Here is a 136,968-nt window from a genome sequence, read left to right as displayed (position 1 = left end):
TGTATATATAACTGCATAGATCCTACACAGGTTACATCCTTCATCCTCAGTTAGAGACCATTTAGCCTGAAGCTGTTTTTCATAATCTCATGATAGCTGTTTGATCACTGGGTGAGAATAAATTAGGTTATAAGCTCAGCTACTGAATATTTAGTAGTGAACAATATTCTCACTCCAGATGTGCTGTGTTTTATCTGTAGTGAGGGCAGGCTATGAAAATAAGTGTCTCAGCAGGCTTGCACCTCAAGATAACTTGTTAATAGCCAGACCAGGGTTAGGTTTCAGACTCTAGTCCAAGCAAGTATACTAGATCTTTGCAGGACTAACTCTGGGAACTGAGCCACTGAGCTCTGAAATAATTCTGTAGTCAAGATATTGTTCGTAAAGCCATGAATCCTTGTTCACAAAGATGCTGAAACTGGCTGAAAAAATATTTACTTTGAAATTAAACTTGTTGGGTTTCTTCAATCTTCTGCACCTTGAAAATAGTTCCATTAAGTAAGCACAACACTTACATTCATGTACTGTAAATATTTAGGTAGGATTACTTATGCGAGTTCTTCACTGATTTACAAAGCAGAATAACACTGCCCACACTTTACAAAAGTAGAAATCGAGGTACAGAGGGGTTGAGTGATTTGGCCATTAATATATTGTGTAATCCTGGACTAAGCAGGAAACTAGGGCTAGTGTTCAGCCCTCGAAATATCAGTACAGAATGAAAATGATTACTGATTTGATTTGGCATTGCCATTCAAATAAGTTATATTTTATATGGAATATGTGCCGGATTAGGGACTTTTCTTGAGGATGTTGTACTGATTTAGACCTGCACAAAAAGACTCCATCACATTTCAAGGCTAATCAGAACCAAAATACTTCCTTAGGCTTATTTGTAAGGGCAAGCCAAGAACATTCGTGTGCACAGTAACATCACAGAGATATTATTAAAGATATCATAAATAAAGAAGGAAAGAAAATCAGTTTAGCTAAAATAATTTTTATGTGCTTTTTTTCAAAGGATAATAATTGCATAATACTGAGAAAGCTTCCTTACTGACATTACCATTGTTTCATCACTGTTATAATGTTTAAAATGAACGTAATGAATGAATGTTTAAGACAAACGTAAATTATAAACCTATTTTCCCCTTGACTCCTTTGATTCAACTAAGCAGGTATGCAAAACAAGATTGGGAAGTCAGTTAAAGACAGTCCTTAAGGTTTTTATGATATCTGGTGACAATGAATGATGCCTAAATTGCATTATCCTACTCTAAATTTGAGCTCTTGATGTTCGCCTTTGTGGTACTGGCTTTTTAAAAAGATGATCTAATGCCATGTTGGTGGGAAGTGGTCCTAGTGAAGTGATCCATGGTGGTTGGTGGAGATAAAGTTAACTAAGCTGCTCACTGTTGTTACAGATGGCACAAGTCGTCATCCTTTTGACAGACATAAACCTAATCAGCTTCACTAATGACAGATTTAAACTCCTATAACATATTGCCTTGTCCAGCTGGGTCTACACTATTTATATTCATGTTATCATTTTCCACTACTATAAACAATATCCAGTTTCAGAAGTTCACTCTTAATTTACAGGTGTATTTTTCCATTGGCATTTCTTCATCGTTAGTGAATACGTTCATTGCAGGCTTTACTGTATTTTAAGTCAATCTCAATTTTGATTTGGGACAGGTTCCCTGGAGACCAGACTCACAAAATAATTGTTGTTATACATAATTAGGCACTATATTGACGTTTTTAAGCAGGGATTATAATACTGAATTAAAATGTGGGAAGAAAATCTTCAGAAATTGTCTGCAAATGGCTGCAATACTTCCTGAATCTGAAAACATCCTGGTTCTTAAAGATGTGAATGTCCCCTTTCATCTCAGTACGATTTTAACATCAAAATCGAATTATGTTTTTAGAAGATCAGCTGTAGTTTTTTTGGTCATTACAATAGATGGAACTTGACAGATGAACAGATGAAATTTGATTCTGCAGTTGGTTTCTATTTATCTACTATTTATCTATCTGTCTACTGTCATTGAGCTGTTCTTTTCATTCCTAATAACAAAAAGTAATAAAGTAAATGTAAATAAATAACATTGCCCTAGTTCTTCTCCAGCTGCACCTATGTCTACAACCTTAGCACACAGTGCTATCACCGTAATCCAGTGATTGGATTAATATTTGAATGTGGACTCAAAAGTAAAAATGGTAATTTGTTGGGGTGCAAAATCCCAAGTGTCAGCACTGGTATCTTAAATGATGGCAGAAGACCAGTGCAATGTGAAAAGTAGCACTCAAGTTTTTTAGCTTGACAAATTTTTCTTGAGATTTTGTCTTTGAGATAGAAATATTACATGTTTATGCAAGCCTTATGGCTGTTTCTTTTGGATATTAAAGATCCAGCTGCCTTTTTGTACTGCATGTCCTTGACTTCCTGGCAAAAAAATGCCTTTTCTTGTTAGAGCAGGAGCTAATATTCAAAATAATCCCTAGGCTGATGCAAGTTCACAGATGGAACTTTCGTTTCCCACTTACATCAGTTGTTTTTAACTCATCACAAAGCACTTTGAGATATTAGTAAGTGAAAAAATAGAAAACTTCCACTCTTAACATGAAACCATGACAGAATGTAGGGAACTAAGTATCAGTCACTAGTACCCAAAAAGTGGATACTAACCATATTTCAAGTCAGTGGAATGAGCACAAAATAAGGCCTATGATTATTTGTCCAGTTTAAAGTTCATGTATGATTGGAGTATATACAGTACCAGCTTCTGTAATTAAAGGGCTAAAGTGAATCAGGATTGGTATCTTCTTGTATCCAGATGTGATTCTTTTCTTCTTGTATGAGCAAACTCTTAATGGTTACTTGGTGAAGTCCTGTACATCTAGAAAGGAGTAATATTCTTCTCTGAAAAGTGTGATAGCCTATAAATTGAATCAAACCTCTTTAAACTTCAGATGTAAGAACAGAACTTGCCATAGAAAGATATGATGAAACTGTAAGCTATGTTAATGCAAAAGGCTTAAGCACAATTTCCAAAACTCTCTTTACCAATAGAAATGGTTTAATAGTGCCACGGTTTGAATATTAATTTTTGGCTGGTAAGTCTTTGTGCAGGAACTAAACACTGCATGTATGACAATTAAGAAATGTTAAGGCTAGTTTATTGGAATGCAAGAATATCTCTATGCTCAATGCTTCTGACACACATCACCTTTTGCTGAGAACATTGCAATGATTTAAGAGTCCAATAGAGAAACTGAAAAAAACCCAAAATTTATGTAGACCATGAATTTGAACCTCCTGCTCCCTTGCATCATGCAGAGATTTTCATATGGGTTCAATAAAACCGCTCAATGCTCCAAATTTGTGGGTAAAATCAGCTCTTTCTCATGAAAAAAGTGGTTAAGTACAATTTTCAGTTTACAGTTGGAAGTGGTGTGGAAACTGTGAGTAATAGACAATGTAACAAGTAGGCATGCAACTTATTCCAACAGTTAATAATAATTACTGCAGTTTCAATTGTATCAATATGCTGTATATATAACACACAGACAGATACAGAAATATAAACCAAAATCTTTATAGTCTAATCAAAAGCTTTTTTGTGAGGAGGCAAAATAGGGCAACAGCTCACATTATACTCTAATATACAGCAACAAAAGTGAAAGACAGCTATGGGTAATACATCACACATATCCCCCTGAAGTGTTGGAGAACTCACAGCCTATACCATGCTAAAAACAAAATGGAGCACGTTGAAATCTACACATGTAAGGTACAAAACTGCAGATTTAGTAAGCTATGCTGTAAAAACTGGGATTTTGATACTCATTGATTTTTTGTACTTTTGTCCCCTTCCCTTACTGCAGCAATCTTTGTGCTTCTGGCTTCAACTAGAAGTCACTCACTATGTCAGAGTTTGTTAACATCAAAAATTGTTTGTGCTCCAGAAGATCTAGATACATCCTCTCTGCTTCTTTTGGAAGGTGAGTGAAAACCTGACATTGAACCTTAAGCAATAGAAATGGTGCTGTTTGGCTGACACTTCATAGAATCATAGAAAATAGGGCTGAGGGACATATCCCTCCTCAATTTTGGTGTGTATCATCTCCCTAAAATAGTTATATTTTTTACAGGTCTGCTGGAGGAGGCACATTTTGGGAATGGGAGAAGATGTTCTGAAATGATATTTCACAAAGAATTCCTTTGAAAATATATGACATCTTGTCTAATCTGATAAATTCCTCAGTCAGTTCTATTCTGCAGAAACAGCTACAATAAAGTTCCCAGTTTTCTTTCATTGTCTCTAGGGAGATTATCTCATGGTCCTGCTTTCTTACTCATAATTATACTGGTCCTGTTCCTTTCTAAAATATTTCTGGTGCAAATATGGCAACCATTCATACACCAAAAAAAATTAGCATGATATCTATCACATTATGTTTTCACAGCAAGAAAAAGTGTTTACACTGTTTATACCCAGCCAGGTTGCCATGAACCCGTGAATCTTTTCTGATTACTTATATTCAGAAAAGCAGATTTCATGTAGGTAACAAAATAAATCGCTCTTAACTTTTCTTTATGTACAGTCCTATTACAGTCCTATACAATTCCCCACAGCACACTACTGTTTATACATGAAGCAAACAAACATAACCTAATCCATTTGCAAGGACTCAGAGCTGGCTGATTCTTAGGTTTGACCAAGAACCAAGAGCGCTAGCTGGATCATATGCTTGCTGTGAAACCAGAGAAGTAAATGAGTCCGTCAAGTCCTAACTAGCATTTCATGACAAATAAAATTTGGCAAGAATATATAGTTTGGTATTTTGTCAAACTTGCTAAGGCTTGTATATTCTGTGTATGTATCTTGACCAACTGATATATATTCATAGTATCCTGTATTCAAGAGCTTCTAATGAAAACATACAGAAAATAAATCAAACTTTGTTTCATCATGCGATTTTTAGAAGTCAGTACTTAAAAAGGATTATGACAAGAAAAATAAAAACTATAATCTCTGATGGCTGTACTCTTATACTGGCTGTCAGCAGTGCAACTCTTCAAAACATTAATTTCTGCAACTGAATGTAGAGTCAGTTGACTGAATTTAAGCTACTCATTTAGCTTCAAGCCCAGATCATAGGTGTAGGGTAAAATTTTACTCTTTTCAGCCTTGTTATGGACTTATGAGGCTTCTACAAATGTTGTTCCACTGGCATCAGAAAACACAAAAGCTGATCTGAAAGTTTTCTGTAGCCTGAGTAGTGGCTCCCACCTCCCCCCGAATGAAGGCCCATCTTTCCAGAAAAAAGGTCAGTGGTCAACATAAAAGCTTGGTTTGACTTCCCTCACTGAAAGAAGCAGCACAGCACTGATTAAAACCTGCCCAGTGTTACAGGTCGATTATTCTCTAATACTGCCATAAAAATAATTCTCCAATAGTGCCATTCTCTAATACTGCCATAAAAGATGATAAGATAGAAGAAAATTTTAAAGAAAGCTTCAAGTGATAAGAAAGGAATATTCTCAATATTCTTAAAAAATACCTTCCTCACATCCAGCTGAATGGAAGTTGCCAAGGAAGGCAGGGACCATTATCACAGCCTGCAGGAGATTTCACAACCTGAACCTTCACAGAGACGTCTGCTTCATGGTCCCCCTCCGCTGCCTGCTCTGGAAGGTCTCCAAACTATTGCTTCTATTTCTATTTCTATCCTGCTTGGTTTGTACCAAGCCCCACAAAATAACTAGTCAGCAGTTTACAATGTAAATTATTTTTTTGTATAAGGGGGAAACAGTCTGCAGGCATACCTGTGAGTATGAAGTATAATGTTGGAATGGGGGGCATTTATTTTATTTCTTATCTGCAGTAGGCTGTTTGACTGGCTTTGAATAGGTTTCCTTTCTAATCAGCCCCACAAACCAGTGCCCATGTGACAATCCAAGCACATCCAGTCCTTGACAACTTGCTTTACTGATAAAATCACCAACCTATAATATAACTTAGATCAGCTTTTTCCTAGACTAGGTTGCTTTCCACAGCTTGCCCTGGGATTGTCAAAATGCCTGATGAAAAATACTAACCAGGTAACTCTGGAGCATGTGCAAAGTGATTACTGATCTCCTTAAGCCAGGGTATCCAAGCCTGTCATTGTCACATAATTGCTTTAAAGATGGAGAAATGCATGGATGTAGATTCCAATGCAGATGTAGATGCAGATGGCAGGTAACTGAAAATTAAGCCAATAAGGATTAGGCCTTCCATCCATAGGGCCATCTGACTTTTGTGGCCAACTACCAGCCCTTCTACCATTCTCCTTTCCAAATTCCTTTAAAATAAGATTTATGGATATATGTATTAACAGCTACTTAATTAATCTTTGAATCTATAATTTAAAAGTTTTGACATGAAGGGATGGAAACTTTTGTCTTAACTCATACATGTATAGCAGGTTTCTAATCCATCTCTTGGGCTGTGCAAAGGGAAAAAGGTCTGCTCCTAGGTAATTAGCAGCTATATCCTGAACAGCTCAGTCATGAGAAACAAATTCAAGCTATAAGCACTCTATTTTTTGTATAAGATCAGATTTTGTAGGAAATACCAACTTCATTATACAGATAGAAGTATGTCTGCCATTGTCATCCTGTGTCTGTCAATATGATTGTTAGTTTCTGCCTGAAGATAAGCCACAGATGTTCAGTGTTGTGCTTTACAGCCTGAAGCAAACTTTACTAGCATGAAAGGACATAGTATTGTAGTCAGTTCTCACTTAAGAATATCATCAAACATCTGCATAATCTTTCTAGTGACTAGCCTGCTAATTTTATCTCTGAAGTTCTGCATGAAAAATACACATTCTTGTCATTACATGGCAACTTAAAATCAACAATCCTTTCTGAAACAAATTCTTAGAACTATTTCTGAAAAAAGAACAAATGTGGAAGAGAGCCATATTTAAAAACTCCAGCATTTGCAAACAGCTATTACAGTCTGCAGTGTTGTAACATGTTTTTAAAACATGCTATTTTAGGACATGCACACTTAATAATCAGTCTCTTGGTCTTAGAAAGATACTGACTAAATAGACAGCATCCTGTAGACTACAGGTTATGTGGATAGTAAAACAAGTTATACAAGAGATCATGCAACTACAGAACCTCAAAGAAGCCACTGTTTGTTTTTTTCTGGTAAGGAGAAAAGTTTCTTTTACTTGTAAAACACTCCCTTTGCCTTTTTGTAATGTCTAAAACATAATTAGTAAACTGTTCTGAGTCCAGACATTTTTAAATTTAAAGAAAATTACTTACCCAATTTTCCTCTAGACTAAAAATGAAAATGTAACACTCTGTCCCTGATTTTTATAACCTTCTGCACTCCTTCACCTCTAGCTGGTGTATGGATCCCCTTTCTCCCTGGATCACATGAAAGTGTTCTATTAATGTGAATTGGCTTATGTTTGAGAACACTATGCTGGATAGCTATGAAGTGTAAGGAATCTGACCCAGGGAGCTGTAGAGCTATGACACATCAGTTCTTCACAGGAATTCTCAGTTGCTGGATGAGAATAACAGGAGATAGGTTCTGTACACTGGGTGCAGACTCCTGTCATTGTTGTTGTTAGTATACTGTTGGCTTAAGACAGTGAGACAAGTTCCAGGGTACATCAATGTAACTGGAGTTTTACCCTCCGGCTTTTCACTGCAGGACTATAACTACTAAGTATCAGATTGTCTGTCTCACCTGACTAACTTAGTAAGCTAAATTTGGGAAAATGAATCAGTTTAGCACACAAAAAACATGTATAACCACAGCATGGCTAAAAGTGATAGCTGCCTTAAGAAAACCAGTGCTAGTCAGCACTGCTCCACATATTTCATGAGAAATGCTTTGCTGGAGTTCAGAATAAACATTCAAAGTCTGAGAATGCTAGTAGATTACCTGGCAGGAGGGAGAGAAGGAAAAAGCAGAAGTCTCCTGCCTCCATTCCATTCTTCATCCCTTTGCCTGTGTTCAGTCTTCTCTTGCCCACACAGTCAGAAAAGAGGGAAAGCCGCTTGACTCTTCTCACGATGGATAAGACAGATCTTTCAGCCCACTTGTTTGAATGTAGTGGTTGAAGTTAGAGCATTACATCTGTGAGCCTTTCAGGAAAAAAACATGCCACTTCAGTACAGAGTTGTCTTAACTATAAACCACCAAAGCACGTGTCACTGGAATAGGAAACCCACACCAATCATAGAAATGACTTATAAGTTGAGCATGTTTTCAGTTACATGGTACTTTTGGAAAATCCTCCCTTGGAATACATTATATCAGAGACGAAAAAATTATTTCTTTCACAATAGGTTGTGAGTTACAGGCCTTTAAACACATGTAATAAAAACATATTCACATCAGCATAAGATATGAAGAAATGATTGCTGTGATAAGATTAAACCTATCACAAACGTGCTTCGGTTTAAGTCAATTGGTTGGTGCTGGCAATGTCTAATAGGCAGTAACTTCTAGAGATTGCTATGAAGAAAAGTGAATTCCTATGAATTTTCTGGGAATACAGAAGTTATTGGCATATTAAAATTTCAATGTCCAAAAAATTGCCATGCACTTATGCAAAATATGGGCACAACTCTACAAAGCACTAATTGGCTTTTTCTTTGGAAAAAAAATGACATTGTTCTGCATTTGCTTTTAATTCCTTTGTTCCTCCATTAGAAATGTACTGGATGGACCACCAAGGCAGCAGCTGTCTGGCTATTCTCTGCTCTGAGGCATCATTGATGTATGTATATATTTCTTGCCTCTTCTTGTGGAGATTTTTTTTTTATTTTCCTAAACTAAATTGCTGTTTGATTGTAGGGAAAAAGTGGAAGGTTTCGAGCATTTTAGTCTCCGCCAGCATGACTTCCACATGTTGTCTTAGGAACCTTGTGTCAATCTTTCACTTAAGGAAGCCTTCCAAGTCATTAAAGAGTTCCTGGTGCCAATGAGGGTTTGATCCGGTGGGTTTTTTTTCCCCTGACATCCCACCAGATTGGGCCCCAGCTTTTTTTTCAGAGTTCTATTAATAATTGTTCTTTCATATTCCGCTGAAAATACCTTCTTAGACTGGTACAATGTATACTGTGATTTGATGGGCTGTAACCTAATCCACTCTGCTGAAAGAATGTCTGGTGCCAGATTTATACCTCCCGCAGGATTATCTGTAAATATGTAAATAAAAGTTTCTGCAAGAACCAAGTATATTCTATATTGCTAAAACAATTTTTTTAAGTTAGTTGCACTCATTAAAAGAAATTCCCTGCATCTGTGTTTGCTTGCAGAGCTGGCAGCTGAATGGCAAGTATCTCAGACATTTTGTTTCTGATGTTTTCCATTAGTCTAGGCCCCATTTCAGATTACCAGGATTATCTTTATGTCAGGAACAGCCATCACTGGGTAACAGGTCCTGTGTTGCCCTGTTCTTAGGCAATTAATTTCTTGTTTTATCTTTTCATCCTGAATAGCAGCATTTATTTTTATGTATTCAAGGAGAATACAAGAAGTTTATGCCTTAAAATCATAAGCAACACTCCTGGGCAGTGATTAAAATGTCTTTTGCCGTTAATGCCTAGGAACATCTGCTAGCAGATCAGGGATCTTCACATCAGGAGACCAGTCTTCCAGAACTGGACAAATGATTAGATTTGATACTAAATCGAATAGTGGTAGATCCACAGTTTACAGGCTCTAGATAAGAGCATGCTGGGCAGCTCCTGAGCTGAGGTGCACAGTGAACACCACTGGTAGGTGACTTCTCAGCACCATAAAAAAACCCCCACATTATTGCTCTGTATTTGATGACAATGGAGACTGCCTATTGCTTGCTGAAATACAGTATCCATACAAGCTGCTTGTGCACCATGGCATATACAAAGTATGCAGTGTTAAGAATTAGAATTCACTTGGAGCTCCTCTCCAAATTCCAGAAGCTTCATGTGCATTTCTGTACTGTGAGAGGAGGCAAAAGAGGGAATGGTGAAATCTGCACACAGTGAATCTCTGCTAATAAATTTGAAATATTTATTCTAAGATTCCTGTATGTGAGTCTTCTCATTCCAATGAGAATAAGGTTTTGCATATATGCATGTATGAGAACCGAATGAACATCCGCTGAAACAACAGTCTTGGTGAATAAAAACAATTTGAAAACCTCACAATCAGCTGAACATAGACCATTTTCTTAAGTTACTGTTTTCCCCGTTGACGGTAACTGTTGGCATATATGCACAATAATAGTCAGGAAAGTAGAGATCTGATCATCTGGACAAGCAGAACTCAAAATAAAAATGCAGGGCAATGTCTGGCAATATTGCAAAATGTTTAGTTCATATTAAGCATAGTCAGACAATATTAAAAAATTGTAACTCACAGATACTCACATCTGTTAAGCCTGTATTTGCATTCTGACATCTGGACTCACTGGGAGGAGAAAGTCCACATATCCTAAGGGCATATATGGTAGTTTCTTAATAATATTTCCTATTATATTCCTAATATATCCCATATTTCCCCTTTTCCTGAAGCCATGTGTTGTGAGTCAGCTTACAGAAGGCAATAGCATTATTTTGGACGGTGAGGTCTGGGACATGAAAGGTGATATTGCATGTGTTGTAAATTAATTTTCAGATAAATAATGTAATTCTTAAGCAGTTAGTGGCATAGGAGGCAGAATCTGCTGGTTGCATGATGCCATTTCTGGCTTCCAGCTGTTAATCTGTTTGAAAATTGCTTACTGTACAGTCTGCTCATGTTTTCCTAAGAAAATAATTGTCAGTGGGATGTCATATCGCTGTGAACAGGAGGGGGACACTCATGTGAATTCTCTTGAATAATGCAAAATATGCCCTTGCTATAGCTGAGACTGGTAAGATCTCCTCACAACCCATCCTGTAGCTTGAAACACAGTTTTTAGCCCTCATTCTTCCACTCTTCTATGCCTTCCACTGTCTGTATCAGGAACCTGCTGCCCACAATACTGCTACAGCACAGGTCAAAAATCATTCACTTGGTAAGATAGTTCATGGACAACTGTTACAGCAAGAGCTGGAAATACAGGATCCAGTTACTGCACAATTTAGGCACTTCCCACTGAAATCAACAGGAGTCAAAGAACCTAGACACCTTTGTAGATGTAAGGCAGGCCTGCAGAACATATGTGCCTACCTACATGCAGGATAATCAGTGCTGGCACAACAGCTCTGTGTCACCCTCCAGTCATGAGACAGCACACTGAGGTTTGTGCTGGCCGACACTTCCCCCCCCTGAAATTCTGTCCTCCTGCAAGAAGGTTAAGCTATTATACTCTTACCCTCGGTGCTCCTGGATTCAGTTTCTCCAGATGACCCAAGATACTTGGTTATGCTGTCTGAAACTGCCGGTCTGTTCTCTGCAAAAAGAAGATGGAAAAGGACTTAGGAGTCCTGATAGCAGCCACCGTCTCACACATAACTCCATGGTGTGTGCTGTGACAGACCGGGCTGCACGACAAGCAGCAGTAGGCTTTTCCTCTCATTCCTACCATGTTTCTGTGACGAAAGTGAAAACTGAATTCAGATTAAATGCCATTAATCTATGTGGAGTGGTCTTATCTCACATATAAATACGAACCACTGTAGGAAAGAGACAGTAATTGCTGAAATCCTTTTATAGTGCACAATATGCTTCTTAAAAGTAAATTTATATGCTGCAAGGTATTTGTTGGACTATCGAGCTTCTTGGCGTTTAATTTTTAGTTAATTTGGGTTGCCTCTTTAAGAACACTTTTTGCTACTGTATTGTATATTTGGGACAAAGAGCGGTCTGTGGGATATTTTGCTCTTGTACCCAATGAATAAAAAGGCCCTGATTGTCTAAGCACCAAGAGAGGTCAAACACAGATTTCAAGAAAGCAAGCATCATCTTCAGAAACACAAGATTAGTCTTTGTATGAGACTGGATACAACAGGCTTTCCTCAGCAAGGTGTTGAACCTTTCACCTCATATTGAACTTCTTACTATTTTGCCTCCCACCCAGCGCGGCATTTTGCATTTTCTACTGTATTACAAAGTCTTTGGAATAGGGGGTTTTTCTTGCTATGTGTTTGTGTACTGCATTGTACAATGGGCCCCAGTCTTCTTTGGATCCTCTCTTGAGACTTTCTGTTTTAGGGTCCAAAAGCATATTACTCATAATGAATTTGCAATGCAAATCTGATGGCACTTCTACTAGTCACATGAAGAATAGAAAATTGTTCAAGAGTCCAAACTATAATTCAATAATTTTGTACTGAAAAATGAAATATTTTAAACGTATGTTTTGAAAGACAGTTTATGCATAGTTGCAGTCTGTAGTGGAGCAGAAGTACTGGTTTGGGGAAGACAAGGTAGATCCATGACTGTCTACTGAATCAGTCTGATCTATAAAGATGTTTTAGAATGCCTGCTAAAAATACTCTAATAATTAAATACCACAATAATTAGAGCAATGCAATAGTATTAATCACATAATGAAGTACTAAGTGTTACGTATTTATATTTTGCAGGATGAATTTGAACTTGAAAAATAAGCAGAGAAAGCTGCAAATCAAATCCTAGATTCTTTGCAATGAAAAGGTATGATTTCTAAAAAGTCATTATGAAAGTTCCTAGAAATCAACTTTTAATGTACTATATTGCTATTTTAATCATGTATTATAATAAAACCCTTATACTGATAATTTGGAATTATATTGTGGTATCTGTTGTCTTTGAAACAACGTATTTGGTTAAAATCATCATTTAGGATGGCTTTGTTGGAGTCAGTGGATTCACACAAGGAATTAATTGTGATGGGCAGTATCTCTACGTGGATCAGAGCTTTTGCAAACTTGTAAAAAGTTTCATATGAATTGTACTCACCTGCAGTAAATCGTGCATTTAGATTTTGCCTCAAGTTTCACAAGTATGTTAGGTTCTCAAGAGAACCCAACACGCCTCTGGATTAACGCTCAACTAAACTATGAATGTATAAGAATATCTGGAGTTGACTGACATCAGTATGAAGAAAAGAAGATTGTGTTCTGGGACTTCAGGGGGATGGAAAACCCTGCTATTGTATGTGTTCTTTTAAAAAATGTGGGATTCATCAATGTAAGTAACAATATGTTTTTGTTGTTAATGATCTGCCCTCTTAATAAAATGACATTTATTTTCTGTTAAAATTACACAATACTTCATCCCAATGCCTTTTCTGTAATACAAAGTATATTATTTCATCTTGTATCAATAACATGAAGGATTCGCAAATTTGAAAATCTCCTATAATGCTAGTGTTCGTTATACCTAGAATGCTTTCTTTTTCTAACTTGTTATATGAATATACAGTAACAGTGAAAGAAGAGACAGTTGGAAGATGTAGTCTTGCAACTGTGAATCCTGCATAAGGAACTTGCTTTAGAACCAATACAAAATTGGGATTAAATTATCCAAATGATGATGAAGCTACTTAGTTCTGTCTCTCCATCTGCTTTACCAGACAACTTCCAGCCTACTGAAGCCCTCAAGAAGTCACTGTGGAAGTGTGAAGGTTCTGAACTCTTGCCTCCTGTTTCACCATTTACTGAAATTGTAAAAACTTCTAGGCAATCCTGCCACTATGTTTGAACAGCACATAGTACACCGAAGCAGAGAGCGTATGCATTACTGTAACGTTATGAACTCCGTGATTCAGGGGAGTTACATGCTGTAACCAGGAAAGCAGGGATGAAATCTTTAGCATATATGGCTGTTTTGAATGTCTTACAGATTATAGCAACTTGATATTACTAGATATTCTTTTAATTCTCATCAGAATCTTGTGCAAACTCTATACTCACAACTGAAATAGATTGCTAACAATTGTTTTATCTCATTGGTGTGACAACAGAAAGCAAAAGTCTATTTCAAGGAGCTCTTAAAGTAGGATCAGCAGGATGTCAGAAATAATCATTCAGCACACTTCCTAAACTCCTATTTAAACAAGAGTTCTACTATTTATGATGAACCATGGGGGAAAAAAACGGGCAATGAGGGACATTACATGGCCCACTGCTCCAAATTAGGAGCCAGATCCACCATTACCCTGAACTCGACTCTAATGATACTGGCACTGGGAATGGAATAGAAAGAGAGGAGAAAATATATATTGAAGAATTTATTTTTTTTTTAGTCTATCATATAAAATGCTCATCATTAAATGACAATTTGAATATTGATGATTTTCCAGACTTGTAATGCTTGGTTGTGGGTAACTTAAAAATACTGAAGATATATTTCTTCCTGGTAAATTAATAATAAATAATTCTTACACTTAACTCTGCGTTAACTTTGTTGTCTCTTGTATAAACAACGCCAGCAGTCACGATTAACTAAGTTAGGAGTCGATTCCAATTCAAAGTATACATTCGTTACTTTATTTGCCAGAGCACAGATCCCTGCTTAGTGATTAACCTACACGTAGTACATGGAAATGCATGTATTCGAGATGCTCAGTCAGGCACATCATCCCTTTGTCCTCCATCTTCACCTCTTCTCCTCAGAGGTTAGAGAAGCTTAAAAGTAGCTGAAAGATTCGTTTACCGTCAGGTTCATCAGTACGTTTCCACTCCCTAACACAAGTGAAAGTTCCAGGACTTTTCTGCTCAGCTGTTTAAAAGCAGAAAACTTGCTTAATCCCAGAGGGAGAAAGCAGTCCCGCCTCGGTCTGCGGGCCGCGAGCGGTCCTTCCGGGGATTTATTCCAAACGACTTACTTCGGCGCGACTTATGTTGGAAGGAGCCACGGGCGACCACCTGCGAGGCCGGACACCGCCCGCGAGGCCGCGGGCGGGAGTCGGTGCGGGCGCTGCATTCCCGCCCTGCTACGAGGCCGCCGTTGCCTCAGGGCGCAGCTGCCACCTCCCTGGGCGGGGTGACGCGGCCGCGCGAGCCGGCTACCGCCGCGCCGCAGGCAGCCGCCAGCCTCCCCTCGCCTCCCACCCCAGCAGCGACCTCACGGGGCGGCAACGGGAGCAGCGCCCGCTCGCTCCAGAGAGGGCTGTGTGGCGAGCTTGGCCCCGCCCCTTCCCGCCGCGCCGCCCCGCCCCTCTCCTCCCCTCCCCCGTGAGTTTGGCCCTCTCGGGCCGCCGTCGCGACCGGTAGCGGTGGCTCCGCGGCCTTGGCGCCTTCCGCGGGGCCGGGCTGCCCGGGCGGCGGCGGCGGCCTCCCGCGCCTCTTCCGCGGCGGCCGGTGAGGGCCCGGGGCGCCGACCAGCGATGTCGGAGGCGAGTGGAAGCCGTGATTTCTCCTCCTCGGGGAGCTCGGGCGTGGAGTGCGGCCGCCCCTCACCGCCGTCCACCTCGCGCAACGGCGCCGTGCCCCAACACAGGCAGCGGCGGTTGTCGAGCCGCCCGCCGGCCTCCGGGGACGAGGGCGAGGAGCCGGAGGCGGAGGGCGAGAATCCCGGGCAGCCGGGGAGCGCCGAGGGCGCCGGCGATGAGCGCAGCAGGAGGGTGATCCGGAACCAGTACCGCGAGCTCATCTACAGCGTGCAGCGTAAGACCGGGGCGCGGCTCCCATCCGCAGCCGCCTCGCCCGCCGTGCGGGCCTCCGGCCTGTGCCCGGCCCCGGGGCGCGCGCCCCTTTCCCACAGTGGGACGGTGCCTCTTTGTGCCGGGGAAGTGGGGGCTCTGGGTGGGCGCCGGGGCAGTCGTTTGGGAGCCAGGCTGGTAGCCCGGCCCTGTTGTTTTGAGTGACTCATCAAGCGTTCGTGGGAGCTCCCCAGTTCCGTGGACTGCTAAAATTTTGGGCCTGTAGTTAGACCGGCATTTGCCTCCCAGGAAGCATTTGCACGCCCAGGGGTAGGGGGGTTATGAGAGATTTACCGGCACTTAACGTGTGTGACTGCATTGATGCAGAGGAACTATCAGCTGTGGTAGACTGAAAGCCTTTAATTTTGCACTCATGATGTTTGAGCTTTGATTTGAAACTGCAGGTGCCAGTATCTGCCTGGACCAAAAAGTTATTCTTAAGCTTTCCAGACAGTGCTAGCACCTCTCTAGATAGGTGTCTCAGTACCTCTCCCGTGCACGTTTGGAGTGTGCTGGTTTTTCTCATGAAAGCGTGACAGTGGTTGTTAGATTAAGCGCTGCCAAATTCAACAACGTGTGGTGTCGGTTGTTTTCTGCACCCTTGCTAAATTTGTAGGGTTGTTTTACAAGAGAATACAATGCAGTTTGTGGATGATCCGGTCTGTGTTTATGCAGAACAACAACAGTGGTATGTCAGTGCATTGAGTATGGTGTACGTCCCTAAAAGCAGTGCTGTGAGTAGCTGTTAAGAATTGAACATCTGAAAGCCTTCTTATGTATACCGTTACATCTAAGTAACTGTGTTTGACATGGTGGTCTTTGGAAATCGCCAAGCATGCAGTTTTGCGGGTTTGTTTGTTTCTTCATGAAAATCCTTAATAACTTACGGGTAGGATGAGTAACATACAGAAAACTATGGTATCCGGTAGCTGCTTTGACACGGATAGACATACTTTACTGGAACCAAGAGGAATCTGGCATCTGCTGATGTAAATTCAACTATGTCAATCTTACTCCCTTGAAGTAAATGCAAAATTACTACTTCAACCTGAGTTAATGCATAAGCATTAATAAAATTGGAGCTTACATAATCTGGCAATGAATGTACTATAGCTGTACTTGGTATTTTTGTGTGTATGATGGGCTACAAACCAGACAGTTGTGATTAAGGTGTAAGTATGTATTTCTTGACGCTTCTATATTTAAGTAATTTAGGATTTCATTTGTGTCCCTTCCTCCCAGAAAATCGTGAGGATATGCTGAGTTCAAAAAGCAACAGACTGACAGAAGCTTTGGAAGAAGCCAATAAACTGTTTAGTGGAGGTAAAACAAATTCTGTGGTCCTTATTAGAAGTGTTTGCTTGACAGCTGGCCAAGTGTGTGGCAATGATGCCGTGTAAACAAAAACGGGCAAAAGAACGAAGTTGAAGTCCAAGTATCTTGTCAGAATTATTACAGTATTACTTGAAATAGGTATGTTTAGTTGAAGAGGAATTGTTTGAATAAGTTGATATGAGAAAATAAAAATCATTACTTCAGTGTTTATTTTCGCTTAGAAATACTCTTTGCTTTATCTTGACTCTGACTACATACAATATATGTAAGTAGTACATATAAAAGATCATAGTGTAGAGGCGGTCGTCTCACTCGGAGGGATGGAAAACATGTCAATGAAAAATGTATTTTATTCTTTAAGATAATGTGTTATTTTTCCATGCTTGCCTTTGTCAATGTCATCCTCTCCTTTTCTATCTCTTTATTTCAATGCAGATGTTATTATAAGGATTATGTAAGTAATTGTGTTAGAGGTCATTGCAATAAAATGATTTACAAAGCTCTATACCTAGGGTAGTATATATGCTAAATTTTAGTAATATATTTTTGACAATTTCATGTTATTAACATAAAATCTTTTCTGCAACAGTTTCTTGTGCACGAGAGGCTGCGCTGGATGCCCAATTTCTTGTCTTAGCATCAAATCTAGGAAAGGAGAAGGCCAATGAGTTGCACTCTGAGATGACAGCATTTGATTCACTAGCATTTGCAGAAGACTTGGTAAGTTCTAGACTCTGAATTTGCCACCAGTTTTGCTAGAGGTTTGCCCTGTTTGTTACAGAATCGTAAAATAAAAGCCTCAGATTGTCAGGCAGTACATGACAGTTCTGATGGAATTTAACACTATTCTAATGAATTTCTATGATTAGCTTTCAGGTTAGTGTTGTTAATTGTTTTAAACTGTGTATTAAGCTTTTCCCATATGCATAGGGGAAAACCTAACCTAAAATGCAGACATACTCTCCTGCTTTGTTGCATTGCTGCTACTTTATCACAGTTCAGTCAGTTTGTGCTCTTAAGGTAGTCTTGTGCACTTTTTTTATACTCAACTGTTTTGTAGTTTCTTTATCCTGCTTTATATGGTTTTGGATGAAGTTCTCAAGGCCCTGTGTCACTGACATGAAATGGGATTTTGGATTGCTTGCATGCTTTTAGACTTGACATGTTTGCCTCTTCGTACTGCGACTGGGAAGAGTCAGTTCAGAATAGCTTTGAAGCAGGCTTTACCCCTGCCCTGAAAATTCTCTCTTATGTTACAGTAGATTAATAAGGATTCAGAGTCTTCGGTCAATATAAAAAACTATCAAGTTCAATTGTTTTATTGAAGTTTTCCTGGGGATGTCTGGATTGGTGGATGCATGGTTGGGCCAAATAAGTTGTTTTATGGTATTTGCAGAGCTAGGATTCCTGGAAGTATGTGGTATTCAGAAACGGTGAGATGTTTTAGCTTTATAGTGCAATTTAAGTAATGCTTTGCTACTTCACACATCACTGAATTTCTGTGGGAATATAGGCAGTTTTATTTACCTATAGATCTTTTTTTCATTGCTTGTTAATTCTTGCTGAACACAACAAGTCTGTATGTGAGTGTTTTTCTGTTTTGACAGCATATTCAGGAAAGTCAAGGTTCTTATGCAGTGATACTAAATACTAATTTAGCAGGACAGACACCATTATATGGTATTTCACCATTAATGTATCTACTGATCTTTCTCAAAGTGAATTTTCATTGCAGCTTTTTTCTTTTGTAGCTAACCTTCATGGGTATAAATCGCATAGAAGTAGAAGAAAATGATAGTGATTCTGAGAGCGTTTCAGGTGGCTATTTACCTAGTAATGCCTGGCATAAACTGGGAGAAGAAACAGAAAAGTACTTCAGAAGAGCACCTTCTTTTCACTATATGTAAGTTTATTTAAGGAAATCCTATATACTGCAGCACAAGCTAATGGCCTTAATTGATTCTTATCTTTTAATACCCTGGGCTTGACTGGAGTTTAATCTCAGGTCACAGAGTGTCAACAAGAACTTCTGCGTGGTCTCTGTTCTTATGGTACAGTGAACTCCTTGGCTCGAAAATATTTAATAATATTTCTCTCTTTGATTTTGATTTGGCTTGAATACAAAATAATAGCACTTGTAACTAGTAGAGATAGCAAGTTATTCTTGATTTACCTGTTCCAGACCAAAACCAGTAGAAATGACCCTCTTTCCTTTAAAAGCTGACTCTTCTCTCATCTTTCTGTCCCTGTACAAGCTGCAGCCAGAATCATGAATAGAGAAACCTTGTTGTTTGGGGTTGTTTTTTTTTTTTTCCCAGACAGTTATGGAAGGGTCAGTCCATCAGGGTCTCTATCTTTTACCTGATGATTGTATTATAATGAAGAGACCAACAGTTGTTCTTGTACATCTGTGTTAGTGGGTTGTCTTTTAGAGTCTTGATTTCTAGCTCTGCCTTCAGAAGAAATCGCCTGATTACTGGTCAGTGGCCTTATGCAGAATCAGTATCATCCTTCCTTATTGTGTAGGCAACCCATTTAGTAGGAGCTTTTTAGCTGCTGTCAAATGACCCTTAGTCACCTGGCTTACAGACAACAGTCCAATTTAAACATCTCAGTCTGTCTACAATAGCAGGATCTAGTTCAACTAAATTATCAACAGTAGAGCTGATAGAATAGTATTCAGTTGTCTATGCTTTTACACTTGTTCCACTGTAAGTATCACTGTAATTGTAAGAGTTGCTTATAACAACTTGATCATGCAGTATTTGATATTTAATGTTGGGTAGCTAGTTGAGATATTTCAAACTTAGGTTTGCACCTTCAAGCTGTAAGCTTTAAAGGAAAAGTGTATTTTCCAATCGTTTTTATGGTCTTAAAGACAAAACTGACTGCAAGAAAGACTTTTTTTTCTCACTAGTTGCATTTTGACTTCTTAAGTAATGATGGGCTGCTTTTGATGGAGGATGTGTGAATATTAGCAAGATGTTAATTTTAAATAATAAAGCATAGTCCTCAGTTTAGGAAAAGCACTACTTATTTCTGACTCCATCTATTCTTATCTGAAGCCCGAGTTGTTTTGTTTTTTTTCATGGTCAGTCCGTGAAATTGAGCAATTGCAACTCGCCCAAGATATGGAAAAATATGTGCTGCAGAATTTTTGGGTACTGCTGAACTAACTTGAATTGAGTCTCGATTCACACTCTCTCCTTTAGGCATTTAACTTGGAGATTCAAGGCAGCCAAAGTTAGGAGCCTAAGTTCCTTATATAGTCATTGGAGAGAGGTAAGCACTTCAAGAAAGTGCCTAAATCTAGCATGTATATTACACTCACATTGTTTAACAAGAAACTTTGGATTTCTTCTAGTGTACTGAATGTTCTATTGATTGACTATATTTTCTAAATTTGTGTTTGCCTTTTTTTTTTTAAAAGCTTACTGCAATCCTGAACTTACAGAAACTAAACAGTAGATAGATAATGTATGGAGAGAGTCTTCAGGCAGAAAAGTTTGTAATAAATTCAGAGAGAGGCATTAGAGGGTATGAACCACATACTCTGTTTCATTTCCTAAGTAGTTTTAAGAAAAGTAGATTTAAAGTTTTCAGTTAAAAAAAAAAAGTTAGAATAATGGCATCAAATTTTATAAATCCTGTTGAAAATTCTGGTATGAGGCTGCCAACATATATTGGGAGCAACTTTTGGGGATGGTTATTCACAGAAATCTCAAAATGTGATGAAGCTTTATTTTTAGATATCGGTCATTACTTTGCACTTCTATCAGGAGATGAACTGCTTAGTGTATAGATTTCTTAGCATACAATGTAAAACATATTTCCATATATATGTTCTTTTATTTTGGTTAGGTTGGGATCTTTCAAGTCTGATCCTCCTGTACCAAGACAACGGATTGAGAGGCAGAAAAAGGTTACAGGAGGAGAAGAAAAACGGGCAATGCCTGCTCAGGTTTGTGAAGTGTTATCTTTAGTAAAGATTTGTTATGGCATAGCTATTACAGGTGACTTGTAAACCTTTCTGTTAATGTTGTTTTGGGTTTTGTAGTTACGAACTGTGTAGTACAAAAAGATTCAGACTTAATTATTAGGCTTCTTGATTTGTTTTGTGTGGACTGCAGTATTTCATTGAGTGGAAGGAAATAGCATTTAGAGACTGATTTCAAATTCAGAAATAGGATTAACAGGCTGATTTTTTTTAAGTTCAGATTAGCTTATTTGCTCTGGTGCTCATTGCTTGGAAAGGAAACAAAAAAACTTCTTTACATTAGTGTGTTTTCAACTTTTCTTTTAAAAGTGTCTAACTGTGTGTGGCATTTGCACAGAAATGTGGTTAACAGCAGCAAACTAATTAGCTTACTTGTCCAGTATTTTCCCTGCTTTCTGTTTCCCTATTCTTTCTGTCTTACTCTGGCAGAAAGGTGAAAGTTTGAGAATACTTACGGAGAGGCTTGTATTTGAAACTTTGAAAAAAAAATAAACCATGTTGTTATGGGGAACCTCTGGCTGATAATGCCAGTACATAGAGGCAAAACATTGAGTATGTCTTTCAAAGACAGCCTACTTCGTAATAATCCAAATAGTGATAGAAATTATTCTGATACAGTTTGTGCTGAGAAGAAGAGGACCTGCAGTGTTTGAGAGAGTTGCTTCGATAAGCAAGTGACTGCTCTTTGTGGTTTGCTTAGGTAAACACTGAAGGTCAGCACACATGTTAATCTGTGTTAGATACGTGGTTATATGTGTGAAAGTTTGTGTAGCTTGCTTTATTGCAAGGTGGTCAAAGGGAAAGTGATGGTTAACAGGAATAGCAAACAGGTTACTGGAGACTGTACTTGAAAAGTGAATTTGGTACTCTGCTGATGACAGTACTTGAAGGATGATTTGGAATACCCTGGTTTACAGATAATGAACAAATCTGTAAAGTCACAATAATCGTGTCTTTTGACCATATCAGACTTCATGCCATGATCTTTCTTACACGTAAACTTGGGTGCCTTTTCCGAAAAGAATGTTGAAGATCAGTTCAGTTGCACTGCCCTTCTGTGCTTATAAATAAACTTCAGTAAACTTACAGTGTACCACTAGGGGTAACCCAAGGGCAGACCTGTAAATAGGCTCAAAACATACAAACTGTGACCTTTCCGTTTGATATTGTAAAATGGGAATTGGTTCCTAAAGCACTTTGTAAGTTGTCTCATGTTTGCCTAAGTGTGTCTGTAACTGTGCATGCGTGACATAGAGAGAAAACATCTTTTAAATTATATGTTCATAAAAGGCCCTTTTCATATTCTTGTCTTACAACAGTGGTTATTTGAGATAAAACTATGTTTCTTTTATCCAGTTAAAAAAAATGGAAGAGTCTCACCAGGAAGCTACAGAAAAAGAAGTAGAGAGGATTTTGGGATTATTGCAAACTCATTTTAAAAATGATCGTAAGTATGATTCAATTAAACTCTTAAAGCATTAATTTGAGAAAATGAATACTCTTCTACAGTTAAGAGACTGGTTAAACTATAGAAACAAAATTAGGTGGTGTTTGCCAGTAGAAGTCTTTATGTTGAAGGATATAAACTGTCTGTATTTTTTTTATGAACAATAATCAGTTGCTGTTTGATTGCAAAGTAAATTTAAATCCTGCCCTCTTCTTTTATTAGAGCATGCCATTTTTTAGAAGGCAATTAAATAGTCACTGCATATGTATATGTGTGTGGCAAAAGATGGAAGAAAAAAATATTCTCTAGCAACTTTGTTTCTTTCTGCAGGCAACTGGGAATTCAGCATTGTAACTAAATTGACATAAATGTTCAGTTACTCACTTTCTTAAGATCATGTTTACATATATTAGTGCTGTCTACACCACCTGTTTGGTTATTTTTAACAAACCCATTTTTGCATCTCTAGCTGATACACCTATTTCCTTCTTTGATCTTGTGATTGATCCAAACTCTTTTGCACGAACTGTGGAAAACATCTTTCATGTGTCCTTCATTATAAGGGTAAGGCATGACATGGTCTTGCAATCTTATTTTAGATATTAGAATTATCTAGAAATACTGATTCATTTTTATGGCTTCAATATTGACAGATTAGGACGTAAATACTAGGAATCCTGATTTGTTTTCTACAAACAGTCCATGATATTTTGGTCATTGAATGAAAAAGAAAACAGAGTTGACATGCTAATTTTTTTATTAGATTTTTCTACTACAGTCCATTTAACAACAAAACAATAGTGACATTTTTGCTGTCAATAAAGGGATTCTAGCTCACAGTATTTTAGATTATAGAGGAGTTATTGAGGTTATAGGAAAGTATGTCAGTGCAGTGTTTTATGTTCTTCTCGAATCTGTAGATTTGCACTTCCAACAGTACTTAATTTGTCTAATAAATAAAATTAATTTGGGAAAAGAGAAAAGCTTACAAATATATTTTGACTAAATTCAGGTTTGTAGTGAACAGTGATGTGCTTATGAAGGGTTAACTCAAGTATATTTAATGAATAATAATTTTTAATAAAATAAACTCTTTATAATCTAACAGTTATCAACTGTCCTATATCAGCTGCATTCTTTATTCATAAGTGCTATATTTAAATAATTTTTCTTATTTGCTATGTCAGTTAAGATTCTTTATCAATATATGTGCCTGTTTATGATTATGTAATATAATAATGAAAAATATGAAATCTCAGTGCATTATCCTAATTAGATGGCTCTAACTTCTGAAACTCTGAATCTACTATCTTTTAGGATGGTTTTGCAAGATTAAAGCTGGATGACGATAAACTGCCAATAATAGGTAAAATCTAACTTTAAAAGACTGTAATTGTAGCTACTTTTCAATGATGTAACAAAACCCATCTTGTGTGTTCGCAAAGTGTTAGGTATATTTTAGCTGTAAGAGTAGAGATTCGGAGATACTTGGTGAATGTGATTGAAGACATGAAGAAATTTATGAGAGGAACTGAAAGGATTGAGTCTCTTTAAATATAAAAATATGGAAAAAGGCCATTATGTTGATCTATACAAACTAATAAGAGAAATAAAAGGTTATTACTTTCCTTTTAAGTGATATTTTTGCTAATAAGTATATGAACATTGTTACACTTTTCTGAGAAAAGATATTTTTGTGTCTCCTTTGTCTGTCCGAGTTGGGAAGTGCTGCAACTTCAAAACAGTTGAAAAGGAAATGCCATCTTGCATACAAGGTCTTTTGGCTTTCATTTCCACAGGATATCAATGGGATTAAGACTTTGGTGGGGTTTCACAAAGGATTAAATACTTAAGCCCTTCTAGGGCTCTGAGAAATCACAGAATCATTAAGGTTGGAAAAGACCATCAAGTCTAACCATCAACCCAACACCACCATGCCCACTAAACCATATCCTGAAGTGCCACATCTACACATTTTTTGAACACTTCCAGTGATGGTGACTCCACCACCTCCCTGGGTAGCCTGTTCCAATGCTTGACCACAAGTTGGTTTCTAAATTATTACGAGGTATGACTAAAGAAATTTCTTAAGAAGTATGTGGTACAGGCTGTTGATAGAGACTAGCTTAGTGAAGCATGTACAATTGATTTGCTTTTTGTGAAGCTTTTGTGTTCCTGGAGGAAGCTGACTTTACAAGTGTAAAGACTATGAAAATACTGTATTTTGAACAGAGCCTTCAAAAGACAATGAGGGACGGAGAGATGACCATAGTGCTGGAGCACGGAACCAAGTCGTCATATCTCTGAACCATCAAGAATGGAAGGTACAGTAGATAGCACTTCCTACTTTTGATTAATTTTTTTTTTTAAAGTGTAAGAATGCATCCAAGAGCTGTGCTATTATGTACTCTGATGAGGATAGGTGTTCCTGTATATATTATCACTACATTTAATTTTATGGATTCTGGAACAGTGGTGGATCTAATGAATGCTTTTAACTGCAAGAAGACTGAGAATTGGGGTAGCAATTTCATTTTTGATCCTTGAAGCCTGGTCAGTTTAAGTGCTTTTAAGTTGAGCAGTGACTTGCCTTTACTGTTTTATATGAGGACTGCATAAATACGGAGTCTGTTTCTTCCCTTAAACATGATACTTGCTTCTAGAGGGGAAGTTCTCCATACGATTTCCTCACTGTTTGCTGTTTGTAATAAATCTTAGACAAAAAGTAGTTTTTGGCACATACAACTCTTCTTTTTTGTCCCTCACTCAGAATGTGCAGAAGTTGCTTACTAATTTGAAATAGTGCTTTAGTATGAGAAACTTTATTACTTACCTAGTGGTGATTGCAATTAAATTGAGATAGTTCAGCTCTTGTAACTTCAATACTCTTGTCATCTCAAACCAGGAGATCGTAGAAACATATGAAATAACAGAACCCATGATTAGCCCTCCTTATCATAGAAATGAAGATGAAATGGAGCTAGCTTAATTCTTCAAGTAAGTTCTTTTAATAAATCAAACTAAATAAGGATACAGTGCATGAGTTCCTTACGTATGTGGAAGAACTGCAGGGAAACTATCTGTGACTCATAAGTAGAAAAACTATAAGCAGGGTAGCTGTGTAATGTCTGGAACATTTCTATGTTCTTGATGTTTTCATGGAACAAAATGCAGGCTAGTCTTCTACGCAGTAGTTGACTGAAAAAAAACCCTTAACATTCAATGGTCAGTTAAGTGATATACGTGAGTTAATGTTTGGAACTTGTACTTGGAATGCAGTGCTGTGAAGAATCATACCTTAGGTTTTGTACTTTTTTTTTTTTTAACCCGCTGGCAGCTTGATGTTGTTAATAGCGTAGTCTGAAGAAGGACTTAGGGAAGCAGGGAGGGAAGACAGCCTGGTTCCCTCTGAAATCCTTTAAATGATTGAATTCTTTTATTGTCATGGTTGTTTGGTAAGTTCCAAATCTTAATGCATATTGTCTTACTGTCTTCTCTCTTGTTTTTGTTTTTGTTCCCCCTCCAGGTGCCTTAAAGAAAATATTTTAAAATGTTTCTTTCAGAAAATTTTTATATGTATATATTGTAAAATTAAATTTATTTTTATTGGAACATCTCGACAATTTATATAAGCGGTCCTGTTTATACCTGTCACAGGATTATTACTATATACTTTCTATTTATTATGGCTTTGTTTGCGACTTTATATAAAGTTTACTGACACTTACAAGCTTTCACAAAAAGGAAGTGCTATCCCCCTTCTTTCATCGCTTGTCACTCCCAAATAGCAGCCTGCAAGTGGAATTTACGTGGTTAACTGTCTCTGCTGTGATAACCTTGTTATCTAGATGATCTTGGGTGCTGCAGGAGAAATTGATACTGTCTTTCTGTTCTTACTCTTCTGGAAATCAAGGTTTGAGTTTGGAAATTTGGTCTCAATTACAGATAAAACTTCTTCCTTCTTTTTTCTTAAGTCCCTCATGTGTACTTGGTTTTGTAACTTAGGCAGGACAGCTATTTTAGGCCATGACATTATTTTCTTCAAAATAAATAAAGCCTAGCTCCATCTCCGGAAGGTGCTCTTTGGAGGACGTCCGTCTCTGGAGATTTTTAGGATTTCTTCCTTCCTTTTACCATGAGGCAGGGTTTCTGATCAGGCAGCGGAGGAAGGAGGTACTAAGGGGTCTGCTGTCCTGCTACTAGCTCTGCTGTTCGAGTGATAAAATAGGGTCAGGGTATGCGAAAACATAGTTTGATCATCTTTGGTCATCTACCGCAGAACCAGAGCTGCGCGCTCCTGCAGACCAAGGAGTCGGGGCCGCCGGCCGCGCCGCAGCCTGCGCCTCCGAAGGCGGCGATCCCCGCTGCGCCGTCCCGGCGGGGCCGCGGCCGGGCGGGGCGCTGGCGGGCAGGGCCGCTGCGGCGAGCGCGTCGCCGGGCGCCATGCCTGCCGCCGTGGTGGAGTACAAGGGCTGGAAGGAGGGCTACCGCTGTGGCTACTGCGCCTCGGAGCGGGGGAAGGTCTCCGCCGGTAAGCGGGAGGAGGTGGGACGGGACGGGACGGGACCGTCCGGGCTGCTGTGGCGGGAACCGCGCCTGGGGGCGGGGGAGCGCGGCCGCCCTCACTAAAGATGGGGGAGGTGCCGCAGCTGCCCACGGTAAACATGGCGGGGCCGCTCTTTCCTGTGGGCGCTGCCCGTGCCTTGCCCGTAGCAAAGATGGCGGCGGCTGTTTCCGGAGGTCTTGGGGTGCCGTCCTGAGCCGGGCGGCGGGGCGCGGCGAGTGGGTCACCGGGGTAGATGGCGGCGGCCGGCAGCTCTCCGAGCATCGTCGAGTACTTCGGCGGAGAGGATGGCTACCGCTGCGGCTACTGCAAGAACGAGACCGGCAACCTCTCCCATGGTGCGGCCCGGGAGCAGGGCGAGCTCTGAGGGCAGCCGTGAGCGGGCCGCGCCGGTGCCGCCGGGGAAGGGGGCGGCTGGGGGTTACGGGGCTGCGCCTAGCTGGTGCCAGCGGGGCTGAGGGGGGCCTGCGAGCGGCGGGTAACGGCGGCAGCCTCCGCTCGTCCCACGGCTGTCCTCCGGGAAGTGCCCGACAGCCCTTACCCAGGGCCGGCGGCGCGGCGGCAGTGCGGGCTCCCGGGGCAGCCTGCGAAGCGGGAGGAGGTCGGTGTGGGGCCGGGGGCTCACCGGGAAACCTCGCCTCACGGTCTGCTTTTACAGGAGTACTTCTCCAGTCTAAGGGCAAACGACCAAAGGTAACGGGAAAGCTTCGTCGAGAGTGAAGTGATTTAATTACTGTTGCCGTAATATGGGCACCCTACCTAGGGATGTGGTTAGGCTTGCGCCCGGAGCGTTCTCTCGGTACGGTTTTACTTCTCAGGTGCGACTGCCCCGCCTGAGCTGCCGCCAGTCGCAGCCCGGTGCCCCCGTAGGTAAGAGTGAGCCTGCCCGGCGAGGCGCAATGGCTCTCAAGCGGTGGCTCGTCCAGGTTGGCTTCGGCCAGCTCAGCGGGACGCGGACTCTGTTCTCTTGCCTGGTGAAGAGGTGGTGGTCCCCGAGCTCGGCCCAGCTCGGCGGCTGCCTGGGGAGTTGCTCTCTGGCGGGTCTCTGGGAATGGCCTGTGTCAGCTTCAGCACCTCTCGGAAGAGTTCTTCTGGCCCGACGTCTCTGACTGATTTTAAAAAAATTAATGAGCAGTATTATGTTATTTTGTTGGTCTATCTCTGGGAAAGGTAGCAGGTGGAGAGGTAAACTTTTAACTTGTGCAGTTAGAACAATATAATTGATTGCATCCTAGGTTTTATGTTGGTTTTATTTGGGGGTTTTTGTGGTTTTTTTTTACACTTAATGTGGGTGTTGAAATCAGTAATTTCTGAGGTTTATTAATGTGCCAAATCCTTGAAAGACATCTGTTCAAAAGTTGCCATTAGCTACTCGGATCTACAGTAATATTTCTGTAGAACTTCTTGTATTTGAAAGCATAACTATGGTTAGTCAAGTGTGTTACTGTATTATTTATTTCAGGTATGTGGGCACATTCAATGACAGCTCAAGATTACCAGGATCTCATAGACAGAGGATGGCGAAGGTAAATTTAAAAAGAAAATACAAAGCCGTGTTGTCACTTTAGATACAATTTAGAATCCAGATTAAAAATTTAAGTCTGTGAAAACAGTTAACTGGTTTCCATAAGTAATTAAAATAGAAGTATTTGTCCAGTACTCTCTGACCTTTTTGTAACATGACACTGTTGAAGAGGAAAATGTTTGGTTATTTTTGAAGGACAGTATTTTAGTATAGCAGCAAAAAGCTGAAGAACTTGCTTCTCAACTTTTGTTACTCTTCGTATAATATTGTGATATTATTTTAACAAAAAAGGTTGGCCTTTCATTTATTTTGCAGTATAAGCAACAAAAAATCAACACATATTTATTATTATTTTTAGAAGTGGAAAGTATGTCTACAAACCCATCATGAATCAAACGTGTTGTCCTCAATACACAATAAGGTAAGAAGCTTGAAATATGCTGCTGTAAATGATTTGACTGCTTCAGATATGTTCAGCCATTTGTGTTTACTGCTTTAAATACAGAATACTTGAAAGGTTTATGTACTTCTAATGATACTTTGAATGCTAAATATATGCTGTTGGGTTTGTGCATAGGCACATCAGCGGCGCCATGGTGTTTTCCTGTAAGCAATCTACTGATTGCATACCCTTCCCCTTGCTTCTGGGTTGCAGTCCAAGCAAGAGTCCTGTGATTGCTCCCTTGCTCACGGGTTGCTGGTGAGCCCGTGTGTCTATATCCCACAAACAGTGCTCTAGTAGCTCAAATAAGACAGGCCGTCAGTTGGATAGGTATGAATATTATAGATACACTTTTCTGGCATTAGTAGTTAGTATCGATGCTGTATCTATAAAACAGATAAGTGAAAAATTCTGGTGTGTTAGCCTCCTAGGAAAGCTTTTTTGAGGTCATCTTGGCATATTTTAGTGATTATAGTGATAGACACGCAGCACATGCCATAATAACGCAGTACGAGGCAACATAATTTTAATAACTCAAAAGTGTTGATAAAATATTTGACTGCTTAATATAGGGAAACTTAAGAAATAATTAAAAAAATACATATACAGTGTAATTTTTTAAAAGTGGTTCCTTAACATTTTTTTCTGCAATAATTTTTCACAAAAAAATTGTCTTTTTTCTTTTTAAGATGCCAGGCTTTGTGTTTTCAGACCTCCAAATCTCACAAGAAAGTTCTGAAGAAAATGTTGAAATTTATTTCCAAAGGAGATGTTTCAAAAGCAGTGAGTGAAGGTAAGAAATTCTTAGTGTTTGAAAACAAATACTGATGTTTGACAGGAGGATCAAGTACCTGCTTGAGTGATTGAATGGCTAATACACTTTGATTTTTGTATATAGACCCCTTCATAAAGGTTTGTGTAGGTAAATAAAGAGCACTATGTAGCCCAGAGACCAAATTGTGCATCCAACTTCGTCTATTGAAGAATACATTTCTTTACTTTTAGTATAGACCAACTTATTTTCTTTTTAATCTCTGGACACGGGCTTGCTTTCTAGCTGGGTGCTGTGGAGAATTAGACCCTGTTTTTACCTCTGTCATAAAGTGATAATCTGGAGAGGACTAAGCAGGACAGTGAGTGGCAGAAAGAAGGAGGAGCAAGCAGGGGAGAGGGTTTTTCTTCCAGCTGATTGAACAGTGACCTCCCATTTATCCAGCACCAAAACCAGCTATTCTCAGTTGTGGTGGACCTTGTTGTGTTGATTCTGAACCATTATAATTTGCCTTGTGTGTGGGTGTTAGGGGTTTTTTTTGTTTGTGTTTGGGTTTTTTTGGTCATGTTTTTTGTTTGAAGTTATGGCATGAGATCAGTTGACTACCCCAGTTCAGTGGAGAAAATAAAGCTGTTCTCATAAATGAGTTGGTGCTAGTAATTCAGGGTCATAAAGGAAGCTTTCTGTTTTCAGACTATTGCAAACAGTCACTTTTTCTGTTGGAAAACAGTTGTAAAATTGGAAATTAATTAATGTTAATTGTACAAAGTATGACCTGTGGTTATACAGAGTGAAATTCACTCATGCAGTTTTCGGTTATTTACAGAAGAGCCTATGGATTCCCATGTAGAGGATGCGGTTGCGTGTGACTTTGCATACAAAAGTGAATCTCATGTCAGTCAGTCGGAACTGACTCCCTTGAGTATGGATCACACTGAGAAGGTGGAGAATGAAGATAAGGACACAGGAAAAACAAAAGAAGAGGTGAATAAGCAGAAGGTGGAATCGGGTTCTCTTCTGCTCTGTGCAGAGAAAGACACGCCAGTCCCTGGAGAACCATCACGTTCGGCTAAAATTGTTCATGCACCGCCCAAGCCAGGTAGTAAAATTTCTGTTGGTAATTGGAATATACTGTCATGATTTCTCATGTTGCTGATGTCCTTCTTTTTAACTTGCCTAGGAAATCAATAACTCTTTTTATTCCCTATACTATTCCCAATTTATGGATTTATAGTGTATAAATTGAGAGGTGCTGCATGTTACTTGTTTTCTTGGGTTTTTTTCCTGAAAGTTGCATTGATTTTTCATTATATATTTTTGGGTTTATTTTTTTTTAGTTTACTTATTGAGAATACACATCTCCAGCTGACAGTTTCTGTAAGCTATTTAGACTGCAGTCAGATAGGTCAAGGTGATCGAATCTCATCAGACACTAGGACCGGTTTCCAGTTTGGGGTACTTCCGTGTGCAGAATAAGACGTACATCCAGCTTTCACTTTCTTCTGTGGGGTGTGGTGACTCGGGCTTTATGTGCCTTGAGATATGGTTGCGCAAGACTAAGCTGGATACAGCTCTGGCTGGTACTGCAGGAGTGCTAGTTACTGAGTTAGGCTAAGGCTTAACGTCTCTTGTGCAACAGTGGGAAACAAGTTTAAGACCCAACAAAAACACCTGAGGTGATGTTTTTACATGTCTTAATTTCTGCAAGTCATCTTGTTGTTACAGAAATTGTGTTGCTTACACCCTGTGAATACACCCCAGTAACTTGTTTAAGACTATTTTTTTAGACTTTCATAGACTATTTGCCACAGACCTAACTGGCGTTGGAAATATGTTCAGTATATAGTTGTGTTGTTGTTTTGTATGCTTAAAGAAAACTGTATCACTTTCTGCTAATATAAAAAAAAAGAAAAAAATCCAGATTCTTCTGGCCCTTTATAAAGAATAAAACTTTTTCATCAGTTTGGGAGCTGCCTTGTTTTACCCAAGTAACTTTAGATTACAAAAGCAGTGTCACTAGAGGATGTGAAATTAGGAAAAACTGTAGTAATTCTTCCTTTTTTTTTCCTGTCTGTGAACTTAATACTACATTTCTGTAAGGAAATACAGTAAATATGTACAAGAAGTAAGGCAATATCCTTTATTTTACTTTCTGATGCATTTATATAATGCTACAGCTCTCAGGTGCCAGGAACTGAAGGTAAATGCTTATTCATTTCTACAGTTTCGTGTGAAAGTACATGGAATATTGGTGGCATTTTTAATATAATAATATTAATAATTTTAGTATACTAATTTTAATAGTACGGTCACTTTTTTTAATATGGAAGTTATCCCTCTGTCAAGCTTTTGAATCGTAACTGTAAGGATTTCTGAAATGCTGCCTTTGGGCTGAATTCGAACATGAAATCTTCTCCCTAAAAAAGGATAATCTCATTGTCAGTCATCTGACTGTAATCTTTTTGTGTGATAGCTCTTATGGTACCCCTTGCTGTGGCATGGGAGCCTGGAATCTACATCTGCTTGCAGTGGTGGTATGCTTTTCACATAGCTTGTTGTAACAGGGAAGACCGTATGTGAGAGCTGGTGGGTGATCTCCTGCGTGATGTGATCATGCAGAGGAGTCCTGGGGGCTCCTCGAGGGAAACAGAAATGCTGGAAACTGCTGCTACCAGGATGTATCCAGAGTGCTGTGGGTTGCCTTTCCTATGGCTTCTCTTGAGTCCTGGCTGCGTTCTGGTGGGACATGGGCGATTTCTGGGAAGAAGATGATAAGGGGTGGATGAATTATTGCCGGAATAATTCATTTGACCAACAGCCTGCACTGGAAAAGAAGGTAGAATTGCTGACAGACTCTTCATGGCCCAGAGGCTGCAGATGAGGCAGGCTTGTCTTACAGATGATGTTTCCCGTTTTGCATAGCGTCTATAATGGCTTGTTCAGAAAAATAAAAGGTATTTCTGAATTGCAGTTAGCCAATACATGGCAAGTAATGTTAGTTAAAATCCTAGTGAAGACTGGGTATGTTAGAGTTTCTGCATGTGTTGGGACGTCATACTAATTCCTAATTTCACTCTCCTATTACATGCTGTGCCAGTATTTATAAGAACTTCAAAGTACTTTTTCCTTCATAAAGGTTTTTGTCTCTTTCTATAGGTTGGCTAATTTAAAGTAATGTTGTTTTGTCCTTATGGAAGGCTCGTGCAGATTAGTTCAGGTTTTCACTAGCTTAACAAGGAATTTTGCATCTAAACAAAAATGAAAGTTTTCAGAAATGCTTCATCAGAAAATCAGCAGTGGTGCATAGAAGCAGTACTGTTACACGTTCCTGGAAAACTTGTCCAGAATTTTTAAGGCTGTATTTTTGATTCTGTGAAATGCAGTCGGAACTTTTATAGCCCTCATATAGTTTATAGCTTATATAATTTGTATTTGTTGTATAGAACCCTCTTCGTTTTTAAATAATTAATGAAAAACTTTGGGTTATGTAAACTTCATTTTGGAAGCAAACTAAGTGGACCTTGACAGCAGATGGCAGTCTTGGGTAAAGATTATGGGTGTAAAGTTGCCATTGTTTTGAAAAACGTTGCGGTATGGTCTTCAGTTATGTTAAGAATAACATGGGTAAAACTTTAAGCACTGGAAATGCAGGTAAAGAAAGCTTGAACATTGTACTGTGTTTCAGAAAAAGAGTGTTTACTTCTAGAGAGGAGAAATATTCATTAGTGTGCCTCTTTCTGGAGATTTTAAATGAAATATGAAAGTGAATAATAAATGCATCAGAAAGTTTGTTTAATCTTTATTTTTTTCTTTTTAGAGTAGGTGGTGTCACAGGTCAAATTTAGTTTAAAATTTTCCAGATAGAAAGCAGTTTAGTTTTCATCTTGGAAAATGTAGAGTCATTCCAAAACAAGATTGTTTAATTGCGTTTTTGTTCCTTTATAAACAAAACAGGTCATTGTCTTATAGGAATAATGGGCTGTTTCTGCACAGTTTCAGCTAGAAGAGAAGGTTTGCTTATGTCTGTATGCACATTCATTGTTTTAAGAAGTTTTTCTTGCTAATTTACAGCTTGTAGAAGATATGAGACATGAAACAGATCCAGATGCAGATGAAATACTCATTCTTCAAATGTATCATGAGTATTTTAAATGAATAATTTTTCTGACTTGTTTGCCCATGGACAGGTCACATAGTATCTGTGATTTCCTCATAATATTGTCCTTTTCTGGTGAATAATTTTAGCTGTATGGATGAAACAAATACTCAGAAACCTTAGCTGAGAGGTAAGAACATTCATCATAAAATCTGCTAGTGTCATTGTAGGATGTCTGAAGAGCACCAAAGTGGCATTAGCTCCTTTTCTAAGCATCTTGAGATACAGAGCATCTCAGGATGCTCTCAACATTTCAGCTGTTGTGGAGTATGTGGAGAAACCAGACTGGATCTTTTCTGGGTGAGCCACAAAGAGCTCGCTGCTAACTTGCCCCAGGAATGCACTTATAAACTCTGTGAATTCTGTATGGTATGCACATTAAAAATAATAGTTTACAGCCTTACTGATACTTAAAAGTTTATCCTAATATAAAGTCGTTGGCCAATTTCTATGATATATCTATTGGTAAAGAAAGATGCAGGCTGTGACTCTGAGGGCTGCAATTCTTTGCAGGTGAAGTGACTCTAAACACATCAGTGAGCTCTTAAAATATCAGTGCTTTCACCATTTCCAGTTTGCAGAAGGATATCACTGTTCTCCTTGTCCATGGGGTGGTTTGAAGCAGGTAGAGAACAAGAAAGATGTCACTTTTGGCTAATAAGTTACTAGTAAGAAGAAAGAAGAGGAAAGAAAGCTCTAGTTACATTTGCATAGGAGTTCTGGAAAAAAGAACTTCCATGTAATTTCCAGGCCTCCAAGACAGTAAAGGGGGATAAACTGTAGTTAAGTCTGGGTTTGGATTCTTCTTTATTTTTTATAAACATTAACAGAGTTGGCAAGGTGTCATCTTCCTAATGCTTCGAATGAAAGCACCTAAAATGAAAGCACCTTCAAATGAAAGCTCATTCAGGGTACTTTCCCATTAGAAAAGGTAAGTCTTTCAAAAGTTGCCAGTGTGTTTTTTGCAAATACATGGATTTCAGGAGAAAGCTAATGGCATAGAAGACTTCTTCAGCAGTTTGTCATAATATTTGTTACAGGTTTTGTTCTGTGCAAGGTATATGAGTGTATTTCCCTATAGGGGAGTAGGTTTTTTCCACTCTTCCTCTCCTTTTGAATTTTTTTATTACAACTCTTTTGGCCTCCAACTCATCTACCACTGCCTTAAAAAAAAAAAAAAAAAGAGAGAGAGAGAGAAGTAGAGTTACTTTATATAACATTAGCTGGCTGCTGATGAAATTTTGAGTGCAACTTTCCTTTGCTATGGAACTTGGAACAGCAGCTGCCAGGCTGAGACAGGTATTCCTTGAAAACTGCTTATGCCTACCACCACTGCTTCCAGCACACAGCTCTTACACAGCTTCTAGGGTGAGGTATGGTCGTCAGTTACTTGTGTGCACTACATGGAATAGCCACCACCAAGGTACAACACTTAAGGAAAGACGAAAGGCAGCACTGAGAGTGTTAGGAAGATGTTTTTTGCTTTTTTTAAGTTTTACGAATTTGAATTTATGGATTTACAATCAGTATCGATGAAAATAATACTGTCTAGGAAAATTGCTACTTGTAAGTACAATATTTGTTTAGTAACCATCCTTTCAGTGCATTTGGTGGGTAGCATGGAGACCAGCCATTTTTTTTTTTTTTTCTTCTTCTTAATTGAAGAAAATTCTGTGTTAATTTTTCTAGTACTGGCATTCTTATATCTTGACTTTTTATCTTACATTATTGTCCTAACTATGAAATTAATCTGGTCCTTTCATCGAGGAATTTGGACCACTCTACTTTTTATTTGTGCATGTCTTTGGATTTATATTCCTTTAAAACTAAGTTCTTGTAGTACGAATTACTATTTTCCATGCTGATTTGTTTTCTAGGTTTGACTTCTCATTTTAAGTAAATAGCATTTCACAAATAGAACATTATAAACAGTTGACCAGGTAAATTGATAAAAGGAGGTAAATTGATAAAAGTGAATTGATTAATACAAACAGACAATCTGAATACAATTTTAAGCAAAGGTGTGAGCTTATGTAGTCTTTTACTCTTCTTTTGCGTGACAGCAAAATGTGACCAGCACTAATGGTGCTGGTGCTCGCAGCATTTCTATACACTCCATGAGGATTCCAGGTGACAAAAAATAAATGTTTTTTTTCTTTGTGTTTCTTCTACAGGAGTCTGTTGTGTAGCCACCTGGTTTTTAATGCAATAGCCAAATTCAGAGAATTGTTCTACGAGGTTTTGTGGTTGTGTTTTTTTCCTTTCAGTATTTTGAAGCTGATCCTGTAGCTGTTTGGATATAGTACACTATCATACCTTACATTAAACAGGAGCTTTTCTTTCTTTCTGAGAGGTGGATGTGACAAAATGATTTAAGGAAGTCTTTTAATTTAAAAAATAAAATGTAACTTTGGCTCTGGGATGGAAACATAGTCAGGGTGTTTCCATATTAAACTGCTGCATCAAACAGCTGTAGAGGAAAAATTATTGCAACTTAGCTTGGCATTAGATGTTGTTGGTAGTTGTATATGGGAAAGACATGTTATATTCAGACTATGGTCCACAGTTAATGGTGATTTTAACCATTTCTTTTCAGTGATCAGGTAGGAACTACTTGTTTGTTACAAAACGTGGTGTTTAATTCTTTGTGCCTTTGCAGGCAAAGGGGCTGACTTGAGCAAGCCACCGTGTCGAAAAGCAAAGGACATACGGAAAGAAAGAAAACTGCAGAAACTCCTTCAGAACCAGATGTGCACTTTTGAAGGCTCTCCGCTTCAAGCAGGAGATCAAGTTTTCCTCTTGCAAAACTCTAAATCTAAACCAAACCAACCTAAAACCATTGAAGACTTTGTTTTTGTCTCTTTACCTGATGATGCAGCACACAAATTAGAGGTAACATCTCGTTCACTGTTGTTGGAGGCAAATTAAAGAGAAGTCTAGTTAAGGAGTTTTTGAAATGCTTAGGTGTTCAGTGTCTGTGACTTCATGGAATGGTTATAATTTAAATCTTGGAATACATGTGGTACTGCATGATACATTTATGGTTCAGCTGAGCTGTATGTAACCGCAAGAGGGTACTCTTGCACTTGCAGTCAGTTGTAGCAGAGCCCAGTACAGTTACCAAAGTAACTTGTAAATTGATTTCATACAGTGTGACTTGAAAATGAAAGACTTTGAATTAACTCAGTGTTGAATGATGAGAGAGATTCAATATTTAGTTCTGCAGTATAGAAATACTTAAACTGTCTATGCTGGTGAATCGTGACAAGAAAGCAGTAACTTCATAAAATTAAACAGATAAGAAGATAGCTGCTCCTTATAAACATCATTCATACGTGTTGATGTCTTTGGAAGCTGTGAAAGTGATGGTAGAAAATTTTACTTGATATACTGGTTGTCATTAGACCTATTAGTAATATAGAGACAGTCATCTGGAAGGCTTTTGGACTTTCTAACATTTGTTAATCGTAAAACCTTCTTTTTCTTTTTCTTTTTCTTTTTCTTTTTTCTGGAAGCTGGAAAACTATCTGAATATAAGTATTTTCCTGTAGTTACTGATTATCAATGGATATTGATATTATTGGAAATTAAATTTTTAATATTCTTTTAGTAATTATTCAAAGAGGTAGTGATGATGATTTAAAAGATTCACTGAATAACTGACAGGAAGCCATGAAACTGATCCATCTCACGAACTCACCCAGATTTTCTTATGAGCTGTAGAACAGAAGTATGATGGCTGTGTCTGAACATCTTCATTTAGAAGATGCAGGAAGAATTAAAAGGAGGATGGTTCCAGCAGTGTTTTCCCAGACTGTATTTGCTCCTTACTATAGCTGTCGTGTGGGGTTTTTTTTGTTTTTGTTGGTTTTTAAATAGATCAGAACTACTTGTAAAAATAGAACCATACTGAAAATTATGTGTTTTTTTTGAAATGAACATGTCCTTAAATATGCTTGAAAAGAAATGCTGTGTTGCTCATGTGATAGCATTCTTTTCGGTAGGGAGCAATCATTTTTACGAACAACAATTTTAAATTTATAAATTAAAAAAAAACCCCTTTTTTTGTGGGGATTTTAAGAGTGATGGGGAATACAGGTAACTTCCTATTACAATTAACTCATAATTGAATATGGAAACATTGTTTTGTCTTCCTCTTTCAATCTGAAAAATACCAAGAAATCCCCCTGGGATTATTGCAATAAAAACAAGGTCTTTAGATAAAGCGCACAGATCTGAGTCTTCCAAATGCATGGGTCCTTCAAGTATTTTCTGTACAGTGTGAAACTACGAGAGAAGATTTTAAAAAGTACAGAAAAGCTCTTTAAAATGTTGGTTGGCATAACCATTTGTTGGTATTATTTCCTAAAAACTATTTATGTCGCTCTTCTGTAGGCATTTTAGTTATCCTAATTTGCAGTTTGAAAACCTTGTATGTTATTCAGTGTAAATATAAAAGCCTTCAATAGCCTAAATTGAACTGAAGAATTGGAAGGCTATTGGCTTATATTGATTAGACTGTTAGGGCCCTTATGCATGAATTCAAAATGTCGCTCTGTTGTGATGTTTGTATATCTATAAATATACAGTTATTGCATGTTAGTGTAATAATGAATGTGTTTAACTTCTTCTGAAGGTGAGGGTGGTGAGATCATCTCCACCAAGTTCACAGTTCAAAGCCACATTTCAGGAGTCTTACCAGGTCTATAAACGTTACCAGATGGTTATTCACAAGGACCCACCTGATAAACCAACTATAAATCAGGTCAGAAGGCCAAATTAATTTTATGCAATGCTCAGCTTCCCCTCCATTTCATGTGTCTTGTTTCTAGGAGAAACAAATGTGGATTTGATATCCATTGTATATTCAGGAGCATGTAAAATACCGGATCAAATAAAATCAACATCCTGGAAGTGCAAACTCTTTTGATATCTCTTTGTGAGTGCCACAAATATTTCGTCTTAGGTGCTGACAGAAAAGTTAAGGAAGTTACACGGGGATGCTATTGAGTAAGAGATGGAGAGAATGAGGGTTTTGGAGGTAGATGTAGGCCTTATAAATCCAAATCTCATAACTAAAACCAGTGGGACACTTAGCTTGATAACTAGTCTCATTGGCTTTGGTTTGAATGCTGCCATAAGGAGGAACAAGCATGATCAAGGCCAACATGCGAGTGAAGAATTTATCACACGTGCAAGTTGTCAGTTTAAAGTTCACTGAAGTTTTATAAACCTCTTCACTTTCAATTTAAGCCCTTCAAGAAGTAATCTGTGCACTCCATCTAAATTACACATCATTACTGCTTCTTGTAATGACCAGGCGGTGTGTAATATTTAACTGTCAGACATATTACCTCTCTAATACTAAAAAGAAAATAATTCAGGAATTTTGAGGAAAAGTATATGTAGCAAGAATATATAATTGCTAAACCAGGGCAGTGAGTGATGTACCATTAAGAACAATACATTTTAAAAGTTCTTGAGGCTGTACAATGAAGATAAAATATGTGGCTGATTTGATAGGTAATGTGGTCAAAAAATAGGTTTTTAGTTTTTATTCTTTAATGAAAGGATGAACAGTTAGTTTAAGCTTAGTGTTAGTTGTTAGACTTTCCCCTGCAGGAGGTTTTCTTGTTACTGTGTTTAAAGTAGAAAACTGGCTTCAGAGGCTTTGAAGTGGATAGGAGGAGATCTTTCACTAGCCTTACCTTCAGAAGCATATTATCTGATTATATGCACTCAAAATAGTCTGCTTGTATTTTCCTTGCTCTGAAGGTGAGGTTAGTACCTGTCTCCTTTGAGGACCCCCAGTTCAAATCATCCTTCAACCAGTCAGCCACTTTATTTGCCAAGTATCAGATGGCTATACACAAGGATACACCTTCTGACTGTGGAGAAAATGAGGTACAGTTCACTGCATGCACCTTTATGAAAACATTTTTTTAATGCACAGTTAAATGATGTGAAATGGTGTCTCTTAGAGGGATTCTAAATATTAAAATATTGGAGTCTCCGTTTTGGAGGGAAGGTAGTGTGGTTTTTAGCAAGCCTCTGTTGCAGGCTTCAGCCCAGGGGAAACTGAGCTGAGAGAGAGGGATTATGCACCATCGTAACTAAAAAACTAATGTTAGCAATGAGTTAAGGAGAGCTGCTGTTTGTACATGATTTGTAAAGAGCTCTGGGATTGACATTGCCACTGGAAATGGTGTAATGGTATGGAAGTGCTTTTTTGATGGCAAAAGCATCTTCCTCTTTAAAGTTGTTTGGTGCCTTTTTCCACATTTGTCCTTAATTTTTTGGTGGTCTTGCTTGATTTAACACGTGAAGGCTTTAAAAATCTGTTTTACTCACATGTCATCGCTAAGCGTACATTTCAACTAGAACTCGCCTTTGCAGCAGAAATAGGGCAGAAATATTCCCGCTAGCCGATTGTCTGAGATTCAGTGAGAGTACATTGCTTATGAATAACGCCTGCTTTTAAATTGGTGTTTACAGGATGCTAATCCTAATCTAATAAGAAAAAAAGAAAAAAAAAGAAGGTACTTGTGGGGTTCTAAACAAGCAGCAATTCTCCATTTCTCTGGCAGGTGGCACAACATTTTCATTAGCAGAACTAATAAAAGTGCTACCTCAGATCTATCATTTCTATTGACTACAAATGATTGACTTCAATATTGATCAACTATCTAGTCAGACTTTTCTGTTCTTGAGAGCAATACTTGAAGAAGTGATACCTAGCAAGCTGTGGCTGCTTTCCAGGTAGAATAATAAAACCACATAATCATTTCTGGCTTTAGTTCAAAAGAGTGTAAGGAGAGCTTTTTTGTGAGGTCTCTGTAATGCTACTGTGGAAGGCCATAAAATTTAATTCACTCTGTTTTGTAAAATAGTGGGACTCACAACAATAAGTAGTAGTCTCTGCCCTTTTTATAATTACTGACATAAATTGGGTTAATTATAATAATGTAAAAATTGGAAACATGTCAAGAAAGATTAAGCTATTTACTAGATTTGTACCAGGCATTACCTGGTCTGATTAGGGACTTGATTTGTCTGTTATAATGAATGTATTTCAGCCCTAGTGCTTAGATATAGCATATATGCCACCATGCTTTTGCTCTGAAAATCTTGTTGCTGCAGAGTAGGTGGCAAGAACTTCATATATTTACTTTTTCTTTGCTTAGAATTACAATTTTTTTTTTTTAATACGGTGATTACATCATGAAGAAATGAGGGCAAAATCGCGATGGCTGTTTGCAGTTCAGTTTTGAATAGCAGTTAGCTCTCAGTTCATCTAATCTCTGTTTGGGTCAGAGTTCGTGGTTTGGTGTAGACTTGAGTTTAATCACCCATGGAGCTTTTTCAGTCTGGGGGAGGAAAGCCTATAAAGAGATGTTAAGGACAGTTCAGGTTTCCACCACCTTGTGGTATAAGGTCTATCACTCCTGTTGAATAGGAAGGAGATGGACTTCTTTTTACTGCTAACAGTTTAATGGATTTTTATCTTTTTCCTTGTTACTTGCCAGAGTATTTCCCTACTCTGCCTTTATCTTCTCTCTCTGGTGTCATGTTTGTGCAGGCTTAGTATAATATTGCAGGGGAGACATAAGACCTTCTCTGAAGCATCTAGTAAATGTAAAAAGTCAGTCTGATGCTGATGGGTTTTAATTTAAGTCCTTCTTTAGCACTGATAAATGATGTTGTGTGTTCATGTGAGTATCTGGCTGAGAAGGTCTTTCTATTTACAGTTATCAGGCACTAAAGCTCTTTCACTTCAGTCAAAAACATTTTGTATTTCATCCCTGCAGGAAGTGAACTGAAGAATGCTTTACACAATATGTATTCTGCTATTGTTTAGAAGCTTTTTTTATATAGTTATTTTTTGTACTGAATCTTTGTGGGAGGAGAATTATCTGAGTCACTTTTAAGAACAGAAGATACTAAGTAGGGTAAAACTGATCCAAGTTACTGAGAGGAAGGGTGGAAAATGCTATTTGAAAGACCTCAAACTTTTTCTTCTTCTTCTTTTTCAGACTTTTTAATGTATCGTACAGACATTATGGAGCCAAGCAGTTTTTTATGTAAAGGTAGAATGAAATTCTGTCCTATACATAGGGCTTTTTATCAGGGTAGTAACAAGTCAGCTTTTGGCTTTAAACTGGTAAACATCCAAGAATTTTTTTTCATCTAAAAATTAAATTTCGCTTTTAATCTGTGCAAACTAATGTGTGTATGGTGGATGAACACCCTTTCCAGGGAGAGTCCTGCACACTTTTGTGTTTGGAAAGTTTCTAGATTAGGGAAAAGTATTTAATTTTATGTTTGGCTGAACATTTCATATTCAGAAACCTGCCTATATTTAAATTCAGAATCCAGCAAAAATTATGGGACATACTAACAACTGTTTGGAGTATATTCTTACATTGTTGACATTACAATATCCTGTCTGCCTGTATTAGCTGCTAGCCTAGTTTAATATTAACCTTATTACACTAAAAGGCAATTTTAGGAATAGATTTAGAAATTTGGTGATTATTTGAAAATAACACTAACGTGATAAAACAGTTCACAATGTTAACAAAAGATATGTGAACCCTGAAGCTGATTATTGCTCAATGAGTGTGAAAGAAGGCCTTCTTTTTGCACCTATGCAATGTCTGTACATCTTTTCATCAGGATTTTATGTGAGAAAGGGGAATAGATAATTTCTAGGACAGAAAATCCACTGAATACTTGACACCAAAGATTTCTTTGAACTTCTGGGCACGCTCTGGTTAGTACCACTTTGAGCCCAGTGATAACTGTTGTTTCAGAGCCCTTCAAGACGGTGGGCCTTTTTGAATTTTGCCTTTCTCTCCTTGCTTTCTCCTCTCCTTCCTCTGAATCTCTGGAGACTGCAGTTGCACTAATAACTGTGTGTTCATTAGAAAGAATCTAGTGTGAAGTTTTGCTGGGGAGAGTCTTGCCGTGCATTTTGGTGATGCAGTACTGATTCCTGATGGAGGCAGTGACTTTTGTTTGTTCTAGTAAAAAGCAAGGTAGAAATTTCATAGTGGAATAAACTTTTTCCAAGTCCCAGTGTTGGTGTTACCCCTGCGGTGATGAAACTTTCCTTTTCTATGGAAGCAATCATCACAATCTTCAGTGCCGCTTTCAGTGGCAAGTAGAGGATTTGGTAAGGTAGAAGTATATTTGCTATCTGCCAAATAAGTTAATATTCTAGGAACAGTTTTGAGTATCTCCTTGCTCCTGGAATTAAAACCAGGTTAGCTTGCAAGTGAGAATTTTTCAAATCTGTTTTTATCTTGACATAAAAGCCGCTTATTTTCTGCGTAGGCTTTTAAACTCTTGATTATCCCCTTTTCTCCTAGTTTGTCTGGTAGAAATGGAACCTCCCTTGGAAACCTTCTCAACCCTCTCAAAAACCTTTGGTCAGTTGCTACAGGATTTCAGCTTCAAAACTGACCTGGTTGTGTCTCTGCTTCGGCATGCTGTCAAGTACTGATGTTATGCAAAGTTGTTGGCACCTAACAATATTTATGTTGGCATGTTTTTATTGAATTGAATTGGTGTCCTGAGTCAAAACATAGCAAATGATTTTTCTAATTAAAGGTTGCTTCATAATACTTGCTCTTAAATAGTGCTGTGGAAGAATGGATTTTTCAGTTTTTCTCTGTGGGAACACAAAACCTTTATTAAGCTGCTATGTAAATGCATAATCATGCACTGTTCTAGTGATACATGTACTCTTATCTTAAAAAGAGTTGGAAAAAATCAGAAGAATTAGGGGGAACCTCAACAGATTATTAAGTGGTAAAGTATAAAGAGCTTCTAAATGAAGACAGACAGTCATGGAAAATAGGTGTCTCGCTGCCTGTTGGTGTAGTTTACCCAAGGCTACTCTTGCATTTGCCAAGTCCCTGAACTGCTCGTTTTTGGAAGCTGTGAAAATGTGCAGGGGGAGAATTTGGTTTAGTGTTTGTCACATTCTATGCATTTCTTCTGGCCTTTTATGGAAGTACTGTATATGGACCTTTGTCTTGGGTCCAAGACAGTAGTTGCCATGTACTGTTCCCAATATGATAGAGCTATTATTCCCTGGCTCTTTTTTTTCTTCTAAAATAGTGGAGGACTATAATCATGTTTAATATGAGGATCTGTGTCTATAACATACAAAAAGCCACTAATGTAATCAATTGCAAGGGTTTATTTAACATGTCTACAAGTTACTTGTTTGGGGCTTTTTTCTGCTTGGGTGGTGGCTATATTTATTTTGTGAAATGGGTCAAGCTATAGTGAAAAAAATTGAAATTGTGAAAGCTTAAAAAAACTGAAAAAGGGAGACCTTTATAATGAGCAGAGACGACATAGTAGGCTGAGCACCCTTTCATTGAACAGGGGTTGTTTCCCTGTATTATCAGTGAAGGATGAGTTGTGGAACACAAATTACAAAGCTGACCAGCGGATCCAGAGTACCAAATTGTACTCAAATTCATACAAATCGTATGAATGGAGGTTTGTCCACTTTTTTTTTCCTCATTTGTCATAAAAAAATATAATTAATTGTAATATAGCTTTGTCATAGTAATTCATGCACAGAAAAATTGATAAATATGGTTTTGAAACATGGGGTTTGTTTCTTGTTTTTTTGGTTTTTGGGGTTTTTTTTTTAATGGAGTAATTTTTAATAGCATTTGGTCATATTTCTGGGAGACGATGTGTAGATTAATGTATGGAAGGATAATCTGAGAATAAGACAGAAGGGTGAACTTTTCATGTGTTTTGTATAATCCCAGGAGGCAGAAATACTTTGATAATTGAACCAGGTGCTGGTGCTAGACAGTGCTAGTGGAGGTAGCTTTTGCTACAGAGGTACTGCCATCTCTTATTCTGGTTCTACCTCAGGAAACAGACAAGGCTGTGAGAGTGACCAGGTAGTATTTTATGCTTTAACTTTGTAGAATTACAGTCCAAACATCTGAAAACAAGGTAGAAACACAATAGAAAGAAACAAGATAGAAACAGTAACGTAGGTCTGAGGGCATAGGCTGGCTCTTCAGATGAGAAATTGGATTTAGGGAAGCTTCGTAATAGATCTGGCTTGTCTTCCGCTTTGCTAAGAGCGATCCATATCTGCAAGCATTTTAACTCTTGCTCAACAGCAAAAATACCTGTGTTTCTCTAAGAAATTCAGGGAAGGCTCTGCAGAATACAAATCCCCTGGAAGATCCTATGATCCAACTCTACCCCAGCTTCAGCGTGATTAACAAAGTATGTGGAACTATATATGTAAATGTTTCAGAACATTTTGCCACTTGCATGTCTTCTGTGTTTTATATGAAGTGTCAGAATGTATTTCTTAGTATTTAAATTAGAAATACAGATGTGGAACTGTGTAGCTCTGGAGGCAAAGATTTTAAATTAAATTAATACAGTGAAAACATTTCTTTTTGGCCCTTTCATCCCAAGAAGAAAATTTTTTGATCCCAGTGATGTAATCAATGGGCAATTTGGATAGAACAGGGGATATCTTTAACAGTTCTTCTTAAGTAGTATCATATCACCAGAGGCATTATATTTCTGATCCAATATTGTCTTTTTTAAAAATGCTTCTTGAAGTAAATTGTAGAAGCTGTCAGCATCTTTTATAGGCACACACACATCCCCCCCCCCCCCCCCCTCTCTCTCTCTCTCTCTCTCTCTCTCTCTCTCTCTCTCTCTCTCTCTCTCTCTCTCTCTCTCTCTCTCTCTCTCTCTCTCTCTCTCTCTCTCTCTCTCTCAAAGCTCTCAGCTAGTTTAGGTCTTTAGCTGTATTCAGTTCTTGTGCTAAAAAAAAAAATCAGTGCTCATCATTCCAAACAGAGTTTTACATATAACATATTGCTATGTAAAAATTTGAAATTAAGCATTTTTATCTTCCTGCCTCTTCTCTAGTGAACTTAATGATTGATCTGGGTGACTTAAAACACTGATACAATACCCCTACTCCATTACCGTGATTTTTAGGCTTTAAGTCTTTTTACAGTAGTCTTTGTCTTTAAGAAACACAGCTGAAGTGTAACTGAAACAAGCTATGTGGCAGCTACACCAGTTAGAAAACATTTCCATAAAAGATCATAAAAATTCTACAGTAGTTTCCAGAAAGAGCAAGAGTGAACAGTTTATTGCTGTTCAGACCTTCTGAAGCAAATGTTTTATTGAACTTTTCGTAAGTGTTTTATAATGACAAACTTGTAGAAAAATAGTATGTGTCTCTGTTCCCTTGCAAAGCTAGCTGGACACTCTCTTTGCTTTGTGCTTAACTAAATATTTGTCTTGGAAGAAAAGAATTTCCCAACACACAAAAGATACACTGTTTGAAAAGGTGCAAAAAATTACTGAAATAGGTATAGTGGTTTTTTTTCCAGTTTTTTTTTTTTTTAAATTGCCTCCCAGAAATCCCCTTGAACTGATATAGAAAACTGAGTGAGTAGTCTGGGAAATACCAAGGAGCACATTCCGGTCAATTCGAAAGCTGGTATCAGCAGCCAGTTGCAAACTTTTAGGTCTCTCTAGCCTAATTTCCTCTTTCTTTTCCTTTTTTTTTTTTTTTCCTTTGAGTGAGAGAATGCTTGAAAAAAATCAATATCCTTTGTGGTTATTTTTAACGTTCTGTAGCTTGCCTCGGCAGCCATATGTTTTTATAATGCTCTTGAATTAGTTCTTTTAGCATTTGGGTTGATGGCGGTGCTAATCTGATGATTGGCTTTTCGTGGTCGGTGGCTGCTGGGGCAAAACGTCTCGCTGCAATGAGCTTGTTTTTCAGATCTCTGATAACGCAGACTTAAAGATGTAGAACGAGTACTTCTGTATCAGCCTGATTCCTTCTGCTTACTTGTGTGGCCCCTGTGACTGTAGTGCCGTGGATTCAGGGATTTTATTCTTGAAACGCCTATAAGACCCAAAGAATTTAGGCATCCAGACAATTAAGTAACTTGTCCACAGTCATACTGTTTCAGCTCAGATTCTTTTTGTGTCACAATTTACATTGTTCTTCCTGATTTTGACACTGAGTTTTCTATATAAATCCATCTAAAATTAAAAAAACTTTACTGTAAGACTGACAAATCTCCATTATTCTGAGAGTAAGTTTCTTCTGAGCAGACAAAGCCACAGTGACTTCTGTCACTCCATAAGGGAACTGAAATTGTAATTCTGTGTCCTGGTTGAATGGTAAACCACGACATTCTGAAATACATGTTCTGTCCCATCGGCGGTTATTTCTATTTCATTAGTCCGATTCTTGTACTGAAAACTACATTTGAGATGTGCATTTAAACTTTAAATCCCCCTTTTCCTTATGTAATAGGTTTTCAAGGCTCTTCCTTCACCTTCGGGTCTGTGGATATTTCTGCAACCATATTTTGGTAGCATTCCCATATTTCTGTAAGTAGCTGTTGAAAATGGGAAATAGAGCCAGCCCTGAAATAAGCCTTTGATTCCTCTGCTAACTTAGCTCTAGTATGTTGCCCGCTTCAATGGTAGCGGGGTAGCTTGGCACCATCTTTCCTTGTAAATGGATGTGAATAGAATATTAATGTGATGTCTTCACACTGAAGATCTCCGATAAGTTTACAGTTACTGATGATGACATTTCGTAACTGTTTTTTCCTGAGAAGGCTATGATGTCATTGTATGACATAAAATCACAAAATAGTTTGTGTTGGAAGGGACCTTTACAGGCCATCTAGTCCAACACTCCTGCCATGAGCAGGGACATCCCCAACTAGAGCAGGTGGCTCAGAGCCCCGTCCAACCTGACCTGGAATGTTTCCAGGGATGGGGCATCTACCACCCCTCTGGGAAACCTTGGCCAGGGTTTCACCACCCTTGCTGTGAAAAATTTCTTCCTTCTGTCTAGTCTAAAACTGCCCTCTTAGTTTAAAACCATTATCCTTTGGCCTGTTGCAACAGGCCCTGATAAACAGTCTGTCCTCATCTTTCTCCTCAGCCCCCTTCAAGCCCTGGCAGCTGCAGGAAGGTCTCCCCGGACCCTTCTCTGCTCCAGGCTGAGCCCCCCCAGCTCTCCCAGCCTGTCCCCCCAGCAGAGCTGTTCAGCCCTTGGAGCATTTCTGTGGCCTCCTCTGGCCCCACTCCAACAGATCCATGTCTCTCCTGTGCTGAGGGCTCCAGAGCTGGACGCAGGACTCCAGGTGGGGTTTCACCAGAGCAGAGGGGCCACGCGGCTTTGGGTGCAGCCCAGGACACGGTTGGCCTTCTGGGCTGTGAGTGCACATTGCCGGCTCATGTCCAGCTTTTCATCCCCCAGGAGCCCCAAGTCCTTCTTGACAGGGCTGCTCTCTATCCCTTCATAACCCTCGTTTCCACAAAGTTACTGAGCTACCTGTGGAACTCATTCTGGTTTGGCATCCAAAACATCTGTATATCTTCCCCCCACTTGTTAACGGAAGTAGATGTTAACAGTCTAGGTTTTTTTACAGCTTTTTAAAGCTGTGCATTTGCTTTTACTTGACCAGATATCTTTGGGTTGAACCAAACCTTCCTTTCCTTTATCTGCCTCTTTTCCCCCTTTGATGTAATTGTCAGTGATGTAATTCTCAGCGATGTGTTCCTCTCTTAGTTTTATTAATAACGTTTGCACTTCCTGTTGTTCTGTTGGTTCTTTTCAGCAATTGTAATTAGTTTGTGCCAAAGTAACACTGTTTTGGATTTTATTATATAGTATTTAAAAGACTAAGGTTTATGTAATTCAGTTTGAAATTAAAATTAGAAAAGCAGGACTTCGAAAGGAATTTTAAATGTGCTTGCGTGACTGATTTATTTTGCATACAACACTATCATGGTTTGTTGAATGATTTTTGGATTGTGTTCATAATCTTGCAGTATTAAAATAAGTTTGTTAATTTAGAAACGGAATCTTACATTTACTTCAGTTTAAGTAAATGTATAGACTGCATATTCCTAGGTTATGACAGAAGTGGTGTGAATTTGGGGGTGGGAAGGGAGAGTAAGGGTTGAGAAGATAACAGCAGAGGTCAGTAAATCTAAAATATTTATTAAATTCTTCAGCTCAATGTGCCAATTAAATTCTTCCTTTAAATAAAACAAACCTGCAACAAAAAAATGTTGGTTTTTGGGGTAACTGCTTTTGAATCGGCTTCTAGAGAAGATTCAGAGTCTTCTGAAGTTTTTTAGAACTTAAGAGAACTATCTAACCTGAGAATTGTAGCAAGTATCAAAAGGTGAAATAATATGTAACAAGACTTGCAGTGTTTTCCCCCCATAAGATTGTGATACAAATTCAAGTGAAGTTGAGGATTTTTTTTTTTTTTTAGCCAGCAGTATAGATAGTTGCAACAGTATATAGGCCCTAGGAAGCAGAAGTTTTGCTCAGGTACACTTAAAAACTACCCCCTCACCCCAAAGCCAAGGAATTGTACAGCAGCGCCTAGAGAATGGGTAAAACTATTTGAAAAGTGTCATTGGCTCAGTTTTCTCACCCATGGGGTTTAACTTGCAGTATAAAGCTAAAGTTACAGGTTAAGAACTATTGGGGGTCTTCTGACATGAAAATTAATAACACATGGTTTATTTTTTCTGAAGCCTACACATTCTAAAATCACTGGCTGTAAGGACTGATGTACTCGCAGTGTAGGAATTTGTGACTCTGTTTTTTTTATGGGAACAAAACTCAATAATTCAAAATTTCAATTACTTCTCTCTTTAAGTATTATCTGGTGGGGCTTTTTTTTCCCCTCTTGTTCTCTACCAAATCAATACCAATTCTAGAATTTAATTAAGGTATCACAGTCATTTGTTTTTTCCCCAAACTCTAAAGTGGTGGTCACTTGTCCTGAAATGGTTAATTATAGGAAGTACGCAATCCCTTGTTTTCTCTAGCAGCTTATAGAAATTCAGTGATCTTCCATAAAGTCTGTGTGCAAAGGTTTCCCATTCATCCATAGACCAGCTACTCCTGTGTGTTTGAGGGGGAAGAGCCCGAAATACAACTTCTGTGAAGTCTTGAGTCTTTTAGCATCAACAGCTGCACTTTCTTAGAGCCACAGTCTTAGAGAAGGTTAAGGTTGTGTTCACTGTGAGCTACAATGAGAATGGTCCAGTTAGTGTTTGCAGATCAATACATATCTTTACCAGAGGCTGTGTTTTTATTTCTGAAATCTGCTTTATAGCACCTTCTGAAGAAAAGAGGAAGTTTTAATTACTCAGGCTGTACATGGAACGCTGTCCTAAGTCAGCAATGTACAATATTGCCACTTGTTATTGTTGCCTGCTTTCCTCTCCTCCTCTTCTCTGGGAAAAATAGGATGACTGACAAGTAATCACCACTTTTTTTGTATTCCCCTTTAAATAGAATAATCTTCTTTAATTAATCTCAGAAATTCATAGAATTCTTGACAACAAAATCTTGACAACAAACAGCTTTTTGCAGGTGTTTATATATATGTTCTTTTTATCAAACTTTTAATGGAAAGTTCCTATTTACTATTACTGTGCAGTTTGTGAACTGCTGACTTACTAAATCATCCATCAGCTATTACAAGAGGAATAATTAAACTCTGTAACACATACTAGCTTTTTAACAAAGGAATGTTTGGGGGCTAAATACATACCAGAACTTAGTAACATGTTTAATGTGGAATCCACCAATAAAGAAATATTTGTATTACATAAGTAAGTGATGCTAAATAAATAACTGTTATATTTTATTACCCTTAGAATCTTGAACAAGCTCCAGATCATTAAAACCTTGCCTTTTTGATTGATTATCTGCAGCACATCGTTTTGTATTGAGTAAAGAATTGAGTTTTGAAAATGCTTGCACTTTCAGGAAGTTGATTTTTTTTTTTTCCCCTTCTTCCTCTTTCTTAGACTTAAAACAGTCTTGCTTATGATTTTGAATGTAAATAGACTTAATTTATAATAAGAGATACGAGGGCCCTAACCCTCTTGCTTTTAGTGATGGGGCAGGTACCGACGAAAAGGTGGGAAAAGACTCCCTGTTGCAGGCAGTCACAGGGAAGGGTAATGTGTAATTTGGAATTAAAGACACCAGGAACAGACCTGTATTACAAGGTGGTAATTCTTTCGCATCACACTTCTTAAATATCATCTTCTATTTTATAGAAAGGAAGTACTTTTTGGTTAATTATTAGACCTATTTGTACTTCTAAACAAAATAGAAAGTGGGAGATGGTTTATGGAAATTTGGTTTTAAATCTTAATTTCAAATATGTGTTTTTGAAAGAGCGTATTTGACTGTTAATGTATCCTGAAGTATTACTAATATTTTTCTTGCTTTTCTGCTTTGCATATTTGGACTGTCCTCTTGGGCACGTGTTTCTGATGCATCTACCTCGATGCAGTTCACTCGATTCCTCTGTGATTCTCCGCTGGAGGTATGTATTCATTCCAGATGCAAGTGTTGAAATGAATGTATTCTTTCATCTTCACTCACTGTAGACAGCAAACCATTAAGGTATGGATGGTATAGATGGGTGTCACAACATTTGTATCATCACCGACTGTTAAGTCTGAGGGTTTCTTTCCTGGGTGATAAGCTACCACTGAATTTCATATCACTGCATTAAGGAACAGTGGTAGAAAATGCTGTGTCTTTTCTGTTCTTCATTTATTTCTATGAAAGAAAAAAAATGTACTGTTAAATAACTTACTGAATTGGTATTTGACTACAGTCTGAGTTAAAAGCTTAGGAGAGATGCTGTTGCTTCATGTCAAGTAAGCAAACTGCTGTGGATTTCTTGCACTGTCTTGTTAGTCTTTAAGAGTTAAGTACCGCGTGACTGTAATGAAATTGTCAGGTTATAGTAATTATGTTAGTAATTTGATATGTCGCAGTTTGAATGAATCCATGTGTGGAGATTGTTGCTTTTCTCTGCTGAGTCCACTGGCCTTTACATTCCTGAAAGCTGAAGAGTAATAGAGCTCATTAGACTTTATAGGAAAAGGGCTTTTATCACCTCGTCAACTCAGGCAGCAGACTGCCATTATATTCTTAATTTTGTATGGGTATGTAGATGTTGATGCACACTTCCCTGCCAGGTTTATACCAGTATTGTTTCTTACAGACACTTTTTATTGACATTTTGAAGCTTGAATTAAATTTTGTGTGGCACCACTACAGATGTCTTCAATTAGATGAAGTTAAATAAAAGGGGTTGTATATCAGAGGCCAAGGGATTCTTGAAATTCTTTATTCTGAAACAGTTGCCACAAGCAAATCTAGTAGTATGCAGTCTGTTTATTCTTTTGAACAAAAATAATTTAAAATCGGATTTAAACCTTACAGGATTTCAATTTGTAATTTTTTGAGTTTTTAATATCGTTATTAGCTGCAAATAGTATGAACACCCAAACTCTTCCTGTCTTTTTGATTTCCTCATTTTATTATTCTGTTTAATTTCAGTTTTGGCTATGGGCTGTGGCACAAAAAATAAATAGTTTAAAAAATTATACAGTATATAGTAGCGGAAAACTGGGCAATTTTCTAGCAGTAAACAGGATAATGTAGAGAGAAGTGTTTGGGTTTTTTTGTTCATCCTTTCTTCTTAGAAGCTACATTTAAACCTTTGCCGTTTTACCACTTGACATGCGCAAATATTACCCTGTTTGGAGAGGTATGGGTGTAACGGGTCAGTATAGGAAAACGGCTTGCAAGAGCCTTAACCAAAAGCGCATGTGGCCTGGTGCTATGTTGCTGCCAAAGTGAGAGTGTTAATGGAGAAGGGCGCAGGGAGAAATTTGGGCTGCTTAGCGTGGCTCCTAGTTTTTGGTGCTCAGTGAGTTAGGGGGCTGTTCTGGGCCAGCGGCTGTATCGGCGTCACTAGTAGTAATGTCTGTGTTTGTCCTTCCCGAGTTGTTCCACGTCGTCCTGATACACTAGTTGGAGCAAGCCTCAGCACTCAGATGTGCCACGGCATTATGCAGTCGAATGATGATTTTTTTTGTTTGTTTTGTTTTGTTTTGAAATCGTTCTCTGATTGCTCTTTAGCCTTTTTCCATTTTGACTGATGCTAAGCATTAAATCAATGATTTCATAAAACTGCTCTCAAAAGCATCTTTTTGAGTGAATTGCTAATTTCTGCCCATTGTTTTAGGTGTGTATATAGCAATATTTTTCCCCCCTTGCATTTATGTTCCATGCATTTATGAACATTTCATGTTTCTTCTGCCTTTTTAATCACTCGGTATTATGGGATCTTTCTGTAGTTGTTTACGCTCAGTTCTTGCTTAGCCATGCTGAATACTTCTAAATTATCAGCTCAGTTTGCTGCAACTTTGTTCAGTCTTCAGTGATTCACATACCAGTATGGAGATCCAGCATGATGGAAAATGAGCTGCCTTCCATTATGTAAATGATCATTTATTCTCACTTTATTTGCTTTTATCTAGATTGAGGTGCTTTTGAATCCTAAAGAACTGAAAGGCATTTGTCAGTCTAGACTGTTGCTCTTTGAAAAGCACATCAGCTTCTGCTCCACTTTGTTTATTGATACACATTCATTTTTAGGAGATGTAATAAGAAGTGGTATGGTTACAGGTCTGTAATTCCCAGGATCACCTTCTGTAAAATGTCATATTTTAGACACATTCGATGCACTGCTCAGGACTAAATCAAAACTCATTTCATGTAGAGAACTTGGCAGATTGCTTTTTTTTTTTTTCCTTACAGTGGTGTAGACATCACCATGACATCTGCATGGTGATACTCAAAGTCTCTTGCTATTGAAGTCCCTTGTACCTTCACAGCTTTGCTAATCTTTTTAGCATTTTTAGCTTCCTGTCGCTGTCCTGATTAAGCAGTTGACAGTTTAACTAATACTATGCTTTTCCAATAAGGTACAGAAGTTAGCTCTACAGACAATGTCTGTAGACACTGCATCAGACATTTTGATGCAGTGAGTTGATTTACTTTGTTTTGATATGGAATCATAGAATTGTTCATGTTGGAAGGGGCCTCTTGAGATCACCTAGTCCAACCCCGCTGCTTGAGCAGCGTTGGCTAGAGCAGGTTGTCCAGGAGCATGGGTTTTGAGTATCTCCAAGGATGGAGACTCCCCAGGCTCTCTGGCCAGCCTGTGCCATTGGTTGACCACCTTGTCAGTTAAAGCCTGGTTCCTTCTGTTCAGATTGAATTTCATGTATTTCAACTTGCACACATTGATTCTTGTCCTGTCAATGGTAACTACTGAGAAGAGTCTATCTCCCTCATCTTCATTCCCTCCCATCAGGTGTTTGTACATACTGATAAAACATCTCCCCGCGTCGTCTGTTCTTGAGGCTGAAGTCACAGCTTTCTCAAGCTCTCCTTATACCTCAGATGCTCAAGCCCCTTAATCATCTTTATGGTCCCCTTGGACTTGCCCCAGTAAGTCCTTATTTAGCTTGTACTGGGGAGCCCAGCACTGGACCCAGTACTGCTGATGCAGCCTCACCAGTGCTGAGCAGAGAGGAAAGCTCACCTCCCTCGACCTGCAGGCAGCGTTCTGCCTGGTGCAGCCCGGGATGCTGTTGGCCTTTTTTGCTGTGAGGGTGCATTGATGGGTTTTTTAAATGAAAACATGCAGTGCTACCTCTCTGCTGACACAGCCTATATTTGTAGGCTGCTTTCACAGCATCTCCACTAATCCCTAATGAAAGGAGGACATAGTAGTGAAAAGGAAATATGTTGCTAACCAAGAGATAGAAATCTACCACATGGTAGGTTGTGTGTGTGCCTCTGGGAAAGGAACTGCTAGAATTAATCACTTCTCTTCTTTGGCAAATAATTTCCACTGGAGTGTAGAAGTCAAGGGTTTCCTGGCTCCCCCCCTTTCTGTAAGGGATAGCGTGGATTTCGTATCTTCCTCCTCCCACTATGCACAGCAGAGGGTAAAATGGAAAAGTTCAAGATAGGAAATGTCATGAAGCCTTCTAGAGAAGAATAATCATGCAGCTAGTATGGTCAGGACCCATTTTTGGCAGGTGAGTATGCAGTGCCTTCTGCAGTTGCACACTGGTCTGGCATGCGAGTTAACAAGTGCAATTTCCGTAATAATAATAACAATAATGATAACGTAGAAAAACATCTCTTAAAAGTAAAGACCAATGTTCTTTGAAGAAAATGGAGTGCTCTCGCCATCACTGAAGTTCAATTATAAGCAGTTATTCCATTGAGGTGTACTAATTGGCACAATATGTAATACCAGTTACTGTTAAATATTTAAATTTTAATGATGTGTTATAAAATGTGAACAATCAAATGTGTTCGTGGAATCATTAGCAGAATATGAAGACAGGTAGAATTAACATGATGGAATATATTGTGTTTTTTCCTCATTATAGTTTCACTGTTGGAGGGAAAATTATGTTTTAATTTTTGTCCTGGATTTAGTTCTTATCTTTTTGATTGTTTCAATATCATCAGATTATAATTAACAATTTATACGCAATCTTCAATACAATGAATTATTATAAGTAAGTTGGTCCCTCTAGACTGGTTCCAGGGCTAATGTAAGGTAAGGTAAGCCCTCTCTGGTGGGGCTTGCTCACGTGATGTCACCGTTATATTTTACATCACCTTTGACAAACACGGTCCCAGATGGGCATGGCAGTAGTGTAAAATGGTATAACCTGCTTCAGGAAAATGTTTCATATTCTAGACCTTTGTCATGTCAAATTGCCTAGATGGTGCATGAGAAATCAAGTTAAAGGAGCCAAGTATTCATTGGGAAATTGGAGAAAACATAATACTTACAATGTAATCCTTTGTAATACTAGTATGACAACTTTTCAAGGAGGAGGAAAATGTTACTCTCTTAAAAAATGTTATTTGCTTAATGTAATGGAGATCCCTGAACATTTTGCCTGAAATCAGTGCTGTGCTTATTATGTTTGTTACAGAACATAGCTTTTATGCTCATGACATTTCATGGTAATTGCATTAGAGAAATAACTGTTGTTTGTACTTTACTAGAAGTTCTTAACTGATGGTGGTACTTAGTTTCCAGAGGTCTGGTGACCTAAGATGCCATTTGGAGGTTTGGGGTCACACACAGACACAGCATTCGTTTAACTTCAGAAGAATTTGCTTTGAGTGAAAATGTTTTCCATGTTGGCTTAGGCTACCTTTTTTAACATTCATTGAATCCTATGAACTGGGCATGAGCTGTCAATGTGCACCATGTTCTGGGCTGCACCCAAAGCTGCGTGGCCAGCAGGGCCAGGGAGGGGATTTTGCCCCTCTGCTCTGCTCTGATGAGACCCCACCTGGAATCCTGCGTCCAGCTCTGGAGCCCTCAGCACAGGAAAGACATGGACCTGTTGGAGAGGGTCCAGAGGAGGCCACAGAAGTGCTCCGAGGGCTGGAACAGCTCTGCTGGGAGGACAGGCTGGGAGAGCTGGCGGGGCTCAGCCTGGAGCAGAGAAGGTTCTGGGGAGACCTTCTTGCAGCCTGCCAGGGCTTAAAGGGGGCTTACAAGAAAGATGGGGACAGACTTTTTAGCAGGGCCTGTTGCAACAGGACAAGGGGTAATGGTTTTAAACTAAAAGAGGGCAGATTTAGACTATCTAGTCTAAAACTATCTAGAAGGAAGAAATTTTTGACACGGCAGGTGGTGAAACCCTGGCCCAGGTTTCCCAGAGAGGTGGTAGATGCCCCATCCCTGGAAACATTCCAGGTCAGGTTGGATGGGGCTCTGAGCCACCTGCTCTAGTTGGGGATGTCCCTGCTCATTGCAGGGGGGTTGGACTAGATGGCCTGTAAAGGTCCCTTCCAACACAAACTATTCTGTGATTCTATATGATGAGTTCTTGATAAAGAAAGGAAATCTGTTTTGACTGAAACTTAAGCAAGTCTGTGTTATATTACCAATCACATTTCCCCTTAGCATGCAGGAGATGTTTCATTTTTTTACTGTCACCAACTGCACCTTGGTAGCTGAGAGTAGAACTTAACCTGTGCTGAGAAATCCTTACAGAAAATCTCTTCTTGACTGTGTCCCAGCTTAAAAGTTTTACTACTGAGCATGTGATTTCATTTGGCTCTACTGAAAAGTTGAGGATATTGTATGAAACCATAACTGTTGAATAAGTAGGATTTACCTAAATGAGAAGAAAGCCAGTTTAATATGCTAGTATCCAAGTCTAATATCCTCATATCTGCAGATTGAGCTCTCAAATGTTTGATCATTTTACTTTTACAGTATCTGTAGCTCTGTATCTAGTTTTATGTGTTATAACTGTATAAAAATTCAAACATTTTATTATATGACCTTTATTTTGGGACTTTTTGGTTGGGTAAGTCAGCTGAAATGATTTTTGTTCACGTGATTGATTTCTTTTGACACATGTGGTACCAATTAGAGTAACTTCTACTGCCCATCATCTCTTCAGTCTGCGCTACTGTATCAAAATACTTGATTAAACCCACCTTCTGTTGTTGTAATGCAAACCAGTTGGTAATAGTAGGCAATATTGTCAGATTTATTGAGTGAGAAGGAGCTTTCTGAAGACCTGGCATTGCAGCGAAAAACATGACTAGATGGATAATTAAGTTGAACACAGTGGAATTCAGGATTAAAGTAAACTTGATGTGGGAGAAAATGGCATGCCAAACTTGGTTGTGTAATACAGTTTAAATTAGGAGATCGTTTTCTTCTTAATTTGAAGCATCAGCTTCTGGCTCTAGGTGCTTTACCCTGTCCGGAGATATACTTCACCGCACATCCAAAACCGCAGCACACAAGAATAGCAAGTTCTTAGTGTTTTTGCAGAAGATACTCTGATGTGGGTTGACAGAGAAGAAGCTCCACAGATTCTGTTGAAACAGAGTTTCAAGTTCTTGGATAAAAGGTGTTTCATTGGTCATAAAGAGTAAATCTCACATAAAGAGTAAGCTGTTTTGTTGTTTTTATAAATGCTCTTCTCAAGCAACTTTAATTGCTACTTGTCGTGGTTTAACCCCAGCCAGTAACTAAACCCCACGCAGCCGCTCGCTCATTCCCCCACGGTGGGAGGGGGAAGAGAATCGGAAGAGTAAAAGTGAGGAAACTCACGGGTTGAGATAAAGACAGTTTAACAGGTAAAGCAAAAGCCGCGCACGCAAGCAGAGCGAAACGAGGAATCCATTCCCCGCTCCCCACGGCCAGATAGCCCCATGCTCAGCCATCCCCAGGACAGCAGGGCTCCATCACGCGTAATGGTTTCTTGGGAAGACAGACGCCATCACTCCCAACGTCCCTCCGCCCCTTCCTTCTTCTTCATCCCAGCTTTATATACCGCGCATGACGCCGTACGGTATGGAATATCCCTGTGGCCAGCCTGGGTCAGCTGTCCCGGCCGTGCCCCCTCCCAGCTCCCCGCGCACCCCCAGCCTGCTCGCTGCAGCCCAGCATGAGGAGCTGGACTGTCCTTGGCTGCTCAGCAACAACCCAAAACATCAGCGCGTTATCAGCGATTTCTCATCCCAAATCCCAAACACAGCCTCACGCCAGCTTCTGTGAGGAAAATTAACTTTATCCTGGCTGAAATCAGGACACCACTCTGAGAAACTGAATTTCTGTGGCCAAAGTGCTTCCAGTGCTTAGGGGCACAGGGGAGAGAAACAGTACTATCATTGCCTTGACACAAGGTGTTGGAGCAAGTAGCCATCGAGCCAGCTTTGGGAAGTGCCAGCGTAGTGAAACACCTGTGTTTCACCTCTCTGCCTTTACGCTTCGTCCCTTGTTGAAGAGTAAGCAGGTCAAATTAAAGAGTATTTGCAGAATTTTTTTTGCAAGTAGTAAAGCATTAATAACTTGATGAATCACTTTTTTTTATCATGCCAGTACTATAAATGCTAGATGGCAGAGCTATTTGCAGATCCATGTTTGGGGTGCGTGATGTGTAGAGTTTACTGATCATGGGTACAGCAAAGGTCACAAACGATACGGTGAACTAACATGGTTTTCCCTGCTTCTCAAATTCCCTTTTTCCTTTTCCTAAAGACACATAGCAGGAATAATTTCTCGCAGTATTTACTTTTGTGTTAAAATTCTTTCTAAAATTGTGTTTATACTGAAAGTCTATCTATTGGAGAACTATATCCCTCTTTTGTTTTTGCTTAGGCAGAGAATGCACCAAATGGACCAGAATGTGGCTATGGTTCTTTCCACCAGCAGTACTGGCTGGATGGGAAGATAATTGCTGTCGGTGTAATTGATATCCTGCCCTACTGCGTGTCCTCCGTCTATCTGTACTATGATCCAGACTATTCCTTCTTATCTTTGGGAGTCTACTCTGCGTTACGGTAAGAGGACATTTTTGTTATCTGCTTAGACGTAATAGTAAGAATTGATACTTGTTCCTAAACTCGAGCTTTTATTTCCAGTCTAAACATATACTGGTAACACTATCTTTAGCAAAGTATTTGGGGGGGGGGTTTAATTTTTTAAAGTTCTCTACAGTTGGTTGCATTCTAAATAAATTTTAAAATGTCATCCTTGAATAGGGATGTATCTCTCTAGTTAGCTGAATACTTTTAAAGACTAAAAAAACCACTCAGAAATGAAATATCTGGTTTTTATGGCCCCTGAAAATAATTTAGTATTGCTTGGTTTCAACAGGAAAAGCCCCTTTTTTGTTTGAGTAGAAATAACTTTTCCTTTGACCTTTTCTTAGCCCAATCACCAAATGAAATTAATCACTTTTATCGTTTCATGCACATTGAGGTCATAAATAATAGAGTACCTAAACACTGTTGTCTTCTGAATTAGTAGTCTCCTGCTGTACTAGCACTAAGTATATTTTTCAGGTATGTTAATCTCATTATCTTTGTCTTTAGAAAGCCTGATGGAGAGGGTAATCCTATGAATTTTAAAGCCTTAAATTAACTATCAGTCTAGTCTTACAAAACAGCAGGAATAGTGAGTAATGCTTTTCACTGCAAATAAGACTTGTATGCTAAATTGCAAGTTACTGGTTTTCTTCCATAAGCAATTTTATGATTCCATTACTATTATATGGAAAAAAAACCCAAAATGAGTGGAGATATTTGTGCATCAATTTTTTTTCTTAACTTTTTTTGCTTCTCTGTTAACATGAAGTAAGCTGGTGTGTTCCCAGGGAGGTTCTCATGAAGCAACTGGGTTTGAACATTGTGCCAAGACTTGTTGATTTTCAAGTTTCCCTAGGTCTTAGAAGTTCTAGCAAAAGTCTTTTACCTGTTAAGATTTACACTACACTCATGTGCAAAAGAAGTGCTAAAATTGTGAGATCCTGCTTTCTTCTTTCTCTGAGGCATCCTGTTGAGAGGCATCTTTTCTATAGGTCAACCTTCTTAGCTCTTGTGTGGTGTTACCCGCCGGGATGGGTAAATATGACATGACTTTTGAAATACGTAAAGCACAAACACTACTTTTAGGAAACCTCTTCTTATCACAACTACCTCATATACTTTTGTGATAACTAATAAACTGTGTGAAATTTAATCTCTCAGAAGTCTAATAACTCATAATTTGTTTAGATTTTGATTAGGATCTTTTTATTTCCTAAGAATCCTTTTTTAATTCTCCTTTTGGGTGTATTCTTCTCTTTGTAGTGGTGAATTTTGTGAGTTCTGAATAATCATGAGTTGTTCAAACGCAAATGTCGACGTGTTTTTCCCACAAAGTCACTGTTAAGTTGCTGACATCAGTCTAATGGTTTATTGCTGCTGAAATGAGGTGCTGCAATCACTCCTCTCCATCTCTGCTATATGCTGGGCTTCCAGCAACCATATATTTAGCCAGTTTCATTTACTCAGCAGAAGACTGTTTGCTTTAGCAACCTGGTCAGTGAGCTGGGTTGGCTCAGTGAAGAACCTGTTAACAGCAGAGCTGGTGCAAGAGCTATGACAGAGCCACAACGCGCAGCTGCGACTGGCTAGGGAGTGAGGGAGCAGGACCTTCTCCCACCCTCTGGTAAGCTCTTAGATCAGTTAAGTCCTAAAGTGCAATTTCTCCAAGTATGTCACCTTTAATAATAGATGATAACATTGGCTTCCTGGTGGCTCTCCCCACCTTGTTCTAGAATGGTTCTTTTTGAAGGAGAAACTGTAGAATCATAGAGGAGTTTAGGTCAGAAGGGACCTCTGGATGTCATCTGGTTCAGTTCCGGCGCAAATCAGGGCTAACTTCAAAGTCGTCGTGAGCGTTAATGTCGCTGTTGCTGTGGCATCTCCAGTGGTCTATGTCTAAAAGTGTCTGAACTGTCATTTTTCGGAGGCATTCAGTGGCACTGGCCATTTTATAAAATTAATCAGAATTAATAAATGTACAAAAAATGTTGGAACTCCTATGATTTAAATTGATCTTTTTTTCTGTCTATATAAGTGGTCTAGATTTTTACAAGTATTTTATTACATGTGCCTGATCCTTGAAATTAGACCTTTTATTTTTTTTCCATGCAAGGTGAGCATATAGTGTAAAACACTAAGTCCTCCTAAGAGTTATTTTTTAGTATGTGTACATATCACATTACTTTATGTAATAATAGACTGACATAATCCACGCTTATGAATTCTTGAAATGATTTTAAATTTTCTACATAATAAATTTAAAACTTTGTTGGCACAACATGCGTGCGTGGCTCAACTAGTGAAAAAGCAGCTTATAAATTCTGCAGCATTTAAGGCAATAAAAATGAGTTCCCAACAGTCTTTGAGGGAGCCAACCTTGTTCTTCTTTCAAAAAGGGAAAAAACCCCCTTTTTTTTTAAGGGAGGATTTAGGAAGTTGCAAAGGAATCTGATACCTTCAAAGCTGTTGCCAATTTTACTCTGAGGAGGTTAAACTGCAATGCAGTGCTGTCACTTCCACTTCATGCTACTTTGAGAATTTTTGCTGCTGAGTCGTAGAAAGGATGGGATTTGAAGATGATTGGAAATGTGTAGGCATATAAGGAAAGAATAAGGGGAGAAGCAGCTACTTGTGAAATACCAGTCTTACCAAGGGGAAAAAAATCAAGAAATATTGAGTGATTCTTATGCTTATTTGCAGGAAAAAGTTAAACCTTCCCCCTACTACCTAAAATCACGAATAGTAGACAAGCATAGTATTCATAATCTATTTTGTAAGCGGGCAGGTACTTGAACTTCTTTTGGAATTGGGTTATGTAGCACTGAAATACAAAGTCTGAATTTTGTAGCGATGAAAAATTCTGTCTGGCTAGCTGACTACTCTTGCCAAGCACTAACACCTAACACTAGCACCATTATAATTCTTTAGATATGTACCATAACTGAAAGCTTTACAAAAAGTAATTGCAAGTCTGTAGTCCCTTTTCCATAGGAAAAATTTTGGCAGAAAGAACGCAGGTAGGTGTGTGTTGTGCCATACTCTGACCCCTCATTGCTGCTCCTGGTGTAAAATGCTGGAGTCGGAGGATTCTCTTGCGTTGTATCACAGCACACGCTCCTGAAAAGCAGAAACAGAAAGATGTTTTAGCATTACCCCAATAAAACTTTGCCTGGAGTGAGGTTGGCTGAATAGATAAATGAAAGATAGAGCAAAAACTTGAGTTAAGGATCCTGACCTAGGGCCTGTCACTGGAGACTGTAGTACATGGGAAGACACTGGCAGTAGTTCTAAGCAAGCTGGCTTTGGTATCGTGCACTAATTCACTTGCATGAAGCTTTGTTGCCCATGGTAAGGCTTGCTTCTGCAGCCCAATTTTTACTTATTATATTGTGGTCTATTTACTTCACTTTCCATTCACTTTGAGTCCTTTTGTTTTATTAGATCAGATGGTGTAGTCCAATTGGAAAGCATGTTAAGAGATTTTAAAATGCAAAAATAATGTTTTTTCCCCGTAGTGTTCCAGCTTTTTGAATTGCAGAAAGGTATTTGTTTAATTAGGTCCAGGATAATCTGCATGAAATGGTAAGGTTGTTTAACTTCATGCCAAGTCTTAAAGATTATGTATATGAAGTGCATGTTTGTACAGAAATCTCACTTCTGCAATCTGTTGTATTTACCTGGATTTTCAGATACGGAGTAACATTTCTAGACATTCTCCTGTTTGAACGGATGTATATAGATGCAGAGTTACGATGAACTCATGATGGTCTCGGCAAACTACATGCAACTGAAATGTTAGGTTTTCAGTATATTTAAACATTCTTACTACTAACTTAATATTAAGTGATTAAAAAAACCCAGTGTTTGTACATGCTTCCTATATGCACGTGTGCATATGTTTTTATCCCTTTGACATTGAAAGTAAGAACCAACATCCATGCTTTATGAAATTTGTTATAAAAGTGAACTGCAAAGTTACAAATGCTGTAAAAATGAGCGTTATAGTGGAAACACTGGCTGAATCTTTGTAATAATACTACTTTCCTTGTGCCAATCAAATAAAAAGCAAATTTATTTTGGAATACATTGACACTTCTCTTTCAGAATAAATGAGAAAAATCACACAATCAAACATGGGATGGGTGAAAAATTCCTTTTGTTGCATAAAGATTGATGTTTTTACATAGAATTTACAAATAATTGCTAAAATGCAAATGACAGAACAAGTAAGAGGCTTATCCTTGTTTTTTGAAAATACACCGCTGTTTTCCTGAGCTACATTAGCCAGTCTGTGTACAGTAGATGGGCCAGATTTCTGTGGAATTCCAGTAGACATGAATATTAACAAGAAACCTGTTAAATAGAGGCTCTTAGTCACTTTTGTTTGAATTTCAAGTCAGTCAATTGGCAGGACAAAACACAAAAATGAAAGTGTATTAAAGCCTAACATGGTGTTTTGCATTTTGGTGATTTGTTTGCTTGTTTTTTAAGCATTAATTTTCAGTTTATTATCTTTGGGTTTTTTAAGCATTAGTTTTGAGTTTATTGTCTTCTTTTTTTTTATTTGATAGAAGTCTAGTCCTTTAAATAGGTCAAGAGCCAGATAGCTGCAAAATGTTTCAAGTTGAAGAGGTAAAATGAATGTAAGAATTGCATTCAAGAGTAATTCGTTTCTTCTTTCCTTTCACAGGGAAATTGCTTTCACTAGGCAACTTCATGAAAAAGCTCCTGATCTCTGTTTTTATTATATGGGTTTCTACATTCATTCATGCCCCAAAATGAGATACAAGGTAAAGTGTGTTTTTACTTACTTCCTTAGTGTACTATTATTCAAAGCATTTGACAATGTTCATAGTAATATAATATTTTGTAATTGTCATTTTGGATTTTAATGTAGACTTTATATGGTTAAATTTGAAAGTTGGTTACTATTTAACTTGGCTTAGGATTATTTTTTTCTTTAATTTAGCTGCATGTGGTATTTATTACAAGTTGGCTTAAAAGCAGTTCACATGGAGAGGTTTTCAAGGCTGTCAGATAATAGTTTGTCATTTGGTTACCTGGCTATCTCCTGTTTACAATATATCTTCCAGTAGACTAAAATTCTCCCTTTTTTAGGTTTGCATATTTGTGGAACTGTTGCTTAGTGACTATAGGCAGTGATAACATGCCTTCGTGGTCTTGGCTGTACTTGGGTTTTTCTTCTTTGTTTTTTGCTAGAAATAGGGACTTGCTCTACCAATGAAACGAGTGAGAAGCAAAGTTAGCAGCAATTTTGAGCCAGGTAGCTGATTTTTAAGGAAAGGGTTAGGAGAATTAACAGAACGTTTAGAATAACCAGTCTGTCCCCAGACCTCCTCTGTAACCAGTGTTCGTTTCAACTTCGTTTAGACCCGAGTGCCTAAGGGTGTCTCTCTTCTGTGTTTTTTAAATCTCATGAATGTGGTATCTTTTCTTTGTAAGTGTATCATTGCTTCTTGAACATTACGATACAATTTCAGAGTGCTGAACATTTACATGTAACCAAATGTAGCTGTTAATAATGTGGGAAGGCACAAAGCTCATGAAATCTAGAGTGAGAGGTACGCTGTTTTCTTTTGTTTTCTTTTCCTCGGAAGTGTGCTAAAAATCTGCTGTATTTTCAGCTAGTTTTTAAATAGCCAAAAAATTGTGAGGCTCATTGAAGTGATGTTTGTGAAGAAAAAAAGTTTTCAGCTTTATAGTGGCCTGGGCTACAGGTGATGAAGTCTTCTGAAATAACAAACAACAAATCCCTCCCTCTCCTTCTCTTAGAAGACATTTGTGTGGGTGTCGTCCCCCCGTTCCCCCCCCCCCCCCCTTTGCCAAGGTGAATTTATCATCTACATCTGCTGGCCAAAGAAAGAGAATGTTAAGTTAGAGGGAAGCAAACGGGTGAGTTGGAAAACACTATCTCTGTCATCTAAATAATCATAAAGGCTATCGTATCCCCAGCTTGAACTATAGCTTCTGATTACTTGCTCTACTCTTGGGAAATATTTAAGACTTTGGGATGATTTGTTCATGTTGAGACGCTGCAATTTAACATCCCTTGTCTACTCTACAACCTACATAGTTCAATGCATTTAGTTCACTAGGGCACTTTAGTCAGATTTGTTTCTTTTCTTTAATGGCAAAAAGCAGTTCCGAAAGATAGCATTGCTAGGGAACTCGGGGCTCAGCCTCTTGTATTAAGTTTTAACAAAAATGTGAACTCTCTATACATGGATTAAACAAAGCTCATATGTAAGTTAGTGTATTAAAGTAGCGAGCAAACTATTAAAATGTGAGGATTAAATGCTGTAAAACTGGGACCTAACTTCAGTAGCCACTATATGTTTATATCATTTATTATAATGTGGTATCTCTTCTGTTGGGCCTGTGCTGTTATTTGAAAATGATTGCCCCAAGAATATAAGATTCTCATGATGCTTCTAGTTTTCATTCTCAAATAATGGAAATTGAATAAATTGTAGTGGGAGTATTGTATTTTTTTTTTTTTTCACCAAAGCTCCTTTTCTTCCCTTGATTGGACTCAATGACTATCAGATATGATTGTGATTTGGTAGAATATGCATTTTAGTCTTCCAGAAACATACACATGTCAGTGTGCTTAGGTAATTAAGTGTGGCCCAGTATGAGAATTGCCAGGGCAGGGGGTGGGGAGAAGAAGTCCTATACATACATATTTAGAACACACACAATAGCAGGTAAGTAATGCTCTGTGTTGGGAGAGTAATAATTTATTAAATGAATTGCAAGAGGGTTTGTTTTATTTTATTTTATATTTCTTTTCCTTTTGTATATTTGTTTTAGAACTAGCAGAGTGTAAGGCATTGAAAATCAGGTTGACATTAATTCTGTAGTTCCACTTTACCCTCACTGAAATAGTACACCGGAAGCAAATTTTAAAACTAAGCTTTGAAATGCATCTGCATAATGCTACTACTCTTGTGAGATGATTGGTAGTGGTAAAGTAGAGTGGGTAAGTACTGACTTTGCGGATTAAGTAATTTCAGTAATGCCTGGTTGACTTAGAGGCATTACATCTTGAAGACTTTGCTTTATTCCAGTTTAATAGAAATCTTAGAGGCTTTCTTCACTTAATGATATTAGTGTGGAAGAATGACATGCTATAGGTAAATGTTGTTAAACTGATGTCAGGTAAGCAAATTAAATGAAGGAAAAACAAAAGGAAGGAGCTGAAGAGCCAACACCTCTTTTTTTATTCTCTGCTTGTAATTTTCTTTGCAAGTTATTTGTCCTAGGATGTTTAGAAATGGAGGCTAGGCACAGCATCACTTCTCTATATAAGCAGTGTCTTATGAAGAACGCATGCATGGTATACTTATTTACAGTGAAGTCATAGGATTTTGGAATTTTTTGAAACTTTTCCTTCTTCTAGTCACAGATCGTGAGCAGTGCAAATGCCTAAGCTGACATTTGTATTTGATTTTTGATGGAAATACAGTACCACTGGCTTGTAGTCTGTCTTCCTGCTGATTGAAGAGGGATGGCTGATGAATTGGGATGTGTAAGGAACAGTGACTTTATGATGTTGATTTAAGGAGTTTGACAGTGTTCCACTTTGTATGGAGCAAAACTCAGTCTTCTGTACAAGATGTGGCTGGAGTAATTGGGGATCTGTGCAATGAACTGTTGTACTTGTATTACAATCCAAGGCTGATGCATTGATGTTGTGCACATGAGGGCGTAGTTGGATATTTGGTTTTAAATACACATGACTCCTAGATTGGAGGTATAGATATCCAACAGCAAGCATGAAAGCCTTGTTCTGCATGGGTACTTACTTGGAAAGCAAATTGCAGACATTTTTTCTGGATTCTAACTTTTTTGTGGATGTAAAGTAATAGTCAAACATCGGTTTTTAAAGCATTGCCAATAGGTGATTGTATATATCCATGACTGAGCCATATACGGTAACGGCTCCTCCATTCTGCATCGGATCATCTGATGTTGTGTGCTCTAAGGCGATCCAAGGCATTGATAGGATGTTTTGTTGAAGAATTTAATTTTTAATAAGGCTGCTAGTATGCTTGTTCTTCTTTTTCTGCAGTTCTTAAAATGCTATCTGTATCTTTATCCTAGAAAGTTTCTTTGAGCAGTCACCTTCCAATATGGCCAGAACATTACACCAGTTGCCCCCAGCACAACTGCACCGTGCAGCTGCTGAATGTTTTTAGGTGCCGCTGAGCAGGTCAGGGGCTGAACTGGCAGAAATAACGTTATTTCAGCTTTTCATCCAAAGTATTATGTTTCCATGAATGGTACAATTTTGGACATAAATAGCATGTAGTCCAGTAGAAGATCAGTGGCCTGAGTGTCCTGGAAGAGGATCCCCAAGTCAGGACACTCAGGCTAGAGTTGAAGAATTCTGAATTATCAGGCATGAAGCTCAATGGTGAATGAGTATCATCTGCCCCATGGATCAGACATAATTACAGAATTTTAAAAAAATAGAGCTCCCTTTTTGACTCTCTGTTCCCTTCCCTTCCATTTCCTATTGTTCCCAAACAGCTTGCATTTGATTGCAATGTGATTTTTAAAACAGTGGAGTACCGGTGAAATTACTTTAGATGGGGGAAGGGAATATTAGGCTGTTTCCTTAGTTCCCAGCTTCTTAGATCTGTGCCCCCATATATGGGTTAAATATGGTAAAATAAGATCTACATTAAATTGAGACAAAAGGATTTTTGTAGTCCTATTAACTATATTAATATGGAAAAATGCTATGAAAAACCTTAAGCAATGGCTTTGTTCCATTTTTTCCGGGTAGATTAGGGTAATACAAGATTAAAATGGTTCTGTGAAGAAATTCATGACCCTGTGGTAAGAATTTTCAGGCTCTGTCAGATGTGGTAGTTCTTAAGTTGGAAAATAGTCTCCTGGAAAAATTTCCAGGACTCATAAGATGCAAAGTCTTTTTCCTAATGCATTTTGGAGTCTGTGATAAAATTTTAAGTATAAGAAAGTATTTTACTTCAGGATGATGTTGGTGTCAGGGTTGCTTCTCATGTGTTTAAGTACTGTATATGTACTTGTTAATGCTTTTCAGTTAAATATATTTGTTTACAAGCATAGTTACAGAATTACAAAAATTGAAGAACCACCTTTAGCAAACAGCCATATCAGAGAGATGCTTGAGAGGATCTTGGATTTTTTTCCTGTACTGATACTCTGTCTGTTTTATCCTGCATCTTTCCAAGTAAGGAATTTTGCGCCATGGCTCTATGTTACCAAATTCACATTTTCCAGTCGCCGCTGAACTCCTTGAGATCCTTTCTGTTCTTTCCATTACAGTTCTTTGATACTGATTTTGAGTCTTGCGGTGGGTGACACTAAATAGATTTTGGGTTTGTGCTTTGGTGTAAATAATAAATGTACTTGCTGCCCCGCATTTGCCATTTAGACCTTTGCCCACCTTAAATCAAGTTCTCCTTGAAGTTATTGCATTGGGAAGGGGTTGTTGGTGAAGTTTTCTATGTGAGTTTCCTTACTTCTGGGTTTCCTGAGGCTTTTTCAATGTCAGTGTTTGCATGCAAATACTGCAGTTGGAGCACGTATCCTTACTTGTTGTGGTCAGTGATCTGCTTTCCCTGAAGCCGCTTCACTAAGCTTGTAAATAACCATCAGCGTACTTTGCATAACAGATTTCATGTCTTCTTGCTGTGTTATCTCTGTGTACCGTTTTAAGACCATTCTATGATGTGAAGAGGTGTTTTGACTGAAATCTTTATCCAGACTTGTATGCAGGCCAAAGTAAATGGAATTATTTCAAACAGTCTCCTTCGGTATCGAGGCATGGCCAGACTTCAGATAGATGGATACTAGAAAAGGTTCTGAAATGTCAGAAAAGAAACAAAAGGCTGATTCATCTGTGATTAATCATTTGTAAACTAAATACCTCAGACTGACTGTGGTCGTAAGCGGTGCCCCTGGAATTTTATGGCAAACAAGAGCCAATTTCTTTGGCTGCTTTCAGGAATTCCAGCATCACTGCTCCTGCAGCAGTGAAATGCATCCAGGGGCAGCCTGGACTTCCATGTCCATGGGATCCACAAAGGTCTGGCTCATCCTTGCCCATTCTGACTCTTGTGTTTCTGACTGTGGAATTTAGTTCACCTTTTCAATAAGCTTGGATTTGCTATATGAGCCAAAATGTGTGAGGCAAAGAGATGTAATGTGACGTGACTTAATATGATCCTCTGTGATTTTTGGGGTATAAACACACGCTGCTATGGTTCTACCACCGAGTGGCAGAGAGCTTTGCAAAATGTGTCGCTCATTCCACACAAAAAGAGCTGGCATTTTTATACCTCTCTGCTTGGTCTTTTTATTCAGCATGTATTGAAGTTATTACCAGCTGTCAGCCTGCTTTTCTCCCTGGTATTAATATATACCTTGATAATGGCAAAAGATGATAAGCTGAGAGTAATTTGGACGATTGGACTAGCTCTGCTCAAGTCTGTTAGCACCTGTACTACTGGCTTTTCCAGGATTAATTATGCTGGTTTATAGGAATAAATACGGGTTCAGATTAGTACAAAATGTGGTTTTTGTGTGTGTGTAAACAGGTCATAAATAGTCAATTAAATATTATGAAAAATCAGTACTTGTTACAGAGTGCCAAGTTGTTGCTTGCAATACCATTTGTTAATGAAGAACTGGAATGTCTGGGTTGGAAAACCATTATCTACTCTTAGAAAGCCATACATGTTTTGGCAAGACAATTAAAAACAAATGGTAAAATAATAACCAAAGACAAAAACATAAAATAATAATAATAAAGCCCTGAAAATCATGAGTTGTAGGAGTACGGGGAAAGCCCCGTTTTTCTGTATGTCTTGTTAACATTACTTTTAACTGCCTACCTTCTTCCTTCCTTCCATTTCCTCACTGGGCTTCCCCACTGGCCAGGGACTCCTCTGCATCAGCAGCAGCAGCTTGGTTTGAACATTCATTTCTTCTGAGCTGTGAACGTACCCCATATGTTCCTTCTAGTGGTTTGGGTTAGTGACTGAGGGGAAGAAGACTACTCTGAAGTATATTGGAGTTTTGGCATCAAAACCCAAAGGGATTTTGAGAAGTCTTTTAAAGTGGCTGGCCAAGACTTCCAAAAGTATTTTGGATGATTGACTCAGTGTACATGTGTTAAATGCTTCTGAAAATCAAGTTGCTTCAATACTCCTTCAAGTTGTAACTAGTGCAAAAAGTGCTTATCTCTCTGCATGTATTTTATCAAATGGGTTTTGGCGGCAGGGTTGGCTGGCTGCTTTTTGGACCTGATAAGTCATATGCCGGATTCAGGATTGCAGTGTCCCTTACAGCTTGCTGTCCCCCGTGCCCCCCCCCCCCTTTTTTTTTTGTTTCTTCTTTTGTTCTTTTCTGCCATAAAAGCTTTCTCTTTTCACCTTTCCTCATCTGGAGGACTCTTACCAACTACTTAGAGCCCACACTGAATAAATGGAACTATACGTGTTGGAATAAACAACTATGAGAATGTGGGGCAGAGTAAAAAATACCATGGGTGAAAAAGTACTAGTTCTTTAGTTCTTGATGTAGTGCTAGTGGTAAATATTAAAAAGTATTTCTTGTTTACTTTGAACAACATCTTACAAAGTGTTTTGAGGCCACTTTCTAGGTTGCCTTTTTTTTTTTCTTTAAGACATTTCTAGTCAAGTTGTGAAAACTACATTACTATGAGCATCAAAAAGCAGGAATAAGGAGCTGCTCTGTTCCAGATAGCAACAGCTGTTACTGAATGCTGACAGTGGATTTTACTGAAAATATAATTATTAAAAGCAGAAATATCAGTTTCCATGTTGTTTTCAGAGCAGGTAAAGATACTGAATGCAATTACGTCTTTATTTTTTTCCTAAGCTGCTCTGTTTTATGCTGTGTGTAATTGGTACGCTGTTACATAGTTTTTCTTTGGTCCAAGTGTTGAAGCTGTGCTGAATTTCACACAGCATTTGCAGGGTTAAAACCAGGTGGAATCCCATTTTTCTACTAGAAACAAACACAGATCCCAGCCATGTCTTTTTTTTTCTTAACCTTTTCTTTTCCCTTTTAAAATATTTGTAATCAAGACTCTTTTTTTTGACAGTAGAACTTCCTTGGGAAAAATGTGAATATGTCTTTGGGGCTTTATTTTTCTAATTTTCGAAATGTGGTTTTCTTTTCAGTTGTTTACTAGAAGCTTAAGATGATTGAAGTGTAGCAGAACTGAAATGAAAATAATATGTATATTTATGCCTGTTTGTATTATTTGTAGACTTTTATCGGGGCAGAAAGTCTGTTGTATAGGTCTCAGCTGATGTCTGCAGTGAACAAGTCTCTTTCTCATTACTGTACTGCCCCTTGAGAAAATAAACATGTGTCCAGAAGCAGAAATTTTGGGGTATAAGTTGTACAAGCCTAGAAGGAATTGTATCTGAAAGTCATTTTCAGATTGAAGCTGTATTTGTTAGACATGGCCTTTCTACAATTTCAGCTGCATACCTGTAACTTTTTATTTGATGAGTCTCTGATTACAAAACAAAGTTCTTCAAATTGACTAAACTATTTTTTTAGTGCTTTACTTCTTTATACTAGAGAAACCAATGTTATCAAATAGGAGTAGGCACTCTTAAAGCTATCCATTTGTTATCTTCGTTATGAAGCCTGGATCAGGTTATGTGTAGGTGTTTTTTTTTGCAATATTTAAAAAACCAAACACATCCTTCCACCCAAACCAACCAAATGAAAAACCCCGAAAGAACCAGTTCCCATATAGGTTATTTCAGAGAAATGTTCAAAGTCATATATTGTGTCTTTTAAGTAATTCCAAATGTAAGGTGATTTAAATATCAGACTTCAATATTGATGATTTACTGGTTTTGATGATGATAATTTCGATGCTTCTGATGATTTCCATATGTATCGCTAACAATTCTTTGTTCCATATACATCCGGGATATGTCTGTGCATAAGGAGGTATATATTCAGGATTCACAGTTCAGATGTTCTGAAGAATAAACATAGAAGTATGATAGAGATGGTATTAACTACCTACATAGGCACATCAGCAGGGATAATTTCTACACCTTTTACTTGCTACAGGAATTTTATTAACTTGGGACAACTTCCTTGTAGTGTTTCTGTAATAAATGGGATTTTGTTATTTGTGTGAGGCTTGAGTAAACTAAAATCTAACCTCATTTTCATAAAAGCACAAGAATAAGAGGTATGGTTTGTTAAACTGTAGGCTGATTCTGTATCGGTGGATGTTTTCAGAGTTATTAGAGGTAACGTGCCTGTCTGTCAAAAGGAGCTGCTAGAAAGATTTATTCAGAATCATGTTAATAAAGCTGACGCAAACCATCTTCTGAATGATAATGGCTGGTGGAAATTTATCATAGCTAATTCATGACTCTGCATAGTCATAAATTCTCTGCTTATTGCTGGCTTGTACTAAATCTTATTTGAAGGCTTATTTGAGGGCTCCACAGCAAGCATTAGCAATTAAAGTGAGAACTGTAAACTGAAATATGTAGACAAAAGAATTGAGGGTTTTGTTTGGTTGGGGGGGGGTGAGAGGGAATAATACACTTCACAATTCATGTGTCTTTAATTTTTCTCCTTCATCTGAGGAATGAGGTCACAACTCACGTTTCAGAATTTTCCAATTATGGTTTTATTAAGCTATCAGTCCTTGCGAGTAAGTGTAAGAATGCATGGAATTGAGTGTATTTTTAAAGTTTCTAACAAGCAAATGAATTGATATAGTGCTGTTTTGTCAGCTTCAAAATGAAGCTTCACTTCATTTTTTTTTGTTGATTTAATCATTTTTTGATCAAAACACTAGTTAACATTTTTTACTTCTCAATTTTGTCTGTCTGCCTCTCTGTGGATATTTGCAAAAGTGAGTGGATTTGAATAGGCGGAGATGCAATGCCATGATGCAAAAGATTAAAACATAGTTATGAAGATAATGCCCTTCACTTTTCCTAACATAGTCTCTGTGAGAAGTTATGGCATAGCTATGCCAGTTTTCAAGTGTTGGGCAAAGTATCAAAGTTCTTGTGTCCTGGAGAAAAATCAGCCCTTTAAATTTGTCACTGAAGTGTAAGTCATCGAAACACTGGTTAGTTTTATCTATGTACCACATTTACTGAATCTGGCAACACTTGAGTACTGGTTCTCTCATTTAACTTCAAAACTGATTGCTCTTATCGTATTCTTTCTTGTTTTTGCTATTTTGCTGATTATATTAGCTCTAATTAGCAGTGTTGTGAAGTGGAATTTATTTGGTCTGAAAGCCAGGAACTCCTATTTTCCTGGCTCTGCCATATTTCACCTTGTGGTCTTTACAGTAGGAGCTGGCTGACAAGTCAGTTAATCTACACAAGAGATGTTTTTTCTCCAATTTTCCAGGAAAAATTTAATGGTAGATACTTTAATGAGGTCTGGTTTTACCAAGACCTCATTAATTTTACAGAGTTATCACAGTGCACTTCAGAGAAGTGTTATGTTTAATCTAGATGACAATTCATTATTTTGAATTATTATTTTCTTTGTCTGAGTTTGTTTAGCTGGTGACGGTACTGAGTCTCCAGGTAGAAGTATATTAATAAGGTTCTATTATTTATCCTTGATCTTAAACACAATACTTCTAACAGTCTAGTTTGCAAAAAGTTCAATGTCAGTGTTTGGAATGAGACTCCCAGATTCCTAGAGAGGGGAATGATTTGGAGCTGGGGGGCAATAGCGCAATCACAGAAAAGCAGACTCGTCAAGGGCCATGGGGTAGCCCATCCCCTTACTCCAAGGCAGCATTGGCTCTATTTGTGTTAACTTCTAAGACCCGTTGGACATATGTGTGCTGAAAGTCTCCCTTAGTAAATTGATATATGCCTCTGTGTGTTGATGGTTATATCCCTATATATTCTTGTGCTTTATTAGTCTTCCCGTTGAATTTTTTTCTTCATGTCTGACCTGAATATTTCTTCCTAAAAATAGTACATTTTGTCCTACCTACCATGCGCATACCCCCCCCCCATTGTTTCCTTTTATTTGCAACACCCTTCTTTCTAAACCTGATGACTGCTGTCACATTTTTTTCTTGGACTTCTCTAATTTTTGCCTCAAAAAGAAAAAAAAAAAAACAACCTCCCCAACCAACGACCCACCAAAAAATGCCTTGGTTCCTTCTAATGTTTGCTCCTTCTAACATTTTGTAAGCTTCTTGCCATTCTTTATGCAGTCAGTGGATTTTCATCAACGGATGCATTTCTGTCTTGGAGAATGTTGTGTAAAATTAGGCAGTCTGTCTAAAATTAGGCCCTTCAGGTGCTGAGGTCAGCTTCTACTGTTTGTTTATATGACATGAGTTATTGCCTTCATTGTACTAAAGAAGATAGTAATCTCTGGAAGCAAGGAGAAAGGGTGGAAAGGAGAAAAAATGGGAATTGTGCAACTACGCAGTTTTCAGAATGGGCTAAATTGGGACTTGGGCTGAGTTATTTTTAGTGTCAGTGCTTGTGACTAAGTGACTATGAACGCACGTGTATATGCTCTTGAATCTGTCTGCTGTTTGTTCTGGTTTAGCTAAGTCTCTGTTAAAAGTTGTATTTTTCTTTCTTGCAGGAGTGAATATTGCATTAAATGAGGTGAAAAACCAGAGGGTTTTATGGTTGTTCCTTACAGTGCCTATGGGGATCTTCTCAATGGCTTTTATCTTCCATATTATAGTAAATTACTATTTTTAGTATTATAGTAAATGCTGGAAGTGGCAGGTCAAAAAAAGTAACAGTCAAGAATAAGCAAAACCCAGAGCAAAGATGCGTTAGTACTGGCCAGCAGACGATGCTAACTAACAGCGTTTTCCCACCACCAACATATCACTAGTAGGAGAGGAGGTTACTTCGTGTTATCCCGTGGTAGCCACCAACGTTATTCAGGTGCAAGTACTGTAAAACCAAATCTGTACTCTCTCTACCTCGTGTCAGAGGCAGCAGTGGAAGTTTGTGGAGCCTGGCAGGCGCTGGGGTGGTGCTGTGATTTCACGAATACGATCATGAGGGCACTGGAGCTCTGCGAGATTGCACAGAGCCGGGCGCTGAGCGGAAGGGTCAGTGGAGAAGTGAAATAGTTTTGTTACAGCTTCTTTACAGCTTTTTCTTAGTCTAATGAAATGAGTTCATAAAGGCTTTCAAAGGTTACCTTACTGGGGAGGCCTAGCGAGACCTGGAGCTTGGCAAACTGTTGTCTTTTGAGCGTGAAACAAAAGAAAACAAACCACAAAAACCCCTTGCTGTTTCCAGACACTGCCCTGAGGTTTCTGCTTATCATATGAGAGAGTTAACTACTGCTGAAAACTTTATTTTGTTTAGTTGTTTTCAACGGAGTAACTGAACTGTTCTAAAAGGAACGGCTGAAACTGTTAAGAGTAGTTATGTGCTGTGTTAGATGTGCAGGACCATTTGGCGATTCTTACTAGGAAGGTTTCAGGGTAGTGTAGCATCTTTTCTAAAAGAATGTTATACTGTTTGCTTCCCTCCCCTTTCTTGTTCAGAATAAAAATGTTTTCACAAAGAACAGTGAGCTAGAATGACCAAAAAAAGGGTATGAAAATGACCCCATTGTCAACTAATTGAAGAAGAATGGGTTTGTAGAGCAAAAGTACACAGGAACCAGTTTCTCTGTTCGTGTCAACACAAGTGAGCTGTTGTTTTATCAATGGACAGAAGACAAGATGAACTTTTTGTTCCACAGATTTTATTTATTTATTTAAGATACTGAGGCAAGTGTTCTGAAGGGCTACTTAATGCTAATATGGTCAGTAAAGTTGAACCATGATTTATTTTACAAATTTTTTTTAACTTTCTTTCCATTTTAGTCTTTACCAGTTGGCATAACGTGGCTTGCTATTATTTGTTTTTAATTATCTTCCACTCGGGAAAGGAGAGGAAAGCAGAGAGATACTACAGCATATTTTGGGGGGACTTGCTATACAGCGGCAGTGAAGGACACAGAGTTAAAAGGTATAGTGCTGGCTGAGAGTCAGAGAGCCAGTCCCAAGTTCTGCTCCTGCTTCCCAGTTTGGGCAATGTGAGGATGCTGCGCAGGGAGGTCAGATGGGAAGGTGTCCATCGGGGGAAGCTTTGGGGCTGCTCCACCACGATTTCTGCTACATTGGGTGTGGCATTGAGAAAAGATCCAAAGAACAGCACCTGTGCAGCCTAAATTATTGCAAGATGGTATTTTATGTGTTTCTCAAAAATCATTGTGTGCTTCTAATAGAGCTCCGTTTGTAAGCCCTGACTGAAGCTTTATTTTAGAAGATAATTTTTTTTTTCTCAGAACTCTATCTGTTTTGTTGTTTGTTGCTGATGTTGTAAAATGATTCTCTATCAGTAGGGCATGGTAAAAAAACTCTGTACGTTAAATGTCTTCTTGATTGCATTGATGACTGAATTGTTAGTCCTCAAATGCCTGAACTAGCAGCCCCACCTTCTGATGAAGTTTTAAATGATAGTACATTTACCTCTACTTGTGATGTGGGAAGAAGTTAGCATGATGATCCAAGAGAAGAGATGCTAATATTCCTCAAGCCAATAGCCATTAAGTTGGAAAGGTTGCAAACTGCCGCAAAAGTATCTAAAATCTCTAGTATGCTACAAGCTAAATTCCACGTAAGATGGGCTTTCCTTAATCCTCTTTCCTCTGTGGTGGTTGCGTGTCTTGAAAGCAACAACAAAGAATGAGTGTAAACCTTTTCCTGAGAGTCTCTTAAGACTGCAGATATTGTTCCTTGCCTGAGATTTATGAATTCTTTCAGGGTTTACAGCCAAATCCTTGGCTCCTGGCTGCATTAGGTTACTTGGACAGTGCAACACCAACAGAAAACTTCCCAAAAGGGGCAGCTGGAGACCTTCTGCCGGGGTGGTGGTGGCGTTGGAACGTGTCACGCTTCTGCCAAGCCTCGTCAGCACAACGGCCTCCCAGCACCCGCCGCATGCTGCTGTACACCGAAACAGCCTCAGGTGCCACCAAGGCTGAACAGGAGGCAGAGAAGTTCAGAAACGTTTTTGGCCGCTGTCCTATATGTGTGTAGATCTGGATTTAAACTATTGTGTGAACATGTATTTGGCATATGATGCTAAGCATACGAGTATTTATTATACTTTGCTCTCCATCTTAGAAATGTGTTAAAAATGCATGGAAGTGCATGAACTGCTTTCGTGTTCCAAGATATACATGCACATGAATGCAGTGTGGAGATTTATTGATTTTAAAATAAAGCAAGGTGATTGCCTGGGCAATTTTAATTATTTTAACTCTGAAAAGCGAGGATTATGAACTGTTAGAATATCAACAAAGTGCAGTTCTAATTTTAATACCCCCCTAATCCTATATTTGAATGTATGTTTAATATACCCTTGAATTAACAGGTTTTGGTATGATCAGGACTTAATGTACCATATGGTATAGTTACTGATTTCAGCCTATTTGCCTTCAAACTTCTTTCTTCTGCGAAGGTGATTATAAAAAAAACAGTTTCCAAACATCCGGCAGTAAAAGAAGACAGAAGCATTGATGTTTCGGATCAAAGACTTTGGGGATACATAATGTTCAACCGTATGTTTTGCTAAACATGCAGGTAGATATTTGTCTACCTTTTAATGGTAGCAATTCAGATTAAAGCATAATAGTGAATCTGTTCTAAGCAACTACGAGAATAGTGTTGGGCAGTTTAGAGCCACAAGCATGCACGTGTCTATTTACATTGCTCATAGGTGCAAAAGCTGCATGTGGAATTACCGCTGCAGAATTTGCTACTGTAATTTCATTTTTTTTTCAGTTTTGTATAATAAAAATGGACTGACTTGATAAGAATTCCAGTATTATAAGTTTAATACTTTGTTTATAATTAAGGAGGCAGAATTCATTACCATAAGGAGGAGTTTGAAAACAATCAGTGTCAAAAAGGGCATGCTGAAATGATACAATTATTTTTACTATGTCAGGACATCAGGCTGTGGTATTTACAGGCAAAATAGCCTAACAAAAGTTTAACACACCCCTCTCGCTAGCCATATTTTCTATTTCTTATTCCTACATTTGTTTGGTGTTCCTATATTTGGATTCTTTCCCCACTTTCTGATATTTAGCATGGCCCCAGAAGGACTCAAATGCATTGAAGCCCAGAAACTCAGGTGCTCTCCCAGTTTAGTATTTCTTCTGGCAACTAATATAGCTACTGCTTGTTTTTCAGTTTCAAGTCTTAAGGCTGAGGAGGAGAAGGGAAGCTGGTATGGGTTGTGGTGGCAGTTCAGATTCTGCTTTCTGCAGCGCTGGGGTTTTTGGTTCTTCATGGAAGTAGGTGTTTGCATGTGCTGTAGGGGAGATGTGATGCCTGGCTGCTTTACACACTTCCAGTTTTGGAGACCACATGCCATCTCTGCTATGGTGGCAAAATTTAACACTTTTTTTGCAGTACAGATTTTTGTCTCATTTTGAGACCGTTGCAGTGAGGTGAATAATGGCTTCAGTTCGGACGTGTGGAATTCTGGGATTCTGTTTGTGAGCTCCACATGCTGAGATGGTCCCAAGGTGAAGTAGGATGGTCTCCTGCTGAGAACGGACTCCTTGGAGAGCACAGAGAGGCTTTGTTTACAAATTCTCTTTTCCAGCAAACAAAGCAAGCTTGTTTAACAAATGCTTGACAAACAGGATGGACCCAGAATTAGAATGCTTATTTCACGAATGAAAATTTACTATGAAAATAAACATTTTTAGGGACAACAGAAGAAAGTTCTTTTAAAGTACACTTCTTCTGATGGTCCAGAATTTTTGTACAGATACTTGTTGATACTGTGTACAGATAGCCGTTGCTTTACCTACTCTTAAGGTTTAAGTTGGAATACTGTGGTAAAGCAAGCCTTTTTATTATTTATTCATTTTTTAATCTGCAAATGTAGGGGAGACAAGTAGGTTTAGATTTTTTGGCAGAGGTGTGTTACTCTATTCTGAAAATACAAATTATAGACGCTTAAATACGGAGATTTATCATTGCCTTATTTTCTCCTTCAGATTTGTAGTCTGAATAACACCTTTTTGTGTGTGTTAAGGATGTGTTAACTTGAATTCCGCAATATTATTTAGTCAAGATCCCGCAGAAATTAAGTTTTTACTTAAGTTTTAACAGCTTTCCTGTGCTGTTTTCTCCACTTTGTTCTACAACTTTACTGTTTTCTACTATCCCAAGATTACTGTTAAGGCCTGTTTGCATATGTGTACTGCTGTTGTTGAAGTTGTTTCTTCAATACTGAATTGTGTATATTTCAATGTTGAATGACTAAAGGTAAATTATTTGGCTTTTACTACATGTTTTTTATTGTCGAACTTGAAAAAACGTGTCAAGTATACCATATATTGGTAGGAAGCCTTAACATTAAAAATCTTACACTGTTCTGAATTACCGATTCAGAATATTATTTATTGTTCTTGGATGTATTAAAGCAAATAGAAATGAAAAAAGCTGGAGTGGCAATTTCTAAAGTGACCTTGTTTTTCAGCATGATTTGGTTGCATAAACATAAACGCTTTTGAAAATCCCACATAATATATCATAATCTAAAGCCAACATCTCTCATCTGAATTCTTAATTAGGAATATATTTCAACTTGTGAATATCAGTGTTTCACAATTTGAAAAGCTGTCAATTAGGCTAGTATTTATTATGTCTTCAAATACTCCACAGACTGAGTCAACAGCTGGGCCTTAAGGTGAAGTATGAAATTATTTACTCAGCATAAGGCTACCATCAGCCCAGACTTCCCTGTGTAGGTCTTATTTTCTTGCCCTCAGAGTGTTGTCTGGATAGAGTTTTGGCAAGATCTATGTGTTTCTGGGTGAGTTTTTGGAAACCCCATTAGAGACAGAAGCGGGACTTTGGTAATGTCTTGTTCAGAGGTAGTATTCCCAGTGGCAGTGTGATGGGTATAGGTGGTAATGTGGAGATAGACCTGGCCTGTAAGGCTGAGCAGAAGGAGCACTTAGTAGCAAGTGCTAGCCTGTGCTCTGAGCAGCTTGATGGGGCTCATGGGTGGTTGAGTGGGATGGAGGGTTGAGTTTTGGAGCTGGGAGAAGAGAAGCTTTGAAGCTCCAGAGAAAACTCAGTGAGGATAGTTGTTGGAGAGACACTAGGAAAGATGGGGAAAACTTGGACACTGATGAGCACTGGCATTTGCTGGGGAAAATGGCACAAGGTCTTGGAGGTAACACAGCACACAGCAGCTGTAATGGGGAGTTTGATTTGGAGATAGACATATAGGCAAAGAATGGTCAAAAGGGTTAAAAATACAAAGAATTTCAGGGACAGGAGGAAACGCAGGTTTCTGTGCGCCCCATCGGTTTTATCCAGAAGCCAAGGATCTGCAGTTGGGTTAAGTTGCAAGAGCAATGCATGTGTTACGCATGTATAAAGAGAGTAGATTGGAGACTTTGTAAATACCTGAAAAGCAAATACTGTATCTTGCTGTAGAATATACCTGCTTTTGTCTTGCGTTGTCCTTTAGAATTATTCAGGGTCTTTGTTGCTTTAAAAGATGAGGAATAAGCAGATCTGAGTTGGATTCATATGAGTAAGGGTAGCAGGTTTAGCCCCTGTTTCTTTTTAATCATCACAAAGGATTAAAAAGTTAATTTGCATTGGCTTACTTTTTGGTACATTATAATCATGGTCAATGTTTTTTAAAAATAAAAATATGCACGCTGCTCTCACACCCATTCCTGTTGTGCTGGTTGTTTAGTTCTGGTGAATGTTCATTTTCTGGTTCCCTATAGAGTTGTACAGAAAAATACTTTAAAACATGCTCACTTTCATTTAAATTCTATCAATTTAATTTTGTGTTTGGATATTTTTTTTTCTATTAAATAAACATGGTCTGTAGTGTTTTCACTTTGACAGCAATATAGTAGAAGCCTCTCTGACAGAGCATTAATTTAGCTTTCCTGTGGAGTATGTCTGTAAGCTGCTTAGATGAATGCTGCTCTTTTAGATATGACTCCAGCTAGTGAGGTATTAATGAATGTTTAAAGTTATTTGATATCAGTGTGACAATTTTGTGTACGTAAGTATAAAGCGTGAGTATGATACATTAGGCTGTGCATATTTTAACTGGGATTATTTCACTTTATGTTAAATATAAGAAAATAAACTTTAATGCTTAATTTCATACACTTAATTTAATGAACTAAAAAAATATTGTCAGCTTATGGCAACTCTTCAAGAGAAAGATACGGGATCCACGTGATTGAAACGCTCCTTTTTTTTTGTCTTCTCACAGCTGCCAAAATAAACTCCTTTTGAGATAGACCTAAGTCAACATAGTTGGTGTGTCTCTAATGAAGCATTCCTCTTGAGGCCCCTACTTGGGTTTTATCTTTTTGTCATAGTTTTTTTTAATCTTTCCAAGTTTAATGCTAGGATCTCCTTAAGAATTTCTGCAGCAGATTTAAAGTAAACAAGTTCCATTTCAGTTCTCATACAGTTTTTATTCCCCAAGACCTTTGTTTTTTGAAGTAAAAAGACAATGTGTATTACGTTTTTTTCCTGTAATATACTTGATATTTTTTAAGCTGTTGAAAAAGTTGACTGAAATTCAGAGAAGCTAATATTCATCAAATATACAAGCTTATGTCTTCTTTCTTACTGTTTTCCACTCAAGCTTTCTCAAACTCTGCTACTTTTTTTAGGATTCTTGAGTAGCTTCTCTATGGCCAAGACAGATACTAGCTGCCAGCTTGAGAAGTATGTCTGTATAGTACCATCTTTAATTAGCTTCTTCCCAAATGGATGTTTAATAGCAATTTTCAGTAAATCTTAACTGGTTTAATATATTTTATGTAAAAAAACAGAAAATAATGGTTTTTTCCTAGAATATTTTTTAACATATGGCTGTTTTAAATTTATAGGGAATCTCAGTCTGTAAATGTGTACAACTGCACCTTGAATTAGTAATTCTTTAGAATTTCAGTCTTCTGTTGATGTCACTGTTCTGCCAGTTTAGTATCGCTGATACTAAATAGTAGTAAATGAGAGAGATAAAATGGCAATATTTGGAACTATGCAGTGTTTTAATATTCTCAGTGGTGGTCTCTGGCATTCCAGACAGGAATGTACAGTAGGGTTTTCCTGTAAGTACTATTCCATCTCAGCATCTCTGATTTTTGTATGCCAAACACAAAGTTTATGTCACAACATTGAAAGCTAAACTTAGTTTCAATAGTCTGTTTTAATAAAATACCATTGTGTACAGTACAGATTAGCAGATATAAGCAAAAAAAAAAGTAGCTTTGTGAACTTAAAAAATGCAAAATAGATGCATCAGTAGTTCGATGTTGTAAAAGCACATGCTTAAAAAGTTACCCTAATTTTATATAAGCTTTTTTGAGTAGCTACATACTTGTAATTTCTCTCTGTTTCTCAGTTTCAAGAGTTGTATTCATACTTGTCTGTCATTTGGATATTATTATTTCAGCTTTGGATAAACAGCCAGCCAGCTTAGAGCAGTTCGGAATCCACATACTTGCTGTTTCTGTCATCAAAAGTCTGGAACCAGGGTACAATAGCTGTTGTAGGCTAAATAATGCTGCTTATTGGTCTTCAAAGGACCGTTTGATAGGACAAGAGGAAATGGCCTCAAGTTGCGCCAGGGGAGGTTTAGATTGGATATTAGGAAAAATGTCCTTACAGAGGGAGTGGTCAAGCATGGGACCAGGCTGCCCAAGGAGGTGGTGGAGTCACCATCACTGGAAGTGTTCAAAAAAACATGTAGATGTGGCACTTCAGGATATGGTTTAGTGGGCATGGTGGTGTTGGGTTGGTGGTTGGACTTGAAGATCTTAGAGGTCTTTTCCAACCTTAATGATTCTGTGATTCAGTTTGTAATGTTTTGTACTGTTGTCTCTGCAGTGTGAAACACCGCATACATGGCAAGTTCAGCCTAGCAGCATTTGCTGTTTAGATCAAGCCTACTGAAATTTAAGAGCAGTAAATGTAGACCTTGTTTGTTTGTATGTATCTATCCATCTATCTATCTTAGAAGAAACAATGAGTGAGAACAGGGATGGAGTGGGAATAGACACACTTGTTTAATGGCTTGTGTCCAAGTTCAGAAATGTTACTGTTCTAGACACCCATTGGCTTGAGTAAATCTCAAAATGCAAAGAATACGAACATAAAAGGCTAGTAACCACCCCCCTGCAAAAGCTATTGTTATCTTTTCGTAAGTATTCATTTAAGTTTGTGTATCTAGTCATCAAGGAGATGCTAAAAAGTGTAGTTTTTACAATGCAATTCCTGAACATACAGATTTATTTTTTTTCCTTTTTTTTGTGCAAGCCTAATCACTGGCTTTACTTCAGAGCTAATGGCCTTAATATAGTGGCTTCAGATACATGACTATGGTTGCTTAGAACAAGCAATGGAAACCTCTCATTGGTCTTTATAAATCAAAAAGAACAAACTCTTGGCAAGAAGTCTTGGAGTAGAGATCAACGCTTGAAAGTGGTTGACAAAGTACGCCCAGAGCTCTGCGTTATCTTTAGCTCTGGACAGTTGCATCCCGAGCTGATAAAAGAGAGGCGATAAGCGCCCGCCATGCACACAGCACTTCCACAGCGGCCTCCATGACAGTGAAACAAAAGTCTCTTGAGTGTACTAATTACTTTTAAACTTGAAACCAGAATTATCTCCTTGATTAATACGGTAGTGTTACAGAGGATAATGGGATCTGTTTGAGCACGGTCATGGATACACGTTATCTAAAGCAGCACTTTTGTTGGCTTCTTGGATCTTGCTGTTGGCATGTTTGTGTATTAATGTGCGGCAGCTCATAGCTTGGATCTTGTGACATAAACCCCCACAGCCTCCCTTAGCTTGTTACACTCACTGAGTGGAGGGAAAGATAATATTGGCATATAAAAGGAGGAAGAAGAGCTGGACAGAGTTTGAGACTAAAGGGGAAAGGCAGAAAAAACCTATCCCAAATTTTGCCCTTTTTCCTCAGTGGAAAGCAATTTTGTCTCTCGCAGTCCATGAGCCTTTTCAGACACCTTTTGGCCATTTTCCAGTATCAAAAGCAAGCTAGAAAGTTTTAAATATTTCAGATTATTTTTATGAAAGAGGACAAGGTGAAGGCAGCTATTTAGAGTGTACAATGAGTTATGAAGATAGCAGAATCCAAACAATTCAGCAATAGCATGGGATCCCTAGCAATAGCATGGGTTGGAAAAACGAAGAAATGATAATACTTTCTGAAAATATTTTGAGGTGGGGGGGGCAGAAGTATTTCTTTGTAAGTGCTTCTGTGCAAACCACCATAAGCAAATAAAGTGCTGAGATTTACCTTAAATCTGAATGAACTGTAAGGTAAATTTAATTTCATTCCATTTTTGTGGAGTGTGTAGACAGTTAATGGCTAAATAATGGCATGATGGTTGTAGGACATTGAGCGTGAGTCTTGGCTGTCTTCCTTTTTGTCTTTTACTCATTATCGTAATCTGTTTCATACTTACCTGAGGTATTTTATTACCTGAGAAACACTATTAAAACTTTCTGAAACACTAAAATTTTTTTATATTGAGTGAAGAACAGCTAAGTAGGAATATGCAGTCAAAATTTATAAGAAACTATTTGTTTCTTACTAGTTGTAAGACACGTAGAAAGTAAGTGCCATCATTATTTTTTCCTTGGAAACAGTTTATCATTAGTTATTTCTGTTAATACTTTACATTGCATTGAGGGATAAACAGAAAATAGTTGACAGTTGACAAGTGATGCCGTTGCTCTGGTCTAAATATTGTTGGTGCTCTTTTTAAAAGAAAATAGCAAAAAACTAACGTCACAAAAGATGAACCGGTCTAAGTAACTGTTGGTACACTTGTATTTGAAACAGAACTTGAAATATTTGCACTTCACTTACAGAAAAATGAAACAATATAGGAGGAGGTGAGCATTTGCTCTGAGTGTCTATGTTTGAGAGACGTTGGGAAGCAAGTTACAGCTTGCTGGCTGGCCTGTAAAATTCCCATTACACAGGTTTTGTGCCTGTGATAATCTGACTAAAAGAATGAGAATCAGCACAGCTTTTTGAAGAGGAAGGGCTTGCACTTCATATACTTCTCCAAAATAGTACGAGTTTTATGAGCTACAAAATGAATTTTGGTTATTATTCATAACGTCTTTTAAGGATTACAGTGCATTATGTGGTGCATTAAGGTGGCCAAGCTGCCAAGAATAGAGCTCTGCGGTCCTAAAAATGCTGATTGCATAATTAATTCAAAGTTTGCAGTTTAGATAAAATCAACTTGTTTGATACTGGCACCAGAGTACCAGGCAGGCTGTTTGCACGTGCAGCTGTGGACCCCATGGTTAAATCCAAATTGTTGTTACTTATTCATTGAGTTGCCCACAAGCTATACATCGGCCGATTTAACTTCTTTTTGGTATGTACTTTCTTGTATGCTGAATAGTTTTTGATTATAAATCTGAAGTCTCCAACCATCTCTCATTGGGATAAATCGAGCAGCTTTATTTATCATATCTATTAATCTTAGGGGTTTTTTTTGTTGTTGTTTAAAAAGATCAACAAAATTTGTGATGCTGAGGCAGGAGTGCATTTGTGGAGGTTGTTTTGGCGGTTGGGTTGGTTTTGTTCTTTTTTCCTTAAGTCTTTCAGACCTTCCACAGACGGATCCCGCGTGAGCGAGTGCTGACGGTTGGAAGCGCAAACGGCTTCGGATGTTCAGCTCTGCGTCCCCACCGGCGCTGGCTCGCCGTGCGGGCGCAGCGTGGCGCGGTCCGGCCATCGTCTGCGGAAACGCAGTGGTTCGTTACTTGCAAAGGACTCTCCTGGGGATCGATAAAGCCTATTTCTGTTTATGTAACGAGATCAGGGAGCAAGGGTCTGCTGTCATACTTTGCTGATGGGATTCCAGCAGGGTTGTCTTTCAATGAAAAGACTGAATTTAATAAACCTGTAGTCTGGCGCGCTCTTTCTTGGGCGGCGCTGCCTTGCGCTAATGGATTGCTGTTGATAATTTAGGGTTACTTTGTTTACGTAGTCTGAGAGCTTCTTTTTAAGCAGCTGGCTGGAGATGGAGATGAAGGCAGTCTTAATTCACTTTTAATAAAAGATCAATGGGTTTATTGTGAAAAAATAGAATACAGATGTAAACTGTACCTGATAAAAGAATTAAATGTGTGTTTAACCTTCCTATTTTGTTTTTTCAGTGCTACTGGTGCTTGACCTTCTTTGGTTTTGAGACTATTCTCTTTCTTGGTAGTTTTACTTTTTAAATTTTACTTAGACTACAAAAACAAACTCTGCTGGTGTTTTTCATCTCAAGTGCTTACCAAATCCCTCAGATTTTACAAAATATTTAAAAAGTAATCTCCAGACTAAAGTCTCATTAAAACCTTTGCCCTTCCTGTGGAACAAAAGTTCAGAGAAGTTCTGGTCAATTCTGATTTGGAAACTGTGAAACAAAAAAAAACACCCCATGGTGTGAAGTATTAATTTAGGCTTGGCAGCCTCACTGTAAAATTTATTTCCAGAAGTTTCCAATTAAAATGCAGCATGTCTAATAGTATAAGGGAAAGCACCTTAAAGGCTCTTTCTTTTATATTGTGTGGGAGGAAAAATGCCCCAAACGTAGTGAAAATAAGAAGTCTTGGATGTATTTTTTATTAAATAGTCATATATGTTGACTTATTAGGGGAAACTACATTCTCGGGATTTTCTTAGCTATACTGATTTTCAGTGCTGCTTTTTAATCAAGCCACTTGATAGATTAGTCAGATACTTATAAAGATGCAATTTTTCTTTTGGTTTTCTTTGTCTTTATTACACGTTGTGCTCTCCTGCTGCTTGGACAATGCAGTTTGGATGTTTCCCCCCTGTGGCCCTTTCCCCCTGTTGCAAAGGAGAGAAAACAAAATCGGAAAGAGGACAAATTGACTAGGATGGTTAAAGATATGGAATAGCCTAAGAGGAACAAATAAAGGAATTTAGGTCCCTTCAGACTGATGGAGAGAGCACATTTATCTGTAAAACCATGGTCACAAGGCAACAACTGTTCACTGCATTTCTGTAAAACGTAGGAACGGTCATCAAGTGGAACGACAGTTTGCAGGTTGAAGTAAATTAAAGCAGTTGGTCAGGATTGCTGAATGGCAAAATGCATTATTACTGTAAGTTATCTGGTTGTGGAAGGATCTGTACTGCAAACTGTTGGAGGTCAAGAGTATTGTCAGGGTAATACTATATGCTTTTATACTGTTCTTTTAAACTTTGCTAAGCGTTTTCTATTGATGGCCGTCAGAGACGGGATATTTGACTATACCGTGGATATCTGGTATGACCTGCAGTGGCTGTTCTCATCTTGTAACAGCTTGAAATGTGTTAATATTCTGTCTCGAGAAGGGTGTTTCTGAATGTCCTTGAAAATTTTAAACAACATCAAAAATAACAACAATTTAGGCAAAATGTATTTCTTTTTCTTTCCAAAAACATTTCAAAATAGCACATTTTATGTCTTATTGGATATTTCTCAACAAAATGTAGATGTGCAGACAGAAATCTGTGCAGTTGTATATTGACATAGTGCATTTCATCTCCGGGTGGTACTGGGTTTAAGAAGCTGAAACCTAAGGCAAGTGCATAGGGATGGTCTGTAAGATGATACTTTTTGTTGAAAGTCTTGTAGTTAAGTATTCCCAAGACGGTCTGGACAGTGTAAACAGTGCTACTGTGCAAGAGGTCTTATACTGTGAGATAAAAGAAAGCAAAACGTTTTCAGTTGTGGGTTTTTACCATAGACTGAATTACTTCTGAAATGTATGCTAATTTAATCTGAAGTCAAAGAGAAATGATTTTCAAAAATAGTTTTACAAACCTGATGAAGTTCTTCTATGGTGATAAATAGCCCTGCAGCAGTTCCCTTCAGGAGATCCGCTTTCTATTTTGGATTTACGTTGGGTCTATACTACAAATCCGCAATATTAAGAATAAGAAGGAATATAAATAGTATGCATCGAGGCAATTTTTCTAGCTGATGTAATGTTTTCCGAGTGAATAATGAAATATGAACGTTTTTCTTGAAGTACAGGTGCTCCTGTACATGAGGCAGAATCTGGCTGGATTCTCAGGTTCAGATTTTTAACAGCCCAGGAATAAGGGCCGGGGGGAAGGCAAGTGAGGTGGATTCATTGTTTATTTTCCTGTTGAGTTTTTGATATTTTTGAGTAAGTAAATTGAGAGTAAGTGCTTAGGGGAGGAAAAAAACGGGACGAAAGACCTTAGAAATGACTGCATTTGATTCTGCGGATTGCCTTTTTAATTCTGTCAATACAGAGACGGTGCCAACGCTCTTCATTGGGAAACTCACCGCTGCGTGTCTCCCCGTTCCCCCTTCCTCCACAGAATGAGTCATGGGATGTGGGTTTAACCAGCAGAGTAAATAAAATGCCTTTACGGGAGAAATACCATACTTCTAGTATGTTTGGAAACATTTTTAAAAAGGGAGCATCAATGGCTTGTTTAATTTTTACCTCAAATTAGATTGTGCGTCTCTGGTCAGAGATGTGTCATCGCCTCAGCCTCACATACCTTCAGGGAAGCTTATTAACAAGATTCTACATTTTGGGGGATGAAAACATCTAATGGAAGTTACTTCAGAACTACTTCTTCCTTTTCCCCTCCTAAGTAGGGTGTTTTGACGCCTAAAATAAATACTGAATCTACAGTGGTGGGGTGAATAATCAAATTTTCCCATTACTCTTTTGCTCAGTACTGAAGAAGCTCTTTTTTGTTACAACCAAACGAGTAATGCTGCAGTGCAGTTAATTTTATACATCCCATTTTATGACAGAATGTGACATTATAGAAGTAATTGGGGAATTTAGAGTCGGGTTGCGTAGTGGTATAACCTTCACGTGTGGGGTTCGCAAGTGGGATGTATCTCAGGACGTAGGGGCAGTATCTTCTGGGAACACTGTAAGTGGCCGAGCAATCTGTACTCACACCTGTGAGTATACCCATGCTGCTAGGAAAGACTAAATTGCCACTTTATACTTAAGCGACAGCTCTGAAAGGTGGTTACAGGGCTATTTCTGCCGTCTTGGCCAGTTGAGAAAATGTCTTTAAATCAACAAGTAATTGTGGTCTAATATTTTTTTTTAGATCTGACTGAAAAAGCATATTTTTTCCCAAAGTCCTTAAATTGTTTCATCTGAGTAATGGTGACCAAAAGTGTTCTTTATGCATTACTTTCACATACCTTTCAACTACTTCTGTTTAGATAGCGTAACATATCAAAGTGGTTTATTTAATAATGTCATTTCCATTCTCTGGCTTTAGAAGATTTTCTGAGGTCTTGAGGTTTAAGCTTCTCCATGGAATTTGAGGAATATTGTTTTAACATCGTATAGAAATTTGCATTTAATTTAAAAAAAGAGAGACACAGACCAAAACCCCAACAAAACCAACAACAGTAGTTACAAGTCAATCCTGAATGTCTTTCAAATAAGAAGATCAGAGACATACAGACTCATTTTGGAAAGTTATATCAGGTATTTGATGAGTTTCAGCATGAAGCTTGGTAGTTTGGCTTTTTTATGTGAACAGTAATGACTTTGTTTTTATCAGATAATTTTTGTATTTCTTACTTCAACAATTTACAGTTGGTGAGAAATACATAATGAAAAATTCTACTGTAAATATTTAGAGTGGAACAGTAAGAGAACAAAAGGAATTGAGAATTTCTGCAAACATTCAAAAAGTGATTCTTCTAATTCTGCAAAATTGGGTGTTGCTTCATAAGGGTGTGTCTAGAAGAATAGCAGAGCTTGTGAATGCAACTTCTTAAAATAAGTCTTTATTGTAGACTGTAGTCACAGGAATTACCGGTGTCCCTTCCCAGACATTGGTCAGCTTCATTCAAGACCACTTTGCCTTTTTTCATAGTAGATGTTGGGAAAAAAAATCAACTTCATATGAAGATGATCATCTTTATTACCTATAGAAACTAACTGATATGAAGAAGTCTTAATTGCATCAGCTGCAGTGTGACTTCTTATAATACCCAGACTTTTTAACTGTTGCTTCAAGACCTGTATAATTAAGATCCTTAAACTCTTTCATTCTATTTACTGTATGTCTGTTTTTCAAGCTGATACATGAAATGTATTTTCAGTTTAAAAATTAATTTGATATTGCTGCCATATGGCTCTGAATGTTGAGAGGGTATGGATTTAAGTTAATAATGGCTCAAAGATAGATTTTTGACTTAAGTTATAGGCTGATGAATAATCTTATTTTAAATCAGCTGAAGATCTGATTAGAGGAGGTTATTATTGCTGAGGTGGTGATTTTCTGTGTAGCTGAAGGGAAAATAATTATGGCTGGTTAGTTTCTGAGAATGTCTGCAAAGAATATCTTTTTAATAAATCAACAAAAAATGATAGAATTTCACTAATCATTACCTGTAAGCTATTCCAGGAAAAACTCCATAAATTAAAAAGAAAATGTTACTAGTTAAGTAGCAACCAACAAAGTACTCCATCACATATGCAATAAAAATAGCATCCTGCTTACTGTTAAGTGGTTTTTTTTCTATCAGATTTTTTTGGGGGCTCCATTATTTGCTAGAATGAGCAACACCTGAGATGAGCTGCTTTTGGAAGTGCTGAGTTTTTTTTTAGTGTCGGCACCAGCTCAGCAGAACTCTAGAGGATAACTTAAACACAGAGTTTCAGTAAGCAAAGCCAAAACTTTTGTAGTGCATCTTGGATACTGTAAAAACGTGTTATGTTAATTTTACTTTTTCTTCAAGTGCCAAAGTTAAGTTTGTATTCCTGAAATGGTGCTGAAATTACTAAAGGGGTAAGCTTGTGATTTCAGTGAAGCTGTTTCTGACTCATTTGGTGTAGATTAGATTAAAAGTATTCCTTGTTCATAGGAAAATCTGGAAGGTTATAGCCAGAGTGTTCTTGCACAACTGATATGCTACTCTTTTTTTTTTTCTTTTTTTTGTTTTTCTTTTCTCTTTTCTAGGGTCAGTATAGGCCCTCTGACTTGTTGTGTCCAGAGACATATGTCTGGACACCTATTGAGCGATGTCTACCCCTGCTCGAGCATTCTAAATACTGCCGATTCAACCAGGATGTAAAAGCCGGTAAGCTTACAAGTAATGATAGGTCTGTAAATTGTCTTGTTTTTATAATGTATTGGGATGATCTGCTGCTAAAACATGATGGAAATCTTATCTGTAAAGCATAAAAAGCGTGAAACTCACAACTCCTCCAGCAAGCATTAGCAAAAAGAGAGGTTTATCTTTTAACATAAAATAAGCAATACAAATGTTAAGTACGTTCTGTTTTGTAGACTATATATAGGTCAAAATTAAGACATATTGCTGCCTTGCAGATAATTCTATTTGTTATTCTGTGCATGAATAAAACCTATCAAATGATTATTTCTCCTCGAGATTCCAGTCAGATGAATGCATAGAGAAAGGAAATTAGAATCAATACAGGGAAGGGAAAGGGCTGGAGAACCTTGAAGGCACCCAGTGCTTTTGTTAAGAGACAAACCAGCAGATTTAGCTTAACAATCTGTCAGTGAATTTGAAGAATGCAATGAGTAGCAGAAACACCTTAAACATCTTGAAGTAGATGGGACATGGATTTTTACATTCTGTAAAATAGATACTTAGTGATTTGCCAGCATAGAATGGTCAAGAATATTACTGACCAGAACATAATACAGTAATGATACTGTAAACCAATGCAATCAAATGGAAAAAAATCCATGTACTTGCTTTAGCTACTGACTCTGTGGGCTAATTGCAGGCCCCAAGGAAGCTATGTTAGAGGACGCTTGGCGGGGTGCTTGGGTGGGGAAAAAAGCCCGACTTATTAACTTTTTCTGTTAATTGCAATTGATGAATATCTCTTCTTGAATTCTTCTCTTTCCCTATTGAATAACGGTTGAGAAAGGTTGTGGTATTATTCAGAGATGTTGGTGATGAAGCTGAAGAGTACCTTACCCCATGGTCTGTTTCTAGCCATGAAAATACAGTTTTACCTGTCTCTGAGTTTGAGTAGCCTTCAACAGCTGCTGCTTTCTTTTTATTTTTCATGGCTGTAATTTAATAAAATTTTCATTCAGTAGCCGATTAACTGTTGGAAGGACAGGATGTAGATAAATGAAAGGAATTTGAAGAGAGATGTCTACTTAAGCAGGATTCTGAACTTCTGGAGCAGCTGCTTCAGCTTCTTGCTTTTCCTCATCCTGTGCATGTTACCATTCATGCTGTGACTTGGTTGCTCAACTGGAATGCTAAGATAATAATACTTCCTAGTTAAAAATGTTCTGAAAGGGTAAATACTCTGGTTAAAATACTAGAATAATGAGATGAAATACATTTCTAGATGTAGGAACTGATTTAAAAATTTTAGTAGCAGAATTATGTTCCATGCAAATAGAGAATATTCTTCAGAGATTGTGCAGGTAGCCACGCTATGTGGTGGGAAGTAGACTGGGGAGCATGCTTGGATGCTCTTTGAAAAGAGTCTCTGTCACCATGGGAAAAGCTCAGTGTGTAGGAGATTTAAACAGGCAGCACATCATGTCTTGATCAACTAGAATCATCATTAGATTGGCGAGATGAAATTGGAAAAAAATTAGAAATATAGGAGGAAGGAGCGAAGTGATTTTGGAGGCCAGTGGTGTTCAAGAGACTCTTGTTAGAAAGAAAAGTGCATTCATTTAAGTGCAAAAATGACAAATAAACTACTGCCTTTGAACCCGTGTTCACCCCATACAAGCAAACAGGCATCATCCTCTTGATTCTGTGAAATTCCTGTGGCATACCACACATTTGGAAACTGCAGGATATAAAACTTTGCATCATTATCAGCACAGAATATCTTAGTCCAGACACTACTGGAACTGTGACTTACCGCTCCTGTGGTTTAAGGAAATTAAAACATAGCTACATGTTGAAATGCGCTGGACCTGCTGTGAACTTATAGTCATTTCAGCTTTAAGTAATTGCGAGCTCTAAGGAAGCTATTTCTCAACAGTAAAATAATTTTCCTTCTTACTTCTTTTCTCCCTCAATAGTCAGTAATATGAGTTTAATGAAGTTACAGTGAATTTAAAAAAGAGCAATAGGAATGATGGTGTGCTTTATTCCTCTTGAATCAGCTTTCTGTAATATTGCCCGTAATTATGTCGATTAAGTAGGTCATGATTTATCAGGAGTGGGACTTCTGATGTAGAAACTGAGGGGAATAACCAGATCCAGTAAACAACGGGGAGAAATGGTGCGACTTGCATTGCTGCCGGGGCAATAAAACAGTCGCTGGAAATGGTCATCTTTTAATATCGTCTGTAATGTCAGAAAAGTTCTGAAACATTACCTCATACTAGTTTGTTCATAATGTTTGGCAATTTTTAAACTCTTTTTCCTTCCCTTTACAAAAATTAAAAATTTACTGAATAAATTTACCAGTTGCAGGTTATGAAAATGCATTATAGAACAGTGGTGAGTGCTACTTCAGGAGAGGGCACTATGCACTCTGACTTTCCAAGTCTCCAATATGAAAAGGATCTCTGAGTATTCATACACATTACATTGCAAAGCTCCTTCCTATAATCAGATTTATTTTTTCTTTTCTGAAAAAGAAGAGAGAAAAAAAAGAGATGCTCACAAAAAGTAGCAATTTTTTTTCTAAAGTGTCAGAAAATATTAATTGATATTTGCAGAGGATTTTTGTCTGTTTTGCGTTATGTGGCTGTCCGGAGCTGGAGCATTTTCAAATGGTTTTCAAGTGTATTGTTTTCCATCCCCTTCTCCTCTGATGTCTAATGCTTTTGTTAACAGTTGGAGAATGAAGAAGAGAGGACAGGCAAACTAAATGAAGTTCTTAACTCTTTATACCACAGAGATAAGTCTAAAAAAGTATCTTAACAGTTAATAACTTAAATAAACAATCATGGGAACCATAATAACTTTTTATTGTTTAGGATGGCAAATCATGGGGACCTGATGGTTGAAATAGGTCCAACCCTTTACTACTTCTGGCCAGTGTGATGAGATTCAACCTTACTTAACCTCAAAACACTCCAGTCAGACAGAGACAATGACGAGATACTCTGCCAGCAAATGCTCAAATTTGATACTTAAATAAACTGCTAGTAGGCTCTTTATGTGCAGTTCCTAACACGTATTGAAAAACATCAGTTACGTCAGAAAAAAATTTGTGTAGCAACACTCAGACAGCATTTGTGGATGAAAGGTCATGTTTGTCAAGGATTCTTGCTTTTATAAATATCCAGTTTTGCCTAAATTACTTAATGCCTCAGAACAGTTTTTTCATTTTTGTTGTCTGTTCAATTTGAACAATTCAGAAGAGCTGGCATCATCGTATAAATGAGAGGGGTTTATTAGGATTCTGGTATGTTTATTATGAAATAGTGGCCTGTTATTTACTTGCAAAAAATTAGGCAGTTAATGAGGTAGGGCAGGAATAGAGGCTTTGGATACTGATGCATTCTGAAAATTGAGATTGTGCTGAACTGCATTTAACAGGCCATTAGCCTTTACTTTGTAAGGATGAGCCCTATGTGAAATGAAGCTGTAAGTACAGATGGAATTACATTGAAGAAAAAAGAAGTTACTTTAAAGATTGCTCTGCAGATAAGTACTTTTCAGTGACTTTGACAACATATCAAAACTGGTGAGCAAAATTCAGTCATATGATAGTGTCTGCTAAAATATTCCTGGGCACGGTCTTGTCTGTCACACTAGTCAGCTTCCTCCTCTCAGAACTGGTCTTCAGGGTTTTACTTTGTTGGTACTTTCACTAACACCTTTTCCCATGGAACAAATGCAGTATGAAAAGAATTATAAATAATTTACTCAGTACCCTGGCAATACTTTCATCCTTCCACTTTCCATTTTTCTGAGATTAAGCCACTGACATGTCCTTTCTTTTTTTCCTAACATCTGTTGAGAATTTCAGTTTGTTGCACCTGAGAGAAGCCTGTGAAAAATGTCTTCATGAAGTAAAATCTTTATGAAAATCTGCTTTTGGAATGGTAATTAAATTAGTGGGAAACTTCAAATCTTTTTTCCATCACCACTGGCCTGTCAACAGCTTTAAGAAGCAACTTCCGATAAGGGCAGATGCAATCCCAATCTGAAGTGGTGGCTTCAAAGCCTTCATAGTTACAGCGTTCTGACTGTGTCACCTAATGTGGGGTGTATATGTGCCAACCAGGGTGAACAAGGTGCTCTTACCCGAATGACAAAGCTGCGCTTGATCCGAATTGCTAGGCACGGCCCACGCAGTCTCGGTGGTGGAAGCTGCTTCCCGCCTTCCTGTGTCCACTGCCTTCAGCAGAAGCTTTGAGTAGTGCAGATCAAAAAGGACTTTAATGCTTTTTTTTTTTTTTCTCTTGACCGATTTGTTTGCTGAAGTTGATAAATTGGCTAAGATAATACACATCTGTTCAACTTCCTGTATATCTAATAATAGAGTGAAATAAAAATGGAATCAAATGGAATACTTTAATTAAAATGAAGTACTTTCTCCAGTCTTGAAAAATACACGTGACAAAGGCATACATGGACTCCTCTGTGTTGGCTTTGTGTGTTCTTGGAGACAAGACACTCTTTGCTCCAGAGAGTATAGTCTTAACACAAAGCACGATAGATGCTAAAGGATAGTATAAAGAAACAGAGAAGCACCTCTGGTTTATCTGGTCAATTATAGGAATAGACTAAATTATAGTCTGCTAATAGACTAAATAGTAATAGACCAAACTGACTAAACTGTATGAATTTTTTCATAAACATCACAGTGCAGGAGACTTTTGAAGAGGGACCTAAGGAAGTACATTACTTATCATTTAGATTTTACGGAAAAATCTTCAACAGCACGAGAGGTGTAGGAGAAATGAAGAATATGGGGAGACACAAAGAAGCTTTCTTCAAAGACAATAGGGTGGCCTGGGGTATCACATCCCACAGTCGGTCAGAGGTGGGACTTGCATTTCTGCCTGTGGGTGCTAGGAATGAAGATGACGTTGAAACAGACTGTGGAAAGCTTTAGAAGTGAGGTCTGCCTGATGTGATCAGGGCATGGGTAGCTGGTGGAGATGTGCACGGAAAGACAGGGAGGTAGATTTTTGCATTAGTTCATATGGGTAGAATGATGAGAAGGACTTGACTAGAACAGTAGAAAGCTGTTGAAATAAGTAATGGTAGGGTTAAAACTTGATAATCCAAGCAGATACTTGTAGAGATGAATAAGAGAGACTGTTTTTTAGATACACGATGTAGAAAGAACTAGATGTGAAAACACAAAGAGATTAGGAAGCCAGAGTCATATGCCAGCAGAAATCTGCCAGTGCCAAACAATTCAGCAACCACCTTCCTCTCGTCGTTCTTGACGCAGACCAGGCTTTGTTTCTGCCATCTCCACACATTTTGGATTTTGCTTCTTCCAGCAGAGGAGTGGAGGTCCTTAGAAGAATTTAGGCTTTAGACTATTTCCAGCTGGTCTGAACCAAAATGACGATAGGCATTGGAATCAAAAGAAGATTTGTCTTTTCTGTGCCTTTCAGTGATCTGCCTGCAGCCACCCAGGAACTGGTGAGGCTATGTCTACACAAAAGACAGATGTTGAAGTTCAAAAAGTCTTACTAATTGCCTCATGTTCACATACTAGTCTTAACCATCTGAAAAAAAAAAAGCCCCACCCCAACACAACACTAAAATCAGTGCCGAACTCTCTTTTCAGGAGTATTAGTCCAGTGATCGGTACCAGAGTCCTGGGACACTACGCACACCAACGTAGAGGTCAGAATTTGCAGTGAGAGGTTTCACTTCAGGCTCACAGGAATTACCCTGTAAAAAAACCCATTCAATGTATTATCTTATGAATAGAGCTGATACCAGATCATTAGTTTCTGAGTTACTGAACCAAAGAAAATTACTTAAGATTTCCAGTCTTTTTCTGTAGTGGTCTTGTAAATTTTATTACAAGTTTTCACCAGATTTTTAAAACTTCTAGGAATACAAGCTGAAAAAACCTTTCTTCAGAAATACATCTTTCTCACATATTAGAGGACTAGCTCCATCTTCTTTGCTATATACAAAATGAAAATTTTCACAGCTTTGCAGCATTGTTAATCTGCTGCACATAGTAAGTGAGAGTAGTAAAAGGCGAACAACATTCCCAGTATTTAGTAACTTCTGAATCCTCTTATTAGTGATGTGATTATGCATCTTAATGCTTCTTGCAAGAAACTGGGTGTTATTAGTTCTAGTAAATAAAACTTATAGTTCTTACCCAGAAATCTGCAGGCTTGAGCAGTTATACAAAACTGTATTTATTTTTAAAATACATTTGTGTGCATAGAGCTTTCACTAGAAGAATAATCTGTCACAACGGTTTCAATAACCTTGATCTCTAGTACTGTGTTTTTCAAAACATTTAATTTTATGTACAATTTAGATACTATTCTTTGCTAATAAAAAAGGCGTATTTCAAACATGTTTTACATTTGTTGTGTATATGAACGCAAGTATTTTGTTGATTATTTTTTCTTTTTTTCTCATCACGTACAGAGGTGGTTTAATTTTAAGATATATTTGAAAAGTATAGTATGGTAGCATCATACTGGTATTATCCCTTCTCCCTCTGTTAACGGAAAACCCATGGTCACATATTTGTATCCACAAAGTGAACTGGGGTTGCCGTTTGGTCACGTCTGGTAGCTTAGATCCCTGGCAAAGTGGTGTATACGTGTAGTGTTGCGTCTTTGAATCTAGTCAGATGGATTGATGCAAAAGACAGTATGCGTTAGCGTTTATCAGGGTAGTGTGATGCAGATTAGTAATAAGGATAAATGCACTGAAGTTCTTGAGAAAATGAAAATGTAGTCGCAGAACTGTCACAGATGGAAAGCATTAAACAAATTGTTTAGAACTGTGCAATCATCTGATTAGGGAGAAATTGCTGTTCTGCTCTAAAATAACTGCTGTTTATAATGTTTTTAAGATACGGCGTTGTGTATTTTGGAGAGTTAGGAAAAAAAAAGAGAGAAAAAACCCCCCTTTAAATAAATTGTGATAGATCATGAACTAAATTCTTCTAAAAAACTAACTTTCCACTATCTTATCAGAGCTATAGGTAATAAATTGGAATTCTGTAACCAAGAAAAAGACATATCAAATATTTCTAGCAGCTCCTCTAGAAGAGACACATCTTACAAGTTCGTATCTGTTTCTGATTAAGTTTATAAACACGTGGACTCATCAGAATGCATACTTTTAAAGCCAGTGTGATCCTTAGGCATACAAGATACTTCAACAATGAAGGCAGTGCCAATAAGGTGTAGCCAGGCAAATTTTTCCCTCGCTTTTTAGTATGTCTGGAGTAAATTGAAATGACTGGCAGGGAGGTTTTGCCTCTTCTGCAAAAATATGCTCAAAGATTCTAGTGCTTCTGTAGTAAAAAGGTGATGTTATTAACTTAATTTGAGGGCCTAAACAACCGGCACCGCATAAATTGGCTTGTGGGTTAGAAATTACACTGAACCATCAGCTCTGAAATGGAGTCTCCCGAAATAATCAATCGCAAAGACAGAAAGGTCTTTAAAATGTCATTCGAAGCATGGTTACAATATGAATTCCATTTTGCGTTGTTCTAGCAAATCTCAACCTTTGCTAAATATTTGTAACTTAAAAGTTGGTATTTATTGATATTCTAAATATATGTGCTTCTGACATACATGTAGCAGAGTAAACCAAAGCCCCTCAAGAAGCACTGTCGTCTGACTCCTAGTGTCGTTCAGAAACATTTGGCTTGGACTGCAAAATTCCCCAAAATGTGTTTGAATCCAAAATGACCGTCATAGAGGTTGTGTAACAAACAGATGTTTTTTGAGATTACGTAATTTTTTGAGGACTGTACTTGAGAAATAAAAATATCTTGGCATGCTTCTCCTCACGCTGAAGAGATGCATCTTAGATGGTTGTGTGCTCAAGGTACTCCACCATTTGAATGTTGTGACATCTGAGTCTCTAGCAGAATAATTCTGCTTTTTTTGTGACTGGACCAGCAGTGAATTCATTAGTTGGTGAAGATTCAGGGGAATGCGGGGAAGGGCAAGGACTGCCAAATCTTGTGGGAATCATTTTCCATACTCGGAAGGTGTTAGAAACACAAGAAGAGAAATCCAAAAATTAAATAATGTGGGATAAGTAGAGCTATCATGCAGATGTATTTCCTGCTGAGGATAACTAGCATATGGGATTAGTTTCAAAATGTGATAAAAGTTAAAAGCTGTAGTTAGGCACAGATACCGAGCAGCTGTGGAAGCGACACCACAGGCATGTGCTGAGTCCCGGCTCAGCCACACGCCACCAGCCACCACGGCAAGCTTTTTCCAGGGTCAGACCTTTTGTAACGATCCTCGGTGCCTCAGAACATGTTTACTCTCTGCTCTGGTGACATCATCCTGACTTGTAACATGCAACATAATTGATTCCATGTTTTAATTAATTTAGCCAGTAAATTGATTGCTGTAAACTGATTTATTTAGCTGATAAGCTACTGCCAATTGCTTCAATTTTGCCTATTTCATGGAAATGCTTGTATTTGTAATTCTCAGCTTGACTCTTGTATTCGTTTTTTTTTTTGCCTCATATATCAAGTCTTAACGATGACTTTGCTTTGCTCTTCTTTTTGAAAGATCTTCATACTGCTTTCTGCCATTTTCACTTCTATACAGTTCAAGTATTTTAATAAATAGTATTTAACTCTTTTTCAGATTTTTTCCTGTTTCCGTCCCATTTTTGGAGCTGTAGCTCTTAAAGCATAATCCTCTAACTTTTGTCATTTGTACTGTCTTTTATTCCACTGGTTTTACTGTCATCGCAAGCTTGGGGCTCAGTACTGCATTTTGCTGCCTGCTTGCAGTATCATTAAAACCTGTGATTCAAAGCCTCTGGCAGTCTGGTTGAAAATGAAATCGTCATCTAGGATGCCTTCTTGTGAATGTCTGAGGTCCTTGCTAGTACCCCTTCACTATCAGCTGGCTTGGGCTCAGTCCCATGGGAAGATTTTGCTTCAGAAAAAGAAACAAAGCTGCCAAGATTTTTTATTCTTGTGTAAAAGTGATGAAAATAAGTATAGGGAAATATAAAAATACAATTTTAAAAAAACATCCAGAATTGCTAAAATTCCCTTTAATTAAGATTTCTATCTCAGCCACAAAAATGTGTTTTTAATTCCTTGGAAGCAAGGTTATAATCCAGAGGGTGCCAATGGCCCACTAAAGTTACAAAGTGTGTTTTCTTAATTTGTTTGTTCAGTGCAAATATATCTAAATATATAAAATGAGGAAGTAATGCTATTCCTCCATTGTTAGCCCTTGTAAAATTAATTTGGCCTGAAAAATAAAGTCTGAAACACTTTTACATGTCATAAATGTCAGCTTTGCAATCAGTGGAAGTTGCAGAAATTCAGATACTGGGAAGGACAGTCATGATTTACTGTCACACAGGCATGAAGGTCGGTACATCGTCCTAGGCACTGTTCATGCTACAGAACTTAGACTCATTAATGTCACTTTGTACTTAGAAAATTACTGAGTTTAGTGGAGTTGAGTATGTGGCTTCTTGGGTAAATGCAGTTTATGTAGTGTTTCTGTTTTTTCTTATGCAAAATATGTTCAGGGAATAGATGGAATAAGCTGTCCTGTTTAAGATGTCAATGTAGTTACTAGTTGTAAAGTTCTACTGGAGTTAGTAATTCTGTGTTTAAGAAACATATTTTTCATGTTTTTCATGTGAAATGAATTAAATACTTCATTCATCCCTAATAGCAAGTGTTTGTGTGGCAGTTGCTTTCCACCTTTTTCCATCTTTTTCTGTTTAAGATGCATCCCTAATTTAGTACTCGCAACCTTTGCTTCACAGGTTTAATGACACGTTTGAATGTGTCTCTCCCGACAGTAACTGAGTCACTTTTGATGGTGTTCTTGAGATGATGGGCACCTTGCTAAACTCTGGAAAGATATGTGTGCACTTTTAATTCCCTGTTAGCAAGTGAATTAGAGAGCTGCTTTCATGTGCTCTTTCCCAGTGCCCATTGGGTTTTGGCCATGGTTTTCCCTTCTGTCTCTAAAGAGAGATGAGCAGCTCAAAATACTAAACGTTCCTGTGTTGTTCTGAATAACTTGAACACTTTGAGGAACAGAAAAACCCACTAACAAAGGTTCTGAGAAGCATGGGGGAGATGCATCTGATGCAGGATAAACCTTGGTCGGGCTCATCAGTGCTGACTCAGAGCAAATAAATCTTCTCCAGAACCCAGTGAGATCAGAATCAGGCGTTAGAAATGCACGCAGAGTCCCGCAAAAACGGCTCGGGGCATGAATGAGTTTGTGAAACTTTGACTTGGCTAGTTTGGATCTGCCAAACGACCTTGCGCGGTCTGCGGAGCCGAGCTCGGGGAGGGAGGCTGCCGGGCCGCGTGTGGGGCTACGATCTCGCACCCGAAACCGAGCTGTACCTGCTGCCGGTCTGGTCCTTGTATGCGTGGTGCATTTAAACTGAAGGCATAATTGAAAGTTGACTAGATGACCAACAAAGGGGTTTTAGTACAAGGGGGGAAAAAAAAAAAAGCCACAACCCAAAACTCACCCAAAACCAAAAGCCTCCTGGGTACGTAATTAGTATTTTTCATTGTCAATTCACATTCTCATTTCTTGTACCTGAAGTAATTGAGAATGGTGTCAGAGATACAACTTCAAAAGAATTGATTAGTTCATTTTGTCTTCTGGAAGAGCATCTAAAAGTGAAATAGTTATTTTTGTCAACTTGCCATCTGCTAGATTTTTTTTTTTTTTTTTTTTTTTCTTAGTGTCTTGACTTTGGAGGCACTGGATACTGTTTTCAGATAGGAAGTTGTTCAGTCTCCTTTAACTAATATTTCCCCAGGTACTACTAGTTGTTGTTTTTTTATATAGTGCATCCCTGAAAAGCAAATCCTTGGAGAAATATCAGTATCATTTAAATCTAGCTCTTTGGTAGCCCTTTCTCAGTCACCGTATTTCAGGATAATAAATTGAGGTAGGTTAGAATTATTGTGTTGTATGAGAGCTCCTCATAAATAAACCGGGAAATTTATATTTATTGCTTTATGTGTATCTCTTTCAAATGTGTCCAAAACAGTGGGCCATATTTGAATTTTAGCGTTAGGCATGTAGTCAAAGGATCGTATTTGCAGGTAAGCCGGAAGCCTTTGCAGGTTGCTGTGAATTACAGCTGGAAACGAGAACTGCAACGAATCGCTGTATTCACAGGAGATGTTTTCCATTGGCCCCTCTTCATGTTTACTACTAGAATAATAAGAGTCAAAACACAACGAGTTATTGTTTCCGCGTGGCACAGCAGGGTTAGCGGGTTTTGAATGCGTTTGGCAAATGGTTAGTCCGCTTGCTTCTCCGGATTGAATTGCAAAGCATAAACCAGTGGTATGATTTCAGGCACGAAGCCCTGAAGTTTTGCTCCTAAGATGTCTTTAGGATTTACCCTTGTTGCAACTTCCTGCCTTTACCCGTTCTAAGGTTTCCTAATAGTTATACTTGTAAAACTGTAATTCTTCTGTCTTCATGTTTTTAGGATCATTGATAATATTTTGAGAAGATGCGTTTTTCTCCTTAGAAACGTTCTCTTTTTGAACAATGATTTCAAAAGTTCCTATTTTTCTCTTGTTAGAGTAACTGCAAAGAGCTGGCTGAGAATATCCTGAGCGTTTTACTGTACTTCCTTTGTGACTTGTGCTTTCTGGTTTTAATTAAGAATTCTTTTCATTGATTTTTTTTGGTTGTTGTTGTTTATACTTCATTTTAACTGTACTCTTTTTTTGGTTCAAGTTAGTATTTTTATACCCCAGGGCATACTGACCTGTAATATTTCTTAATGTATGAGTCTAATATGAATGAAACAACATGAGAAAAAACACATTTCAACTCACTTTTTTATATAACTATTACTGTTAATGGGTATTGCTTATCTTGTCGGTGTGTATTGTGTGTTTTGTTTTTGAGGATGACTTCCTATGCTTTGCTGGTGAAGGAAAAGAAATAATGCTTTAAATTGAGTGAGAAAAGAGCTTAAATTCAAAGGTCAGATACATTAGACTTCTGACTGAGATGGAAACATTTCTATTTCCAGTATTTAATATCTCCTATATTTCAGTCATAAAATTTGAAAAGTTAATTTATTTCTTCCTTTTAAAATTTCTTTGTTTTAAAATCATTGATCATTAACTGTGACAAGGTCATGTAAACCAGATGTAGCTTTTCTTTAAAAGAAATTCGACAAGGCTGTAGTGTTTCTCAAATATATTAACATTGCCGTAGTGTAACCAGCAAGGGATGGGTGCTTCTTTTGATCATTTTTACACCTAGTTTGAAAGCTCAGGTATCGTGAAAAATTGAATTTTAAACCTCTTATTTTAGTTTGATTTGGAAAATGTGAACTCTGCGTTCATCTTTAAAAACGATGCAAGTCCTTACTGCTTAAAAATTGAAAATTAAAAACCGAAAACAACTTGAAACCAAACCCCAAGCATACCCTTTGGACTCTCAGTCTGAAAATACAGCAGTTGTCAAGTGTTAAGCTTTGTACTTTTTTTTCCCCTGTGGATTTAATGCTTAGAGGTAAAAACAGTTTTTCTGAGATTCCATTTTTAAGCAAAATGGAAACTAATTTATAATGTGAGTTATTTACGCGGGAGTTTCCTTCAAAGACTTGCTTTCAAAGTGAGTCACAGGTTATAGTTAATGGCACAGTTTTAAATACTTTGAATTAGGACTGGTTCTTTGCCTGTTTCCTTTCTTTCTTCCACTGTCTCATCCTGCTATGGAGAAAAAAAACCCCAGGTTGTTTGTGTAGCATGGATGCAGGAGCACAAAGTGAAGATGGCCAAATATTTTCTTTGTTCCAGGGGGTTTAAGTAGCATTTCAGGAAACTGAAACTTATGATCAGAAACAGAATCTTTTCACAGTTTAGCAGAAGTGCCACATTTCTTTTTTGAATTAGAGATACCAGACCTCAGTAAGGTTTTTTGCTAATTCTGAATCCCTTCTCTATAGAAAATGTAAGAAATATTTTCCTGTGACTAATGTGGTTTTTTATTAATTGGCATTTGTCCTTATTCCTATTTAAAAAATAAGTCAATAAATTTGTCACTTATTTTTAATCATGTCTTCATTTACTTTCCTGTAAATGGAAAAACATCCTTTAAAAAAAAAAAGTTAGCAAGCTAGCATCTGTAGATTATACCCCTGACAAATTTAAACATGTCATGTTTGTGAGGAGTATATTAAAGGGGTTGAGGGAAGAGGACCATTGACTGGGCACCCATCACGCATGGCTGTGAAGAAGAGCAGTACAGGACACTGCCGCTGCAGGCGGTCTTTCCAAATCAGTATTGATCAAAACCAGCTTGACCCAAATCAGCCACCACCAAAAAGCTGGTTTAGTAATAGTTTGCTACAAAAACCTTTGAACCATCACACTTCTTTCAATGCAGTGCTGGCTGCAAGCCTGCACAGGGTTGCAGCAGGCTGTTGCAGAGCTCGCTCTCCGAGTCTCAGCTGTGTGGCTTTGCACGTGCTTACCCGGCTTTCTGACCAGATGTAGCTGTTTTTCACTTCATCTTATGTTAGGTAGTAATAATAAAGATTAATGCATGCAGAGAAAAAAAATATTTGGATATCGGCTTCCCAAAGTAATTTTATAAAAATGCTAATTGATTCCTACGCTGTAAAAAAAGAATTCAGAACATGAAACTGAATTTCTATGCAAATGCGCACTGATGCCCGTTTTGCTTTTGCTGTGAATAAAAATGGTAAAATAATTCCTCCTTATTTTGTGTTGGTATTTCAGCAGGCATGCACGTCAGCGTTTGAAACCCAGGTTTTGGTTTCGGGAGGGAGCTTGCAGTTTTGGAGGGAACTTGGTTTGCGTTGTGCAAAGAAATAAAAAATGAACTGTACAGGAGTATGTCAGACTTCCTGCGCTTCACATTCCTCCTAGTCCCTTGAGTATAAAAGTATTTCTGGGGCTGACTCTGGCTGAGGCTGCCTTTGAAGACCAGTGCTGTTACTTTTAGCTTATTACTCCGTGTCGCTCAGCAGTGTTACCTGTGCTTTTGACGAAGGTGCGTGTGTGTAGCTGGGCCACGAAATCGAACCGATACCTGCCTGACATCTGCCGAGACAAAAAATTGTGTGGAAGGTCTTCAAAGCACTTCTTCTTAATTTGTTTTTTCACTGGTACTTAGCAATGTATCTAAATATGCTTTGGGTTTTTTTCAGAAAATAAATCCTCTATGTAGGAATTGCATTTAATAGCAGTATGGGGCAGGGAACAAAGGATTTTAACATCTATTTGCAATTTTTTATGAGATCATGGTGGCAAGGTTGAATCATATATGAAATCTCTCCTATATTCAAATTTCAATAGATGGATGCTATAGAAATAATTTGCCGGTCTAGGACTATAGGGGAGAAGAGAAAGAAGCGACAGTTAATTTATTCAACAAGAATTTAGCTCTATTTTTAGCTATGAGACTTACAGGATGGTATTTCTGTAAAGACAGAGGTGGCATCCGCTGTTGCTCAGTTTCCTAAAATGACAGGTACTTTCAATCTACAGAATTGATTTTTCTGAAGTTTAGGGGTTTTTATGTATCTGCCACCCAGACTATATTGATAGATGTAGCTGAATCAAGGGATAAAACCTTGTATGTTTTATATGTCAAGTGACAGCATCTCCTCTGTAGACTACAATTAATCAACAGCTCCATGAGAAGATAATCTTCACAAAGGCAAAGTTCCAAGAATTCAAATGGACATTAGCAGTACTATACCTCCTTCTAGTACTATTGCTTATTTATAACACTTTGTTAATAGAACTACTTCCACCATATCCAGTCATTTCAAGTGATAAAGGTGAAGTGTTCCGAAGGGTGTCAGGAGAGAATGCACAGATCTAGATAAATTGTAAAAAACAAAACAAAACAAAAATGTGTTCCAAGACCCAGTGATACTTGCTCGGATGAACAAAATGTGGACTGACAGGAGGATGGTTTCCTCCAGTATTCTTAAGAAGCAACTTAAGAACTCTTAAGAGCTACATGGCACAGTCTTTGAAACCGTGGTGTACAAGGTCTGGTCTTGGTCATACAGGGCTGGACTGGGGTGATGGCTAAAGACGTAAGCCTTAGAAAATTAACTGGCTATAAATTATAACTTGATGAGGCATCCAACAATTATGCACTTGCAAAGGAAATTTTGTCTTCAAACCCATGGTTTTATCTTTTTGAGGGTTATATAAATTAATGCACCAACTACTTGTGAGACAAAGCAGGGGTTAGTGGGAGACTTAGGCGGTACAAAGTGAGAAAATGTGAGGAGGAAAAAATAAGCTTATTAGCTTTTTAGTGGTAACAATACTGCATCAGTAATTACAGTAATGATTAAAGGTGCCCTAACATATTGTTCCACTGCCAGATCAGTCTGGGTCCTTCCAGAAATGGAAGTCACTAACTGAAATTTCTTTAATAAAGCATGGAAATAATACTTATTGATAGAGATGCTTGTCTTATTTTCAACAAGTAATTTTATTTAATATAGCATATGACCTCATATGCTCCTGTATGCCAGCATCAGTCACGCAGAGAAGGCCTGTTAAATTCAGTTGGCATCTTTTTAAATATAAAGCAAATCTTAGGTGCTACTCAGCAGGAGCAGATATTTAATTTTTCTTTTTGGGAGAGTAATTTCTTATTTAAACAATGCCGGAGCCCAGTCTGCTTTTATTTTCCATTAAATTCTCTTAAATATATTCTGCTTAGGTTTAAATCATGAGTAAAGGGAGTTCTTTCCTGACTTCATATGGCATTGCCTCCAGAGCAGTAGCAATTGAAAGGTGGCTGAATTTTCACTTATAAATTGTTATTATGGTGACACAAGTTCCTATTCGCCTTCTCTAAAACCTTAACTATGTACCTGAGATTATTTTACTGATGCTTAACATTTCAGTAAAAGGTTTCTTTTTCAGATGGAGTTTAAATTATATATATTTAAAGTACTTTTTCAGAAGGTTATTTTTATCATTGAAGTTTTTTATTTTGAGGGGAGTCAATGGAAAAATGTTCACTAAAACACTTTGTAGTGTTCACTTTGTAGACATTTGGACTATTATTTTTCTGCCTTTCAAACCTTATTTGAAGAATCTAGAATCAACCTTAATGTGTAAAACAAGCATAAATATAGTCAATCGAACATAGATTTGTAAGACCAAACACAACTGGCTTTAAACTTTTCCTGATGATAAACGCATTACCAAGTCTTTATATATGTCGTTTATGCACTGTGTTAAGCTTAAAACACGTCTGAAGTATTCACATTACTTTTTTTTTTTTTTTCCCTCAAGGTATGGGTATTTTCTTGATTGCTCCGGGAGAGCCTTCTCCTCCCTGAAGGCTGAGTTATAAACCTGTGCCATAGTCCAAGAAAGGACTGGTCTACAGCGTGGTCTGGCAAGCCTTACTTCTCCCTAGAAAATGCTTGGCTGCAGTGCTTAACAAATTTGCTAGAACCCTCATCACAATAACCATTTCATATAGCCGCAGAGCTAGAGCTAGCGAGGGCCTGATTGCAAGAAGGGTAATGCAACGACTGTGCTTGATGTAATGAGTAAAAGTGGAGTAAGGGTATAAATGCTGAGCAACAGGAACAGAGTTCAGCTGAGCCGGTAAGGCTGTAGTGAAACTGAAGGTACAGTAGCTTTAGTTACTGTAAGAAATTGAATCTGCGGCCAGGAACACTACAAGCCAAAAGATGAGCTCATCCAGAGTATCAGGCTTCAGTATTATTTGAAAGCAGTAAGTATCAACAGTGAGTAGTTAACAGCTTTGAAAGAGCTTTTGACATGAGAGTATGAAGGCTAGGCTTGGCATAAATCCACTTCAGGACACAAACTTACAGTCAGCCTAGAGGTGCAGTAAATATAAACTTTCCAACGTAAGAAGTTAAAATAACTTTACGCTTGCGTCACCTCCAGAAGCTAAACTTGCAAATTTTTCCATGGTGAACTTTGAGAAAGGAGGAGGATGTAATAGAAGAGGCAGTAGGGCTGGTACTAAAAACAACCTAATGGGATATCAGAAAGGTGTTGGCCACACATCAAAAACCTAACGGATTTCAAAGAGGCAGAGAAGGCCATAAAGTGTTTTGACTTGGCTGTTTATGTAAAGCAATTGCCAACAATAGTTAGTGGAGAATGCAATCTTAGCAAGTGCTACTCAGATTTTCTTCTTCAAACCACATTTTCCTAGTTAAGTCTTAAGAAATACATTGTGCTTTCATGTTAGAAATCAAAACATAGATAAAAGTAATGAAGTCATTCTACACTTTGTAAAGCAGGCTTCGTTAAGTTTCACGTGCTAAATTCGGGCAATCAGCAGAAGAATGTTTATAAGCCATTTCTGTGGATGAATAGGGGCAGGTTTTTAGGAATGTCTTGCAAAGAAAAGCATTTTGTGACCTCCTTTGTCTTTATTAAAGCATAACGAAGTCCCAAAAGGGTGTATTAAGCTTTTCCATAGTCAGGGCTACATTTCAATAGAGATTTGTCTTATAATTTCTTCAGATTCTTCCAGACAAGTTGTTTATAGCTTACCTGTGGCAAGTCTAGTGAGCAGGTAATGTAAAAACAAAAAGTAAGATGGGACTTGGTGACCAATTTGCATCCCAGAGCTGGTGTCATACCCTCTACCCTTAGGATCTATTGCCACTTGGGAAACTTGCTGAGAAAGTTCTGCCTCTGTTTATTCTCTTATAAATAAAACCTCTTTTAGCCCATGAAGCAGCTATTTGAATTATCTGGCTTTCCACAGCAGCTGGTTTGATTTTGAGTCAACTCATGATCAGCAGAAGGCTTCACTGCGGGTGTTGTAAGCGGGGAACGGTGTAGCGTGGATACCATTCAGATCCTGTTCAAGGAGCCTTAAATTTTCTAACCCAATTGAAGCAAGAACATGAACATATATAATATTTTAATTCGGGGCAGATTGATGCACTACATAAGCTAAGCAATTATACTTACCTGTGCTGTCTCTTCAGTCAGAAAAATGTCCTGATGCTGAAAAAAGATCAAGTCTTTGCATAGTTTTATGTCCCCAAATGCTGACATCCTAGTAAACATCTCTTCCCTGTTACTATTTGAATTTATATGGTTCTATTCTCAAACTCATATTTCAGATTCTGTGTTTAAGGTGTCTCTTACATTGGTGGCTTATTAAACCTGAAGTTCAGAAAAGTCCCAAGATTTCTTTTACCGATATTTTGTAATAATTTCATTAATTTATCCTGCAATGGCCTCAGGTGTGTGGCATGTTCTCTCGCTTTCTTTAAAGAGTTTTCCAGCACTGTAGAGCCAATTTTTTTGACACACAGCAGCTATACAACGTTATTGTTAAGCAGTAGTAGCATCAATTGGATTCATAAAAATAAGTAAGTTTTACCTTGCTGAGCGATGCTTTTATGAGTATGATTCTGATTAAATTAAGTCACAAGGGGTCTGTAGGTGAGGTTAATAAGATTCAACTATGGCGCGTGTATTTCTGAAAGCCTGAGGAATTATGTCATGCTTGCCAAGCTAGTGCTTGCACTGCTAACTCGGTCCGTCTGTAGGACTTGCAGATCAGACTTGAAGTAAGGGCATGTGTTTACCTTCATTCTACTAGAGAAACTCAGAAACTAGTATAAATGAGGAAAAAAGATGGGGGCTGGAGGGCCAGAGAGCTTCACCTGGGAAGGTGGTTCATTGCCTGATCCTTACCTAAGGCAAACAGTGTGGAGGCTTCTTGCTGGTTTTAATACACATTTCACAGCTGGGGAAAGGGAGTGCTCTCTGCCGGTGGATTTTGCAAGCGGTGTGGTAATTGGGTGCAATATGGCAATAACGGGAGGTCTCTTCTGGTCGGGTGTGTTTGAAGGTATTTCCCAGATAGGGTTTCACTTGGGGCACTGGGCTCCAGCGAGCGCGTTAAATGAACGTGAATTTTAAAATATAGCAGTAGAGATATTTTCAGAAATGCTATATATCACCATTAGAAATGTGTGCTGCATGATCTATTTTTTCACACACCACAAATGTCATTACTTTGCAAGCTAGGTTTTGTTTTCTACCGTGATTCAAGACGACAGATCTGTAGATCAGCTCTGCTTTCATTTGCGGATTAGTTTTATTACTTCACATAGTTTTCATTATGCATATTGAAGTTAGTTGCATAAATTAAGATGGTATGGACTATATACGTAACTAATTTTTGTGTTCTCTGATTCTTTTTGCAGTTGATGAAGGTTGTATCAAGGAACTGGGCAGAGTGAGAGTACTTCACAAGAGAACCGTCATGCCTTACAGTGTGTATAAGAAAAGAAGGAAGGGGCCGAGCGATGAAGCCAGTGTTCAGCAATACGCAAGTTTGGTTGGACAGACCTGTTCAGAAAGAATGTTGTTGTTCAGAAGCTGAAAAATCATTAAATGGCATTTAGATGGCGCTACATTTTATTGCACTGCCACCGGATGATGTGTAATGTAGTTGTGCGTTGGTATGCCTACTCAAATAGCAGTATGAAATGCAGGTATATATCTAGGCTTGTGTGAATACATGGTACTGTGTTTAAAGGCCAACTCCAATAAAACTTAGAATACAGCAAGGCTTTAGCAACGTAATTTTAGAAAAAAACATGCTTGCAATATATTTTAATTGAGTAGTTCTAGCCGTGCATTTTGAATAATTTTAAGCAAAATGAAAAACAGGTGTCTTTTTTTGAGGAGACAAAGGTTTACTAAGTCTAGATTAAGAACAATTAAATTACAAATGTTTTCAAACTAGTACCTTGGATATCTGTTGTTGAAAATTGCCATGAAATTTATGCTTGCATTTGTACGCTCCTAAACTCTTGCAAGAGAATTGAAATGCGCTGTTACTTTCTAACGTGAAATCTGGCATGGGTTAATTGTATTTCAATAGTATATTTAAAAACAGGAAGAAATTCTTTTCAGTGCACATTCTTCATTTGTTTAAAGTGGTAGGTTAGTGTCTGAAGTCCTAGTGAACGTAGGAGTTCTTAGTAGCTTCTCAGTGGCAGGGGATGCAGTGCTTTGGAAAACTTTCCCCTTTAGAGGTGAAACGGAATAGTTGCACTATAAATATACCAAAGATATGCAGCCAAGTGGCACAGTGGTTTTTTGGTATAAGCCTTATCCTTTGTCTAAAAAGAGTGGATATTTTGATGCACATCACTAATGTGAAATAGAGCTTGGGAGGTTTATCCTATAGGTCTTCAGTGCACATTTTGGAACTATGCTAAAAAAGACATGAGGTACCACTGCTGGGTTTTGTTGCAGTTTTTTTCTGCAGAATTGTATCGGAAGATTTAAATATCGTATTCCCACGTTTTTACTGACTGTTTTGTTCATGGTGCAGCAGCTCACAGGTTAACAACTTTAATAACATTTAGTAAATACTTCTGTTGGAAACACAAGAAGTTGTGATGCTTTATCAAAGCACTTTATTATCTGATATATGAATGTTGTCACTGGTAGTCTGTGTCCCTACCAAGTCATACAAGCTACAGGAATTTTGGGAAATAACACTGTTGTATAATTCAGTAGTGTATTACAACGTCATAAAAATACCAATGCATTTGTGTTTCTTATCTCCTTGGATAATAGGAGCTAGTATTTACCTTGAATCAACTTGAAGTTTCCTGTTAGAACATACATGTAGGTGTTTTTCCCCGGAAAGAAACCAAATTCAGTTTTACCCTCTGAGGGTTAAATCTCCTATCATTCATGGGCTTGATTTAATTTTAAACACTTGTCCAATATTATTAATCATTGATTTTTATGTGGAACAGACATAGTAATTTTGGGATTCAAATGCATTGCAGATTTAACATTTTTTACCGTATTTGTTTGATCATTTAATGGTATTGTTATTGAGTACAGCTTCAACAGTAATTTAAAAAAGTAATTTTATGCTTTGTTAATTGGGATGTATCATATTGATCTACTCCCAGTCTGCAAAAAAATCGATTATTTCTGTCAGCATTATATCTGGTGTGTGTTTATCTGTTGCTTTGTACCGAGAAGTTTTTGTATACTGTTACACTGTACAATCTACTCGATCCAGGTCTTATCGAAACCTATTGCCCTGGGAGAACCACTAAATACTATTAGTTATGAACGTTATTACAAAGAGTTTCTTTCTGTGGAGAAAATAGTCTTGCCACTCAGTGAAATATCAAATAGCATAACATTTTCTGCCTTCGCAATGTGTTGAAAAGTGGTGATGCCCATATGGCTTAAAACCAAAATAAATGAGAAAACCTTTTTGTATGATATAAAATCAGTTAACAGGCACAGAGGAATTCCATTACTACTTTCAAAATCTTAAAGATTATCAAAACTATTTAATGATGACCTCGCTGTGCTCCTGGAGAAGTTAAAGTTTCTGTTAAATTGCAGGGGAGCAAACTTAATCATCAGCGCTCAGAGTTCTTGAAGAGCTCCGTCTTTTTGTGCCCTCTGTTTGTTACTGACATGCCTTCTAGATATGTATTAGACTTTTATCTGATGCTCTGTTTCTCTTGGGGAGCTTTTAAGGACTGCAGTTAAAGAAAAGTGAGATAAGTATAAAATTGAAAATGGAGTACAGCTTGAAGTTGTTGTTAGTGTGACCACTAAACGTAAATGACCCTTTCCTGTGAATTCTGAAATGGTGCTTTCACTTTCTGACCTCCATTGGAACCGCAGCACCATGGCACGCTGGGCTTCTGACTCTTACTGAACTCAAATAAATAAATAAATAGAGAGTCAAAATTGAGATTAACTCAAAAATTTAGTTCATCTGATGTAGTATGCCGAGATCTGACTCACTTCTTTTAGTGTTATTTTAGAAGGAAATTGGTGCAGTATTTTTCAGGACTGATAACTCTATCCCTTTTTTAGAAGTGGAATAGAGTCTGGGGATGAAGTTCTGTACGTTTTGCCATTGACTTTAGTGGAGCTGAAAACTCACCACTATTTTAATTTTATTTAATAAGATGTTGTCATTGAGAATTATTGCATTTAGAGAGATTTAATTTAGCAAAAAATATTTTATAAGAGCTTTTGTGTAGTTAATTTGTGAAAGTTAATCCTGAAAGTAAGGTTGCCTTGTTCTGTCGTCTGTTGATAAGTGAGCATAAGATGGTGGTAAGAAAATGCAGAGCTGTGACCAGTGCTAAAAAATACTATGCCTTGTTTTAATTGGAAATAAATGGGGAGCTTACTTGTTTCCTGTGTCAACACATTTCAGCAAATGCAAAAGAACCCGCATGTTGAGTTTGTAATTGCTTTTCAGCAGGCCTGTTTGACTTGTAAGTACAGAAAATAAAGTTATTTCTAGTCCCTGTAAATTATTATAAATAATTAATAGCTCCGAGTGTGACTTCTGTCTTAGTTTGTAGGAATTCATTATCTTGGAGGTTGTCTAAGTGTTCAGTGAACAGCAAAATCGGGGAAGTCAAAGAGTAGCGGTGATTAGAAGGGATACCTATCAGGTCAAAACAACTGCCCATATTTTACAACTAAATTTTAGTTCTAGCTAGACAGATTAATGAAGAGTTTATGCTTTCAAACAGAATTTATAATTCTTTTGTGAATAGAATGAGGTAAAGGGGTAGGCTTTTCACAAATGGAGGCTAGATAGGACTAGCTATTTATTTTAATTTAGGCTATGCCATTTCCCGTTGGTTGAAAAGTAAAAACTTCCTCTGAAGTAAGCAGCCAAAGAAGCAACACAGAAATCTGGATTACATGCACCAAGATAACCAAACACTGATTTGTTTTCTTACTGAATGGGGCAGAATCCCAGCTAATTCTGGTTTCCTGAATGAGACTTTTGTTGAAGCCCAGTGCCACCGTGGCTCGAAGTTTTAGTGTGCCAAGGCTTGCGGTGGTCCAGTGCACAGGGCTCTATCCTTCAAATCATACTTCCTGGGAACATCTATTTTTTCTGTTTCATTGCCCCTTTGGAGTCTACATCCGTCACTCTTCTTGAAGTTCTGTTAGTGCCTTTGCCCGGTGATCATTCTGAGCCTACCAGCCTGATCAGCCATGTATTTCTGAATTCCCTCCCATTCTGTTCATCCCAGATAATCCTTCAGACATGTATTATGTGCTCTCCTTATCAGCCTTTCCGTCTCCCGCATCTCCCCCAAGCTTTAACGGTTCTTCTTCCTCGTCCTGTCCCACTCCCGCTACAGAAGGCGTCTGTATTTGGAAAGGGGTGAGCAATATTTAGGGCAGAAATCACCACCACATTTCAGGGAAAACATCAGCATTTCCAGAAGCATCATAGCCATATATTGTACCCAATATATTTACAAAACTGCACTTTCAGAGCCTCTTGGATGTGATCTCACTGAGCGTAAAAAAAGCCAGATTACTTTTCCACTTGCCAAATGATTTGTTTTCTTAAGTTAGTCAAAGGGATGGAGAGTTTCCAAGCCCTGACTCTGTGGCTGTCCTTCGGAGGCCAGGGTGGAGAGCTGTGCGCCTCGGTCAGGCTTGGGCATCAGCTGAGGAAGGTGCTACGGAGAAAACACTGGGGACGGGTTGGCCATGACCCTGGGTGCCAGGGAGAGGAACTGAAGGTGGCTGCTGGTCAGAGGAGCGTTAACAGGTAAGTAGCCGTTTGATTTGCCTTTAGTTATGAGACAGATAGTAGTCTCACTGGGGAAATAAAAACATACTGTGGAAAACAACTTGTATAAATAACACCATTCATACACGGCGTTAACCATATACATTAACCGCAGCTGCTAACACAATGAGTATACCAGCCAGGTTGATTATGAGAAGCTCATTTTATTTGGGTGTTTTTGAAAAGCAGGGTGACGAAGTTGCCAAGTGTACAAACACTTCCTAAACAGAACGTTTTGTGAATAGAACCGCTTAAGCACAAAGACAATGGAGGGTGTTAAAATATGTTGTATAAGCCAAAACACATTTACAGGAACAGATGTACAATAGTAACTCCTACTAAACATAGTATCCAGGTGCTAGTTGTGGTCAGTGGATTCCTGAATAAAATAGTATTCTATAAATTAATCTACTTAGCACATTTAAAGCTCATCTTGTGAGAGCTTTGTTTTCTAACAGTATTAAAATAAATAGGAATGTAAATATACAAAATTAACATACAAACCCAAGTATGGCATATGTTAATGCTGTCTATATTAATACAAAACAATCTTAACTCTGAAAACAATGGTTCTTACTGATCTTAGACAAATCCAGTTAACAGCTCAGAAGCTTTCTGGCTGTATCTCCTCATGGTTATGTTTTACTGTTTTAATGTTTATTCATTTCCTTATTATAACTATTCCCATCAGTTTTTTGTGCTTCTCATCATTTATTTCCACTTTGGTTTTGACACATAATACATGTGTCTGCCAAAGTCCTGCTGAGAGATTGCTATCAGGACAAAAGAAAGCGTTAGAAAGTCTATTAGAGAGCAGAGTCCACAGGGACAGTCAGTCTGCAAACTTTGTGCTGCAGAAAAAGCAGGATTTATTTACAATTTAGCCTGCTGCAGGCTTTAAAATAAATGTGTCGGATTTCATCCATTTCCCTTTGTTTGTCACATCTGATTGTCATTGTCCAGGAAGAATCAATGGAGCATTGTAGAATATTAAAAAAGATACGTTACAGTCAGCCTACTGCATTTATGGCAAAAAGCTCAAGTTAAGGGATGAAATTGCATGGATTCTTTTGAAATTCTCACTCAGTGTCTACGTAAGAGCAGAAAAGTGTAGGCTGGAGGGGACTTTCAAAAACCGTTTGTTGCTTCTTCCCTGTCTTCTCTTCTTCAGGCTGAAGCAGGGCAAGAACATATCCACCGTCCCTCACGAGGGTGAACCTCACTGTTTGCGTTGATCGCTAAGGAAGGCAGTTAATAAGCTCCTTAGAGTCGTTCTCTGCAGGAAATACTGTCCTTGTTCTTGGAAGCTTTTAACAGCTGGTATCTAATTTTCGTACGTTCGTTTGCGAGTGAACCTCTGGTTTGTTTTGTCCTACGTTCCTCTTTGCAACAGCTCTAGACATTTTTGAAGACAAGTTAACCTGCTGGGTTTTTTCCTAAGCTAACCAATCCCAATTATCTTTCCAAACAGTCATGGTTTTAAGATATTTTATTGAGCTTTCTTAAGTATTCCCCCATTGGTCCACTTTTTTAGTACTGGTACCCCAGTGCCAACTGCTCCAGTAGTCGGTCACAATTATTTCAGTGTTTTACATCAGCAAATAAATATCCTGATTTTTCTGTTTAACACAGAAACAGAACATATTTTCTGTTATCTACCACACTTCAGCAAAATACAGTGAAGAACCAACCAACACACAGCAAAGTTAGTTTTTCTCTCCTTAAATGCTCTAAACCTGCAACCACCAGATGGCATGTTCCAGCTTGTGAACTTCCATCATAGCACTGATGTTACTTCTTGCCTGAGTATCCACATTCTCTGGGTCTCTTGTTAACATCTAACTCCGAGTTTAATTTCTCACTCTGCTCTTAACTGTGGTATAGCAGAAAAAAAATTATTGTCATGTGGTGTTGATGAAGTTCTGTGCTTCATTGGTTGAATGAAGCACAAATTGTTAAAAATCAGGACTAAGAGCTATTTCAAGACATATTCTAGATTTTGAAACATTAGATTTATTAGGTAAGTTATGCTACTAATATATGACTGAAATTAAGATCTGTAGAACACTTAAGGAGGTGCCAGCTGGCAGAGTTCTCCATCTCAAGATGCTTTTGATACTATTCTTGATTAAGTAATTCTTGTTATTCCTGTCTGTGTTGCAGTCTCATTGATCAACTCCTATCAAACTGTGTGCAGTAGGAGCATTAATAATGTCTAATATACTGTTTATTGCATGCATTTTGACAGCTGGTCTATATTTCTCAATGGGATGGCAACAACTAAACCAGTGCATCTCAGGAAAAATGCTGTCTCCAAAAAAGAACAAAGTGTGCTCGCATCTGCTGGTGCAAGAGAGGTGTGCAGTGCGCTCACCGACAGTTAGCTTCGCACTCTCGGTTACTAATAGCTTTACCGTTCCCTTGCTAAGGCCCTCTCTTTTCAGAAGGCAACTGATTAAGTCAAACAGAAAATTTTATTGAAAAAAAAAAAATCACTGTTCAGTTCACACCTGCCCCAAAATAATAATTAAAAAAATCTCTTCGTTATCAATAGATGCTGTTGGCAAGGTTTCTAGTGCATTGGTTGTGAAAGCTAAAAGAAAAAAGTGCATTATTTTTCTGCTTTCTCCTTATGCCTCTCTTGTTTTTAACCTAAGTTATTTTGGTATCAGGATTTCTTTCTCACCTATGCAGGGAATAAAATGTTGTGAAAATAAGGTTTCTAACAGTAAACTTAGAGTTCAGGAGACTGCAATGCTTTTCTTGATTGCCAAGGTCATTGCAACCAGTTCATTTTGCGAATATATTAGTCTCTGTTGCTCAAGATGAAAGTGGTCAAAGACAGATCAGTTGAAAAAATGAGGTTCCCACTCTTAACTTATTAATTTTCATGCAACTACGTTATTGCAGCGCCCAGAAACCTGGAAGAGGCTTTGCTGCAACAGCTGCTGCGTGTGTCCTCAAGTTGAGTTTGTCCTCATCCCTGAGATTTTTGCAGTCCATAAAATCCCAGATATCTTGTAAATACTCCTTTCTAAGCTGGCTTCAGTAAAGGGAGTGAATAACTGCTTTCCAGAAGCCAGGTAGAAGGCTTGGAGGAACTGGGGTTCAGAGGAATGTCCTGCTCCAGTTATTGTGCCTCTTCTCAAGGGACGGTGGTGCCTTAAGGCTCACCCTCATCTTTGAGAGAGAGAGGGGACTTCTCCCTTGCTGACCTTTCAATCAGCACGTTTGATTTCCTGGTTATCATACAATATTATTACTGTATAATATTCAATAATATCATTGTTGCTTACGAATACTTTCACGGAGAGGCATTGTCATTCTTACATGAGATGGGGACGTTCCATGGCGCTAGGAGACAGCAGTATTTCTGCCGCCTCCTCCTTTCAGTTGGAGGCTGTCAGCACATTTCAGACAGGAATAAATTAGCACATTCTTACCAAGTTGTAATTAGCGGATACGTGAGACGCTGCCTTCTCAGTGAAAATAAACGTGGCAGCAGTCTGACAAAAATCTTCAGCAGTTCAAGTATTCAGTTGGGACGAAAGGGGATTTGCGGGGGTAAAAGTTAGTGACCCCAGGTGGGACCTGGCAGCAATAATGCTGCACCTTGACTGACGTGCTGTGTGGTCCTCAGTTCTACACTGACCAGCTCGGCCTCTGACATCATGCAGAACCTCCCGTCTCATAACTGACGCTCTTCACTCCAAACCAGTACCTGCTTCAGGTGGTGATCCTCCAAGACCTCCTGTATTCATGGGGCTTTTTAATAGGATAGAGGTAATCTAGGAATCCCAGTGCGGTGTAATGAAATTGGAGTTTATGTATCTTCCTTCGGTCTGCTTTTAATGTAGTAAATATATTATTTTCTTTTATTGCCTTGTATTGTAAAATAAGCATAATAATTATTATTTTCATAATGGGGAAAAAAAGCAGAACACAGAAGTAGAAAAATGAGACTTGCTGAAATTAAAAATGGACGTTCCTGAAAAGGCAGGACTCTCTTCGCAGAAACCCATCTCAATCCAAAGGAGTGAAGTTGTCAAAATATATCTCCCAGTTACAAAGAGGGACACACTTTCTGCGCCTGAAGATTTTGATGCTTTTTAACAACTGATTTTCCATTCACACCTCCTTTGGGGTTTTTTTTGTTGTGTCCTCAGTTTTTCTTTTGCACATATGAGCATCTTTCAGTTCTTCAGACTCATTAGAAATGGTGACATTTATCTGTAGCTAGGAATTCCAAAGCGTATTTAGTCAAGTGATGTGTGTTCTTCAGTATTACCTTGCAGAGTGACCTCCTAGGAAAGAATGAACGCATTGACGTTTACAGTTGATAATCTATTGATTCATGGTAGCAAATACAGGCAATCAACGGGAGGGCTGTAATTGTTTCATTAAGTACTACGAACAGCACATTGTACATTGATCCGAAATACCTCGGAGCGACGGCTTCGCAATGTCATGACTCTCCCCGTGGGCACCTTATTTTTCAATTTGCTGGTGCTTGAAAGGGTTTTGATAGTCTGACAAAATCCTGCCGTTCTGAATCGCTCTTACTGACCGTGACTGTGTGGCGGGTAAGCTGCTCTGAGACCTGGGCAGCTGAGTGCAGGACGGTTTCCTACCCTTGTATCGTTGTTGAGGCCTTAGGGAGTGACTCCACTTTTCTCAAAAGCAAGGTCAAGGGAACCAGATATACGGGTATCTGGCCTTCAGCGAGCCCCCGCTCCCGTCTGACCGGGCTCCATGGAGCGTAATCTGCACTTCTGCATCGAGCAGAAGCGATGTAGTGTTTCTAAAAGCCAGCGGCCTGTCCTCGTTAGAAGCTCTGCAGTTGCTAGTGATGTGTCGTAGCAGTTGGATATTTAATAAAACGTTTGATTCTGACATAACAAGAGAGAGGCTTCTCAGCTCCTGTTCCAGCCGACGTCTGGGACCCTTTTCAAACCTCTCTATACCGTTGTTCGTTAGTGTGTTTTACAGGAAGTAAAACCGGGATTGCAATCTCCTGAACGTTCTGGTGGTACGACGAATGCAACAAATAGCTGTCTCTGCATCTTGTGTTTCCGGGAGATGATAATCATTTGCATCAAGAAAGAACTATGTACTACAGCAAAGCTGCACACACTTGTCTGTCTGAAAAGGTTGAAGTTAGGGTGTAACGTGAATTTGTAAGCTCAGTGGTTTGTCCTAGTTGTGCCAGAATAACCCCCCATCTCGTGACTGCATCCCTTTTCTGAAAGTTTTCACACATGGCCTTGTTCCTCTTCCCTGCTTCACACCTGCAACAGTAACTTTGGTGTGTCTGGCCCGTAAAGGTCTCATACTCGTCATACTTCTCACCAATTTTACCTATAGAAAAGTGTATGGGAAGATGGTGTCTGGCTGTTAGATGCGGTGTCTGACATTCCTCGGTCTTCTTGCTGAGTGAGCCCTCCTATTTTCCTTGTACAATAAGGCAGGCCACAAATGACCCACAGTGTTTCGTTTGTTGTTAACATGAAACAAGAAAAACGGAAGGCTTTTTTTGTGCCAACGGCTTGCTTAGTGGCCGGCAGTTTTAAGTAAGGGTCTCCTGTCTTGGGCGATGAGGCTTTTCAAAGTAAGCGTGGTCGTATTTGAAATAGAAAAGCCTTCCTGAAACCCTTCAGTGAAACAACCGGAACAGTTACAGCTCTTCTCATGACGGTGGTACAAACCTTCACCAAACTTCTAATGATTCTGTTGTTTATAGCTTGGAATATTTTGCACACATGTTCCAACTTTGCATTCACAACATTTGTTAAACCAACAAGTCTGTAGCAGACATGATAGCTACCATCAGGAAACTTGTTTGACAGTTTAAACAGACAGCATCTGTGTTTCCTACATTTCGTAGTACACAAAAAGAACGAGGACTGCCCGTAGCTCAATTAATTCAAGATGTTGTCTCATGATGGAACTCTGTTTTGGAGATGTTAAAAACATCTAATTGAAAAAAGGGATTTTGCTCTTGTATTTGGCTGAGTTTCATCAATATCACCTCCTCAGCGGAACATTACTGAGAGCAGTTGGCTTGAGTTTGGGGAATTAAGATAAATTGGTGTACATCAGGGCTGTCCTCCTGTGCTTCCAGCTATGTCTTTGTTGAAAGTGAATTTAGGGTGTTCAAATTCGAAAGCAGCGTAAGAGACTTGAATTGGGTACCACTTAAGCATCTTTAAAAATAACACTGAAATCGTCACCATTGTCAACAAAAAGGCAACCAAAAAAGAAAAGAAACCCCAAATACAGCAAAGACAAAACGCTGGGATATTAGCGCTGTGAAATCAGGGTAGTGGCAGGAAATCAGAAGGGAGTTCTCTAGTTGCATGAAATGGAGGCATCCTATATTTGCATCTTTTATTGTGTAATGACAGTCATTGCCTTAGTGATAAGTCAAAATTGTCATCCTCTGTGTCAGTGAAGTAAAAACCAGAACTAAAGCAAACACAAAGCACCGCACATCGAAACGCTATAGAGCGATAACACCAGCCGCTGGCGATTAGCACAGCTCCACTGATAAGGGAGACTTCTTGGAGGGAACGGTCGCATTGCACGGCTTGGGCTCAGCAGACCGCATAAACAGATGCTTAAGGCTAAGCCCATGAGGAATGTTTTGATGAGGTGGCCTCCACAAGAGCCAGGACGCCACAGTGTGGTCCAGCTTTGCGATTTGCTGTAGAGGACTTAAAACGTTACAACATTTTGATTCTAATTAATAGGACCATGTTTTGGCAGCCGCTTCAGGATTTTCCAGATTTATGTTGCTATAAAGAACTCAGATAAAATAAAAATTTGCTTTTCTATGACAAAATCCCTTCGACTTGTCTAAAAATTGGGTGGAGGGAAGAAGTGGGAACATTTTCCCAGAAGCTGTAATCAGGCTCAAATTGCGATAGCCGCATCGAATGGTATCTGAGCCCATGATTTCATCTGTTGGCTTCAGTGAGGCTCTTTTCAGGGTAAGATATTATTCAACGTGTTATGTCTGAGCCTCTGACTCTTGCCTCCAGTAACACGAGGTACATCTGTCTACAGAAGCAGGTTTTTATATGGACCGTTGATCTGTGCCATGGCGTGTGCTGGTACGATGGCTGGCCTCTCCGGTGAAGTAGTTCACAAATATAGCAGTTTTGTGTCAGTGTCTTTATCGGACGTCTGCTCAGAGATCTTTCCCCACGCAGCTTTCTGGCTTTTTTAATAGAGGACATGCAGCGAAAATCTTGCACGCTTATTTGAAAATTTATGGGCTGACCTGAGTATTATCTCTGGGGAGGACTCTTTGGGTCAGTCAAAGTGAATTAAAACCAAATGTGTCTGTTTTTCATGTTTACTCTTTCCATAAACATAGCACATATGCAGTGTGCAGCTGCTATCCTGAAAGGGTTTTTTCCTCCTGGTATTTGGGGGATCTGTACTTTAAGAGCATATTCTATTGACAGCGCTGTAGAAGGAACAACTGATGCTGGACCACTTCACAATTAATTTATCAAACTGTCGGGAAGAATTTCAAGTAAGGTAAGACAACAGTGAAGTTGGAGCTAAGACAGTCAGTATACAGTGCATTTGAGTAAATAAAAAGTAACAAAAAGTCAATGCCTTTCCCCTCTGCTTCTATCGACTCCAGAAGAAATGAGATAAAAAGGTACAGAACGTTTCCTTGGAGGAAGATTACTGTTTATTTTTATTGATTAGGACCCTCAGGCTGTGACCTCAGACACTCCTGACAGTTTCCTTCCCCTCCTTTACTCACTCCTCGCTGCTGATTTTTGCTTTGACGACGTGGTTTGCGGTCCCGTTCGGCAGTGACGGCTCCTCAGAGCCAGAGCTGCCGTGCTGCTCCGTTTTGTGGGGCTGCGGCCGGCTGGGCATGTCGCTTGTGCGTGGGGCACAGCCTGACAGAAGGAATATGCTGAGCCACTTAATCCTTTGAGGGCACCATTCTCCCGTCTCTAAAACAAGGGAATACATTTAGTTCCCACCAGGAACTCTGACATCTTCAGACAAGGGATTGTAAGTGCAAAGAACTACTGTGAGCGCTGCAGGAGGGTGACAGTCCACCGAGCAGTTGCTCTATCAAGGAAAGGACAGGTAAGGTGAAGCTCAAGGACAGACTGCAAGAGAATTTTTACAAATTAAAAAAATAGCTGAATGGAAATGTTTGGATAACAGGGAGCTGGACCAGCTTACCTCCAAAGATCCTCCCTTCCCACCGAAATAATTCTCCAGTTCTATGATCGAGTTAAAACTGCAGTTCGACCCCTGTGAGGACAGCGGGAGCAGACGAGGAACACAGGATTGTGTGACTAACCGCATCCAGAGTCAATGGGGAAGAAATCAACAGCTTGGTTCAGGCTCTGCAGAGGAAGGTTGAAGTGCTTGATAGGTTCACAGAATCACCGATCCATTAAGGTTGGAAAGGACCTTTAAGATCATAAAGTCCAACTATCAACGCAACAATCACCATGCCCACTAAACCATGTCCTCAAGCGACACGTCTACATGTTTTTTGAACGCTTCCACCGATGGGTTTATGCAAGACTTTGACTCCTGTTCTTATGGCAAGTTAATGGCATTTTTGAACTGAAAGTGGAGAAAGACTGTATTTTGCCAGACAGATGCAAAGTTCTCCAGTGAGACAAAAGCACAGTATAGGGACTTGCCCGAGCAACATAACATTCACCAGCCTAAATGCTCCATCTCTTGTGATTTATTCCATTTGTTCCCTTCAGAGTGTAAATGAGGATGCCCTTTCTTCCAGGTATTATTTTGTATCATTAACCAGGTCTCTGGGTAGTGGGATCTATAGAAGATGACAGCGATCAATGGAAAAGAGCGTTGAAGTTTTAAGGGAAAGACATCATATATTGCATCTACTGAGAAACCAGCCATTGCAGCCGTAAGACCCAGGGGGGGTGCGTGGCTTTTCGGTTGGCGAAAAGCGTACCTCCTGTTGCTCCGCTGCAGTCAGTCCCCACGCCAGGTACCTTGTAGCTCCGGGTATGCAGCTCGCTGAATCAGCTGATGAAGCAGAACTTAATCTTTGCCTGAGCTAGTGGGAAGCCTCAAGCTGGCTTTGACCTGGTGTTTTTCTTTCCTTGTTTTTTTCCCCCAACAGTTTCAGCAAGTAACAATGAACCATGTCCTTCTCCCTCCTTTTAGCAGCATGGTTTCCTTCCAAAAGCCCACCGTTTTAGGGGTCTGGGTGAGCTCTCTTTTTCCTGCTCTCTTCTTGTCCCATCCCTGGCAGCGGGCTGGGGGGGAACACGTGACGGGACCCACCAACCTGGGGGAAGTGCACATAATGAAACCCTTTCCTGGTTGAATAGGCTTGCAGAATGTCAACCAATTTCCCCAGCCAGCCAGGACCTTTCGGAGTCATTCTATATCCTTTTATTGCCGTTGCCATAGCGAAAGACACTAATTCACCTTTGTGTGAAACTTAATAAAAATCAGCCCATCACTCACTTGTCCACAGACCATTAGAGATGCTTGTGCTGAGTTTTAGAGACGGGCTTTTCGCCATCTATTAATCCACTCGCTAGAGAGTTGGTTATCTCAGTCTCTTGCGCGGGATCTTTACAGGGCACCGAGGAGCCGCTGTACTGGCTTCGACTACAGCCGCCTGGAAAGAGGCAAAAAGGCAGACAGTTACTGTGGTTCAATTTAAATGCCAAAATTACCTTTGGGATGAGCGTTCTTTGCCCTTTGGAGGAGAACGGAGCTGTCTGGGAAACCTCTGCAAAGTACTGAGAACACTAAATTGACCTGATGCTCATCAGAAATAGTCTTTTATGGGCTAAATTATGTTACGGATGCTGAGGCTTGCACGTAGGCTGCTGTTCGGCAATTTAACAGGGCACCGTATTGTGCAGAGCCAGATTCCAAGTGACAGCGTGCCGTGGGTCGGTCTACCTGGGTTGCGTGTTATTGGAAGACAAAAAACGCTCATTTACCGTCTAAAGGAAAGAGCTGCTTTTGGTTTGAAGGTGTATGGACACCATAGCTCCCGTCAGGAGCCGCTGATCCTACAGCTGTGTTTCTCGGTGTTCGCCGAAACTAGCCTAAAAAGGAAGCAAACAGGTGGAAACAAACCGGTAGGAGCACTGGGGTATAAATTCAGTAGGTTTATTTGGTGTTTCCATTTTACGGCAAGAATTTTTGCGGTAGTGCGCTCTTGCTTACCGGAGTGCCTGAATCGTCGTGCGATAACTGCACGTTTCTCACGTTCCGGCTAACGCAGCAGCTCTGTCGTCTACGGCCAGACTTGGATCATTGCAGAGAGGTTTATCCTACCCCCGATACACCCGGATCCAACGGTGGTGGGGGATCCCCCGGCACGGGGCGGCTGAGCCGCAGCCAGTCCCCGGACCGCGGCGGGGATCCCCGCATTGTGCTCCGGGCGTAAACGCTCTCAATGAGATTAGCGTGGAGACGGGGCGAAAGGCTGTGGGAAAACCTGCGTGTGTCGTACTTCTCTCGTCTGCCGTCGCAGCGGAACGTCGCCGCCCGGCCGACAATAGGGTTAAAAAAGTTAAGAGCAACTGTCGTGGCAGCTCGATTTTGAATTATGTATTCATGAATCTGCATAATAGCCTTTCAGCTGCGGTATTGTTGTTTGAAGCACAATCTGGGAATTGTGAGAGGGAACGGGGGGTGGAGGGAGAGGGATGGAGGAGCACAGAGGGTGAAAAACGTGGAAAAACCAAGACAATCAAAGGAAAGTGACAAATTGTATGAAATAAGATTTTCTTCCCCGCTTACGCTGTGCCCACGAAACAAGTTTTCACATGGAAATGCTGACTCCTCTCCCGACCTAACAATACTTGTATTTTCTCTCTTGGCGAAGTGCTCGGAGCCCTTAAAGAGGGAATGGAGCAAAGCGTAGATGCGGACGTCTGCTCTGCCGATCCTCCCTCGCCCGGGTACTGCTGGATTTTCCCGTCTCTTACGCAGGTATGATGAGCAATGAGCTACCCTGGTTTGCCTGATGCCAGGCTGGGGCAATTACGTGCCCAGGGGAGGAAGAGACGTCTTTGGAGAGGGTGAAGATGGGAAGCAGCCAACAGGAGCGGAGTCATCGGCCAGTTTTAAGGAGAGCGCCAATATGCAGCTCTCGATGCAGTCTTACTGACAACCGATTTTATCCTGTGTTTGAGGACTTATCTCCTACAGCAGTAGCGCAGGCCCCAAGGAGGACGAGGGCCGTGACGGGCGGGAGCGGCGGGAGGCAGCGTCGGCATCAGCCCGGCCTGCCCGCGGCCCCGCGGCCGAGCCAGGACTCAGCCTGGGACGCGGCGCTCCCGAAGCCCTCCCTCTCCTGCTTGCTTAATTGACGCAACACTGGGCTCCAAACATGTTTTCTTGTGAGCAAAAATTATTTTCTATTATTTACCCTATTTTTTTTTCACCCAGATTATATAGGAAATATAACAGGGGGGAAATATTTTCTCCCCCCCAAAAATGCAAGAGCCTCTAATCATGCTCTGGTAGACCCTCCTCAAAGCCTTCAGGACCCTTGTTCAGTGTGCCAAATGTGCTCCTCGACTCGGGGAACACATCCCCTTTATTCCACGGTGCTGGAAAGTTGAAGAATTTTCTTTCTGCTCCAAGTCGATGTAAATTTGCACGAATGTGCCCAAATAAACTAGCTGATTTGGCACAGCTAGCATAAAATTCATTAGTAAAACATACATTATAAAGTCTCCAATCAGCTAGATGTGGCCTGCGTTGCTGCTTAACAAACGTGCACATTGTCAGTTGTGACAGCCTCTGGAATTTGGCCCAAAGCTGCAATGGCTTAAAGCACAGGGATTTTCCATGGCATCTATTTTTAGCAATTATATAGACTCTGCTTAGAGTAATACCTGGACTCCTCTTGATGTTCAATGTGTTTATTCTCCCTGTGAGGTCGGAAGGAATGAACACAAGCCAGTTTAGCCATGTTGTAGCTCTTTTTCTGCTGAATAGTTGGAAGCTGGTGAGGTTTATACCTCTTCTTTATAAGTGAGGCACAACCATGATACCAGCAAATGTGAGGCCTTTTTAAGGCATTAGGTGCAATTAAATGTATTTCCAGAAATGTTAGGTGTCTGCCTCCTATAGGCGGAATTTAGACGATGTGCTGTGTTTTTGTCACCCCTCATATTTTTCTTGACATTTTCTGTTTAATAGCACGCTTCTGTAGATTTAAACATAGTCCATGTTGCATAACGGCATCATTTTCATTTCCAGGAACTTATGAGCCGAGGAGGAGATGCACTGGCTTTAACCGAGTTGTAAAGTGACTTTTTGGAAGTGGATGGAAAGTGACTTTATTTTTGTTCTTTATCCTCTGCCTGGAGCACCGGCTGCTGAGCCAGTCCTGCTTGGGCTCCCCGGGTTTGCTTGGTGGGTCTCGCTCCCGTCACGTAGCTACACTCACCGAGTGGGGCTGCTCCCATGAGCCTGCCCGTGGCTCCGCTCCGTGGAGCCGCAGCCGACGCTGTGTCTTCCAGCTTCTTCCTCTTGTGCCATCTGGGCTGAGTTTTTCTCTCCTGCCGCTCATGTTATCTTTTGTTTTGCCTTGACTGTTTTTTTCCAAGTTAGTACCTGTCTCCTGTGACTCATGTTTCGCTGCCGTGTGGCTTGTTACCGTACGCCATCACCTTGAGTTGCTACTGGATGAATAGGCTCCATCCAAGCGAACAAGTTGTTCCAGTTGTTGCTGGATTTTGTAAAGCTGCACAGACTCGTCCTCCGGTCAGTCGTGATGCCCTTTGCACATCTACCTTCTGCTTTCTCCAGCTTCCCTCAGGTTTGAGTGGTGTCTCTGCATCATGATGTCACCTCTTTCAGCTACTGAGGTTGCTGCAAAATTCCCTCAAATAAAATCTGGGCTTGTATGTACAGCTGCTCTCTCACCTTGCTGCTTATGGCACTTGATGAATTTTGGCCAGTTCCAGAAAATGAATGGTTTTACTGTTTTATTTGCTCGATGCAAAGCTCTGTTGGGTTGCCTGGAACCTCCCCCTGAGATGTGCGGACACTGGAAATCGGTGGCCAGACTCGGGCTCCGCACGGCTGTTTGCATGGCACGCCGCTCCCTGCAGCCCTGCTGGAAACGGCTTGCCGAAGCGCACCCACGTCTTCCTCCTCCACCGCCGCAGCCTCGGAGATCTGTCTCCTGTTTACTTTGGCCGCATCCCACGTGTTTTCTTCATGACGCTCCAAACCGCTTGGGACCGGCCTGCCTTTCCTCACTGTGCTTCCCCCTCCTTTCCTTCCCGCCAGCGCAAGTCTGCGGCCGCCTTCGCTCCGCCATGTAACTGTGATTTAGTGTTGTTCACCCGGAACTGGGCCGCTTCTTGCTCCGACTGCGCCGGTGAATTGGCTGTTAGTCGTCTCCAGGGCAGGCACGTAGAGGGTCCTCGTGCCTGTTCAAGTTCTGCCATTGACCTTCTCCTCTTCGGTGCTGCTTGTGCCATGCAATGGCTCTGACAGTCCTTCACCAGACCTTTGTAAAGCTGGTCTCCAGCTTTAAAAATGCTTTTTCTATTGGAATATGATATTCATGCGCCTTTTGCCTCCGTCCCACAAAGCCTCTATCTCGAGTCACCGTACCTAGTTCTCCGCTAGTGGCACATCATCATGGACAACCCTGCTTCTGGGTTGTCCAGCTGCCACTGCAGTGTGGAGGCATTTCCCTAAGCCTAGAACAGTCTCTCTTAAACATATCTTCTGTTGAAGCAAGTTTATTCCTGTGTCCTACAAATGGTCCCACCCCCATCTGGCAAGCCGTTTTGTCCTCCAAACTCAGCACAGAGCCCCAGAGTGTTTTGCTCCGTGGTGCAGGTATGCTTCCCTTTTTCTTCATGATTTTTCTGTGGGATATGTGTGAAAAGAGGGATCTCTCTCTCTCTGTTTGAGATCACAGGACTCCCTGAACACTTTTATTAGGTGTTCTAGAGTTCATTATTCCTGGCAATGTCACGTTATCCGCTTCTTGCCTCTTTTCCCTCATGAGACAGAAAGAAACTTTACTTTCCTTTTCTCCTCTTTATTTCCCTCCTGGTAAGCTCTGAAGTCAGACTCCGTTCCTGCTTCCACTGCTTGCACAAGTGTTTTTACTCTGGAAACTCAAGTTGCTTGGCAGCCTGAGTCCATGCGGCTGTTTTCTTGTTAACCTTACGCGAAATTCCATAGTTGGAGCCTTTGCTGTCCTCGTACGTCTATTTGTCACCCCTCAGATGTGTGACAGATGTGTGTGAGAGAAGTCCGTGTTCATAAACTATACACGCCGGCTCACGTGAGAGCTGGGACTCCAACACACAATCAAATTTCCCTGTGTCAGCAGAGATTTGGGAACGAGCCTCGTGTGTGCTCCTGCCCGACCTTTTGCAAAAGCGGTGCAATTTGTCTTAACGTAATTTGCAGTGAGAGGGCGTTTCGCTAATTCCTATTACTTTGCCTTTGCTGTGGGCTAAAAGCATGCACGGAGCGAGCTGCCGTGCCTCAGCCACCGGGTAGCAGCTGATGATGCGCCGAAGTCCTGTGAGATGTCCTGCTTCAGACGTCCTCTGGGATGTCCTCCTTCAGACAGCGCTGACCACCAGCAGCAGTTGGGGAGGTTGGCTGCTGCGGGACCGCGGTAGCCACCTCGCTCGTACCAGCCAGGAGCTGGCAGGAGGTGATTCACGTCCCTAAAGGGCAGGGACTGTCCTTTACTAGAGGGTTGTGCAGCACCCTGTGGGTTGCAGGCTCAGCTGTAGCCCTCGGGTGATAATTCGAGTCAATAACCATCATACCTGTATCCAGGTGAACCGGCAAATTATGGCCTTGATGAATCCTTGCTAGTGATTCCCACTCAAGACAAGTGGTTATGATGGATTATGAGGCACCGTGATTTTCAAAGAGCCATTTGAATTTTTCTCTCTCGTTTGCCTTTCTATGGACAGACCACCTAATCCCCTGGAGATCCCAGTCGGCGTGAACAAAGAGTTCTAGGTTTTATGGAAAATGCTTGGCACATGGGGCTTTACTGCTGTGAGGCGATTAACGTTCCTGAGGTAATTTTAAATTAAATGAAGGAAACCATAGCATCAAACTGTAGCATTTCCAAATAACTTCTGTAATGGAATATCATGTCTAGATGTCTGCGACATGTTTGATTTCTTTTAGGCTGGATTTCTAATTTTATTTAACCAGCGCATGAAACCTTACAACCGGAGGCCCGAGATGTGCTTTTGTGGAAAAGCATGAATACCTCCTTGGCAATACTTGAGAGGAAAAATTTAGGTAGGTTGTAGGGCATAGGCCAACAAGGTTGTCACTTTGGATGTAGAAAGTGAGGTCATAATGAATTTTTTTCTGTTGCTTTTAAACAGATTGATGGGTAAAACATTATGCAGAATAGCGAGTTGGTTGCATAATCTGTATTTTCTGTTTATTGAATATTGATCCACTTGTGAATGATTTAAGGGAAGGAAGGAAATGAAACGAGGAAAATATGTTACCAAATACTGGGTTTGCAGTGCTTTTTCTAGGCACTCTTCTCATAGACAATATGTTTTACTTGAATACCATGGTACATACATGAAATTTTGGAATGTTACATTTCTGGTATGCAATAGCATATGAATACAGTAGTCAGATTACATTGGTTTTCATTTAGCTCCCGTTTCTCCTGAATGGCAGTCATAACAAAGTGTTTGCATTGCAGCTGCTTTGGAAAATAGTTCTTGATTGCTTTCAACTGAAAAGACCTAGGCTGCATTGGAAAAGCAACACTTCAGAGAAAATGGTCCTTTTTCCAAGAAGTTCTTGAAGAATTGTGATCTATTGTAGCAAAATGCATCAAAGGACTTTATTGTAATTCATATGTAAGAAAGTAGTAATAAAGTTGTCTTTCTGAAGCAATCATTTTTCATGCAGTTATAGACTTGCATTTGTTCATGGCCCTGGGTCTGGTGTATAAGCAGCGGAGAGCAGGAGAGGCTTCTTAAAACTCCTTAAAATGGTATATTGAGAGTTAAAGTATAAACCCACTTGGATCTAGATAAGACTCTGTGCATCTTCAATAATGAAAGAAAATGAGTTAGACGGGAAAAGTAAACACTTGCTCAAATAAGAGTGCTAATGGATGTTTAAAAACCCAAACTCTGAAATCCTTACAGAATTGAACAAATACTTTTTTTTTTTTTTTTTTTTTGGCTAAGTAAATTGCCTCTTTCTATATTAGCAGTTTTGCTCCGTGTTGACTTAAAGCCACCTCTTGTGTTTGGCACCCTTGACTCTCCCCTCGCTGCCACTCCAGCCAGTGACAGATCTCCCACGGGTTTCGGTAGACCCAGCACCAGCCCCTCAATGACAAGCACTCTGCAGCAGGAGCAGAAACCGCCGTAGCCGCGGCGTGTCCTGGGCGCGCCTTGCAGCTCCCCCCTCACGGCTCGGCTGGCTTTGCCCTTCACAGCTACCGTGTCCCAAAGTCATCGCTTTGAACGTACCGCAAGGAGTTTCTTAACAGTCATGGTGGTGTGAAGCCAAGTGCCAGAGGTATTTCGTACGTCGTTGACCGTCTTCTGTTCCTGCCTAACAGTGGACCACGCGTAGGCTTTCAGCGAAAGGAGATGATAGTTGCAGCCTGTTTATCCGATGTGACTTGTAAACACATTCAGATGCTTTTTTATCTCCAACGACCGAAGATGGAAGCAGCTTTAAAAAAAAATTAAGTTAGCTAGACACCGTACAAGTTGTTCAGTGAGAACTGTCTTTGTTAGAGAGAGAGAAGTGTTTTAGAAAGGGTAGCTACCACATGACGCGTTTCATGGCATCCTACTACACATGCAAATTCAGTTAACTCTGTATAGCTGGGTACCTGGCACTAGGTATATCTGAATTTGAATCTGATCTTACACTGACATACATTCATACTCATGCAGTCCTGATGGGTGAGAGCGGGATTTGTGAAAGCATGCAGTGGCTGGGAATTAATGGGATTTTCACTCCTAAATCAGTCAGACACTTGAAGTATTTTTTTTACCTTTATTTTTTTTCACCTTTTTTTTTTTTTTCTTTTGTCCCCATTGAACTCAAATCAGAAAAGCCAAAATCAGGTCTCCTCACCAGTCATATTTTTCCTTCCAAAGACTGTGCTTACTCTAAGCCTGAATTTGGCCTCTTGTCTTTGCAGGTAGCACAATGCTGACTTTCATACTTCTGACTTCCTACATAGGGCCTCATCTGTCCCGCGTTGCCATACTATAAATGCCTTGAGAAGTAACTTAAAAGACCACATTGTAGAAACTGGCTAACAATCCTATGGGTTTTTTTCCCCCCAATTTCCTTGCTGTTCAATAAGGAAGTTGCCTCTACATATGCCTTAAACTCTATTCTGTAAACCTCTGTGGCATTTAAGAAAGTATCAGGATTTGCTAACATCCCCCTAATCCTTTGAATTAGCTCTTTTGAAGGTGGAATGAATCCCATGGGCAGTTTGCTTTCTTCTTGAAAATCTTTGTAAGATTGGATGGAGAAATGTGAGTCTTAGAGTGACTGTGTTCTTTTAATTAAATGAACAGATTGTTTCAGGGTATATTAGTAACTTTTAGAACTACTTTAGAAGTAAGCAAAAAATTGTCAAAAACGGTAATTGAATAATTTGTACAAAGGAGTAGGAGAGAGCTGCTGGGTGAATACTAGTTTAATCAGATCTGATCGCAATGTAGAGCTGCCGCTCCTCCTAATTCCAGTTGGGACCTTACATCTGGTTCAGCCACGTCTCTCAATCCCTACAGATACAGTATTTGCAAATTTAATCAGGAGCAACAGGTTTTTCTCATGACCTATTGTATAGTCTCCCCTCTGAATGGGCTGTTGTGCCGTTGCATCTGCAAGGGGCTCTGGCTGCGACATAAAGAGCTCTGGTCTGCCCTTGTGCCCCTCTGTATTTCACACTGGTGTGTAGAAATGGCACTACACATCTCTCTTTCAAGTGACACCGAACGGTTCATTTTCTTCCCTATTCATCAAGGATTTAATTGCCCTGCACATCAAAAGCAGAATATCCCCCAATTACCATCCTCCTTCCCAGCAAATAGCTAGCTGCCTATCTCGGGAGCTTTGCCAGGAGATCCAGGCACCCGGAGGAGAATGGAGGTGTCCAAACACAGGCCAGAGGAGCGGGGAAAACACGTTAAAGCACTCCTTTTTCCCTGCGCACCTCCCTGTGCAGATGCCTGTGGAGCATTTCATCTCCTGCAGCACGGTGCTCTTCAGCAGCAGCAAAGGGAGGTACGCAACTGCCTGCAGACAACTTGCAGGGCTTATGCCCTTCCATCCCAAACGAAATGCATGGTATTACTTACAACTTTAACGGTGCCTTAGCAGTGTTTTTGCAAGGTGCTAGATGCCCTTGCCTTGAAAAGACTTCTCTCCACCTCCCACAGCTTAAGCTCTTTGCCAGTTAGAAAGAATTGTTTGACGAAAAAATCAGGTCGGATGCAAACCGCGTCAAGAACTAGGATTTTTGTGAAAAACTAGCTTTCAGTTTGTTACATGGTTGTTGAGTACAATCTCACAGATAATTAGAGCTGATTTTTTCATCAAAAGGCAGTGATCCCGCCGGCCCTGGAAATTCAAACGCTCAAAATTTCAAGAGAATGCTTCTACATTCTTTCTTCCTCTTCACCCCCTTTTCTGCCTGGATTTCTTTTGTCCCTGTTTTGCACACATGCTAAAAGATGAAGCTCTGTTTTGTTTGTTACTGGTAGGGTTTTTCTAATTAAAAAAAAAGAAGGTGACTGCATTTCTACTGTATGGGAAGCTTGCTGGGTGTCTGTAAAGACTTTCCCTTCCAGCTTTGCTGCAATGTAGATGTCCACCAGAAATGTTGGCTTAAAAAGTTTGCCATCTCATGCAGGAGTCAGGAAACTTTCTAGGCTGATTACAGAGATGCGTCTTCAAAGGAAACTAGGAATTTAGAGAAGACATCACTGGAGCTGCATATCAAGGTAAAGAATGCCTTTGAATTGGTAAGTGATGAGAAAATTATTCAAACTCCCTAGAGGCTGCCTAGACAGGATAGGCTGGGAAAAAAACTGATAGTGACTTGAAACCTTTCCAAAGAGACTTCCAGACATGAAAATGGACTTCTGCTCGCGTTCGGCATCCAAATCCTTTCTAGGATGCCTAGCAAATGCTTTGCCTGGCCGATGCCACTAACTCTCCAAGGAACTGACAAAGTGCAGGGGTAGCTGAGTAGACGCAAAAGCGGTAATTTGCACAATCACATGCCTGGGGCTCCCAACCTTTTTAGGTTAGCCCAAGTAGGTTAGTCCAGAGAAGGGCAACGAAGCTGGTGAGGGGTCTGGAGCACAAGTCTTATGAGGAGCGGCTGAGGGAACTGGTGGGGGTGTTCAGTCCGGAGAAGAGGAGGCTGAGAGGAGACTGTATCACTCTCTGCAACTACCTGAAAGGGGGTTGTGGTGAGGTGGGTGTTGGTCTCTTCTCCCAAGTAACCAGTGATAGGATGAGAGGAAATGGCCTCAAGTTGTGCCAGGGGAGGTTTAGATTGGATATTAGGAAAAATTTCTTTACAGAGAGAGTGGTCAAGCATTGGACCAGGCTGCCCAGGGAGGTGGTGGAGTCACTACCACTGGAAGCGTTCAAAAAATGTGTGGATGTGGCACTTCGGGACGTGGTTTAGTGGGCACGGTGGTGTTGGGTTAATGGTTGGACTTGATGATCTTAAAGGTCTTTTCCAACCTTAATGATTCTGTGATTCTGTGAAGTAAGACTCAGTCTTGACCTGTGTCCCTTCTTCCTTACCCCCTGCCTTGCTATGCTATGACACTGCTGCCTGGACTACAACATTTTTGAGTAACGGGTCAGAAATGCCTTTTCTGTGTGTGTAGCAAAGCCTGTGCGCAAGATGCGCCTCCTGGCCCTGATCCTGCAAATACTTAATCACGTTCTTAAACACACAAACAGTGTCCTTCAGGGAAATGGCACTGTTTACTTGCTTCAGGTTAAGCACAGGCACAAAGATACTCGGTATTAAGGCTTCTGATGATTTCCTTGTACATGTATGTTAGTGTGGCAATTTCAAGTGTCTGTAAATTAAAAGATTACACAGTGAAGAAAATGGAGAGGGACAGAAGTGTTTTCAAGTTTCTCCTGGATGGAGGCAAGCACGAGGAGATGGTGCTTTTCTGAAAACTCTTTAAGCAGCTGGAAAAAATGCCATTTGTCAGAGAATTATGATAGTCCAGACAAGACTAGTGTCTGAATCAGTTTCCAAATCCCGACAAAGTAATGTGGGCTGCGACTTGGAAATATTCAGATTTTCTATTGCAGTAGTATAGGTACACACACGTATGCATCAGCATATGCACACGCAGAGGGAAAATTCCATTTGGTTTACCTTGTGGATTTTACACCTGTGGTTTGCAAGGTGACCATCAGTCACTATGGCCACAAACATAGCAGGATGTTTGCAAATGCCCAATTCAGGCTAGTGGAAAGCCTTTTTTTCCCCTTGGCACTAGCTATAAAAAACCACTAGCTGTCATTCAGACCTGGACTGCAGACGAGCAGGTGGTAAGCAGAGACATCACCTCACTGGACTGCAGGAACCAGCAAGGGTAGCTGGAGATCATCTCCCTAAATAATACAATCAAAGTCAAGTTTAAATCATCTTGATGGTTTTTTGGATATTTTTCCCTTGCTACTTTTGCATGTTGGACCCCCCTGCCCGTTTTTCTCCTGCCTCCTCCTGAGAAGGAGAGCACGGTGCACTGTGCACCCTGCTGCAAAGGTGGTACTTTGCTGGGATAGCACCCTAGCCAGCCAAACAGTCGTTAAAGTACTTTGTAATTTAGCATATCAGCAGTGTCTAATGTCTGCACTACGTAGTCTGTTCCCATTTGCTTCTGAGCATAAGACATCCATCTGTTTATTGTCTCAGAAAAAAACTGCATGCTTTTATAGGTGTAATAAAACACAATTTCATTGTCTGCGAGGGGTTATGGCTCTTATTTTTAACCAAGACTGAGAAGACTTGGAGACGTCAGCTCCAGCATTCCCTGTTGTTGTCAGCTTCTTTCAAACTGTCGCGACCTGTTTCATTAAAAGCTGTTCCCCCTCCACGCTCCCCGAGTGTTGTATTTAACGACAGACTTTCCCTGCTAGTGTTGGTTTTCATTATTGGTCTTTGCACTTCCAGCATCTGGGAGTAGCATACGGAGCATATGCTCATATAATTTATTTATATTTAGGGAAAGTGTGGTGTAGGTTGTGCAACGTTAAATTCCCCTTTGGATGGCTGTTTCCTTGATGTGTTAGCACAGTGTTTTCAGAGCATTAGTGTTTCCTGTAGTAAAGACTTGATTCACTGTTGTGTCAGACCATGAATCCCCCGATACCCTTGCAATGATATTTTTAGTTTCCAATGTGGGTTCTGATGCTGTGCAAGGCGCCGTGGTCAAAAAACTTCCATTTCGCTTTCCCTGAACGCCTCTTTATATCTTTGTCTTTTGGATCTTGTCTGTTAGTGGAGGCCGAGGTCAACACTCTTCAAAATAAAATTGGATGGCATAATTATTGTTCCAGCTCAGTTAAAAGCTTGAATGTTTCCATATTAATGTCTGTCATTCTCTTATTTTGAATGACAGTGCTTCTGACTGGGAGCTGCCAAGAACAGTTTGAACATTAAAGATGCATGAGTAAAACCAGTATTTTTTTAAGCCAGTCCATTTGAATGTCTCAGAAATACGCGTTCATATCACATCAAAACTGCCAGCAATGGCAGG

The 136,968-nt window shown here is 39.1% G+C and overlaps 2 protein-coding genes across 2 annotated transcripts; both read left to right on the top strand.

Annotated features, from left to right (window-relative positions):
* Window positions 1–15,315: 15,315 nt before the first annotated feature.
* NSMCE4A (NSE4 homolog A, SMC5-SMC6 complex component) lies at window positions 15,316–26,408 on the top strand (the record flags this gene model as incomplete). Its single annotated transcript, XM_082002608.1, has 10 exons — window positions 15,316–15,595; window positions 16,873–16,953; window positions 17,555–17,685; window positions 18,717–18,868; window positions 20,827–20,926; window positions 22,319–22,409; window positions 22,879–22,973; window positions 23,727–23,775; window positions 24,642–24,733; window positions 25,315–26,408. 10 exons carry the CDS (start codon window positions 15,316–15,318, stop codon window positions 25,396–25,398), a joined length of 1,155 nt encoding a protein of 384 aa, XP_081858734.1. The 3' UTR covers window positions 25,399–26,408.
* Window positions 26,409–27,057: 649 nt separating this feature from the next.
* ATE1 (arginyltransferase 1) lies at window positions 27,058–110,929 on the top strand (the record flags this gene model as incomplete). The annotated part of the gene is made up of 13 exons (XM_082002170.1): window positions 27,058–27,311; window positions 28,436–28,499; window positions 28,857–28,919; window positions 29,630–29,733; window positions 30,539–30,811; window positions 36,528–36,760; window positions 38,505–38,633; window positions 39,644–39,772; window positions 51,253–51,285; window positions 58,993–59,174; window positions 63,892–63,991; window positions 91,346–91,466; window positions 110,751–110,929. Exons 1-13 carry the CDS (start codon window positions 27,209–27,211, stop codon window positions 110,927–110,929), a joined length of 1,713 nt encoding a protein of 570 aa, XP_081858296.1. The 5' UTR covers window positions 27,058–27,208.
* Window positions 110,930–136,968: the final 26,039 nt, after the last annotated feature.

Source organism: Phaethon aethereus (genome assembly GCF_964289735.1).
Source record: "Phaethon aethereus genome assembly, chromosome: 7".
In the NCBI taxonomy this organism is placed as follows: domain Eukaryota; kingdom Metazoa; phylum Chordata; class Aves; order Phaethontiformes; family Phaethontidae; genus Phaethon; species Phaethon aethereus.
Note: the sequence above shows the minus strand (reverse complement) of the source record. Positions and strands in the feature narration are given on the sequence as shown.